This window comes from Cibotium barometz, chromosome 12, assembly GCF_041138505.1.
Source record: "Cibotium barometz isolate CiBa-2024 chromosome 12, ASM4113850v1, whole genome shotgun sequence".
Classification (NCBI taxonomy): Eukaryota; Viridiplantae; Streptophyta; class Polypodiopsida; order Cyatheales; family Cibotiaceae; genus Cibotium; species Cibotium barometz.
The window spans coordinates 1,484,043-1,628,221 of NC_141057.1; the positions used below are offsets into that span (position 1 = coordinate 1,484,043).

Sequence of the window (144,179 nt, forward strand, 5' to 3'; positions counted from 1 at the left end):
AATGGGGAGCACCACCTGCCATGGATGACACCGCATTGCTAGTCAAACTTGGTGATGGAGCCACGACTAGACCCATTGGTCTACTAAAGGATTTAAAGATAAATATCCTTGGAACTACTTACCGCCACACCTTCGTGGTGATGAACTTTGGACGTTAGCCTGTTTCTTATGATTGCATCCTTGGATGACCATTCATGAGTGAATCAAAGACTGGGATACCAAACACATATACATTCGAAGAAAAGATCAATCTACGCATGCGGAAGGTACACCCAATGAGTGGTAGACCATTCGTCGCGCAGAGGACTTAGTCACAACAACAACTTGCTATACAGCAGTCCATCTCTCTCAAACGTGCAATAAGACACTCGATGATGAAAAGGACAGTGAGGAATGTTTACCTCTTCCGGAGCTGAAAGACTCTGAGAATTGGATGCATATCCTTGCCACTCTGGACATTCTACCTAGAAACACTGGCACGATTTTTGCTATGGGAGCAGACGGGCAGGAGATCACATCTCTATATATGCTTAGCTCAGCATACCTACCTAGTTCTGCCACCCAAGAACTGGAACATGCCATTAGAGTGGAACCATCAAGGGACACACGCTCCCATAGGACTCGCAAGCCTGATGGATTCCTTGGGCCAGAGCAATACGTCTTTCCAGAAGATTTAGACACCCATTGGATGAAGTATGTTGGGGCTGTTAAAGCACATAACCACTTCAACGATATATGATAAATTCAATATCTCCCTTCTAGTCCACATGACTGGCCCCAAGCTAATGGAACTCGTTGAACCCACACCAGAACTAGAGAAGCTTTGCCGCTCAGTGCGCAAAGATCGCAATAAAATGTTAGCACTAGCAGAAAAAGAAGCCAAAAGGATAGTGGCAGAAGAAAGCGCTAAGGCCGAAGAAACCAAACAGGTACCTAAACATTTAAAGACATTTCAGATATTCAAAAAATTCATCCAATATGACTCGGCCCAAAGGTCTCATATAATGGGCAGCCAGGGACCTCATATGATGGTCCAACAAGGTCAAAGAAATAAACCTGGCAAGCCCGAGCGAAGACCTGAGAGGCTGGTGTACATTGGAGAAGACCTCTCTATAGAGGAAGCAACGGAGCTCATCGCTCTGCTTGCAGAATTCCAAGATTTCTTCGGTTGGAAGTACACAGATATGAAAGGTGTAACTCCCGAAGTAGTCAAACATACCATTCCGATGGTTGATGGAGCAAAGCCAGTCAAACAAAGTTCATATCCTATGAACCCAGAATATTCCAAGATGGTTTGAGAGAGATTGACAGACTCATTGACGTCGTCAGATTCATCTATGAGATAGAGCATACGGAATGGGTATCACCCATTGTGATGGTGCCCAAGAAGAACGGGAAAGTTAGAGTGTGTGTAGACCTCAAAAAGGTCAATGCCGCCACCATAAGGGATCATTACCCCCCTTACCTTTCACAGAACATGTTCTAGAACAAGTAGCAGGAAAGGAAGCCTATAGCTTCCTTGGTGGATTCTCTAGTTACAACTAGGTGTTGATCGACCCAAAGGATCAACATAAAACAACCTTCTCCACCAAATGGGGCATATATGCATACCGTGTCATGCCCTTCGGGTTGACCAATGCCCCTAGCACCTTCTAGTATTTAATGTGCACTGCTACAAGGAATATCTTCGAGAATTCCTAGAGGTATTTATGGATGGCCTCTGTGTCAACTCCTCTTGGATGGCACACCTTGATTGTTTGCCTAAGTGTTAGAAAGATGTAGGCACTGTATCACATCTCATTGAACCCACTCAAATGTCAATTCGGGGTTAGACATGGAGTGATCCTAGGACACATTGTCTCCAGGCAGGGAATCTCCATAGATGATAGCAAAGTGCGGCTTATCCTTGAGCTTCCCCCACCCACAAACTTTAAGGGAGTCCAACGCTTCATGGGACATGTCGTCTACTATAGGCAATTCATTTTCATGTATGCTGATATAGCTCAACCCCTTTATGGACTTTTGATAGTTTTCGGAGTGGACGCAGGAATGCAACAGGCTTACACAACACTCAAGAAAGCCTTGGAAAGTGCTCCAATCCTGAGGTCCTCAGCTGGGACATTATCTTTCATGTCCACATCAACGCCTCCACTTTTACTGTTGGTTGTGTGCTAGCCCCAACCGGGTGAACACAAGATGAACTTCCCCATCAGTTTTACCAACCACCAACTCAATGATGCTGAGAGAAATTATACCACAACCGAAAGAGAAGGGTTGGCCATGGTCTACACTGTTAAGAAGTTTTACCATTGTCTTCTGGTGACTAAATGCATTTTCTTCGTAGACCATCAAGCTCTTCTATAAACAGGCCTTGTATGACAAGGCAGAATCATCAAGTGGCTGCTTATATTTATTGAGTTTGACTTCACCGTCACAGTGAGGAAAGGCTCACAACATGTTCTCGCAGACCACATGTTAAGGATCCCTACATGTGAGCTGCCAATGGGAGTAGAAGATGACTTACTAGATGCCGCCCTATTCCAACTATGCTTAGTTCCTGAATGGAGTGAGGCGATAGTACACTTTTTAGCCAACTGCTTGCCAATGGACCCCCTCCTAAACAAAGATCGTGCCCGTCGCCTAATTAAATAGGCAACCCCCTACCAACTCATTGTAGGTTAACTCTATAGGCAGGGGAAGGATAAGATTCTTAGACGTTGTGTCCGTGAAGATGAATATGTCTTCCTTCTAGAACAGGCTCACTCTACATGTGCTGGTGGGCACTTTGCAGTAGATATCACTGCACGCAAGGTCTTAACAACCAAGTTATGGTGGCCAATCTTAATGGCGGAAGCAGCAAAGTATGTCAAGCAGCGATGAGTGCCAATGTGCGGCAATTCCCCACTCTTTAAGGACAACATGCCCTTAAACCCTATAGTGTCCTTGTAACCATTTGAAAAATGGGGCATCGATTTCATTGGACCCATTTGAAAAATGGGGCATCGATTTCATTGGACCCATCAGTCTAGCATCCAGATACACTCAAGCTAGATATATAATTGTTGCCACATGGAGTATTACACTAAGTGGGTTGAAGCTCGGGCTACCCGTAAAGCTGATGCGCGATCGACTACCAAATTCCTTTATGAATCAGTCCATCACCCTCTTCGGTTGCCCCCTTGAACACGTGAGAGACAATGGGACACATTTCATTAATGAGGTAATCCAATTCATCTTGCAAGAGTTCCTTGTTAATAACAGAAAGTCCTCCCCCTATTACCCCCAAGTGAATGGCCAAGCTGAAAGCACGAACAAAGTATTGTGTGCCATTCTCACAAAAACTATGGAGGCCAGCCACAATGATTGGGAACAATAGTTACTGGCAGCACTTTGGGCTTATAGAACTTCCTATAAGGCAGCCACCAATGCCAACCCCTTCAGTTTAACCTATGGTATTGAAGCGGTCATGCCAATGGAATTCTTGATCCCTAGCTTACGCATTGTAGTACAAGAGAAGCTCACAGGAAATGTCTTAGGTTGTTGCCTTTTTGAGCTTGAAAAGCTCAATGAAACACACTTTCTAGTTGTATACATCATGATTGTCAAAAAGCTAAGGCGTAAACAATGGTTCGACAATAAGTTTAAAGACAAACAAATGAATGAGGGCGATATGGTCTTGTTAAGGAAAACATGCTACCTGCACACAAGAAGGAAAGAGGAGAGAAGAGAAATACATGCAAGTTTCGAGTCTAGAGATTTTCACTTGGCCAACCCTAAGAGGGTCAACTCCATGATGTGAAGCCGCTAGGGACTCATTCGACCTCTTCTTGTGTCACCCAAGAAGAGATCCAATGGCTAGGTAGAGATCAAGAAGGAAGGAAGCTATGGAGAGCTCAACCTTCACCTCATGCAACTAGCATGCGAAAGGGACTAGGTAGATAGCAAAGAGAGAGTAGAGAAGAGGAGAAAGGAGAACATTACCATCCCTAATTACATACACTGACAATCAAACATGCAAGCAAGCAAGAACACAAGCTAACATGCATCCACAAGCTCAAATGAGAGAGAGAGAGAGAGAGAAGAGGAAAGCTTAAATGAGACAAATTGGATTGTCCCTTTTCATATTCCATAAAATGATATATATACAAGAGCTCATAATTACAATGGTCGGCCACCCATTTACAATTGGGGGCCCAAAACTAGTCTTCCTAGTTTCTCTAACTCTATGTACAACTATTTCTCATGACCGGCGCTACACAAGTTGTAAGATTAGTCATCCCATGTCTCTTATATAATAAGCACATTGTGTGCGCGGTCACAAAAAATAAATTACAAGGAGTGTAGCCATGCAAAAGGTAATGTTAACTAGAGTGGTTAATAGGTCCCCCTATTCAGCACGAAGATGCACAAAAAGAAACTCAAGCTCAGAGGCTTATGACCCTTCCTAGTCACTGAGATAACCCCACAAGGTGCTGTGCGCATCGAGACACTTGATGGTGTCAAAATGGCTAGTTATTTCAATGGTAGCAAACTAAAACGCTACCACTGAAGCCACCTTAAGAGCCATCTACAATAAAAAAACAATGCAAAAGGGACCATGAGAATATGAAACAAGCCGCCCAACAATAGGCCAAGGCAAGGCAAGCCAAGCTTTATCAGAAACAAATCATGGTCAATATGGCCCATGTGGTCGACCTCGAAGAGGAGGTGAAGCCTACCCGGTTGTGGCCAGGAATGATCACGCCGACAAGCTTCGTCCAAAAATTAGCTCTTGTGGACATAGGGGCTAATTACAATTTAATGTCTCACAAAACATGGTGTTCCCTCAGGGAACCTACACTAAAAGATACCCCTGCCATAGTCACAACAATGCCATCACAACATGTTCACTGTTGCTTAGGCACCATCACACTTTATTTCACATTGGAAATAATCCCTTAGAGGGGAAGTTCTATGTAATGCTTACAGAAAAGATGCGAGAAGAAATATTCCTAAGAAGGGGTTGGATGGGACATAACATATGCAACATCGATTTACGATGCACGAACGACGACCTTACAGCTGGCCTCCGGCCAAGTTAATGTCCTCATGATAGATGAAGAGCCCCTACTTGTTACTCCCATATTCCAAGAAGTCGTCCCTCCTACACCCCCCACCATCATTCCACCTTCAAATCCCCACAAATCCATCCCACTCAAGAAGAGGCCGCTCACACTTCCAACCACATCACTGCCTCTCTCACCCTCACCACCACAACACCCAGCAGCCCACTCTAACATATCCACAATCACACAAGGTACTCGCCTACTACCAAAAACTAACCATACTAATACTCCTAACCAAACTAACACACGTACACAGGGCATACCATCTCCGACTTGGGTGCCTAAGAAGCTCCTAACCGCACAGGGTTTTTATGAGGGCACATCTACATTATGGAACTCCCGACGATCCGACTCTCACCCTCATCCACCGGCACCCAAAGCTCCTCGTCTAACTCGCAGGTAACCAATTCGCCAACCATAAGCCTACAAGGTACAGGAAAAATGCCGATCCAAATGCTCTCCACCACGGCATCTCTATCCTCAATCCAACCCTCCATCATGCCCAAAACCAATCTTCAGGTGGATACCCAAACCTCTACTGCAAGACCAACACTTCTATGAGGGAAATCGACATATTTGGATCCTCAAATCACCCCAACCCCAAGTACCACCTCATGTCACTCACAAAAGTCACCAACCTTCCAATGGAAACCCAAGGTGGCCTCTGCCACAAAGATTGCCTAGGCAAAAGGTAAGTAGAAGCTTCACAATGACACTCGAACCCCCATTCTACACAGACACCTTACCAATGATATACCCTCAACTTCAGTAACTCCTCCACCCATTATGGTAAGGATACTATCAACCTCTTCAGTTTCAAGTACTCCCTTGTCATTAGCCTCTGCATCCACACAAGAATCAGACATCTCCACCCATTATGGTAAGGATACTATCAACCTCTTCAGTTTCAAGTACTCCCTTGTCATTAGCCTCTGCATCCACTCCTAACTTTGGTAAATTGGGCATGCCGTCAGTACAAAACCCTCATTGGGTGCTGGTAGCATAGCCCATGGGTACAAAACCTGATTTAGGGTGCCCCAAAAAAATATTGAAGTGCCACAACTGTACCGAATATGCCATGGCCGTACCATTACAATTCCACATTTGCTACGACCATACCAAAAATGCCCCAACTGCACCATTCAGGATTGCAAATTTGAAACCATTCCGACTGTTCTCCACGACCGTTCCCACTTTTTATCAGCTTGCCACGGCCATTCCATTCCCAAAAAATGAAGTGGCCGGCCGTTCCATCATCAAACCCATGCACCATGGCTGTTCCAAATGTGGCACGGCCACAACAAGTGTTGTTCAAAATGCCACGGTCGTACCGTTTCCCCAACTGAACTGCCATAGCCATTCCCTTCTCAGCCAAGCTTAATACGCTTGTTCCAACAACTGCCGCGCGATCCTTTGCTCAAGATGCCATGCCTGTTTGTTGGAGATGTCGCGGCCGTTGTCGTGACGTGTGCGGTCTAGCCGGGAACACACTGGGTGTCTGGCTGTGAGAGTTACGTTGATTTGCATTCACTTGATTTGATTATTCAGAGAAAATAAATCCCGCCAAACCTCCTCCCTCCTCTCTCAGAGACGCATGTACAAAGGGGAAAAGGTATCTCTCTTGGCTAAACACCAAACCATCATGATCATCAAGTCTTCAATTAAAGCAAGAACATGGCCCAAACACCGTCAGCACCCATTACACATAGCTTCAAGAGCAATAAGACACCAAAATCTCAACAACAACACGATCATATAATGATAATACCTCAGACATACCAGCAGCATGCCCAATTCTTCCTAGTGATTAACTTGCCAACCAAGTCTTGAGATTCTCCTCTGCCTTGACATGACCATTCCGCAAATTGACTTGAAGAGACTGTAAGGCAAGAGGTTCTTTCAGAGCTTCAGCAACCACATCAGCAGCTTTATTTGCCAGATCAACAGTTTTTCCAAAAGCAGCTGCACTGAGTGGAACAATAGAAAACATTCCTCTACCACCAAGATGTGCAACTGTAGTAGCTGGTTCTCGCCACTGCCAGATATCGCATTAGAATGGGGACTTGAAACGTGAACTGAAACCGTTTCGCGATAGCAAGGAGCCGCATCAAAATGGATTCCCACAAACACAATCTTTTAAGCGGTCTCTGCACTGTAACAACTCTCAGCCCCCCCTTTCACCTGGCTGCAGCCCAGCGACTGTTCTTTTCCTTTCCGCTGGTTTCTGTACGATCACCCAGCAAGCGGTCTCTCCTTCACCTGGTTGCAGCTGCTTCCCAGAGCCCGGCTGTTCCCCATAAACACTAGGCCCCTGTATACCTGCCCCCTGCACACAGCTTGTCAGCCTTCACTTCAGCAGAGAGGCCGTCCCTTGCAAAGCCAATCTCCTACCTTCTTCTCGGCGACGATCCCTACAGCGCCTGCAATCGCGACCCTTTTTCTCTACTGCACCCCCCCATCAAAACTTCAAGGCGGCCCCCCCTTCCCGTCACACACACACTTCCTTCACGTGCCCAGCGGCCCTCTCCTCTGCGCCAGCTCGCCACCCTCCAGAACATCACGCTGGCTACTGTGCTGAACTCCCACGTGGTTATCCTTTTTGGGCCACGTTATTTTTTTTATCTCCTTCCTTTTTCTTAAAACCTTATAGATGGCCACCATTGCTTTTCACACTCATGCCCAAGGCACATGGCTCCCTTTCTATTATTGCCCTCATGCTCCACACATTCAAACACACCTTCCAGTGCCCACTATATCCTTGACGCGCCCACACATATTCAAGATGACTGAGCAGCTGACATCTTCTCCAGCATCTGACCTCTCACCCGACAGGCTGCAACAAGCTCAAGCCAATACCGTCAACCCTTAACACCTGGCGACGCCCTTAAAAGCAAAACCCTCCACACGCCATACATCCCATATGTACACAGGCACTTAATCCCATGCATTTAATAGCCTCACATGCATGGTTTCACACCATAGACGTGCTGTGGCACGACATCCACCCCCTCTAAACCTGCACATCCTCTGGTATGTGCCACACAGGTCGTGTATCTTAGCAACCTCATCTGAATGGTTCTGCTTTCCCTCCTGGATCAAATACCAATCGCTTTTGGCATATGTGCCATATCCTTTGCTCATATGAAGCTCTTTCCCAACTTAGATTCCCTGCATATGCATAATTACCCTCATCATTCAAAGTGGGATGCTCTTCAAAATGATTTGCTTCAAAATTTTCCTCAGGCCATGTTTGAAGCCTTTGCACCACATATTGTATGGCCACACCAAGTAACAACTGCATTAACAGCATGGAACACACACTTGGTAACATCCCATCCAAATCTACCTTGCCTGGATCCAGCTCACCCACTGACAAACATTCATTCTTCTCATCCAAAGACAGAAAAGCATCAACACATACAAAGTCCAGCAAGGCATCATCGAGAATAGCCTCCAGATCTGAATCAATCTCATCACAATCATTTGGCTTACATAACACCTGCACATCCTCACTTGCAACCGACAGTTGACTAACATCAAGCATAGAAGAGCCCAAAGCTGATGGGGATCTATTATATACCATGAAATCATCCAATGCATCATCTAGGATAGCATCCAATCCAGGATCAATCGCATTGAAGCCATTATCATCTTGCAATCCCACATATTGATTATCATGAACATTCATACCCCCATAGCTATATCCATTTGGTTGCTCATATGCAGCCTCTTGAGGCTCTGTGACCACACTTTGCATATCCTGCATGTTATCTCCCAGTATTTCTTGATACCTGTCTGCAGATGGGCTTAGATTTATGGGTCCCTCACCCGAGTACCCTTGAATCTGTATATCATTGAACCCTGTATGATCCAAAAAGACAGATTCAATTTCCCTCTCCAAATCATCATCATAAACAGGCTTCCAAGCTCGAGATTGTTGCTCACAAATGTGGTTGCAAGGTAACCCTGACACTGATGACATAGCATCACCCTGTTTATTGTTGGAACACCCTGTTAGCATTCCAGAATAACCCAAATCCAAAGAACCTTGGCAACCAGCTTCAGAAGCAACATCACTGTTGGAATCACCCATATCACTCACCCCCTCTAAATCAATCACACATACTTGTGGCCCGTCTGCATATTCATGTACATCATCCTGCTTATAAGCATCATAACCAGATAAGAATGCAATAATGATAGCATCTTCTTCTTGTCTTAGATCTTCAAACTCTGCAATCATGCTTTCAGCAAGAAGCATTGGTCCCTGCTGTTCTTCACACATATGATACGACACCTGAGGAATACCATTCAAATGAGCACTTTCGTCATGAGAATCCTCAAGTTTACACAGCTTACATGCTTCACAGTCCTCTTCCTCGTGTACTAGGTCTTGAGCACCTGTCCTGAAGCTCTCTGAATCAAGTGTCTCCTCAAGCATAGGCATACACACATCATTTGGTATGATCATAGGACCCTGTATGTCTGCACCCTCAAACAAGGAAGACAGATTATACTTGCAGAGTTCACCCATTGCATCTTTATGAGGCTGTAGCAAAGCATCCCTTTTGGCACTGTGAAGGCCTTGTTGCTCACTAATGGCTTTTTGCAGTCCCAATTTAGCATAAACAGCCTCCACAATCTCTGTATCAGCCTTGAATAGCAATTGATTGTCCTCCATAAGACATGCATCGACAACCGCTTCTAAATTGGCTCGAATTGTTGCTAGAACACTATCACAGCTCACATTTTTCCTGGAACTCGCATAAATAAGTGCATCTGCAAAATCACTCCATCGTTTGGAGTGATACTCTGCTAGTTCCAGCACTTCATCTTTTAAATCAGGACTTATAAGGTATGCAAAAGATGCAATCATCATATTTTCTGGAACCCCTTGATCCTTCATCTCTGTCTCGTAACACCTTACATAGCTTTCTGGATCGTAACCATCAAATATATTGACCCTGTCATATACCAATTGCACCGCAATTTCCGCCGCTTCCTGATTTCGCTTTTCTTCTTCAATCTTCCTGAACCGCTCTTCAAGCTCTTTCATCTCTGCATATAAATGCTCCATTTTGCTAGCCATCTCTACGTACTCTCACCCCAGCGGTTTCACGTCGGGTTCACCAAAGCTGTCGTGTGCGGTCTAGCCGGGAACACACTGGGTGTCTGGCTGTGAGAGTTACGTTGATTTGCATTCACTTGATTTGATTATTCAGAGAAAATAAATCCCGCCAAACCTCCTCCCTCCTCTCTCGGAGACGCATGTACAAAGGGGAAAAGGTATCTCTCTTGGCTAAACACCAAACCATCATGATCATCAAGTCTTCAATTAAAGCAAGAACATGGCCCAAACACCGTCAGCACCCATTACACATAGCTTCAAGAGCAATAAGACACCAAAATCTCAACAACAACACGATCATATAATGATAATACCTCAGACATACCAGCAGCATGCCCAATTCTTCCTAGTGATTAACTTGCCAACCAAGTCTTGAGATTCTCCTCTCCCTTGACATGAACATTCCGCAAATTGACTTGAAGAGACTGTAAGGCAAGAGGTTCTTTCAGAGCTTCAGCAACCACATCAGCAGCTTTATTTGCCAGATCAACAGTTTTTCCAAAAGCAGCTGCACTGAGTGGAACAATATAAAACATTCCTCTACCACCAAGATGTGCAACTGTAGCTGGTTCTCGCCACTGCCAGATATCGCATTGGAATGGGGACTCGAAACGTGAACTGAAACCGTTCCGCGATAGCAAGGAGCCGCATCAAAATGGATTCCCAGAAACACAATCTTTTAAGTGGTCTCTGCACTGTAACAACTCTCAGCCCCCCCTTTCACCTGGCTGCAGCCCAGCGACTGTTCTTTTCCTTTCCTCTGGTTTCTGTACGATCACCCAGCAAGCGGTCTCTCCTTCACCTGGTTGTAGCTGCTTCCCAGAGCCCGGCTGTTCCCCATAAACACTAGGCCCCTGTATACCTGCCCCCTGCACACAGCTTGTCAGCCTTCACTTCAGCAGAGAGGCCGTCCCTTGCAAAGCCAATCTCCTACCTTCTTCTCGGCGACGATCCCTACAGCGCCTGCAATCGCGACCCTTTTTCTCTACTGCACCCCCCCCATCAAAACTTCAAGGCGGCCCCCCCCTTCCCGTCACACACACACTTCCTTCACGTGCCCAGCGGCCCTCTCCTCTGCGCCAGCTCGCCACCCTCCAGAACATCACGCTGGCTACTGTGCTGAACTCCCACGTGGTTATCCTTTTTGGGCCACGTTATTTTTTTTATCTCCTTCCTTTTTCTTAAAACCTTATAGATGGCCACCATTGCTTTTCACACTCATGCCCAAGGCACATGGCTCCCTTTCTATTATTGCCCTCATGCTCCACACATTCAAACACACCTTCCAGTGCCCACTATATCCTTGACGCGCCCACACATATTCAAGATGACTGAGCAGCTGACATCTTCTCCAGCATCTGACCTCTCACCCGACAGGCTGCAACAAGCTCAAGCCAATACCGTCAACCCTTAACACCTGGCGACGCCCTTAAAAGCAAAACCCTCCACACGCCATACATCCCATATGTACACAGGCACTTAATCCCATGCATCTGGATTTGCATTTAATAGCCTCACATGCATGGTTTCACACCATAGACGTGCTGTGGCACGACACCGTTTGCTCTCAAGATACCGCGCCCGTTTGCTGGAGATGTCATGCCCGTACCTTCCCAGATGCCATGGCCATGTCCTTTTGGAAAAGTATAAATATGGGTCCCCACCCCCTCATTTCCTCATTTTGAGCTCTCCTTATAGCCAAAATCTTGCAGTTTTTTCTCTTGAGATTTCACATTCTCACACCCTTTCTCCACCATGCATGACACCTCAGACTCCTCCCTACAGGTGCAGCATGTCCACCCTGGCCCAGGTGCACCAAGGACAGATGGTCAATTGGGCCACATACTTGCACAAAGAACTTCATGCAGTATGTTCTAACCTGCAGGGGAAGTTGGCAGCGGAGCGGCCACTTTATTTGACAAAGGTACTTTATCATGTGCATGTGACCGGGTGGGAGGAGTTACCTCACGCCATCTAGCTGAGTGGCCCAGATGCCATGCCAATATCTATGCCCCCCGCCATAGTCCTCGCCCCACTCCCCACCAACTAAGAGGCACCACCCGGAACCTAAAGGCAAGGAGCAAGTACCCCCACCACCCAGCCTAGGGCTTACACTTGGAGGAGTTGGAAGCTGAGGAAGCAAGAATAAAGGCTAAGGAGGAGGAGAGGCAAAAACATGATTTTTTGTAGCAAAACCTCAAAACACTGCCCCCCCCAGAACACCACCAATTTCCCCCTTCATTTCACAAAGGTTGGACCCTCCTCTCCTCATGCATCTCATCAAAACACACTAGACACCCTTTGCGCTGGGCGTGGTCAGGCAGCTTTATATCCAGCCAGGCATACAGAGAGAGTGTGCATGTAGCCCATGGCGATGTGCCCAATTTTTCACTAGGCTTTTCACACATGGCTAGAGAATTGATCACTCAGATGGCGGATTGTATCTACCGTCAATAGGAGGTGGCCACAATTTCACAATGGGAGATGTTGCTAGCAAAGGTGCAAGAGAGGCAGGTCTCCAAAGATCTCTACCAAGTCAATTTGCATAACTTCCAGCAACAAAATAAGATCAATAAAAAGGAGTAGTAGATCGGGCAAGCCATAGCCAAGATTACTGAATTGCAACAACAGCTCTCATGTGGAATAGAGAGTGCCACATGTATGTTGACTTGTGTGAGGCTAAAGATAAAGTAGTCTCACCCTCTCATTGTAACATTATGCATATGCAATAGAGATCTTGTGTTGAGTGTGCTACTCTCTCTCTCATGGAGTTTTTAGTGTGGTATAATACACCTTAATCTTATGCTTAATCTTGTGTCTATCACCATGATCAATCCCATATTAGGATTGTTAACACAGGGACTTCCCAATCGTAGGTCACATAGGAATTCAAGTCCAAGAAGTCAGCTTTATTTTCAAAATGTCCAAAAAGTGAGTCCTCCCTTGTGTCCTGAAATTACAACACCCAACAAGTAACTGCATTGTAGAAATCATTACATCATTTTCTTATGCTTTTAACATTTTCATTTTGGTTTATATTTTGTTTTTTCCTTTTCCTTACAAGAAACTCGGTAGGGATCTCAATGAGCTTTTTCTTCGGACCCCATGCCTTCTCACTCGGTCTGACGGGCATCTCGGCAAGTATCTCACTTAGCTTGCTCCTTCAACTTCCATGCCTCTTTATCTAAGACCTTAGTAGGCAGCTCACCAGGGATATTCAACTAGGTTTCCTCCAGACCTCATGCCTTCTCACTTGGCTTTACAGGTGTCTCGGTAGTATTGAAAGATCCCTGCCCCCTCAGCGCAACGAATTCAGGGGTGCTATAGCAGGGGAAGTAGCACTTCTTACGTAGGGCAGAGTCTCCCACTCGGGGCCTCGCCCACGGATATTCGGACAAGAGACTAATCCCTCGGTTCTTCCAAAACCGAATTCGGAAAAACTTCCCTCGCCCTATAGACATAGGCGATTCCATTGGGAAAATCTATTCTAACGTAGTCAAGAGCCTTAACTAGCCAAACTGATCTGACCGAACCTGTAAGTCACATGGTCAAATCAAGGAAGAGACTTGCACTTGGATCATAGAGACCAACGCTTTTTTCCTCATCCAAGAGGCACAACCATTGATTCTTTTTCATAGAACAAGGGTTATCCAGGATTTTACTTCAACTATCGTAACATAACAGAATTGAGTCTCATTTTAGGGATCCATCAGTCCAGCCTAACCCCATCCAATCCCATGGGTTAGCTAACCGCCCAACCACTGTAGTGATAGGATCCATTTAGAAATTTGGTTATGTTTTGCCCCAAGTACCAGGGAAAAGAGTTCCCGGGCCCCCTAACCGGTGCTTCAAGCAAACTTCAAGATAGTCACACCACTTACACACCCAATATGAAATTACCTGTTTCACAGATTCAGCTGTCTTTTAAAACAATCTTTTAATGAAACCATAGTATCACTGATCATAATCCTCCAAAATATCTAGCTTGAATTCTAATTTCCAGTCATTCCTTTATCCGTGTACCTATGGAATCATTGGGGCAACTAGAACGCTCACCACCTATTCACTCAGGTGCCTTTTCAATAGTTCCTAGCTCATAGTACCCGGCAATATAATCACATAAGAAAAATCCAGATGGACTCTCCGTTGAAGATCAACAATATCAACCAATAGCTCCATATAAAAGAGTCATGGACTCATCCGTTTGAGGACCAACAAGGCCAATCAACCAGATCCATGCCCGAGTTCAGAAAACAACTCTTAACTCCTTGTTCCATTTTCTTCCCCGACGCACTCGTGGGTATCTTCACGGCGGTGACCCAGAGCTCGAGCACCGTATGGTCAGCACCCTCCAGGCTCCTTCGCTCGCAGGTCACCTAGCGCTTCACTCATAGGCCGCTTCCTTGGTCCCTCATCCACCATACTGGAAGCTCACCATTTAAATCGAACCGAGGCTGGTCAAGACCTCGGCCGCTTGCTACACGTGAGACGTCCTCCATTGACTCTCCGTCAGTTGTTGGCAACTTTATCACTTAGGTCTCCACGACCTCATTCACAAGATGGTCAAAATGCTTCCCCAGCATTCTTGACATAAACAATCATTTAAAAACAGGTTTCATAAATACAATTTCTAACAAACTCTCATCTTTCCACATTGTTCCACATCATTTCTCGTTATTCCACCTTCTTTTACATCAATTCACATTGCTTATTCCACATCCAGCCATATGTATTCCCATCGTCCAGTCATTCTTATCCAATCACATCATATTACATCTCGTCACATCTATCCTCATCACATCACGTCACATCCATCCACATCCACATCTCATCCATTCACATCTATCCAGGTCCACATCACATCTCATCCATTCACATCTATCCAGGTCCACATCACATCTATCCACGTTACATCTCATCCATTCACATCTATCCACGTCACATCTCATCCATTCACATCTATCCAGGTCCACATCATATCTATCCACGTCACAACATATCCACATCACATCTATCCACGTCATAACATATCCACATCACATCTCATCCATTCACATCACATCACATCCATCTACATTCATTCAGATCCACATCACATCCACATATCATCACATCACGTTCATATCTATTTACATCACTTCACATCCATTCACATCTACCCATATCCACATCACATCACATCACATCTCATCTATCCATATCATATCTCATCCATTCATATTTAACCAGATCCACATCACATCTCATCCATTCACATCTCATCACATCACATTCACATCTCACCACATCTCACCACATCCATTCAGATATCATCACATCACAATCACATGCATTCACATCTCATCGCATCCATTCACATCCACTCACATCTCATCACTCCCATTCACATCCATTTACATCACATCAAATCACATTCATTCACATCTCGTCACATCCATCCTCATCTTATCACATCTCGTTCACATCCATCCACATCACATCACATTCATTCCATCCACATCACATCACATTTATTCCATCCACATTACATCACATCCACATCACATCACATTCATTCCATCCACATTATATCACATCCACATCTATCCATATCACATCACATTCATTCCATCCACATTATATCACATTCATTCCATCCACATTATATCACATCCACATTTATCCATATCACATCACATCCATTCAAATCTCATCACATCCATCCATTCAATCACATTCACATCTATCACATCACATCATCTCATCCATTCACATCTCATCACATTCATTCACATATTATCACATCTCATTCTCATCCATTTACATCACATCACATCCATCCACATCTCATCACATTCATCCACATCCATCCATTCATTCACATTCATCCACATCCATCCATTCATTCACATTCACATCTATCACATCGCATCTATCACATCTATCACATCTATCACATCGCATCTCATCCATTCACATCTCATCACATTCATTCACATCTCGTCACACCCATTCACATATCATCACATCTCATTCTCATCCATTTACATCACATCACATCTATTCACATATCATCACATCTCATTCACATCTTATCACATCACATTCACATCTTATCACATCACATTCACATCTCATCTCATCACATTCACATCTTATCACATCACATTCACATCTCATCTCATCACATCGCATCCATTTACATCCCATCACATCCACATCACCCATCTCATCACATCGCATCCATTTACATCCCATCACATCCATTTACATTCATTCCGATCCACATCACATCTCATCACATCCATCTACATCTATTCAGATCCACATCACATCTTATCACATCTACTTTTAGTACAGTTTCTCTACTTTCGATACTGATAGGACTTTTCTAAGTTTTTGCCAATTGCTTGACCTAGTTAAAGGTACTTTTTCTCGATCCCATTAAATTTAAGTATCAGAGTGTTGTTGAAGGTTTAAAAAGAGAAAATAAACCTTATCATCAGAATTGAATAGTAAAAACTCAGAAAGAGCATTTACGTATTGTATTTTCATTCCTTAAGCTTCATTAATGAGAACTAATTCTAAACTTTCGTTTACTCATTGGATCCTCGATCCTCCCAGGGATTCCAGATTCCCTTTTCTGAATAAGAATTATCCAAGTTTTCTCGATGGATATTTTCACATTCTTTCTCAAATTTCACAATTAAGATATATTCAATATTCTTCTTTTTGAATAAAAGATTCATGGGACTTACAAAAATCAATTCTACCCATATTTCTCAATTAAAAATAATAATACTCAAAATTTCACTTTTGATAAATACTCATAATTTAAATTATAAGAAAAATTCCTCTTTTAACATTTAATTGTTTGGATCTCGAATATCATGGGAATTCCTCTTTTTGCATAAAAATAAATTTACCAAAAATTCCTTCTTTCTCTTAATTAAATATTTATGCATAAATATTAAAAAATTATTTTCCATGAATATGATAAAAATCATTCCTTTTGCATAGGATGTCTAATCCTAGAATATGGTAGGACGTCCTCTTTTAGCATTATGCATAAAAATAAGATATGTATTATTTTCTGAGAAATTTACCATATCTCCGCTGCTATTACTGATAATTCTTAATTTTTTCTAAAAGAATAAAAGCTTTTAATGAAAATATGATAGAATTTCTTCTTTTATGCTTAAAATCAACCTATGTATTCAAATCATAATTTTAACCATAACTATAAACATAATTATGATTATTCCACTAGATTAAATTAATTTAGACATTCCTCTTTTCCCAGTTTACTAGGATAATCTTTTTCCCATTTAGAATGAATTAAAGTAATCTTTATTTATTCATAAATAATCTAAAAAGGATTAACCATTATTTTCACTAATCCAAAATCATGAAAATATCCATTCTTATCCTCTAGCTCATCCGAGCCTAGAGTTTAGATTTGAATTAAGAGACTATCATTGAGAAGCATCCTTTTCCAAGAGATTTAGCCATAAAGATGGCTACTCATAAAACAATAGCCTGACATGGAACGCCTCGTATCAATACACCCTGCCCAATCAAAATCTGAGTAACCAATAAGTGTATCTCCACCTGCATAAGAAATGCCATACTCAAGAGTTCCATGAAGATATCGAAGAACCCTCAAAGCTGCCTGCCAATGAGATCGACGAGGCTGTGAAGAGAATTGGCTGAGAATACTCATAGCATAGGAGAGATCTGGCCAAGTGTTAACCAAATAAAGTAGAGAACCAATAAGTTGGCGATACTCTGTAGAATTAACCTCAGGAGAATCATCATCTTTGGATAATTTTGAATTAGGATCCATGGGACAAGTGAGTGATGCACAATCATGCATACCGTATTTCTCAAACAACCTTAAAGTATACTTCTTCTCACTTAGCTTGATTCAAACTAAGCCTTGCTTTCCTGCATTTCTCTAACAAACATAGCATTAGTAGCTAGTGTATGTGTTCTTATCTTCTTCTGAACATGCTAAAGTCATCCACAAACACTCTCATGAAAGTGGTGAATAAGGACTTGCGGCACTGGTCGCGGGCTACCAAGTAAGAGGGAAACTTGGTATAGGATCCAGGTGTGCTAGAATTATTCACTTGAGGGGAGGTGTAGTCCACAAAGGGATCGTATATTTACTGTCTTTATATAAGGTAGCTGCTACATACTTACCCATATCTACCAAACCAAGACAGTCTGCAATTACTGTAGCCTCCTCCTTGAAAGGCAATTGGCTTTCATATGCCCTAGCTTCATTGAACATGTCCCTTAATATATCCTTGCTGAGCAGATACTCAGAGTCCTAGACTGCAAAAAATGTGTGATCGATGCAAGGGACAATATATACGATAATGTTGTATAACAATTGATCATGTACGTACATATGGGCTTCATAAGGCATTGGCATTGGCGAAGTGCAGATGATGACATGAAGAAGAACCATAGAAGAGTGCTACACAATATGCCAACCATTCCATGACATTGGGTAGATTGTAAAAGTTGGCAAGACTTCATATAGGGAAAGCATGGTTTAGAATCATCTTGTCCAAACAATGAATGAGGTGCCTTCACCATTGCCACATGAGGAGTAAGAGGATCTCATGATGGAAGACATTGTGAATGATTTCTTTGAACGGGAGGTCATAGATGATAGAGAGAAAGCTCCAATGTCACAAAAGGAGAAAACCTTGCATAGAGAGACAAGAACCCCTTTGTATGAGGGATGTTTGTACTCTACACTCCGAGCAAACTTGGAGTTATTATACTTGCAAAAAGCTTATCGATGGGGTGATGCAAGTGTCACAAGTCTTCTTAGGTAATATCCAATCAATATATTCTCTTAAATAGAAAATTTATCTTGTTTCATATACTCTTCTTGTAGATATTTTGACATATGATTTCTTATGTTATGTTGTAGGCTTCTCAAGAAGATTCTTCCCCCTCAAAATCTATTGCCGGACTCACGAGATGGGTCTCGTAAATTTCTCTCTATGCTATATACAAAAATACATGCATGTCTCAATGATTACATGCTATTTAGAGGGGTTAATAAAGATGCAACACAATGTCTACAATCTGGAGAGAGCCAATATAGAGATGATTTGCAAGGAGACAAAATTTCCTAAAAGGTGTTGAGACACTTTCCTATCATTCCTCGCCCAACACATGTTTAAATGTAAGGAGAACTCATGACATGGCATGCAACTCATCACTCAATCGATGGCATCATGAACTCATCACTCAACGAATGGCATCATGAACTCATCACTCAACCGATGAAATCATGAGGATCATAGCTAATTCACCGGCATGGCAACATGTGGAGCATCAATGGCCAGAGTTTAAAGATGATCCCGTCACTTACATCTTGGCTTGGGCATGGATGGTGTTAACCCATTTGGCGTCAAGTCCGCATCATGGTCTACTTGGCCTATTGTATTGGTGAATTAGAACCTCCCTCCATGGGTGGCAATCAACAAAAGGTCATATAATGCTTGCTCTCCTTGTACCAGGTAAGTATAAGGTGGTGAACATGGATATGTACCTCGAGCCTTTGATTGAGGAGCTTGAGACAATATGGTGAGGTATCAAAGTGCATGATGTCTCGGCCAATAAATAGGCATGATAGGGAGGTGAAAGAAGTTTTTCTTTGGACGATGCATGACTATCCTGGGTTCTCAGAGTACTCAGGTACATACTTAAACTTTATAACATTAAACTTTATACTTTAAATTATCTTACTTTACCTCTCAATCATCACAATTTTAGAATAGGTTTAGCAACCTTTGGACATCATGCATGTCCGATTTGTGCACCATCACTTGTTTCAAAAAGATCCTTTACACTAAAGAAGGTCATGTATGACAAACATCATCACTTTCTCCCTCCTTTACATCCCAAGTATGTGCCACATGACGTCTCACCACTTTTGATGAGAGGTAGAGATTAGTTTGAGGCATGGAAAAGCACCCCAAATCCACCACCCAATGGGATCTTCTTTCGATTTCATGATCCATCTTATTCAGAGGGTTTGGCTTGACGTACGCATGCACACTTGCTAGTAGCCATTGCTTTCCTTGTCAGAAAGGAGTGCTAATCCAGAACAATTAGCTAAGGTTTCTACAAGAAGAAGAGGGAGTTCTAGTCCAGAGAGACTAGACGGGTCTCTTAGGTTATGTACCAAGACGACGGAGAGCTCAGAGGTTGGACCCTTCGCTACCATTTGGTATTGTTTCAAATGGGGGTGATAAAGTTTGTTAGGGGAAAAGGTTTAGGAACTTCTCTATCAATCACAATGGGTACTTGCTTTATATAAAGGTAGAGTTTGTGTACCATCTATTGGTGACTTTTGGTGCCAAATTTGTATTGAAAGTCATGATAGCCCAAGTGTTGGGCCCCCTGAGGTACAAAAGACCTATACACTAGTTAATTGGGCCTACTTTGTTCAAGGACATCTAAGACTTCATGCTAAAATGCAAGAAGTACCAAGTCAATAAGCATGAGCATCTCAAGGTTGCAAGTTGCTACATCCATTGGATATTCCCAAAGGGAAATGGGAGAGTATCTCCATGGATTTTATCACTAGTTTACCTAAAACAACTCGAGGAAATGATTTGATTTAGGTAGTGGTTGTGGTGGCAGATTGACCAAGATGGTCAAATTTATACCTACTAAAAAGGAGGTGAAAACTCTTGAGTTAGCTAGGTAGTTTATCGAGCATCTCTACAAGCTATATGGCCCGGCCGCGCAAATATAGTTTCGGATAGGGATAGAAAGTTTCATAGTCACTTTTGGAGAGAATTCTTTAAAAAGTTAGACACTACTCTAAGTATAAGTACAACTGATCATCTGCAATTTGATGGTCAGTCTGAGAGACTCAACCAAGTGTTAGAGGACATGCTTCAAGCATATGTTAGTAAAACACAATCTAATTGTGAGGAGTAGCTGCCACATTTGGAGTTTGCTTATAATAGTTTGAAACATTCAGTTGACTAGATTTAGTCCATTCATGTTAATGTATGATTTCTCCTCTTGAAGACATGCAAGATATGCCAAAAGCAGCAAGAGATAGCATTTGTAGCGCACAAGGTCATGCAAAAACATATGATAACATGAGCCGCAAAGAAGTGACCTTGAAGAGGGTGACTTTGTTTTCTTTGAAAGTCCCTACAAGGTTGGAGACTCTCAAGGCGAGAAAGTATCAAAATAATTCTCCTAAAATCCTTAAGAAGATTGGTAGCGTAGCATAAAAACTTGAGTTGCTGGAGAGCTCTCAAGTACATCCTATTTTTCATGTCAGTAGACTCTGAAAAACTGTTGTGACCATAAGGAGAACGTAGTTACTCCTAATGTTCTAGTAGAACTTCTTGAACCACCGACTATTCCACACGAGCTTGAAAAGATTCTAGAATTCAGGGATTGGAACATGAGGCATACTGTGTACCGAGAGACACTTGTTAAATTGAAAGACAGGGAACAAGCATCTACATGTGAACGTTTAAGTACGCTAACAAAGAACTATCCAGAGTTTGTTTTCATAGATGAAAACTCTTCTTACGGGGGAGGTGATGTCACGTACCGTTTAATTCATGTGAGGCCAGAGGCTTTGAGTATGCATCGGGCGGTGGCGAGTAAATGTGGGGTTCAGGGGTGAGTCATCCGAGTCAATGTACCGCAGGCAACCGGGCTAGTGTGGGCAGGTAGGCCATTATCTATAGCCGGGTAGCATAGGTGCATGCTCATTTTTCTCTATGCTTATAGGAGGTGAACAAGAGCCCTATCTTCTTCATCTTCACGTAGAAAAAGAGCTACCAAGTAGTCAGGAATGTCACAGAAAATATAGCAGTGTTGATGCAGAGTGGGATGTTGCCAGTCATCTTAATGGCCACCTGGCACCCACAAGCATATATGGCTCATCAAAATCATCGTGAAGACATGCAATGGCTATGACCCATTACCAATATTGATGCCCACCAGAGCTCCGCCAAGATACATACACAACAGTAAATGAACAGCTCTATATAGTACAACGTAATTCTTGAATTCCCAATGGGCAGAAAGCTTGAATTCCCAATGGCCATGTATATCTTAGGTTATATATAGCTTACTCTAGTTTCCCACTTAGATCTTAATAAACATGTCTTATAGAGGTGATAGAGAGAGTGATAGCCTATAGGTGAAGAAGTTGGACTAATACATGATGCGTTTGTATTTATCAGGTCATGGTGTATGTGTGACACTATGAAGCTCCATGCACACGTGTGCACATTGAGCAACTACCAACACTAAGGAGGCTATTTTCAGTATGGCCCCACCCACAATGCTCCGCTAGTGTGATCAAACCACTAGGCACTAGGTGGTCGACTTCTTTCAAGCACCTATGCTTGTTTAGGAAATGGAATCCTTGTTCAAAGCATGTTTTTTTCTTTTTCTTTTTTTTTGGTTGGGTTTACAAAGTGCAAGACATAGATGGGTGAAACCTCTCTCTTTTTGACATCTATGTTTTGCCTTGCAGCCACCACAACATGATGTGAAGATTCATGCGTTTGATGCTAGTAGCAAGGCTAAAGTTTAAAGAAGAATACACCCATTAGGCTGACTCTTGATTACACTATCCAGCTAAGATTTTTTTATTACTTCAAATTTTAACAGCAAATGCTTTTAAGTTATTTATGGATTGAGTGTTTCTAATAAGTAATTTATTCGAATGGAAAATGTTTATAATTTATTTATTGGTTGCTTTATGTTCCATTTGTAGAGAGAGAGAGAGAGAGAGAGAGAGAGAGAGAGAGAGAGTTATTGATATATTTTATTTTATAATATTTTAACTTTTTATAGTCTTTACATATGGCTTTTTCATCCAAAAGGGGACACCCTAAGCAAGATACACTACATTCTCATATAAGAGAGAGGCCCAAGGAGATGCATCTAGATCAACATCATCTTCCAATGCATTAAAAACTTATAGTAGCATGCAAGATATTGCATCATGTGGTTTTGATTTTGATCTTAATGTCCATTTGGAAAATATGGATGATGAAACTAGAGAATTATCATCTAGTTATCCTGCCTCACCTCTTTCACATGCATTGAGAAATTTGCATGAGATACAAGATCAGTATGCTACTCATGAAAGGAGGTTTATTGATCATGAAGCTACCAAAAAACAAAAATACTAGCATTCATATAAAGAACATTGGAAGATGTACATTTCTAATGGAGCTATTCAACACATGATGCCAATGGACGAGAAAGGATACATTATCTTTGGTGTACACATTTTAGAATGTCTAATGTGTTTGCCACAATTGGTAGCACAGTCTCGCAAAGGCCTACCTTAGAAAGTCATGAGAAATCTAAGGAACATCAAAAGGCTAGATTTATGTGGATAGAAAAAGAGAAAAGAACAACTATGCCACTTGAAAAGCACATGTTTGTAGTGCATGAAGGTGAGGAAGAAAAGAGGGCATCAAGGATCAAGTTACTCATTCAAGTGGTTTATTTCCTTGTTATGGGAGAAAAACCATTGTGAGACTTTCAACAAAATGTTGAGGAGTTAATGTTTTTTAAGTTCAAAATGTTCCTTTGCATCAATCATATGTTGTCTATACTTCTATATAGGCAACAAAGCTTTTTTTACAAGCTTGCCATACTTCATTTTATGAGAAGATTTGTGCTGAAATCTTAGAGAGTTCATTTTTCTCTTTGATGGTGGGATGAGAGAACATCCATTTCATGTGATCATCAGATGATAGTATGCATCACATACCTTACAAAAAGTGTTCTAGTTTGTAGTCTCGTTATGAGGTTGCTTGCTACAAGCAATGGTTCAGTTGATGCATTATATGTAAGCCTTTATGCTTACCTTTCGAAGCTTTTCTTGCCAAATCTAAGTTGATTGGATTTTTCACATATGGTTGTAGTGTCATGGTTGGTTCAGAGAATGGCCTTGTGACAAAATTTGCAAGAGAAGTGCCTCACTTGGTGGGGGTACATTGCATTGCTCATACCGGGAGGCATTGGTAGCAAAGGATGCATTAGAGCCTTTTCCCATCTTCAAGCTTGTTGAGAAGGGAGCTAGAAAATCTTACAAGTGGATTAGAAGTTCATATAAAAGGCACACATAACTCAAAGAGCTTGCTGATGTTTTTCCAGACAGTGCATGAGGTTTTGAGGATGTATGATGTCCGTTGGCTTTCACGTGGTAAGGTAGTTTTGAGGCTTGTTAAACTTATGCCCGCTCTTTTGAGCATTTGGATGCATGAGAGATGTGACTTGTGTCACGTAGGCTGTAACGCGTGATCGACGACAGACCAGATGGCCAGACGGGGCTTTAGCATCAACGCCTCGGTCGGAGCGCCGAGGACATGGCCATCCGGGGTTCAGTGGGAGAGGACACCCATGTGGAGTCATGGGCGGCTAGGCTAGTGTGGACGGCAAGCCACACATTATATAGCCTAGGGGATGAGGGGCAATCCTCATTCTTTCTCTATGGCTGGGTGGTGAGCCAGAGGCCGTCCCCTCCTTTGGTAGCACCTGTAGTGGTGCTACGGTGATCAAACATTGGTATCAGAGCTTGGCGTCAGGATCACGAGTGGCGTGTGAAACGGGCCCAGCCGTTTAATGATTGGCTCTCAATCAAATTTGGGGGGATAACCTTATCCCAAAGGTCCTACAGCAAGAAGTCGTGGAGAAGAAGAGGTTGGCCATAGCTGGAAGGAAGGTTTCCCAAAGGTCCTACAGCAAGAAGTCGTGGAGAAGAAGAGGTTGGCCATAGCTGGAAGGAAGGTTTCCTCTATTTTCTCTCTCGCTCTCCCTTGCACACACTCAAGCTCTCCATTGCAGGGTAAGCAATTTTTGTGTTTTTTTGCTTTGGAGCTTGTCAATTTGTGTTTAATTCTCTGTAAGAGAAGAAGTTGACTTTGCATTCAACGGGAGAAGAGGTCGACTTGCACGCGCTGGTCGACTGTGTAATAGCCCACTATGTGTGGGGGGTAAGATGACCAGCCAGGGGGAATATGGAGCTCTCTAGCTAGAGAATAGTCGCAGTCGGCGGCGACCAGCTAGGTGGAAGACGAAGTTTTGTACACGCTGGTCAACTGTGTGGAGGGACCCAGTGCCGCCGGCGGGCCAGCCCATAGGTGGCCAGCCAGGCCAGCACCGGCAGCGGCCAGCCGGCCAGCCCACAGGCGGGCCAGCCAGGCCAGCACAGCCGGACGACCAGCCCACAGGCGGCCAGCCAGGCCAGCCGGCGGTGGCCAGCCCACAGGCGACCAGCCAGGCCAGCCAGGCCAGCGCCACCGGCGGCGGCGGCCAGCAGGCCCAAAGGCGGGGCCAGCGAGGAATTCTTGTTTTTTTTTAAATCCAACGAACACCTCTCTCCCGGCAGTGGAGGGATAATCCCGGCAGTGGTGGAGGGATAATCTAGGGGTGGTTCAGGCACAGGTTCTCGTGGGGAATAATTTTTTTATGAGTTGCAAGCACCTTTCTCTCGGATCGGAGCATCCCGGAGTAGCGACGCTTGGAGAGGCTCGTAGCGCAACACAAATCGGCAGTCGACGACAATCGCAGTAGCAGGCGACCTTAAGGGGGGTGACTATTCTCTCTCCACTGCTCATTTTATTAGCATTTTTTTTATAATTTCCGAGTTCTCGCATTTTTATTTGTGCAAGAATTAAAATATGTCTGCTAGGCATAGTGTGTCCCCACCGCTCTTCTACTTCTCTAGGGTTTTCAGGTCTCTTATCCTCGGTCGCGGGTTTGACTCCGACCGAATCGTCAGGCCGTATACGCCCGACCGTTGTTCACTCCAGAGTGCGCTCGTCGATCATGCGTGATCCGCCAGCGCCCTCCTTGTCTGTTGACCCCACCTTAGGACCCAGCGAGCCCGCAGCGACCGCAGTAGTAGCAGATGACCCCTTTCTGGGCCGATGAGCCAGATGACATGAACATCGACGTCATCGAGGGGACCGAGGAGGACCTTTTGGAATATGACGACGACGATTATGACCTATTGGACCCTGCCGACGTCCTGACAGAGACGGAGCTCTCTAATGGACTTTTTAAATATCTTAATGCAAAACTGAACAATATGGGTAAAGTCCAAGCTGACTTAGTGATGATCCTACAGAGCATCTCCACACAGTTAGACGCACTGACAGCCACCTCGGCTAGTACTCCGACTCCTCGTGAATAGACGAGCTCCTGCGGCATGCGTGAGCGTAGCCTCACTAGTGGTTGCAAGAGTACAGGCCGATGCGCCTGCGGGGCCATCCGTAGAGACAGCTTCGTCGTTATTGAAAGACTTGAATCCACCTAGTTTTGGTGGCGAGGAGAAGGAGAGAAACAAGGACTCGGTCAACATGTTTCTAGCGAAGTGGTCAAACTTGCACGCACTGCGAGACAGCAGCCTAGCTGGGTGTAGCCCGTAGAGGCTAGCCTCTCATTAATCGTGGCGGCAAAGCGTACAAGTGGTGGATGAGTTTGACAACTCATCCTGCCACTTGGACGGAGTTTGAAACGATGTTTCGAAAAGAATTTTTACCTGTTAATGAGGCGGAGAGAAGCTGGGAGTTATGGGACAAGTGCTCGATGGAGAACAAATCCCTGACTCAGTACATCTCAAACTATAGGGAGATAGTACTCAAGCTAAAGGGGATCGATGCATTCCAAACATTGCGAAGCTTTAAAAGAGGCCTCAAAGATGATTACCTTGAGTACGTACAGCCCTTACAGCCTAAAGACTTAGCAGAGGCAATTAAGTATACGCTGATATTTGATGACATCAAGCGCCGTAGTGCGCGTGGAGGTTCGAGCAGGGCCGAGGGTAGTGAGAAGAGGAGGTCATGCTTTAAAAGAAAAGGGTTCCGCAGTGATAAGCAGGGGGATAGGATGGACCAGGGAGGACAGGGTGGTCATTGGTCGAAAAAACCACGACCATCCAGGAAGAAAAGAGACAGCGAAGTCCAAAAAAAGAGGAGTATATTAAACCGCGAAAGGAAAATCGCTACTTTAATTGCAAACGATGTAGGGCACACGAAGGCTGAGTGTCCAAAGCTTAAAGCCAACACGAGCAGCACAACGAGCCCAAAAGAGATGGTAAATCCTCTAGGCAATTGCATACAGTGCAGAGACTCCCTCTCAGTTCCACGGAGTTCAGAGAGGTGACAATGTTGTGTCATTGTGAGATGAGCATCACGCTTTTTCGGTGACATGGCAGCCTACTGTAGGTCCGCATGACATGGTGTGCATGTATGGCACCATAGGTGGCCGTAGAGTCACAGTTTTTATCGATGATGGAGCTAGCCACAACTTCTTGAACTACTCGTTTAGTCAAGAAGTTGGGGTTGACTGAGACCTAGAGCGATCATGAGTATACTGTTGGCCTAGCCAAGGGGTATGACAAAACGGATTGGAATACCATAGTATTGGGAGTCCCATTATCTATGCAAGACTACGAGGCTCCGCTTGACTCTCAGGTCATGCACTTAGCCAGAGTAGACGTATATCTAGGCAGGGAGTGGCTATATGGCTTGGGCCCTAGTCTAGCTCGGAGCTACCTACATAATACGCTACGTTTTGAGCATGGAGATAGAGTCATTACCCTGCAGGGCGACCGCACTGTCCCCGCCACACCACTTATTTCCTCCATGGAGTTGTGCACAGCGGTCCGTAGAGGCCAGATAGCAGAGGTATATGCTTGTTACCCTCTTTTAAATTCTGTTTCCGTAGATGAAACTATAAATGATGTTTGTGTAGACAAACAAGGAAAACAAAATAGCCTTGGACGAGACCCACTATTTGAAAACCCTGTTTGGCATGCATGCGATTCAACAAGAAAAAATCCAAGGTGAAAGAGACATTAAAGAAAAAGTACATGGATACTTTAATGAATTTACTAGAGGAATTTCATGATGTTTGAGTTGTGACTCATTGTTGGTTTTGTAATCGGGTTATTGTGTTGTGTTGAGAGGGACTGTGTAGATGAAGCCATCTCTCCCATTTAGCAAGTTAATATTGGTGCTCGGAGTAGCTTCACAAGCCTTCCCCATTGTTCCAAGTCTTAGCAAATAATCTTTATACATATGGTCAATTCCACACCCAACACATAAGGGATTTAATGCGGGAGAACCTACAGAGATACTCGCCATCCCTTTTTTGATGGGACACTCAGCCACTTGGTGAGGCCCTACGTAATGATAGCACTGCATAGGTCATCGTTTTGCCATTGTTATTCTTGTCTCTGGCCTGTGGCATTGGGGTTGCTAAGTACATTGGGTACATTTAGTCTCCCTCTATAACATAGTGACTTAGAATTTGTGAGGGCGGGCTTGTTGGCTCGATGGTTTCATAGGCAGGAACTTCTAGAATTTCCCCCTCATCCCCTTTTTCAAAGATTTTTGTCAGGGTTACCTGATGTACTGGTGTGATTCTTGTTGGCTTGAGGTGGGAGAATCGGTGTTGGTAAGGGCATTTCAGATACCCTCTTTGGGCCACTTATTGGCCTCGTTGAGGTGCATTATGGAGAGCAAGTGCTGGCAAAGCCAGTGGTTGCCTTGGGTTGGCTGGCAAGGCTTGCTAGAGCACAGGCTTGAGCTACCCTTTGCTGAGAAGTTTGTAACTTCGTGATTGCCCCATCTTTGGCAATATGTGCAGTAGAGGTTAGGATGGGGTCTGAAATGTGGACACTCTGTGCTGGTATGGTTAGCTCGATAGATCGGGCACCATACAAGCTCCCTCTTTAGATAGAGATGGGGTTGGCCAACCCGATCTCGACCTTGGCCGGTTCTCCAATGTTGGGTCATCTACTGTATAAATGCAACGGCCAACTGCTCAACTTGTGGACTCCTTGATTTTTATATCAGATTTTGTACTAGTGGTCTTGAAAGAGGATTCAGATGTGCCCTCATAAAGTTTGCGGGGACGTGTTCCCTTGAAATTGTCTTCAAAGTCCATAGCACTTTTACAGCATTGCTTGAAGGAGGTATGGGCCATGGCATATAATGAATTGTGCAAGTGTATGTCATCTAGACCTTCCAGGAATCTCCCTATGAGTCTTCATCAGAGAAATTATCTATGGCACTGTAACGAGAATGGAGATATTTGACTCTAATGTTATAATCTCGGATGATTTCACCATCCCTTTGTTTGACATTGTAAAACTGCTTGATCGGGCTCCATCGCATACCTTGGAAAGAATATCCTACCTTGAAGGCCTCTTTTAAGGCTTCAAAGGTGGCCTTATCCTCAGCTTTTAATGACCTAAACCATTGGCTTGCTTTACCATCAAGGGTGAGGCCAAAGGCACTCACCTTAACCTGATCTTCTATGTGGCCAAAGGCTTCACAAATTTGATTAAACATCTCCAAATGTGGGATGGGATCTCCAGTCCAATCAAACTTAGTGATAGGCTTTGAGATGTTGGCAGGTTTGTTTTGCTCGAATCTAGGTCTAGGTACAGGTTGCATTAGTGCTGGGGACGTGATGCATGTAGCCACCTCCTCCCTATTTCCATAGCTAATGTTAACATTTCTGGGGTTAGCCCTGCCATGGTTGGAGCGGGTGTAGGTTGAGGAAAGGTTGGAGGAGGAGTGGGGCTAAGAGGATAATATACCATTGGAGGCCCTTGTCTTATGGGTGGGTTAGATTGTACCCCTTGTGGTCTGTGTGGTGGGTACTGCTGATATACAGGTGGATTTGGCTAATGTGAAACGACTCGGTAGACCCTTTCTTGTTGGTATGATGTTTCTGGTCCTTGAGAAGATGGACCTGGCCCTAGGTTTTGTACAGGTCTCGAGGCTGGTGGTTGATGAGTCTGGGTCTAATGGCTTTCACTTTGCCCTATTTTCCCTCTAGAATCTAGAGACGGCGTGGGCTCACTTTCTTGTGGATGGTCCATACCTCTCACCCTAGGTTGTGGTTCTTTCAACTGTGTATTTCCCTGGATAAATTGTGAAGCCTCGAAGAAAGGCTTCTCTATGAATGTGTGGGAGAGGTAGAAGCTTGATCTTGGACAAGTGATTTGTCCATGCACTGAGGTTCAGGCTCTCGTGTCTCGAGGTCAGGAGTTTCTCATCCTGTGCTGGGGGGTGGTCTTCTCTTTCACTTACTGTCAAAGACGAGCACTGTTTGGCTCCAAACAGTATTGACCAATGGATCTGGTCTTATAAAGCAAGGGAGCTTTGGAAGAGTTCACGTTGTCAAAAAGAGGGTTGTTTCACACCAATTTTCCCGAGCGTAGCTACATGGAAATGTGGAACTCTTGTGCAGAACCCCATGTGAAAAGTCCTTTTTTTGTGGGATTTGTACGGCCGTACGCTTTAGAAATGGTACGAGTGTACTCTTTCTAAGGTTGAAGGGAACAGACGTACGCTTCTCAGAGGGCAAATGGCACGAACGTTCTCTTTCTGAAGAACACGGGTGTGGCTTCACAAAGGAATGGGCATGCAGTTTGAAATGGAGAAGGTACAATCCTGGTAGATGAAGGGTACATGCATGGCAGGCTTGCCACGGCGGGTGTACACTTTAGGCAAAACAACTGGTATGGGCGTTTGCTCTGGACAAAACAAGTGGTATAGGCATGGCAAAAATGGAACAAACGTACGCTTTCTGAATCAGGTACAAAAGAGAATGACACGGGAGTGGCAAAACTGACATGGCCATGGCAAACACAATGAATGCTTTGGTATGGGTGTACCCTTTGGGAAGGAAATGGCTGTAGTAGATAAGGAACAACCGTGGCCAAAGATGGAATGGCAATGGCACTGTCAGATTCAAATATTTTTCTAGATTTTTTAGGGGATTTCAGGCTGCAAGTCTGACATAGCCACCCACTATATTCCTTGAATGCTCTTTATGCCCATTTAATGCAATCATTCCATTTTTAATGCAAATCGCCACATTCAAGGCCAAAGATCTTCTTAGATTTAACCAATGAGAAGGGAACGAGTGTGGCAGATGTGCTACAGTCGAGGCCTATAAAGGGAACGGCCATTCGCTTCTCAGAACTGCCAGTAGATTCCTACTAATTCAGGTATCTTCCTACCAATTTTTTGTGTTTTTTATTAAATAAAGAGCTAGAGCTAGTCTCAAGCTATCTATTGATGCCTATAATGCCTAATGAAAACTAACTCATTAAGATTAATTTGTGGATTAAGCTAAGGTGCAAGCTTGATGAACAAAGAACAAAAAAGCAAAAAGTTGCATGAATGTCAAGGGCAATGTTAGAGCACTTACTTGCTTATCCCATGCTCGGTGAAGATCTCAATGTCCAATGTTCGATCAACCTTCAATGCTGCATGGAATCACCATCAACAAACAAAAACAAGCACAAAATCAAGCAACCAACCAATGGATTTGCACTCCAACTGGCCCAAGTAAGGACTCTAGCAAATGAACAAAGTGGAGGCCCCTAAGCTAAACGCATTCCTCGACAGCAGCACCAAAGATGTTAAACCTAACATACTACCTTGCACACAAGATAGAGAGAGAGAAAAGAAGAGAGACAACATGCAAGGGTTGAGTCGTCCGGAGAGTTTCACTTAGCCAATCTTAAATGAGGGTTAACTCCTTGATGTGAAGTTGCTAGGGGCTCACTCTACTTCTACTTGTGTCACCCAAGTAGAGATTCAATGGTTAGGTAGAGAACAAGAAGGAGGGAGATATGGAAAGCTCAAACTTCACCTCATGCGACATGCATGCAAGAGGGACTTGGTAGAGACTAAAGAGAGAGGAGAGAAGCTAGAGAATCACGATCCCTACAAGCACACATCGACAATTAAGCAAGCATACATCCACAAGCTCAAATGAGAGAGAGAAAGAGAAGAGGCAAAACTCAAATGAGACTAATGGGATTTTCCCTTTTCATATTTTATCAAATGTCTTGTATACAAGAGCTCATAGTTACAATGGCCGGCTGCCCATTTACCATTGGGGGCCCAAAACTAGTCTTCCTAGCTCTATGTACAACTATTCCTCTCATGAGACTGGCATTACACAAGCCGTAAGCTCGGTCATCCCATGTCTCTTTTACATGAAGCACTTTGCGTGGTTACAAAAGATGAATATAATAAGCATAGCCACGCTTGAAAAAGTAATGTTAACCAGAGTGGTTAACATGCCCACTTAAAAGTGGAAAATACTTCATACTTTTTCTTTAGTATGGTCAATAAATCATTCCACATCACATTTTTTTAAAAGTGGGAAACGTTGTTTACTTTTTCTTAAGTATGGTAAGTAAATCATTAGAAGGTTGTAAATCCTTCTTCACCATTGGACTAAGCGTTCGTGCAAAAAAAACTAAAAAATCATCATTACTCTTTGAAAGAAATCATCTCTCTCAATTTGGACAGAAAAATAAAACCATATATAACTTTTTATTTGTGAAGACAAAAATTCCCATGACTGGCCAAGATGGACAAATGGCGTTGAAGGTCACATAGAGATGGATAACTAGAGGTCATACAGAAAATTCGAAGAAGCAGACATGGTCTTCATTTGAGTATGCCCCAAAAGAAGTTCTTTATCTCTTGGGAAGTACAAGGAGTTATCCCCCAGATACTATGGGCCATATCTGATTTCAAAGAAAGTAGGTGACTTAGCCTATGAACTTCTTCTACCTCCACATCTCAAAGTACATAATGTATTTCATGTCAGCCTACTTAAGAAGTATGTACCGAGCCCGAATCATGTTCTTAATGATGAACTCTTAACTTCTTCAACCCAAGGGCAAATGGAACTCCAACCTGGAGAAATCCTTGATGTTTGAGAGAAGGTTCTTAGGAACAGAATTTTGAGAGAATTATTAGTCAAATGGAAGTTCTATCCTGGCTGCAATTTCTAGAGATGGTTGTGATGAAGATCGTGTTATCTGTCTTGATATCCAATTCAAGACAAGCTTCCATTTGTGGAGCCAAGGGTGATGAAGCCATCGTCTTGGTCGTACTTCACTACCACGAGCACTTTAGAGGCCTTGTCCACCACAGATAAGGCGAGTAACGCCAGAGTTTCCCAAGCCAATTTCCTTGATGAGCTTGTAGCAATCATCATCATGGAGATGTAGAGGAAGCTCCCCACTCCCATAACATGTGTTGCAGCATCGGGAGCAACACACGCTCCATTAAAACTTTGTGCTAAAAGAAAAGGGTTTGGCTTAAGCTTCATGCAGCATAAATGGTCTTCCTAAGATCATTTCATAAGAATCAGGTTGCTTGGAAAAGTCCATCACAATGAACGTATGCCTCACCTGATGTTTCAACACCTTGATCTTAAGATTGCATAACATTCCCATTGGTTTGGTAACAGTACCATCAGCCATTTTAACCAGACTTCAAGTCTGGGTTTGGCCATTTTTTCCTAGCATTTTGTGGTGAATATAATGACTCCTACACCACCATCAAGGACTCCCATTACTGTGATGCCCTTGGATGACTGGTAGTAATGCATTGGATTCATCATCTTCAAAGTATTGACCCAATTTATTTAATGGAATTTTGACCATTGATTTGGCGTACTCATCCTCTACCTGGGTTCTTGGATCTTCTATAACTTGAGTTAGCAAAATTCCATTGTAGGGTTGAGTCTTGTGGGTTTCTGTAAATGGTAGTCGTCCTATGTTGAGTTCTCCATTTAAAAGAGTTTTCAGTGCTCTAAAGAGTTTGGGATCTCCACCCAAACGTCTTTGTTTCAAAAGCCATGAACTCCAACAATTTAGGGATGCTCAAGGGAGCACTCGTCACCTTTCTACCATATGAAGTTGCTGGTGATATTAGAACTTCCACCTCTTGAACGGGTTCAAGGTTCTCATACTCAAACATTTTCCTAAAAAGTTGAGAATCCATGCTTGGGACAGGTGAGTTCTCACTGACCTCAAGGATGACACTAGGTATATCCAAGGGTTTATGGGTTGTTACGATCGACTTTAGGTTGTTTGGATGAAGAGTGTCAGAGATGTTGACTTGTTTTGGTCTTGGTTCTAACTGCTCTTGAGTATATGTGACCATATCCTTGAGCTCATAAACTTGTTCCAATTCTCTTATAGGGCCAGACTACGAACCGAGTTTCTCTTTGTTTGGTTTCTTGGGGGTCTACATCCTTTCCTTTTTAGTCTCCTTAGTTTTTTTTCATAGTGTCTCTAGTTTGCTCTGAACTAGCGTGTGTGTCCACCAAATCAGAACCCTCATCAATATCATTCATGTAGGATGGTTTGTTAGGTGTTCCCAAGTTCACTCATTTTGTTTTCTTCGTTTTTCCCCCTTTTATGGATTTCTTTCTTCTATGGCCCCACTTCTTTTTGGATTCAACTACTGAAGTGCCTGGTTTTCTACTTTCTTTTCCACAATAGGTGTGTTTTGAGCCATCAGTCTCATTATTGCATTCACAGATGGGTTAGGATTTCTCAAAATTGATCTCTGAGTTTGACCACCCACTCTAATCATATTGAGAGGTGTGATGGTAGGATGTTAACCTATGACGGACATTGAGATGTACTATGTTTTACGTCATTAATTTAAATATTTTGAGTCATGGGCCGGGCTTGTCGGCACCATATGTTAAGGATAAAGGGATTGGGTGATTGCCGATGAGAGGCGCACCTTGAATATCAGTAGGGTAAGGGTTAGGATCGGCCGGCCATGTATGGGCGCCCATGTGTGAACGGCCAAGTCACCTATAAGAGTCAAATGTAACTCTACCACATTCCGATGCTCTTCCTAAAGTAGAGGTCCCTAGAAGCCAATCCATAAGAAGTGACATTGCGTCCACTTCAAGAGAACCGTTTGGCACACCAAGTCTGGATGGGATATTTCTCAATGAAAATTGGGAATATGATCTACACACAGAGACTCTAACTGACCTATACACGGGTTACACATACCATGTAGGTTGGTTAGAAGTCCTACGATCTACATCTAGCGCCACTAATCTAGAGGAGCAACAACAAATGATATGTGAGGTTATTCATAGAATTATCCAAATTGAGAGGCAAAATAGGGGAGTGAACTTAGTTTCCACTGGCCCTATGAGATTTTTGGATACGGGCAAGGCCAAACAACCAACCCTATCACAATTGGAGACTCCCTTGGTGAGTCCCATAGACCCTTCGTATGTTGTTTTGCCTGGAGTCTCAATGCAGGTTGAGCCCATGAGCAGTAACTTTAGCTTTCCAACCTTGGCTCAACTTTCCATTAAGGAATCCACAATGCCTACCCCAATGATGAGCATAACGGAAAGTGCACCTGTTACCGCTGTAGTTAGTACGACGCCGCTACCTAGTGGAACAGTACATACAACAGTGCGTGCCAGTGCCTATCGACCATATGTACCTATCGCTACTCATGCTCATGTAGCTCCTACGCCTCTTAGTATGCCAATGGCGTATGCTCCACGATCGCCTTATCACAACCCTTATCCAAGAGGAGCTAGGCCTAGCCACATATCATATCCTATGTCATTTGCCAACATACCCAGACCAACGCCAACTCCTATCAGCCAAGCTATCCCAGAAGTGCCTCCACCAGCTATGCCTGCTCACCTAGGTGATCTCGCAGTGTTTGCTCAGACGATCGGACGATCTATTGTGGAAAACATGTGGGGTATGCTTGAGAGAGAACCTAGAAGCAAGGCAGTACAAGTGGCTAAGCTCACTCAAAACTTCAGTGTGGTAACGAGGATGTTAGGAAGCACATTGAAGTCTTTGAAACGTGTGTGATTCCTTGGAAGAGCACAATGAGCTGCATAAGTGTAAAGCCTTAGGCTTAACCTTGAGTGGGAAGGCCGGAGATTGGTATCGAACCTTAAGGGTTGAAGAGTGCACTCACTACCCCACTCTCAAGAGATTGTTCTTGAAAGAATACATACGTGAGGGTGTGGGGAGTAGCATCTCAACTCCAAAAAGCTGAACGCGAGGAAGGGGAGTCAGTGAGAGACTTTATAAGTCGATTGAAGCATCTAAATTCTCGCTGCACTCCCGATGATGAGCGCTTCAATAATAACCAACTGCTCGATAGATTCATCCGAGGATTGCGCCACGAGGACATATACAATGGCCTAGTCATTAGAGGTCTTACAACGTGGGAAGCAATCACTGCCAATGCAATCCAGTTAGAAGACAACTTGATGATTGCAGGTAAAAAGGTGTCTTTGGAGACAAAATCCGTTAGTTCGCAAGTATCTGGGCACGAGCCAATGACAGTAAAACCTATTACCAAGGAGCCCAAGATATCCGAAATGTCTGTGACCGACCTTACTAAGGCTCTCCAGGAATACTTTAGGGGTAATCGAGCTCCTCAAAATAGCCACATGTACCCAAGAAGAGAGCAACAATGGTGTTCGGTTTGCTTAGGACCACATAGTACGAGTGAATGTCCCACATTTAGAGTCAAATACAATGGGAATTGCAATGCATGTGGTAAGTATGGCCATCAATCTAAAGATTGCCTAGTACTTAAGCGAATGTTGGCAAATCAAGTACCACTAGCCTGGTCAAACACACCTCAAGTACCCGCGCTAATGCCTGCACAACCTGTCGAGCAACCGTCACAGCACATAGTTCCAAGGAACCCGAATGTAGTCCAGTCTGTGCCGTTACCACCGCCAGTGCTAGGACCACAACCTCCACATCCAAGGATTACCCCTGTAAACCAGATGGGTTGTGAGTCACATAGTGCGTGTGGGGATTATGAAGAGGAGATAGACCCCACTGCTCCATATGGGATTGATACGTTTGAAATGATTCCCCAGTACTACATGGAGGATCATTTCGGGCAAGTCAAGCCGGTATATCAAGTGGCTGCTCTCGCCACAAGAGGGCAAAACCTTAATACCTTGGCAAGGAGACCACCTCTTCAATGCTACGAGTGTGGTGGACCGCATCGTGTAGCGGAGTGCCCTAATAGGCTACAGAAGATCGCTACTCAGATGCAACCAAATCAAGGGAGCACATCGGGAATGCCGGTACTTACATGTAATCGTTGTGGCATAGATCATTTGATTGCTCAATGTCCACATAATCCTAATGTACCCAAGATTACGCCATTGAATTTGGTTGAGGTCACCAACCAGGCACGAGGAACCATACTTGTTGTACCTGCGAATGTAGTTACACGGTCAATGCTTCAAAATCAAAACTACATTCTTGAAGAGAGGGATACTGCATCAATCGCTCAGGCAAAGAAAAAGAAAACACGGTGGAAGAGATCGCTTAATGCCACGAGCTCCAAGCCCAATTCAAAGACTAACATAGGGACAGGAGACAACCCCGTGTATATGAATGATCCTGAAGATGATTCTGATTCAATAGAAACCATGGGGACCAAAGCCACTACCTTAAGGGAGGAACCCACTCGGGAGCTCAATGAAGGAGAATCAAGCGAGTACATAAATAAGGGGAAACAGAAGAAAACTTCCTCGGCCCCACAACCAAGTCAGTTAATGCCCTCTCGACCACCCAAACTGACTGAGACTCCCCAAGACAAGCCACGTGGGCCAAAAACCCTCAAGAAAAAGATTGGAACTTACCCAAACCCAGTTGAGGAGATTGAACAAGTGTAACACTTAAGGGGTTTGGTGGAAGAAACACAAAGAGAACTGGAGCCAAACCCGAGAAAAATCAAAATTCCAGACACAGTGTTTCCTACGCAAGTTCAGCCTCACAGGAACCATAAACCGTTAGCTATACCTAGTATCATTCGGGAAGAAAGTGAGGATAGGACATCAGGAAGTGGGTAAACACCCTTTTTGCTTGAAATAATGTTTAGTGAGGGAATGCCTGACCCCATCGAAGAGGAAGTGATTCCATCTTCACCAGTCCCTAGTCAAGGGGCGATGTCTCGAAAAGTACCGTTGAATGTGTCTAAGCTAATGGATTTCATGTCCTCTGAAATCGGAACCACGATCATATCCAAATTATACGGAGATCCTGAGCTGTTCTTAGCTCTTCGGGCATTTCTCAATGGAGAACTAAAGGCGGGGCTACCACAATTTGCAAATATGGATAGACCCGACATGCTTCAAGATGAAGGGGAGCATTGGGATCTACAACCCTTAGACCCGACATGCTTCAAGATGAAGGGGAGCATTGGGATCTACAACCCAACCTGGATGAAGACTCGGTCGTTGAAATACCTGTTAACAAGTTGGGACAGTACTTTGAAGGTGATGAATCTAATGCAACCCTCCTCATTACTACCAAGGGATCAACTCTAAAGGGAATCCTTGATGGTGGTGCTGGAGTGAGCATTGTGACTAAAAACTGTTGGGAATCTATGGGGAGACCCCACCTCGAAGTCACAAACATAGTGGTTAAGATGGCAAACGGAACTATTGCTAAACCTATTGGAATGTTAAGGGACCTTAAGGTCAAGGTTCTGGGATACAAGGTAAGACATACCTTCATTGTAATGGATTTCTCCAAGCATCCTATGTCATATCAAATGATCTTAGGATGTCCTTTCATGAGGAAAGCACAAATGGTGCATGATTGGTTGAAAAACCATGTCTATCTACAATTCCAGGACTCTGTCATTCGAGTTGATCTTGAGAATGGTCGTGCACATCCTTTAGAAAGCAAGGTTATCATTGATAATCGATCGGATACCACTATTCACTTCGCCCCATTAAGGTATTGCTATACATGCAAAAAAGAGACTGATGATGGGAAAGATTCTCCTTATATGGATGTCCTACTGGGTATGACTAAGTCGGATAACGTGGATTGGGTACACCTAGCGGCAACCATAGACACATGGGGAAATAGAGGCACAAGTTGGGTAACACCTGCTGAGGGGCAAGATATGCCACCGTTAGTGCCAATAAACATGATAGGTGTTATGCACTTGACTCCTGCTGATGGCGAGAAAGTGGCAAACTCCACTGACACTGAAAGTAGCGAAGACTCTGACCAATGCAACTCTGAGTATGAATCTCAAGAAGAAACTAACTCTGAGCCTGATGGGGGGGATGAATCAAATATTCACCCAAATGTGGAAGCAAGGTGCTCAAGGCCTAGGAGTTCATCCGAGAGTGTAGCACTGCTAAACCAGTCCAGCAACGTCCCTACCCAATGAATCCTAAGTACGCAAAGATTGTACAAGAGGAAATTGAAAAGCTTGTAAAATGTGGATTCATATACCCTATTGAGCACTCAGAATGGGTTTCTCCGACAGTCATCGTACCAAAGAAGAATGGGAAACTCAGAGTGTGCGTTGATCTCAAAAAGGTTAATGCAGCCACCAGAAGGGATCATTACCCCTTGCCATATTCTGAACATGTGTTTGAAAGAGTGGCAGGCAAGGAGGCATATAGCTTTTTAGATGGGTACTCGGGTTACAATCAGATCACAATTGCAGTCGAGGACCAAGCTAAAACAGCATTTATCACGGAGTTTGGAGTGTTTGCCTTTCGCGTCATGGCCTTTGGCTTGACCAATGCACCTGCAACATTCCAACGATTGATAAACACAGCCTTTAAGGAATATCTAAAGGACTTCTGTGAAGCTTTCTTAGATAATCTTTGTGTTCATTCCTCTTGGGACGAGCACTTGATGAGTTTACAAAAAATATTTGAAAGGTGTAGATTATATCGCATCTCATTGAATCCCTTCAAATGCCAATTCTGGGTTAAACACGGAGTTATCTTAGGGCATAGTGTCCAAAAATGGGATTTCCACTGATGAGAGTAAAATCAAGGTCATTCTGGAATTACCCCCACCCACCAACTACAAGGGAGTCCAACGCTTTATGGGCCATGTTGGTTATTATCGAAGGTTTATTCTCTTCTTCGCCGAGATAGCTCAACCATTGTATAAGCTTCTCATCGAGTTTATTTGGACCGAAGAATGTGACCGTGCCTATGTGCTATTAAAGAAGGCCTTAGCGAGTGCTCCAATCTTGAGAATGCCTAACTGGGATTTACTCTTCCATGTGCATATTGATGCATCAAACTTTGCTATTGGGTGTGTGTTAACTCAACCTGGAGAACACAAGCTAGACTACCCCATTAGCTTTACCAGTCACCAGTTGAACGATGCTGAGATGAACTACACCACTACGGAGCGAGAAGGGGTAGCAATGATATATGCAGTAAGGAAATTTTGTTATTACCTCCTTGCCACCAAGTTTGTTTTCTATGTGGATCATCAAGCATTGTTGTATCTGGTAAACAAACCATGCTCCACAGGAAGAATCACACGATGGCTATTGATTCTTCTTGAGTTTGATTTCACTGTTGTTGTGAGACCTGGCAAAAAACATGTTATGGCTGATCATTTGTCTCGCATACCTAATGGTGAGGCTCCTATTACGAGGGTTGATGATGACTTACCTGACACTTCCCTGTTCATGGTGGAGACAATGCCTAAATGGAGTGAGAAGATTGTTAACTTTTTGGTTAATGGCTTTCCACCCAAGGAGCTTCGTAAAGATCTAGCTCGAAAGCTAATCAAAGAATGCGAACCCTATTGCCTGATAGCCGGGACTCTTTATAAAAGAGGAAAGGATGACGTTCTTAGGCGTTGTGCCCGAGAGGATGAGTTTCTATACATTTTGCAAGAGGCACATATGGGTGTAGCCAGTGGTCACTTCTCAGGAGACTTAACTGCGCGAAAGATCTTACAATCGGGGTATTGGTGGCCCACTATGTTCCAAGATGCATCACTCTTTGTGAAGGGTTGCAATGAATGCCAACGATACAAGAAACCCCAACGGAAAGATCAGATGCCCCTACATCCAATCAAAGTAAACCAACCATTTGAAAAGTGGGGTTTAGACTTTGTAGGTCCAATTAGCCCAGCGGCCCGAAACACACAATCTCGCTATATTATTGTGGCCACTGACTATATGACCAAATGGGCTAAAGCGAAAGCGACACGTAAGGCAAATGCGAGGACAACAGCCAAGTTCCTCTTTGAAAATATAATCACACGCTTCGGTTGTCCTTTTGAACTTGTGAGCGACAATGGTACGCATTTTATAAATGAAGTGATTAAGGAGCTCACAACAAATTTCATGATATCCCATCATAAATCTACTCCTTACTATCCGCAAGCGAATGGCCAAGCTGAGAGTACCAACAAGACCTTAATCTCTGTTTTGACAAAGACAGTTGAAGCTCATCGCACGGATTGGGATCTAAAGCTTACGACAGCTTTATGGGCCTATCGTACTGCGTATAAAGTGGCTATTAATTGCACACCATTCAAAATGGTATATGGCCAAGAAGCAGTCATGCCGTGGAAATTTATCATTCCTAGTCTTCGTGTTGCTACTCAAGAGGGTTGGGATGGTAATCCCTTAGTAGAGCGTCTATATATCCTTGAGCGGCTAAATGAAGAAAGACAATTGGCTGTATACAATGCCCTTGTGGAGAAGGATAGAAGGAAAAAATGGTTTGATCGCCACCTGAAGGACAAGGACATCAAGGTTGGGGATAAAGTCCTGATGTATGGAGTGCGTAACGAAAAGAAGAAGCTCAAATATGCTGGTAAGGGACCGTATAGAGTATGTAAAATTACCCCACAAGGTACCATCAGAGTGGAGACTCTCGACGGAGTTGAAACCATTGGATTCCTTAATGGGAGTAAATTCAAAAGGTACTATGACCCCCTGAGCCAAGAGGAGTTACATGCAATCCATCAAAAGAAGGCAGCTAAAGAACAAGCAGAGCTTAAAAAGATACAAGCAAGAATTGAAGCCAAAGAACGTCAACAGCGTGCTAGGCGACAACGAGAAGCCAACTTGGGAATTACGCAAGTATTTTTCGAGGAGGCAGAGGAGGATTCACTAGAATCTGACCCACCTCTAAGATACCCAATTGAGTTACAGAGTCCTTACGGGGAGGTGCTGTATAATGCATTATTGGATACAGGAGCTCAACACAATTTGTTATCATATGGTGTGTGGTGTCAACTTGGAAAACCACCTTTATCCAAGAGTGTTATCCAAGTTCAAGGAATCAACAAGAAGAAAACCCCTGTCTCGGGAGTTTTGCACACTCCGGTTGCCTATGACAAGGAGACCGTAATTCAAAGCTTTTTGGTTATGCCTGCGGGTACCATGGAAGGGACTGTAAACTTAGGGCGCAAATGGATGATGGCCACCAAGTGCAATATTGATTGGGCAACTAGACGAGTCACAACGCAAGAACCAACACTAGGTCTGACCGCTCAAAATCCCGCACCTAAGTCATCCACTCAAATGCTAGATAATGAAAAATCACAAAGTCCAGTGGCAAAACCATATTTGATTGTCCCTCTAACGCTTCAATGCCAAGAGTGGAAACATGCAGGGTGGTCTCTAAAGCTCTGCTTACTATGCCAAAAAACACATACAAATGGGTCCCAAAAGCTTCGTTAATAACTACTTCCCCTGCTCAATCTCGTTCAGCCACCAAGAAGCCTCGTAAAAGGAAAGCAGCTACCCACCCGAGAAAGGGCAATGTAACATCGCGATGGATCCCTAAAAAATTATTAGTAGCCCAAGGGTACTACGAGGGGAATGACCAGATTTGGGTCCCTAAACATAAGCTGAATCCCTCTACATCACCTGTAAAACCTTGCAAACCAATTGTTGCCACCCCAATGACAATTCAAGACTGTGGTAAGGGAAAGGTAACAAAGTGCTCCGCACCACTTCTTCCAGAGTTAGTTTGGATCCCCAAAGAGTTAGTTTGGATTCCCAAATGATATCGATCATTACCACCTAGCTCAGGAAGGGGGGAGCCACATGAAGCTTCTAGCTCCTCATGCCAGGCACACACTCATATAGAAGTTTCTACATGCTCTACACCTACTCTTGTCAACACCCAACAAAAAACCAATGAGTCTACGTCTCCCCTTGTAATAGTGTCGTCGGAAACCATTTCCTCCATTCGTCAATGGGAGCGTACACTACCATCTCTGCAATTGGATGTGGCCACCACAAGGGTCATAAAAAGCTATCTGCCCACATCACAACCTATGACCCGCTGGACAAATTGGTTCCAAGAGGCTGCAACATCATTGCAAATAATATGATCTACCCAAGGAAAGGGGGAGCATGTACTCACGCTCGACATTCTAATGCTTCCTCCTTAACCTTCTCCCCTGACTATGTAATTGCCAAATTCAAGGGGATGTATATATATAGCTTCATACATTAAAAAAAAAACAAAGAAAAGAAAAACAAAAAATAGTAAAAAGAGCAAGAGCACAAAAAGAGGAGAAATATCCGTATACAATCAAGAACTAGATTGACCTGTCATAAACCTACTGATGCTATATCTGTGTTTGCAGATATGGCAGATGCACGATCATCATACACTTCATCCACTCCCACCTTTGGTGAGAGGTATCATCTGTACCTTTCTCAGATATTTCACATGTGCTATCCTGTAATTGAAACTGAATGGGATCATATAGATGTACTAGCCAGAGAGGAAAATGTTGAGGAATTAGAATGGCTAATTCACCTATTGACCATGACTGACCCCTACTCCGTAGAGGAAATATCCCCGATAGCCCAATGCTTTCCTTTTCCACAAGATGACTATCCTCGCATGGTTACATTCTTGATGAGTTTATGTGGATGGGAAAATGAAAAGGAAATATCTGACAATGATGAATGGACGGATGAAACTCATGGCACTACTGAGGTTGACTTTATTTATTTGGATGATGCGGATAGAGGCTTAGCCTTAGGGCTAGAGCCAGGACTCTACAACATCCTCTTACCGTATCCTCAGTAGTAGTGTGGTGACTGGTAGGTAGGTTAGTGTTTTCAAGTTTTTTCTAGTTTGGATTCCTTAAACGAGTCTTTAATTTTTCACACTGATGTGCCTCTCGAGGTATAGTGCTTGTTAGTTGATTGTACAGGTTGAAAAGTTTGAGGTGGGTTCGCTTTCAAGTCCTGAGATAGCCGCAACGCTCATACATAAATATCTCATCAAATTGCGGGCATTTCTCTCATCGAATCAAGGAGATCTCCAAAATACAGGTGTAATTCTTCCATACCCACTCTCTTTCGTTTTTTCTGTTCAATTAATTTCATGAACTATAATGCATGACCACATGGAAATTGTCAATGTACTACTTAGTTTTTGAAGTTGCTTGACGTGCTAGTGTAAATCATTAATGAGCTTAACCTTATTGGATATATTCCTGAGAATGCATGACGTCTTTAGTTAACCTTGGAATACGATTGTCTTAGGTCTAGGGTCAAACCATCTTAATGTTTGACACCTGGCCATGTGTGTGTTGACCTCTAGGACATAGCTTTTACCCCTTTGTCGAAAGGATGCAAGACAAATTATAGTTCAGGAGCGAAGATCAAAAGAAATTATTTTTTAAAAAAAGAGCCTACAATAAATGGCAATACAAGTCTATGATGTGCTTTAATGTTGGCCTATTGCCTTATTGATACTTGGTAGGCGAGGAGTATTCTACTCCACACCGATGCCTTGGTTGGTAGGGGGTAGCCTTGCCTAAAGTGAGCTAATAGATTCCTGGATAATGCCTTGTGTTAAACATGGTACCATGATCGATGTTAGTTTTGCCTTAGGAAGGTCGCCATTGTGTACAACAATTGTCACGTGCATAAAGAAATAAAGGCAAAAGGCTCCTGTAACTCTGATGTTTCTTGTGTCCCTAGGCTCGTGGTATTAACTTATTCTTAGAGTAGACACAGTGTGGTCATCTGTTTATTTATTAAGCTTGGTTATTTTCCTTGACTTAGGCCAGTTATAAACCTTGATTAACCTTTGACACCTTGCTAACTCTTGATTTACTTTCAATAATTTTAAACTCCTGTTAATTTGCTACACTAGCTCATTCATGTGACCCTTAAACTAAGTTCTCATAGTAGCAACATCCATTGTGGTCTAACATGCTTGAATTTATACACTTTATATCTAATGAAACATCTAATCGACTCCTCTTATTATCTCTCGTTTTGTGGACATGTGAAGCTACACCCCATAAGACTCCTTCACTCACAAATTTCTTCAAGAACAATATCCTAAGAGCAATAAAGTTCAAGCGCTCCTCAACCTTAAGAGTTCTATACCAATCTCTAGCCTTACTGTCTAATGTTAGACTATAGGCATTGGTCTTGGAAATCTCATTTTGTTCTCCCAATGCCTCACATACTTTACTTCCAAATGTCTCCTAGGATCACCATCTCCACTGAATTTATGAGTTAACTTGGCTATCTGGGCCATCTTTCCATGGCTATGCTAACCACCATCTCTCACAACAGGCGCTATGCTCTCTGCTACCACTCTTCCCAGGGCCTGTGAGTAGAGCTGGTGCTAGCATAACAGGAGGTGCAACACGTGGCACTGCATGAGGATGTATTGGTCTAAAGCCTAGTGGGGGTAGATGTGCTACATAAGATATGTGTCCTACTGGCACCCCGATTGGTGCTTTAGTCATGTGTGTTGAGATATCAAGCTCAACTAGTGCTACGACGGACATTGACGATCGACGTTGCTAACAAGGGGGAAATCACATGATCCTACACACATAGCCATGGAGTACACCTGTACACATGGCATGGAGTAGGAGACATGGATAGAGAACAAGATAAAAGACACAAGATAAAGATATGATCAAAACATCATAGTGTATGCCATATCCATCATCTATCACATATCGAATTTGCATACATGGGGGGATTTATATAGCCATCCAACCATGTGACTCTTGGGATACCCATGTGACTATTGGGCTCCCATAACCTCCACAAAATCCTAACTCCCCACTAGTCCTCTTCTTAACCACTTCTTGATATGACATCTTTTAATAATCAATTCCATAACTCATTAGCCTAAGCTAATGCTACTAATGCTAGGGGGTGTTCATACTCGTCAACACATCTCTTCCCCTTTGTTTAGTGGGGGGTGTAGTAACATCATGAAAATCTGTAAATAAGTGGCTACTAGAAGATACAATGCAAGACATTTCAAGTCATACAATACAAAAATGTAGAACCACATAAAACTGATGGTAGACCAAGGAGATGGTGCGAAGATGATTTCCACCAATCCGATGAAGAATCCACAAGCATATGCTGATGAAGAATCTCGTCCATGGGCACTCAAGTGTGCTACCATCTATGTCAAGGTAGCCACCTACTTCTGCTCCTCTCTCCTCCATGATCACCTAATGTGGCAAGAATACATGGCCACAACCAGAGAGCACCAAGAGAAATCCACACTGACCCCAAGTTCATGCCAATCAAAAGGAGGTGGTCTTGGTGCAAGTTCTTGTGCATGGAAGAAGGCAAAGAGCATGCTTACAACTTTCCCTACATTATAAAGTCCCCACACCCCTCATCACCACAAAGATAGGGATTCGAATGAAGAACTTCAATGAAATCCAAGGTCCCTGATAGTGCTATTGTTGCCACATGTTAGTTATTCCATCTCATCATCCGTATACTAGAGGAAGTACCAAAGAACTAGTGGACAAGCAAAGAGTGTTTAGGCCTCGATCTCAATGAACGTTCCAACTTCCATGAGCAAGTCGTCCTTTATGACATGGTCAAATACTTCCATGGCCACCTTTAAAGACATGCCAGATATAGGGTTTTGGAAGACCTTTGAGATCATGAATGATCCAGTTGATGGCTTTCCTACAAGCCCTTTGTCTAGTCTTTCTATAAGAGATTAGCAGCATATTTGGTACCAATGCAGGTTGGTAACTCTCACCCCACATTGAGCCCGTCCCACTTCCTGCCCAATCTTTTATAGGCCCACTTTTGGTACAAAACCCATGTCCAGGGGTACCAAAAAAAAAGAAAAGAGTCAAAGAAAGCATAATACAAAGTGATGAACAAATTATAGTGTTAGAGTTTTCACTAGAAGAAGCTTCTACATGGGCCCACCTTTTGCCTAATGCCCATGCATATCATCTATATCTATGGGCTCTGTGTGTAATAGATACATTGACACTGTTCTTTCATAAACATGCATTGAGCCTCATTTTCATTGATAGCCCTCTAGGTATATTTTTGGATGGGAGGACAAGCTTGGCCCATTGGCCCATGGTATGACTCATCACTTGGACCTTCCTAAAATTAGTAGGACCCTTTCGTGCCTCGTCCTTCCACCACCCAACGCATTCAATGCTTGACACCATTGAATCCCTTGAGCCATAGGGGTCGTCCAGCTCTGTTGTTGTAGTTGTGGGCACCGCCATGCCTCTAACAAGCTACTGGTCTTGACTCTCCAATAAAAGGGATGTCAAGTAAATGTCAAAGAAAGAAGCAAAAAAGAGTCAAAGAAAGCATTTATGTTGGATAAGTGTACTCACACACAAGCACACCTTCTACCCATTGTCCATGCACGTCACCTACATATTTCATGATGGGCATCACAATTGTTTTCACTTCTTACAGCTCATGACAGTCTCAAACACATGCACCTACAACTAACCGTATCAATGACAACCCTCAAACACATGCACCTATAACTAACCTCGTCAATGCCAACCCTCAAAGTACGTCTCTCGATGGGGGGACCATGGTGACGGCGCAAGCCTGGCCCATGGTACAACCCATTGCCTTGAGAAACCTCAACCTTGCAAGTACCTCCCTTGAGCTTCCATGCATATATCCTCTGCTTCTTCGATTCTAATTCACCACCAACAAAATGTCACCTTGGCTGACATATTCATTAATAAGAAAACACCCCACCTCTAGGCATCACACTATGAGATTTGAGCACAATAGTCTGTTGGCACCAAGACATCCCGGACCTCCATCTACCCATGCTCATCATGCCATGGGGCCTTGGCACTCGTTCTACCTAACACATGGTGTAGACTGCTTCCACAACTACCTCATGTTACAAGGAGGTCCACACCACTTCCACAACCAATGAAGGCTCAGCATGAAGCACCTCTACATTGTCTATCACTTCCCATGCCACCTTAACAAGTTGCCTATGCGAACGTCCATGCTACTCAAAGCTTCTCATCACTCTATCCTATATCTTTGGCTACGGATTGGTCCCAAACTAACCACATAACTTTGACTGCCGCCAACTCCATGGCGTATCGTGGACCATACACTACATAGCAGCAACTTCATGCCGACTTGAGTGATATGAGGACGCAGTCTCCATTAGGAAGGGGGTTATGTTAACCACTCCATTTGTTAACATGGTTTTGCTTACTTGACCTATCGTAAGGTGCTTTTCCATCTTACACATGTGAATGTGAACTTAACCTTTGTAAGAGGGCATTAGAACATATAAAGCAGTGGCCTTACCCTCCACTTCTAATTGAGACTCGACCATTTTTAAGTTCGTCCTACTACCTAGTGAGAAAAATAGTCACACTTATATATAAGTCATTTTTAATAATAAGAAATACACATAATCATTCCCTTGAAATAGTTTTCTTGTGACCTCTCCTTCTTCCCTGTTCTTACTTGCTTGCATGCTATCATGTTCTTACTTCCTTGATAGATGCTTCTTACTTGCTTGATAGATGCTTGTTTAGATAGGTGTGATTTACCTCTCTTGTGTTAGAGCCTCTTCTTCCCCCACCTTTTGTGATAGAGAACCAGCGCAAAGGATTATCTCTTCTACCTCCATCTAGGCATTAAGAGCTCTCCTTTCACCCCTTTAGCATAGATCATTCCGGTGTGATAATAGAGTAAGGATGTGATGGGTGAGCTAGTGCACCCACAATGGGAAGTTATATGTGGCAACTCAAAGAGAGAGAGAGCACAATACACGGACCAGGAGAGTCTAAAAGAATGCATGTAGTGCCACAAATCATGGGACCACTATCCCCCAATGCTAAGAAACTTATTGAATGGACAACAACATATGTAAGTCCTAGTTGCCCTAATTGCAACTGAAAAACCAAACATGTAAGTTAGATTAATCAAGTTGATCCATCATTTTTTCACTCAGCTTTCCCAAATCTCCACTTGGTTCTCCACGCAATGTCGCTTATGTTTATATACCAAGGGTATGCATTAGACTAGCCATTAAACTTGCACATGTTCACTGAATACCAAAGGTATGCTTTGTAGAAAGGTGCTAGTAGAATACATGCACTTGGTGAACAAGGGTATGCTTTGTAGAAAGGTGCCAATAGAATCCATGCACTTCGTGACATGATGATCTTCAAAGGGGACATCTTGGAGCAACCAATGGATATTTGCGGTCAGAGAATTCATCCCAATGGTCTCAAATTATCATGCTTGCTGTTCTATTTTGCGGAATCCATGTGTAGAGGTTGATGCAAAGCTAATCATTCTGAATGTAGATGAGTTTTGCAGAGCTAGAGGGCATGAGGAGGGCAACATATGAAGCATTGTAAGCTAGTCCATTGGTTGCTACCACATATGACCCAATTAACATGGTAATCCTCTTCCACCATATTGTGGCATAGATTGAAGAGAAAAAGACAGCAAATGTGCTCTTTTTCACGGCATTGTAAGTGGTTTAGCATACCTTCAACAAGATGGAGGGTGATGAGGCACTTCATTTTATCGACGAGATGGAGTGACAATATTATCTTGATAAGCATGGGAAGTTAAGAAAGTCAGGCGCCAACAAAGAGACCAAGGATGCCAACAACAAGGGTCCGAAAGGAGACAACGAGCCACAACTACTGATAAGCAACCTAAGGATGTTGAAGCCTTCCAAGGAACTAGCATAGTAATGAGTGAAGACTAGCCCAAGGGGATGAAATTCCTAGACCTTAATGCCGATGCTTTTGAGGAACCACCACTTTTGCAACAAGAGGGCATTACCACAAGAAGGAGGTGAGGTCCCATTCACCCGCCAACACTGATCAGAGAACCATGCCACAGTGATGGGTGTGTTACCCCTACCTAGTCATTTTAATCTTGCTAATTTATCCTTTGAAGTAGAAGAACAAGTGCAAGAACGAGATTCCCAATAATCTCTCCCACTTGCCTCAGATCCAAGATTACAATGAAGCCATTTACAAGCTCGCCAAGTCCCTCAGATCCAAGATTACAATGAAGCCATTAACAAGCTCACTAAGAATCTTCCTCACCTAGCATGAGCCCACTAATGGTGTACACATGCTTGAGGTTCTACTCCTACAACTTTACCTTGAGCAACCCTTCAAATAGTGGTGGGGCCCATAGAAAACGCCCATTAAAGAGCATGGAGGATACAAAAGGCATGCAGATGATGACATGGCATTTAATAGTGTGGAAATGAAGAATCAGCCCAAGTGGGTGGCTCTGCTACCTCCATAATCCAAACTATTAGGCCACAAACTACCTTGCATCAGTTAAACACAAAGAGTAAACCCAATCATAATGTGTATGCCACTGTGCAGGCACATGAAGTGGAATAAATATGAGGCCAAAAAGAAGATCAACCCCTCTCCTCCTCAACCTCCCTAAGTTTGAGTCTCCTCCATTTGGCATGATCCCAATAGAAGAGTGGATGTGCAGGGCTACTGATAATCCAATTTATTACCTCATATTAAGATGCCTCAGATGTCACCATCCAAGCTGCCATGAAGTTCCTTAACACAATTTGTATATGCTTACAAGATTTTAAATAAGAGAAGGGTCCCATGCAATGGCACAAATACAATGAATCTCATATGCAGGGCCGTGGCTTGTATGTTATCTTCTCCATCACCACCATAGCTACAATGTGTGTGAGAGAGAATGGTAGTGTGGCTTGTAGGTTATCTTCTCCATCACCACCATAGCTACAAGCTGTGAGTGGGTGATCCCTTGAAATCAATAGACCACTAGACAACGGTGGGAGTTGCAAAAGGGCTAGTTGCAAAGTTGAAGGAGCTCAAGATGGAGCTTTGTCTCTTTATCTCGCATAGCCTGTGGAAAGTAATCATCCTAGGTGACTTCCTTTAGTCTTGCCCAACTTTCAAGGTCCCCAGTGGTGGCAGTGAAGTACGACCAAGACGATGGCTTCATCACCCTTGGCTCCACAAATGGAAGCTTGTCTTGACTTGGATACCAAGACAAATAATGCGATCTTCATCACGGCCATCTCTAGGAATTGCAGCCAACTCAGGCCATCTCTATGTGACCTTCAACACCGTTCGTCTATCTTGGCTAGTCATGGGAATTTTTATCTTTAGAAATAAAAAATATATATGGTTTTATTGTTCTGTCCAAATTGAGAGAGATGAATTTTTTCGAAGAGTAATGATATATTTTTTTGTATTTTTGCACGAACACTTAGTCCAATGGTGAAGAATAATTTGCAACCTTCCAATGATTTACTTTACCATACTTAAGAAAAAGTAAAAAGCGTTTCCCACTTTTAAAAAATTGTGACGTGGAATGATTTTATTGACCATAAGCGTTTTCCACTTTCAAGTAAGCGAACACGTGGCTGCATGTGGAGTCTTAATTTGCTTTAAAACACCTTATAGATGGAGTGTAAAAGTTGTGAACATCCCTTTTGCACTGTTGTAAAAAGAGCTTTGCCGATCACTGGTTTCGGATTTGTACATCACAATTCATACTTCCAGGTAACACGCAAACTTACAGTTTTTGAAACCTTGTTACCTGTTCCAGCCCCTATGTTGCCTCTGCTAACACAATATTATATCGGGCCATGACACACACACACACACACATCCAAGGGTCGTTTTGTAACCCAGTTTAACCAGTGCTTGCGCGGACCTTCTAGAGGATGTTGAGGATTTGCTATCTTTCGGTGCAATTTGATCAGTCTTTATCCACACAGGAAATGATGTTTGCCACGGCTTTAACCGAGATAGATCAGGCTCGAATGAAGAACTTTTCTCCAAAAGGATTGGAACTAGGTGGAGTTTTGACAGGATAGTGATAAGTGAAAAAGCAGGAGCTCCAACCTGCAAGACCTTGGACGAGAGTGGCAAGCTCACCACCCAGCCATACCTCCTCAGGTGCCTAAGGCTCGACCATCACTGACCCAAACCATTTGCCCAAACTCTTTCCCTTTATTCTGGCTATAGGAGAACCCAAGGCAATATGCCCTCTCAGCCTCCACCCATCAAAACCTGGATATCAGCAGTCCAGTCACTTACGTTGGCTTTGGCTTGGTTAATTCTTAGGACGTCGTTTATCCTAGGAAACTTTTTACTTCACCATGATTCCAATTAACATTTGATTCACCCTTAGGTAATTCTAACAATACTAGCCTCATTATGTCCATTCGGAACATAACATCAGATCTAGGGATGCTTTGTTGAGCACTGCACTTTTGTAGAGCTCGTGTCACATAAGCAATAGTACACAACGCACACACGTGTTGATGAGGATCTGCTTGACCATGCACCTCTTTGCCCAATTAAAATTCCCTAACCAAGTGAAGGGCACTTACCTTTCTCATGTCGTGGTGGGGAACTTGGATGCTTACCCACCGTCTTGGAGAAGAGGCAACTGCGTTGTAACAAGCTAACACTTGAAAAGACTACCTCCCGTTGTCACCACACGAGTTGTCTATGTTGAGCATGGGACTCCCATGGTTTGAAGAGCCTCAAGGGAGCTTCAAGACAATAGCTCTCTCCTTACTCACACCCTCATACTCTCATTAGTATCAATGGGAAGGCATATGAGAAAGAAGAAATGACACACACACTCTCCAATCCACACTATCATGACCCTGTGAAAATGGAACAGCACAAGTGTGGGCATGGTGGTTGCTGAGCAAAATAAATATTAAATGATTCATATTTGGGGTGCCCGGACAAAGGGAATGATGTGTGGACATCTTGAGGTGTGAAGGGGGACTAAGAACATTAATATTTTTAATGTTCTAACCATGGGTGGCCCCTAGGCCTAAGTGGCCCTTAGGAACTTTAATAAACATTAAAGTAAGGGCCTTAGGATATTTTTGGAGGGAGGAAACTCTACTTTTGGTACACGCCTCTCTTATCTCTCTCTCCCTCTTGCTTTTGGGGAAGCGTGCAAGCTACATGCGTTGAGGAGAAGGGAAACGGGAGTCGACTGGCTGCTGGTTTTCGTACAGAACAGGCCGTACAGACCCTGGCTGTACAGTCCACGTGGTTGCTGTACGACTGCAGGTACAGGTTCAGGCGGCGCTGGTTCAGGCGGCTCTGGTTCAGGCGGCGCTGGCAGGAACAGACAGCAGGCGGTTGCTGTGCAGGTGCTGACCTGTATGGTACAGGCGGCTGCAGACCTGTACGGACAGGTACAGGCGACAAGGAAAAACTCTGTCCAGCTGGTATAGTCGGGTACAGTGCAGACCCGTACAGCTAGACAGGCGGAGGTGCATCATACAAGCAATAGTTGCAGGCGCAGAGACTGTACGGACTGGTACAGTGGGATACTGCTGACCTGTACGGACAGGTACAGTTCTGTTCAGTCCTGAGCAGGCGGCGCATCTCCAGCTGCAGGCGGTGCTTTATCAGAGCATAGTTGGTGCATCAGTCAGGTGGTTGTAGGGAGGAAAGTACAGACAGTCTTTGTCAAGTACAGACTGGTACGATCAGTCCCACGGGTGCAGAACCATGCATTGAATTGGTAAGCTCTGAACTTGTCCATCTTTCTTTCTTTCCACTGGCTTATGTCTGTTGCAGAGTTGTGTCATCTGGCCCCTTGTGAGAGGAGGGGTATGGCAGTCTGAAGGATGGAAACAGAGACTGGACAGTGGATGTATATTTGAACTGAGTTGTGGAACCATGTTCATGGAATATGCCAGATGTGTGCTCAAGGCTGCCTTGCTGAATTGTCTTGTTGATCAGAGGGAGCACAGTGTGTTGCTTTTGTGGGACACAGATCTGTGTGTGAATCCTATGTGCTAAGAGGTCTTGAGGGTTGCCAGATTGGACATATAGGTTTATTCTCCTGGCTGGCTTTGTTGTACTCAGTTTTACATCTCATTGAATTTGAATAAAGAAATACCGAAAGGGGCGCCAAGCTTTGGGGCCAACAGGTGTTGATTTCATTTCAGTTTTGGGGCATTCTAGCTCCAGTTAATTTTGTTATTTATTTGGACTACAAGTGGAAGGGTGACTGCTAGTCTACTGCACTTTGGTTTCTACCTGAGGCCGGTTTCAAGGTTCCGTTGCCGGGACCCATCATCAACTTTCTTAAGGGGGTGAGCTCGTGGTTGACTCGAGGAAAGTCATTGCTGAAAAATTCAGCAACATGTCAGACACAGAAGACGAATATTTTTATAATGAAGAGGAAGAGCAAGAGACCTCTCTTGAGAGAAATGAATCTGAGGACATTCTTGCAGGAGAACAGGCTGCAGATGATGAACAATATGAGGATGTAACACAGCCAGAAGATATGCCTAGTAAAGAGGAAGATGATGCTCAGTTTAAAAATCATTTGGCAGGTGTAATGGATGTGTTTATGCAGCTCACACAAAGTGAGAAGTTTGCTGAATTTATGAGATCCCGTTCTGAGCCTGAAAAGAAGAAGAAGAAGGTGCGTTCTAAGAACCTACCTCAGGGTCATAGTGGTGCCTTCCCACAGGATCCATCTTTTGGACAGTTTCGGAACATGCAACATACTTTTGGTGCCAACTCACAGAGTTCCTTTTTTGGACAGCCATCTATTCCTCAGCAGTCTATGCATCTAGGTTATTTTGGTGGTGGCTCTGTGTTCCAATCCATGACTGGGGGTTATCCTCAGGGAGGCATGGGTAGCCAGGGACTTTTGGAGCTAATTTTCAGCCTGGTATGCAAGGGAATATGTATGGTGGTATGCAGTCCGGAATGCAAGGAAACATGTTTGGGGGCATGCAACCAGGAATGCAAGGAAATATGTATGGGGGCATGCAGCCCGGTATGCATAATGGTATGTTTGGAAACATGGCTGGAATGTATGGCATGCCAGGTGTGGGAATTGGTATTGTTGACCCTATGATGGGCATGAATGCTGGGGGTAGCAATCTTGTGAAGCCACTTCCTTATGATAATCTAGCACCTATGGGTAAGGCAAAGGATTATAAGGAAAGGGGGAGCTGCTGTGAAATTTGACACATTCAGTGGGGCCAAAGATAAGCTAAAAGCACTTACCTTTTTACAGTAGTTTGATGCTGCTTTTTCTAGTGGTAATTACACGGAGTCTTCTAAAGTGAGAAAAGCTGCGACTTTTCTCAAAGGCAATGCATTGCAGTGGTGGTCTACTCTTCTTTTGCAGGGCATAGCACCATCTACTTGGGTACAGTTTAAGCAGGTGTTCTCTTCCGTATGGCTCACATCTACTTTTGAGGTGGATGTAATGACAGCATGGCACAAGTTGGATGCATCAAAGTGTGAAAATCTTGAAGATTATAATAAGAAGTTTTGGGAAGCTTTACTCCCAGTTACTTCTTATCGTGCAGTGCCTTTGTCTGAGCAGGTGGAGAAGTATTGTTGTGGGCTGTCCAAGGAAGTGCGTGACTATTGCATAAAGACTCGAGTAATAAATATGTCACAGATGATAGAGAATGCTATGACAGCAAATGCGTTACTCACTGGAGTCTCATCTGGATTTAAAGACAGTAAGAACTCAAGCAAGAAATCTGAAAAGTCAGGGCATGCTTCGCGTGATGCAAAAGGGTCTACAGAGAAGCGGTATAAGAAGTTACCAATGCCCAAGAGAACTCCTGAGGAGAGACAGGCTTTGATGGATGCTCGAAAATGTTTCTACTGTACAGAGGAGGGACATATGTCTTTTAATTGTTCCAAGAGAAAGTCCCAAAAGGACTCTGACACCAAAGGAGAGTCCAAGTCAAAGAAACCAAAACCTTCTATATTTCACCGGATTTGGCTGGCCGATTGGGGATCCGTGCAGAGGAGATGGGGCCTTTATATGAGGCTAACATGGCTTGTCCTGGGTATGCAGAACCTGTCACTCCTATTATTGGGAAGCTCAGGCTTCATTTGCAGGGTTATGTGGACAGCGAAGAGTTTTTCATCATGCCACTTGATGGATGTGACGTTTTGTTGGGAATGCCATGGTGCCACAGAGTACATGCGGTGGTGGATACATACAATAGGAAGATCACTTTGACTCATAGAGGAAAAGAACATGTTTTGGATGTAAAGCTAAAAGGGGAATCTGTTCCTATTGTATCAGCTTCGGCAATTTCATCAGTAATGAAAAAGCATCTTTCCGCGTACTTGATTTATGTAAAGGATGCAAAAGATGATGAGTCTAAGTCTAATTTGTTTATGTTAGATAAGGACAGGACTGATTTCTTATGTGAGTTCCAAGATTGTTTTTCCGAGTCATTGCCAGGAGAACTTCCTCCGGAAAGGCTAGAAGATCATGCCATTGATCTAATTCCGGGTAGTACTCCACCAAATAGACCGCCGTACCGTGTTAGTGCAGCCCAACAAGAAGAAATTATGAGTCAGGTACAGGAGCTGTTGAATAAAGGGTTGATACAGCCTAGCTCATCACCCTTTTGCTCACCCCTGTACTCTTAGTGCAAAAGAAAGATGGTTCTTGGCGCATGTGTATTGATTACAGGGCGCTGAACAAGAATACCATCAAGAATCGATTCCCTATTCCGAGGATCGATGACATTTTGGACCGCTTACAGGGCTCCAGAGTCTTTAGTCGGATTGACTTGAAAAGCAGGTATCATCAGATACGTATTAGACCCGAGGATGTGCATAAGACAGCATTTCGAACCACGTTTGGGTTGTATGAGTTCTTGGTTATGCCCTTTGGTTTGACAAATGCACCTGCCACATTTAACAGAATGATGGATAGGATTTTCTGGCCTCATAGAGCGTTTGTGGGCACATTCTTTGATGATATGATTGTGCATTCACAAACTGAGGAGGAGCATAGAAGGCATTTGGCCATTGTGTTTGCAGAACTCCGGAACCATAGGCTGGTTATTAATGGCAAGAAGAGTGAGTTCTTCTTGCAAGAGATACACGTCTTGGGGCATATTGTGTCTAAGCATGGAGTCCGTATGGATCCATCGAAGGTGGAAGCAATTCTTAATTGGCCAGATTTGAGGACCGTGCATGATGTACGCAGTTTTTTGGGATTGTGTTCCTATTACAGGCGGTACATACGGTATTTTGCTGAAATTGCTTCGCCCCTTCATGCCTTAACAAAGAAGGCAACTCCGTTTAGATGGGTTGATCAGGAAATTACAGCCTTTAAAAAGCTTAAAGAAAAGCTTACTTCGGATCCAGTATTGGTATTACCGGACCTCCAAAAGGCTTTTGTTGTCCAGTGTGATGCATGTGGAAACAGCATTGGGGCAGTTCTCATGCAGGAAGGACATGTGATAGCCTATGAGAGTCGAATATTGCAGGATGCCGAGAAGCATTTACAGGTTTATGAGAAAGAGATGTTGGCTGTAATTCATGCTCTTTCTACATGGAAACACTATTTGCTTGGGGCTGATTTCACTGTGCAGACAGATCATCAGACCTTGCGTTATTTCCTCATGCAAACTAAGCTTTCTGAGAAGCATATGCGATGGGCTAACTTTTTGTCTATGTTCCACTTCCAGATTGTGCATGTGGAAGGCAAAAAGAATGTTGTGGCCGATGCTTTGTCACGCAAGCCACAGGTCTCAGTAGTTTCACTTGCTTATCATCATGAGCTTGATGAAATGAAAGAGCAGTATGCCCATGATGAGGACTTTGGCAGGTTGTATGATCAGATGTCTGAGGGTCAGCGGCATGATCATTATACTCTCAGAGATGGGTTTTTGTTGATGCATGGTAGACTGTGTGTTACCAGGCAATTGCGACTCAAGGTAATGATTGAAAGTCATGCTCCACCGTATGTAGGTCATAGAGTTATTGACGCCACGGTAAAAGCAGTGGAGACTTTCTTTTATTGGCCAACCTTGAGAAGAGATGTTGATGCTTTTGTTAGGCAATGCATCGTATGTCAGAAGGTAAAGTTTGACCATCAAAAGACACCAGGGTTACTACAGCCTTTACCTATTCCAGATAGACCATGGGAGAGCATTGCCATGGATTTTATATTTGATCTTCCACGTACACAAACGGGGAATGATGGCATTTGGACTATCATATGCAGGTTCAGTAAGCAGGCTCATTTCATTCCCGTGCGTAAGACGATCAAAGTTGATCATATGGTGAAGTTGTTCATGGCGAACATCTTCAAGTATCATGGCTTGCCTACGTCTATCATTAGTGACCGTGATCCACGGATGACGAGTTTATTTTGGAGAGGGTTGTTTGACAACATGGGTACAACTCTCAAGTTTTCATCTTCGTTTCATCCACAAACAGATGGTCAATCGGAAGAGGCTAATTCTACAGTGTTAGATCTTCTTAAGTGTTATGTGTCTGAGCACAAGCAACAATGGGAAAAGTATCTTCCTTTGGTGGAGTTGCATATAACAACACTGTCCATACCTCGACGGGCAAGGCGCCTTTTGAGATTGTGGAAGGAGAGAAGAAGGTACCACCCATATTGCACACAAAGGATAAGATCTTTTAGGCTGATCAGTATGTGGAAAACATGGATGAAGCTTATCGGAGAGTTAAGTTGGCACTTCAGAAAACTCAGCAAAAGCAAAAGAAAGCAGCAGACCGTCACAGACGTGCATTAGAGTTTGCATTGGGTGATTGGGTTCTTTTGCAATTTGAAAAGGCTAGGCTCAAGAAGATGAAGGGTAAAGAGCGCTTATTCCCTAAGTTGAGCATGCGCTATTATGGGCCTTTTCAGGTATTGGAAAAGATTGGTGAGGTGGCCTATCGCTTGAAGCTACCAGATCACTGGAGGATTCACAATGCATTTCACGTGAGTCTCCTTAGACCTTTCCGTGGGGATGTGCCTGAGGATGTATCAGATGAGGCTCAGCCGGAAGTTGAGGAACTTGATGAGGTTCTTATTCCAGAGCAGGCTTTATCTTGATGCCTTTGAGTTGGAGCCGACTCTTGTTACGGCTCATTCAGGTTCAGCAGAGCATGGGTCTGGAGCATTGCCTGATGCTCAAGAGGGGGGTAGCACCTCCACTCCCTTGATACAGATAGGCTCAGATGACATCTAGAGGTCGCGTGGTGCAGTTTTTGTCTCACCCGAAGGTACTGATGGCTGACAGTACATCTGTTTATGGGACTTCTATGATATATGTGTACTAGTCACATTGGATGTTGTGGATGTGTATGGTTCACAGTGGTATACAACTTGGACTACTACTACACCATTGGTTTGCAGTGAATGTTGTTACATGTGCATGGCTTAGAGAGATTGGGACGCTGATCTTGCCATATTGTATATTTCACTTTGGATATTTTGCTATATCACCAGATTGCAATCGAGGACGCTTGCCATTTTTCAAGAGGGGGGTATGTCATGACCCTGTGAAAATGGAACAGCACAAGTGTGGGCATGGTGGTTGCTGAGCAAAATAAATATTAAATGATTCATATTTGGGTGCCCGGACAAAGGGAATGATGTGTGGACATCTTGAGGTGTGAAGGGGGACTAAGAACATTAATATTTTTAATGTTCTTACCATGGGTGGCCCCTAGGCCTAAGTGGCCCTTACGAACTTTAATAAACATTAAAGTAAGGGCCTTAGGATATTTTTGGAGGGAGGAAACTCCACTTTTGGTACACGCCTCTCTCATCTCTCTCTCCCTCTTGCTTTTGGGGAAGCGTGCAAGCTACATGCGTTGAGGAGAAGGGAAACGGGAGTCGACTGGCTGCTGCTTTCCGTACAGAACAGGTCGTACAGACCCTGGCTGTATAGTCCACGTGGCTGCTGTACGACTGCAGGTACAGGTTCAGGCGGCGCTGGCAGGAACAAACAGCAGGCGGTTGCTGTGCAGGTGCTGGCTGCAGACCTGTACGGACAGGTACAAGCGACAAGGCAAAACTCTGTCCAGCTGGTATAGTTGGGTACACAGACCCGTACAGCTAGTACAGGCGGAGGTGCATCATACAGGCAACAACTGCAGGCGCAGAGACTGTACGGACTGGTACAGTGGGATACTGCTGACCTATACGGACAGGTACAGGCAGGTACAGTTCTGCAAACTCTGTCCAGCTGGTATAGTTAGGTACAGTGCAGACCCGTACAGCTAGTACAGGCGGAGGTGCATCATACAGGCAACAGCTGCAGGCGCAGAGACTGTACGGATTGGTACAGTGGGATATTGCAAACCTGTAGGGACAGGTACAGTTCTGTTCAGTCCTGAACAGTAGCAGGCGGCGCATCTCCAGCTGCAGGCGGTGCTTTATCAGAGCATAGTTGGTGCATCAGTCAGGTGGTTGCAGGGAGGAAAGTACAGACAGTCTTTGTCAAGTACAGACAGGTACGATCAGTCCCACGGGTGCAGAACCACGCATTGAATTGGTAAGCTGTGAACTTGTCCATCTTTCTTTCTTTCCACTGGCTTATGTCTGCTCTGCAGAGTTGTGTCATCTGGCCCCTTGTGAGAGGAGGGGTATGGCAATTTGAAGGGTGGAAACAGAGACTGGACAGTGGATGTATATTTGAACTGAGTTGTGGAACCATGTTCATGGAATATGCCAGATGTGTGCTCAAGGCTGCCTTGCTGAATTGTCTTGGTTGATCAGAGGGAAGCACAGTGTGTTGCTTTTGTGGGGCACAGATCTGTGTGTGAATCCTCTGTGCTAAGAGGTCTTGAGGGCTGCCAGATTGGACATACAGGTTTATTCTCCTGGCTAGCTTTGTTGTACTCAGTTTTACATCTCATTGAATTTGAATAAAGAAATACCGAAAGGGGCGCTAAGCTTTGGGGCCAACAGGTGTCGATTTCATTTCAGTTTTGGGGCATTCTAGCTCCAGTTAATTTTGTTATTTATTTGGACTACAAGTGGAAGGGTGACTGCTAGTCTACCGCACTTTGGTTTCTACCTGAGGCCGGTTTCACACACCACAAGAATAGAACTACCAAGAGGCAAGAGAGCACAGAGCTAGAGAGAGCAAGAGCATAAGAGGAAAGAGCTTAGTTCTCAATCCAACCTAAGAAATCGCTCTTTCTCATTACACAAGTTCACTTATATACAAGAGAGCATAGAGCTAGAGAGAGCAAGTGCATAAGAGGCAAGAGCTTAGTTCTCAATCCTACCTAAGGAATTGCTCTTTCTCATTACACAAGTTCACTTATATACAAGTCATTTATTAGTCTTGGACATCCAGACTTAATTGACTTTTGGACACCCAAGTAGACCTTAGTCTAATTTTTGTCTATTGTAAATACAAGAGTGTAGGTGCATGGATGCTAGCTTCACATAAGGCCTGGCCATCCCTTGGGTTACAACTTGAAGTGCAATTTATGCAAGATTACAACGCAATAGAGTTAATCCTATCTTGCTTAGGCAGGCATGTGCACATGGGGTATGCCGCTTTGAGTCCATAGCTACTTCATAGCCTACATGACCTTGACTGCTTAGATTTGCTTCATTTATTCTTTATTACTTGATGATGGCTTCCTTCACTATGTGTTGATGTGGCTCATGAGTGTGGAAGTGATGTTGGACGCTCAGTAGTTAACCTTGGGTTAACATTCTCCCCTTCCGGTTCTAAGTCCGTTCTCACAACGCCTAGGCAATAGAGGTATCGATGTGGTGAGGTTAAGGAATCTTGGAGGAATCATTGTTGGAGTTTGTCGATGGTGAGGTTACGGATGTTGGTGCAAAAGCATGTGTCGGGGTGGATACACGTAATGGTGCTTAATGTATGTGCTTGAATGGTGTACCTATCTAGTATCTACTTATATGCATCACAAAAGTAAAACCAATATGTGGTACGAGTAAGAGTATTTGCAAGGAAGGGCGTTTGTTGTTGAGGGTCTAACCATGGTGCACATAGTGTTTGTGTGTGAGTGTACTTGTGTGATTGGTGTATAGCCATGAGAGCATTTTTGCAATATATACTCCTCCCTCCATCATACAAGTATTGTTTGACATTTTATGCTTGTCCATCTGACACAAGTGACTTGACTTAGACTCTTATGCATGTCGTAGTATCTAGTCCATACTATGCATAATGGAGTTGATAGTTATATAGTCTTGTGGGTTGACTACCATGAGTATATAACATGCACGTTCCTAAAAGGTGAACTTGGGCATGTTCCTGGATTCATCTAGGTATATAATTCAGCCGTATTAGTGGACATGCGGATTTCACATTGTGAAGTTTTCGTTCGAGTTGCGGCCAGTTGATATTGTGCTTATCTTTAGCGGTGCATTTGTCATATCAACTACTTATTTGCTGTACTAATTCTTTCTATTTGCTACTTTCCTTAGTGCTAGGCTTCATTATGGCTGAGTCTGCCCTGCATCTCCGGAGGTTTGACAGAAACTCAGTACGAAGGGCTTTGTGTGAATATATGCTCTTATGTGTGTGTGTGTGTGTGTGTGGAGTGCGTGTGTGAGAGCATATCTTGATACAGTGTTCTACACCCACTATTGGGCACTGATGACGTTAGTGGGGATGTCGCAGTATCTAGTCCATACTATGCATAATGGAGTTGATAGTTATATAGTCTTGTGGGTTGACTACCATGAGTATATAACATGCACGTTCCTAAAAGGTGAATTTGGGCATGTTCCTGGATTCATCTAGGTATATAATTCAGCCGTATTAGCGGACATGCGGATTTCACATTGTGAAGTTTTCATCCGAGTTGCGGCCAATTGATATTGTGCTTATTCTTTCTATCTTTAGCGGTGCATTTGCCCTATCAACTACTTATTTGCTGTATTAATTCTTTCTATTTGCTACTTCCCTTAGTGCTAGGCTTCATTATGGCTGAGTCTGCCCTGCATCTTCGGAGGTTTGACAGAAACTCAGTACGAAGAGCTTTGTGTGAATATATGCTCTTATGTGTGTGTGTGTGTGTGTGTGGAGTGCGTGTGTGAGAGCATATCTTGATACAGAGTTCTACACCCACTATTGGGCACTGATGACGTTAGTGGGGATGTCGTAGTATCTAGTCCATACTATGCATAATGGAGTTGATAGTTATATAGTCTTGTGGGTTGAAACTTGACTACCATGAGTATATAACATGCACATTCCTAAAAGGTGAATTTGGGCGTGTTCCTGGATTCATCTAGGTATATATATCTTATGCGTGTCTTTCCAGCACACACGACTTGGACAATGATGAATAATAGGAAACCATGACACATAACATGTTACAAAGACTAACTACACCTATCCCAGACCGGGGCCCCCCCCACAATGGCTAGGCATGTTTACTAGGCATGATATTCTCTTGACAGTCCATGGCACGGATGAGGGCTGTGGTTTGCTCACTTCTTCTATTGGTCTCCATGGCAGATTAGAGAGATCAGAGCCCTCTTTGGAGGATTTCAGTGGTTGCACCTTACAGAGGGTGAAGGTGATTGGATTTCAAGCTCATGAGTGGCACATAGACCCCCCACCGGCCAAGGTGGCTAGGGAGAGACTCTGGCGGTTATGGATTTGGGAGAGTCGGCCCTTACACGCCTCCAGTGGGACCCAGGGGAGTGAACTTGGCGTGATCCTGCAGCTCGGGAGGAGACTCTGGATACCCCCTTTTTCGCAAACACAGCGCGGCTAGGCCGCAGGATTTAGATGTCGGAGTTTGATGGCACCCCAACAACAGCAGCACATTGGCAGTTTCACAGGGCCTCTCACAGCGTTTTCTCTCAGATTTTTGAAAGAGGCTCTGGGACAGTTTTCAACCTCGAAAGATCACCCTGTTACTTTGGCTGACGGCACAGGAGCTTGGCGGTTGGCATGTGGTTGGTTGGCCATTGGTGGTCAACCAGCAGCTTGTCCGAGGTGCAGCCACCCTCAGGAGTCTCAGGGACACTGTCCTTGGGATTGCCCAAAGGCTCAGCAGGTTTGGCAACGGATCCTCCACATCTAGGACCTCGACCCCGTATCATTACACGGGGCACTGTCACTTGGAACGCAGAGGCTGAGGTTGCCAAGGCTTACGAGGAGAAAGATGGGGGCTAGCCCTTCAAGTCTCTCACCTTCGTATTTCGGCGGTACCAGTTTTAGTCCCATCTACTCATCACTGGCGATCAGGCTCATGCCAGAGATGGGAGATTTGTAGTAGCATTACAACCTGACATATATGGAGAGCTAGATGCAGCGAAGCCATCGAGGGTACCTACACTCCGCCGGAGACCATCAGGATCATTTGGCTCGACATCATCCATACTCTCCGTGGCCAGTGGGGGAAGTTGCAGGGTGGATCTGAGCGCATGCGGAAGCAATGGGAAGCTTTCTTGAAGCTCTGGTGGCTTGGCCCTATTCTCACCGATAGAGATGGTGATCCCACTTGGCATTACAAATCACCTGTGTGGTTATTCCCCTCGTCCCTCCCCCCCTTGTATGAGATAGTCTTCTCCTCATAGAGCGGCCAGCCGGAGGGGAAGTGCATCTTTCTCCACCCCTTTTGATTATTTGATCCTTGCTTCATACATGGAGGCGAGTTTGTGTCTAGCCCTTAGTGGCTGCACTTAGTCCTTCGTGGTTGTTTCTCATTAACTAATAGAAGGATCTTTTTCCCGGAAAAAAGAAAATTTGGAAGAAAGGGGAGAAAGAAAGAAAGATATATTAAGCGTCTACTTAAGACCCAATGGACCTATGAGACCAAAGTGATACAATAATGTCCGTGGCATATCTCATCATGGAACATAAAATAAAATAGAACAAATCAATATTGGGGAGAAGAAGAGAAAGGGAGAAGAAGAGGAGAGAGGAAGAGAAAGGGAGAAGAAGAGAAAGGAAGAAGATGAGGTGAGAAGATGGGACTTGGATCTTCGTGGGCAGCAAGGCCAATGAGCGAAACATGGTAAAATAGCTAGTGCATGCAAAACATGCATTTTGTACCCGACTGCCACGTTATCAATGCCATATCACCATTGCCACGTCATCACTGCATGGTTATTGCCTCGCTTCTTTCCTTGACTTCAAGGCCTACATATTCTCCTACTCCTACAGTGTAAAGACATCCCTAATCCAGATTTTGTGGCGGTGCTACGCTTCCTCAACCTCATCATCATCTTAATTGATCACAAACGGCAAACATCATGGGAACATCGCACTTTATCTTTGATCTCAATGAAGGCCCACATGTGGATCACATAGCTTTCTACTACTACCAATTACAGTACCTGCCCTACCATGTAACCTTTGAAGATATAATCTATTACCGCCGTCACATGCTTGTCCTCAATCATCAACAACTCTACTTTGAAAGGGATCAAAAATCATTCATTGTGCAAACCCAAATAGTTTAGAGTCAGCTCAAAGCCCAAAACGCGGTGGAGAACTGTCAGCCACTCCTGAGGAATAGCAGATTCGATGTCGAGGCTGAGTCTGTCTCTACCCCTGATCCTTGCTAGGACTCTCTCTTGAGCCTCCGGAGGTAGCTGCCTATGTGCAAGCTAGTCGCCAAGGGACCTGGCGCTCAATGCTCCTCATGATACGCGAGGTCAGGCCCCCAACATATGGCCATTGGGTAAACGGGTAAGGGGGTTCCGGGTCAGGAGTTGCCGAAGATGCTCCTTTGTGACTACCGGAGCTAATTGCCTAAGGGCCGGCTTGAGGTGATCCCAAGCTCGGAGTAGGCTGGCTGCAAATTTGTCCTCAAACACTGGGCTAAATCTGTAGGCCCGCATCTCAGTGAAGATCCATCAGGTGCTTTGCGGCCAGGGGCCTCCCAGGCTCGGGTTACGAGCTAAAATCTGGGCCAAGAGGAAGTCCTTCCAAGGCTCACCAGCGGGAAGGAGTCCTCTAACAATCAGTTTGCCCAGTAGGGCGCGGCTCTAAATGGAGGGGTCAATGATGCTTAGGCCCCCTTTGCATCACGGCTGAATGGTCACTCTCTAGGCCACCTTGGCCCGGCCAGGCCTCCCATCATTACCGGCCCACAAGAAGTTCCGGATAAATCGTTGTACTTGACCAATTCATGCTCGAGAGAAGGCCCAAGAGGAAGTTATGTACCACACGGTAGCAAGAAGTACCGAGTTTGCCACCATCACTCGTTAAGCTAAAGATAGCCTCGCAGAGCTCCAGTACAAAAACTTCTTCCGAATTTTTAGAAGAAGAGGGTCAAGCTGTTGCTTCGGGGAGATATCGATGCCCACCTGGCATCCTAGATAGCGGATTCGAGTGCCCCTCGGGATCCACTGGAAAGCCTCAACTAGCCGCCAAGTCGGGGCGGGTGCAGAGCCTACCCAAAAACCACACGACTTGTGCCAGTTGATCTGTGCTCCTGATGCGTGACAAAAGATCTCAATCGCCTCAACGAATCCCTGGAGATTCCCAACATCTCCGGATAGGTATGGTGCTGTGTCATCTGCCAAATTACTCCCCGTCTCCCCCAATTTTTTCCAATTTCTCCATTTCTCCCAATTTTTCTAAAATTTTCCAATTTCTCCAAATTTTTCTAATTTTCCCACCCAAAATTTTTCAAATTTTGGGTATTTTAAAAATTTTCCAATTTCCCCCAATTTTCCCAATTTTCCCTAATTTGCCAATTGCCCCCATCTTCTCCAATTTTTCCAATATGTCCCAATTTGCCCAAATTTTCCTAATTTGTCTCGGGGGACAAAGATGTGAAGTTTGAGAACTTCAATGGCAGGATGGACATGATGAAAGCACTTGCTTTCATCCGTTAGTTTGAGATTGCCTTTTGTTCTAAGAAGTCTATGCTTTGTCATGTTGGTATGCATTTGAAAGAGACTGCCAGTGATTGGTGGTTAGCAAAGATTTTGGATGGGAGTGCTGTCCATCCTTGGAAGCACTTCAAGAAGCAGTTCTATGCAAAGTTTCTTCCTCCCAACTTCGAGGAAGATGTATGAAAATAATGGGATTGGCTTACTCAAGATGATGGAGAGTTAGTCTCCTCCTACATAGCCAAGTATTGGAGAGTTCTCGACTCCTTCCATGCAGCTTTCCGATGATGAGAAGAAGACGAAATTTGAATCGGGATTACATGACATCATTCGGCAGAGCTTGGAAGTGTATCCAGCTTACACACTCGGCTATGATTGCCGAGAACTTGCATATTAAGTGGCCCTCGGAAGGTCTTTTGCAGGGAAAAACAAAGGAAGATATAAGGAGGGTCGTGAGAATTTCCTCGGGATTACATGACATCATTCGGCAAAGCTTGGAAGTGTATCCAAATAGACCCATGCAACAGCTTACACATTCGGCTATGATTGCCGAGAACTTGCATATTAAGTGGCCCTCGGAAGGTCTTTTGCAGGGAAAAACAAAGGCAGATATAAGGAGGGTCGTGATCAGGAGGAGGGTGAGCAACCACTCAGGAAGACGCAGAGGATGATTCGGCTACTAAGCCGGGGGGTAAATATTCCAGAAACATGCTGTCCAAACAGCAAGTAGAGGATTTCAGGCGTGAAGGAAAGTGCTTTAAATGTGGAAGCAAAGATCATGTGGTTGCTAAATTCCCAGAGAAGAGAAATGTGGTCATATCTGATTGAAGCCATGATTAGTCCTACCACATATTTGTTTAGTATCACCGTATATACTCTTCTTTTGTAGAATAAGTGTTTGGGACATGGTATTAGTCATGCTATCTGAAACTTTTGTTATGAGGAAGTTATTTTCAGCCGAGGGATATATTATTTTTTGGAAATCTTGTGTCTTCAGATGTGGCTGTCATGCTATCTTGAGATTGGAACATTATGATTAGCTGTCATGGAGTATGCATGTAACTACCATGAGGACTCTTTACAGGTTTGGTGAAGCTTGTTATGCTAATTCTTGAAGTCATATGTGGGATGAGTTGGCTATGTATCTTGATCAAGTACAGTGAGATATGGCAAGTGGTCATTTGGGCTTTGTGGATTGGAAATCATATAGGAGATGCTATCAAGAGCTTATGACTTTGGACTATGAATTTACAGTAGGATTGGTTTATGGATTTGTGGGTAGTATGATTGATTGTCACATGTACCTCAGTTACACTTGGATTATACTAGCAAGGCTAAGGTTGTGTGAAGATTTTGAGAGCCTAAAGAGATTGCCAGGTATGGATACACGGGGTGTGTTCATCACTTGGATTCTCCCAACTTGCGGTCAATTCTTGGAGTATTTGGACTTCGGTGCGGATGCCCGAAGGGGTCTGATAACTTTTCCTTTTTTGGGATGCTCAAAGAGGTTTTGAACGGTGCCAAGGTGGTTATCAGGACTTTTGAGGACTCCAGGCGGTATGAGTGTGAATTTTGGCCATGTACTCATGTACACATTGTGCTAGTGAAAATTCCGGCCATGTGCACACGGGGTTTTGAGTTGGTAAGCGGAATTCTGGAAGTACAAGAAAGAAGATGGGCGATTCTCCAAGTTTATATGTGCATAATGAATTCATATGCGTGTTTGACACTTCTTTTATTTGTGTGACATTGTTTGGTTTGCTTGGACAATACCTGGTATTTTGTATGTGAATGTCCATGGGACTGAGGACACCCTTGTGGATGTGCATGTGCACACCTGTTTGGGCCTAAAGAGGTGGTCTTATGGGTTTCAACATGCACTGAAGTTAATTTATTATTGTCCCTAACATTGGTGTTTTGGTATATACGCACATTAATAAAAAGGGCCAGACAATCAATTAATGGGTTGGTGCATAAATGCTTTCACAGACATTTAAGTGTGGGCACCCTGAGACAAGGTAAGGCCATCATTATTATATGTTGGGCACCTTCTAATATGTATGGGCTTCAACAAGCATGGAAAGCAACCATTAACGCTTATAAGAATTTTGGGCTAAAGTATAGAAAAGCATGGGCTTCAATAAGCATGGAAAAGAAACCATTAATGCTTATAAGAGTTTTGGGCTACAATATAGAGAAGCAATCATTAAAAACTTGTAAGGCTTTTTGGCAAAAGCATGGAAAAGCAAGTCTAACCATATAAAAAGGTTTGTGTGGGAGACCCTCATGTGTAATATCAGGTGGCAACTCTATCTCTCTCTGTTCGTCGCAAAACTGTACGAACATAGTATGGACTATACGGACTGACGTGTCATTAGCATGAAGTTGCTGCCATAAACCCTAATCTGTTGTTGAAAACCCTAAATTTCTGTCAAACACCCTAATTGTCAGCAAAAACCCTAAAAAATAAGAGAAACTTTAATTTCAATAGAAACCCTAGCTTGGGACAAGTTCTTCTCATGTGAAAAGGTGTTCTATGTGAGGGATTTGTAGATTTAGCCAAAGGTAGGGCTTGCAACACGACTTCCCAAGACATCAAGAATACAACATTTAGAGTAGTAGGTAGCCTCTTGCTTGAGTGTTAAGTTGAGTTACTTGAGTATTCTTCATACTTAGCATGTTACATGATTATCAGAGGGTTAAGTGCATCATGATAGGCCAATCAACATGTTTATGAGGTTAGCTTTACTGCTTGGCTCAACCATTGTTGTTTTTGCATTAGCAAAGTGCATCAAGGTTTGTAGGCATTTAGGAGTGGCATAGGCCCCCGTGTTAAGATTTGCGGCATCCGAGTTTGCACAAGTCATGCACAATTATTGTCAGGCCTCCATGCAAGGCAACCAAGATCTTTGTATCAAGCCTCATGCAAAAAACGTGAGAGAAGAAGAAGATGAACTCAAGAATAGCCAAAAACAAACCTAGCTTGGCATACCATGTTTAACCACCCAACCATTATATATACCAGTGACCCTAGGCGTCTAGTGTGTACCTTACCGGCCACACACCATACTCACACGCCCCTTGTGTCCCCGCTGGTACCCCCATGCTACACATCACTGGGTCTTTGGCTTACAACCTTCGCCCACGAACGTTACCCGTTGACACTTATTATTATAAGCGATGATGTGCAATAGTATGCCGCCATTGGTTTTCCAATGCAACCTCCGCGTGTCCCATGCATTATTGGCGTGTAAATTCCACATAACAGTGTGTACACGTCCCACGTGTTGCCATGTGTAAGGGTCGTAACATTCTTTCTCCCTTTTAGGAATCATCATCCTCGATGACAAACTGAGGATAACGCTTACGAAACTGAAACTCCGTTTCCCAAGTTGCATCTGTCCAAGGATGTCCTTTCCATTTTACAAGAAACTCTTGAAGAATACGATTTCTCAATCGTCTTTCTCTTCGATCTAGGATCTGTTCTAGTCCATGATCTTCTTGATCGGGTTCCTGCAAACCAATCATGCCATTAACTAAATTATCACCGTCATGAAGATATCACTTTAATCAACTCACATGAAATATTGGGTAGACACGACAGTCTTGTGGTAAGTCTAACTTATAAGCCACATCTTCAACTTGTTTCAAAATCATCCACTGATTTTGATCTTTTCGACCATCTTCATAAACTAAAGCCATCTCTATAGCTCTAGATAAGGTTTGGTACTTCTCACGACGCACTAATGGTCGAAGTTTATCATTTAAACTCAATGCGAATTTATGAACCTGTAAGAAATCTGGTAAAATTTGGGGTATTTTCATAAGCACTTCTCGATATTTGTCTGCATACTCCTGAACTGTAAGATTCTTTTGAGAGATAAAAAACCAAGTATCTAGTGCTCTGCTCTGCTCATCCGGTGGCACAAAATTCTGAATAAACATATCCTTAAATTCTTCCCAAGATCGCGAACTCTACGAGATCACTTTGCATCCTGTGGAAAGTCTTACATTCTGTCCTCGCTGGGTGAGCACAAACACCTGCAAAACGAGGGGCAACCCTAATGGACTGATCAAGATATGGGAAGAGCACTTTCCTTGCACATTGTAAATGAGAACTTAATGTGGGTAGAGGATAAAATGCCGACATCCCCCTTGTAAGAAAATACGACTTGTGCTCTCACACAAACAACATAATCTTCCACAAGACAAAGAGCTTAATGCAAGAGAGATGGAGAATAATACTGAATTACTATTTGCAAACCAGATTACAAATTGATGGCATCTGGCATCTGCTTACCCGTGCGCTCTAGTAAGGAGCTTTGATGGCAATCTAGGTGGATTTCGAGTTTGAGGATGTCATGCAATAGCAAGGGCGTGAAGATAGATCTAAACTTTGATCTCAATATGATAGAGGAGGCTACTGAACCCGTCTACACATAGTACCCATATTTGGTTGTATCATACGTTGGCCATCCTATGATTAATCTAGATGGAATGGACCGAGCACATTACTTAGCTGGGACAGTAATAGACTAAACAAAAATCCTTAGGTCTCGGTGCAGCTTTCAGGTTCATCGAGGTTGTTTGGGAACTCGTTTGGACCCGCAACCCGAGGACGAGGTGTTCCGGGAATATCTTCTTCTACCCAAGCTTGCGGTCTATCGACCTGCACTTATGTGCATCCTATTTTGGCATGGTGCCAAGTCAACATAAGCAATCTCACAACCATCCGGCCACCTATGGCCAACCCCAGTGTCTAAACTAGGTGTCGGGTGCTTGGGCATTGCTCTCAACACACAACGGCTACTCCTCATAAAGGGGGTCTTACAAAATAGAGCAATCCATCACCCGCACAGTTAAGTGCGGGTACCATGCCAAGTCCCAATGGTATTGGAAGAGGGAAACCGGTAGGCCGTTCTCTACGAGGCACTTCTTGTAGGGGTGGGTCCACCTCTACCCTCCCATCGGTTTGTGTAGGTGGCGGACTTCATTTGTCTGGCGATGGGGGAAGGATGATGTGAAAAAATCACCTGACACACTATCACCTACCTGGGCCAAAAGGTGAGCCAAGCATGGTAATGGTACTCCAGAAGGGTGCGGGTGGCCTCCATCTGTAGTGCAGATGTTCTCCACTCAATCAACAAGGAAAGATCTTTACATAGTTTGCCATGATTTGATTGGAGCTAAAATATAAAGAAAGTGTGGAAGATACTCAACTTCTTAATTTTTGGTTTTTATGAATTCCATCATAACTAGGACTAAGATTCTTATTTTGTTGTCAGACGCGAATAGTGTGAAGCATCACAAGGAAGAAGTGGCTGCTCTGAGTGTGCAAAGCACATTTCCTTTATCCCATGGCATCAGGATCTGGCCAAATTGAGTTTGATCATTTGTTCAAATTACTGTTAATAGGTGATTCAGGTGTGGGAAAGAGCAGCCTTCTGCTGCGGTTCACATCCGACACATTTGATGACCTTTCCCCCACCATTGGTGAGTTCCATTGCTGGCTATTTCTCTCTATTATAAGGAAAATTCTAGTTGTACTATTTCTAATTTTCTTGTAAGCAAGTGTGGTGATGGTCAGGTTTGGGCTTACGATACCTGTTATGCCTTCCATTGTGTTTTTCTATGCAGGTGTTGATTTCAAGTTAAAGCTTATGACATTGAGTGGAAAGAAATTGAAGTTGACGATATGGGATACAGGTGTCCCCCCTTTTTTGTTGGGGTGGCCAATTTTTTTTCCCCTAAAGTTAACTTGTCAAACATACAAAAAAGCTATACTTTGAACAGTCGCACATTTGTTTAATCCATGCTATTACTAGTAAGTATGATCCCCTCCTCCCTTTTCGTTTAGGTACCTTCACCTTGGTCGTCATCATGCACATCAAGCGGGGGCCGCCAGGAGGGGGGGTGAGAAAGCAATATTTTTCCCAGCCCTAAAAAGGGTATTTTTCTGGGTATTTTATGATTTATTTGGGGTTTTTTGTCTTGGCTGCTGGCCTACACCTTTTAGGCTGACCGACCAGCACCCCCCCCCCCTTAGTATATATAGCCTTGCCTATCATTCATCATTGGTGTACCTTTTCATCGTCATATCCGGTACCATCTGGCCACTAGCCGGGACAGCAGCCCACTCTCTGCTACAGGCCACCATGGGACATCAGCCCTCTCTGCTATCATCTGCGTTTTTCATCTGCTGGTACAGGCCGCCTACATCAGGCTGACTTCAGCATTTCACATCAGGCTTACATCAGCATTTCATTTCAGGCTTACATCAGCGTTTCACATCAGGCTTACATCAGCGTTTTCAGCCTGTCATCAACGCTTACATCTGGGCTGACATCAGAGTTTATCTTCAGCCTTACATCAGCGCTTACATCTGGGCTGACATCAGCATTTATCTTCAGCCTTACATCAGGGCTTACATCAGGGCTCACATCAGTGCTTACATCAGGATATCATCTGCGTTTTACCACAGCCCATGGGACGGCAGCCCCCTCTGCTATACATAGAGCATATCAGCGTTTTTGCCTCAGCTCTCACTATCAGGACAGCAGCACTAGAGCTTGCACCATTCGGGACGGCAGCCCTCTCTACTCTTCATCTACCACCTCAGGTACAGTAGCACCCTTGTCATCTTGTCCTTTTTCCCTCACCGGCGGGGGGGTGGGGGGGGTGGGGGAGGAAATCTGTTGCTCATGCAGGCTGGCGGGACTTCGATGACTTCATGAGGGAGAAGAGGGCCTTAGAGCGACAGGAGGAGGAGAACCAGGGCAAGAGGAAGTTTTGGATGGCTTGAGCTCAACACATAGTAACTATAATGTCATGTGCATCCTACACTTGGATGCCATGTGGACATGGTGCATAGACAAGTGCAAGGACCTCAGAATGGACACACTGCATTTTGTAAGCCCTTGTCTACAAATGAGTTGCCAAGGGTTGGTCAAGTCATGTCATCCAAGTCCTGCATCATCATTGTAACCCACTTGTAAGATGTAAAGCGGTACACAGGTTCCGTGAGATTATTAGCCAGTTGCTGGACACATGAATCCGGTTCAGGTCAGTCAAACTTCGATGGGTTGATGCTAAGTGGGAAACCTAAAGTCCCGGGAAACTAGTGTTAGCCACAGGAAACCTTTTAAGGCATGAGGACGAGGGCACATGGGCCATAAGTCTGCCCATTGGGCTGCCTAAGTTTGAATGCCCAACCTTGGGTTAGGCAAGCCCTTGCACACAGCATAAAAGTGGGCTTAAGGGCCAGCCAGTCACCCGCGACCAGCCGTGATGCAGTTTGGGTGGGTTGGAAGGGGGCCGACAAGCAGATCAGCAGGCTGACCAGCCCCTTGCAAGCCCTTTTATAGGCCTGTCCAGACCCCTTTTTCTTCATAAATTGAGCATAAGTGTAGCATATCATTAGAGGCAGCCACCGGCAGGCATGCAGGGCAGCAAGCAGGAGAAACACAGCAGCTCATGTGCTCAGCCTTCCTTTGGAGAAACACAAGTCCAGAGTTGATGCAATCCAGTCAATGTGCATTGCACTCCACTTTTCATCTACAGAAATAACACAAATTCACCTTTGTGGTGGGGACCGTTCAGTGGGTTATTGGGTGTCGTGAGCATTCCCTTTCTCCCTTTATCTTTCCTTGCATGTTAATATATGATTAAGCATTGCATTACCATTAACAAACTTGACCAATCTTCCACGCAGGTAACATTGGTGCAAGAGCTTAGAGTTTGCTAAGCTGTGGAGAAGTGCTACAAATTTTGTTTTTCTAGTGGACGGTTTGTGAGGGTTCCAGTCCACTTGAGATTTAGTGGATGGTTTGTAACCGTCGAGCCTCCCACTATGATCAATAGGAAGAAGCCGTGAGTCAAGAGAGCCATCATAGGCTCCATAGATGGCACAAAGCCTTGACATTGGCAGCATACCACCCATCCAGGAGGAGCTCTTGGTGATGATTCACTGTTTAGCCATGGGGCAGGCTGCCTTTGTGCAGTCTCTTGATGAGGTGACGAGATGAATCAATGGCAACCAACTTCCTTTGTTCAACACCTTGACTGCAAATATGAGATAAGATTTATGACAAAAGCTACTAGGTAAAGGAGTGCTAGTGACAATAAGAGGCCAAGGAGAATCACTACCGGTGGGTCTTTGAGGCCAAGAAGGCCCATTTTGTGGAAGATGCATGACTGTGAGGCTGGGAGGAGAAGCAGAGGGTGGAAGGAGCATACATCATCTTTCCATGCCAAGGTGGTTCCAAACGTAGTGAACAATACATTTAGTACGTTTGGAAAACGTGTTGAAAAGATTCCAAACGTAGTGAACGCTGCCCCCGATATATATATATATATATATATATACAAAATTTATAGTTTACTTATAAAATTTTGAAATATGAAGTTTGAAGATTCATCAATGAACATTAAAGCACTTACTAATACTATACAGTCCAATGAGAGAGAGAGAGAGAGAGAGAGAGAGAGAGAGAGAGAGAGATTTTATTAACGTCTTCCAAAAGACCGAACTCGGCCTATGAGACAAATCAGTGTACTTGTGTGGGGTATCCTCTGTCATCCCAACAAAATGAAAAAGTACTGAACTAAAAAGCTGAATCTGGGTGTGCAATAAGTTCAATGAGAGAGAAAGAAAGAAAGAAAGAAAGATTTTATTAACGTCTTCCAAAAGACCGAACTCGGCCTATGAGACAAATCAGTGTACCTGTGTGGGGCATCCTCTGTCATCCCAACAAAATGAAAAAGTACTGAACTAAAAAGCTGAATCTGGGTGTGCAATAAGTACAACGAGTGGGGGAGGGGATGCAGCTCTACTACTAGGAGAATGCAAAGCTATATGCATGGAGTATACAATCATGATATGCAACCTAGCTAGCTCCAGAGAGAGAAAGATATATTAAGCGTCTACTAAAGACCCAATGGGCCTATGAGACCAAAGTGGTACAATAATGTCCATGGCATATCTCATCATGGAATGGAAAATCAAACAGAATGAAAACATAAATATAGCTATCTCACTGGGGTGATACAAAACTGTCCATGGAAACTCGTCATGGAAAACTAAGAACATAAAAACATGGGAGCAACATCAGCTCCGAGTAGATGGTATACCACTCTCCAAAATGTCAAGCATGGGGTTGACGAGTATGGCCGAGAGGTCTCCCTCAGCTATGTCACGTGGAAAGGTAGCTCGATGGCGGTGGAGCATGTCCAGGATCTGGAGCTGATGAGGTGATCATGGCCGACGGGGGGGTTGAGGGTGTCGGGCACGCTGGAGTGCAGAGGCTCGGTCCGAGGTAACTCCTCTCGGGCGAGGTAGGTCCAGAGCAACTTGTGGAGGGTCCACAAGATCCACTATGTCGGTTTTCTCCACCTCGTGGGTCCGAAAGAAACTGGTGATGGTTGGTTGTCGAGGGAGGGGGCGGGGGCGGGAAGCATGGTAAAGCGTGGGCCACTGAAAGTGACACCAAGGTAGACATAGGATGAGACAATCTGCATAGGATCCCCTCTATATGTGAAGCTCAATCTGGATGTGACGGGGCGGGAGGTATTGAAGACCATTACCTTGGTTTTACCAAGGTTAACAGAGAGGTCCCGATGAGTGCAAAAGTCATGTAAGGCATCCAACTGTCTCTGAAGCCCTTTGGCTGAGTCTGAGAGGAGGACGATGTCATCTGCATAAAGTAGTATGGGGATCAATATGCCTGCCAGTGTGGGACCAGCCCCGCCTAATCCATCAATGATCTCGTCAATGTAGAGGCTGAAAAGAGTGGGTGATAGAGGGCAGCCCTGTTTCACCCCAATGGTGTTGGAAATCTCCTGTGATGTACCTCTTGGGGCTCTCACTCGTCCGGTGACGGACTCATAGAGGGCGATGATGCTCCAAACCATGTCAGATGGGACTCCGATCTCCTGTAGACGGTGTCAGAGGCGGGCTCGGGGTACAGTATCAAAAGCTTTGCGGAAATCCACAAAGTAACAGTAAATCCTCTGGTGGCGTGCTCTACCCTCCTCGATGATGGCACGGAGGGTGAAGATGTGGTCAAGGGTAGAGTAGCTCCTCCGAAAGCCAGCCTGTCCTGAGGCTTTGCATCCCTGGCTGTCTGCAAATGAACTGAGCTCCGCCTCTAGCACTGATCCATAGAGCTTGGCCAATGTGTGGCCAATCATGATCGTCCTGTAGTTATTAGGATCAAGTGGATCTCCGGCTTTGAGGATGGGGGTGATGGTGTTGGTGGACCAAGAGGGTGGAAATCCTTCACAAAGGGCTCTATTGAACATGTAGGCTAGTACGGGCGCTAGGGTATCATGGGCATGCGAGATGTACTCAGCAGTGAGTCCCTCATGATCTTGGGCTCGCCCATTGCGTAGTCTACGAATGGCCTTGAGGACCATGCCCTTTGTGAAGAAGGTGGAGGTGGTGGGGTGGGGGTAGGGGTGGCTGATGGGGGATATGATAGAGGGAGCGTGCATAGGAGTGCCATGTGTCTGGGCAGGTGATAGGTGTGGGAGGGCGATGTTCTTGGAGTTTCCTCCATGCCTCTTTGCAGTTTGGCCCTAAGAAAAGTCGGTATAACTCATCCTCTTTCCGAGCATAGAACTCCCGTTTCTTGCGTCGGGTGAGCCGTTGAGAAATCTGTTGCGCTTGGCGCTTCGTGATTTGCCCAATCTGTACCTCATGCTTAAGACGGGAGCGTGTGGCCCGACATTCGTCATCCTACCAACAGTTATGGGGCATGGAACCGCAAGGTGGCTTGGCGGTAGACCGCTGCGTGCATATGAAAGAAGCTGTGGCTGATGTGTGGAGTATGGTGGTGAGTTGTGTTGTGAGGGTGGATAGGGGGACAATAGGTTCCACATCCTGGAGTTGGCGGTAGATGTGGTTGGAGTAAACAAGGTCAAGCTCGTGATCAAAGAGGACCTGAGTGTAATGTGAGATGGGGGGAGGTGGTGGAGGGACGGGTGGTGTGCAGGTAAGAGTGAAAGAGAGGTAGGCATGGTCAGCTTCAAAAGGGGGTGGCGGATTGGAGAAGTCGGGGATAAGGTGTGCCAAAGCTGGAGATCCCATAAGGTAGTCCACAGTGCTAGTACCTCCTGAGCGAGGGAAGGAGGTGAGGGCGCCGGAGGAGGGCCATCGGGACATCCCATTATAGATAACGAGACCATGTGCAGCTCCCAGCTCTAAGAAATATCTCTCGGACACAGTGACCACCTCACGGTCCTGTGATGATCGCTCTGCAGCCCTGTGTCAGTGATGTCCAGCTCCTGTAGTCTGATAGGGTCGTCTAGATCGAGTAGTGGGACCTGCTGACTTCCCGTTCTGGCGTTGAAATCCCTGAGTAGGAGGACTTCCCTCAACTGTGAGAACTCCATGATATCCTCATATAATGGTAAGTACGGTGACTGGCCATGCTGTGCGGCGTAAGGGGAGTGGCGTGGTGCAAAATAACAGACAGCAATGTGGATGACTCTGTCACTGCTAAGCTGTAGCCGCACCCAAAGATATCGTGCATCCTCATCCTTCCGGACGATGCTGAGAATCTGTTGGAGATGGGATCTAAAAAGGACAGCTACCCCCCTAGAGCCACGTACTCCTCCTGATGTGCAGGTCTCGCCTCGAAAAGCTGACTCCCACTCATACCCGGCTATGTATGGTAAGCCCCTCTCAGGGCTCTGATGAGTCTCTGTAAAAAAAAATGACATCCTTGCCTGTGAGAATCTTGCTCAAGCCTCCTGGATTCGACCAAAGCATGCCATTGCAGTTCCATACTGCCAACCCCAGGTGTTTGGTCTCATAGACCCCGCGTCCCTATTTGGGACGGCACTCAGTGATAATGACGACGCTCAGTGATAATGAGAGAGAGAGAGAGAGAGAAAGAAAGAAAGCTGTATTAACGTCTACTAGAGGCCGAACTCCACCTATGAGACAAATCAATGTACAACTGTCAATGTCTTCTGGATGTCCAGAAAAAAAAGGACAAAATGAACATGAAATAAACTATGAAAGTATTGAGCTAGTGGGGGGGTGTGATGGATGGAGCACTATTGCTAGAGGCTCAGTATGCAACCTATATGCGCAGGGTATACAAGAATGCAATGCAGATTTGTCTAGCTCCAACTAGTACCATAATGGGGGTGTAATATGTGATACATAGGCGATGGCGAGGCAAAAATACCTCGGAGCATGATCTCCGGGTGTGAGTGTAAGTGAGCGTGAGAAAGAAAGAAAGAAAGCTGTATTAACGTCTACTAGAGGCCGGACTCGACCTATGAGACAAATCAATGTACAACTGTCAATGTCTTCTGGATGTCCAGAAAAAAAAAAAGGACAAAATGAACATGAAATAAACTATGAAAGTACTGAGCTAGTGGGGGGGTGTGATGGATGTAGCACTACTGCTAGAGGCTCAGTATGCAACCTATATGCGCGGGGTATACAAGAATGCAATGGAGATCTGTCTAGCTCCAACCAGTACCACAAAGAGAGAGAGAGAGAGAGAGAGAGAGAGAGAGAGAGAGAGACTAAAGCGTGTGCGGGAGGGAGAAAGAAAGAAAGATATATTAAGCGTCTACTAAAGACCCAATGGGCCTATGAGACCAAAGTGATACAATAATGTCCATGGCATATCTCATCATGGAATGGAAAATAAAATAGAAAGAAAATATAAACATAGCTATCTCACTGGGGTGATACAAAACTACAGAATTGTAAGACTCCGAGATGATACTGATGAATAGAAAATACTGGAAAATGTATATTAGGTAGATCCATGTATGCTGATCAGTTGAAGTGTTGCCCTCTCCTTAGATCAAGTATCTCTGCCATGGGGCTGTCTAGAATGGAGAGGTCGTAGAATGGCTTTGATCTGGCGATGGTGAGCATGCTGTGGTTGGGATCCTGGTGGGCGTGGCCGACGAGCACGACATAAGATGACTGCTCTATCAGTGGTGACTCCCTGGGAGCGTGGTCGGTGCCCTGATGGCCCAATGGAGAAGGTATCAGGAGGTGTGTGGGCTGGGTTGCTGGTGCTGGTCCCGAAGAAATCTGTCAGGGTCCTCTGTCTAGGTACATCATGGCTCGGTCTCCTGTCTGCCAGGAGGGTCTCTCTTGTGTCTCCTGAGCTCAAGTAGGAACAATCCTAGGCATCTCTGATCCTCAAACTCCATGACCCTACGTAACGGCCCAAAACCCTCTCGGAAGAGGCAGTGATCTCTCCCTCGGATCTCATAATAGACTGTACATCGGCAAATGTAGTGCTCCTCTGTCTCTGCCTCCTTGTAGCATAGCTGACAAATGCGGTCATCCAAGATCTGATGCACATATCGCCCTGTTTCAATCCGTAGCTGGTGTGATGAGGTCCGGATCTGTCCAATGGCACAACGTATCCCACGTAATAGGTGTACATCCATGTATGCCGGGCGGGTGATAAAATCATCTGGTGAGAGGTGTAGAAAATGGCTCTTGTAATGAGCCATTTTCGTGCCTAAGGGCTCAAGGGGGCTAGTCCATGTCCTCTCTATGTCCACTCTGATGATATCCATCCTGGTCATGCAGTTTTTCTCTGAGCGGGTGAGATCCAAAAATGGACAATCCAGACTGTACTGAAAGGGTGGTAGTGCCTCTATCCGCAAACCATGTAGGTCAAACCTTGCTCTCATCTGAGCATACCATCAATGAGTATCTCCATCCTCTGCCAACTATATGGATGAGGTCAATGCCAATTAGGAGTACCTCTGCTGAGGGAGCTCCCATAGCCACTGTAAAAAGGAAACTGCCTGGAATAGGGCCTCGGTTACTACTGGTGCGGCACCCAGCTCAGCGTGAACAATCTCATGTGGTACTGATGATTTGCTCCGAATCATGCGGGCAATCATCATAATTAGTGGTCTCTCCATTTAGCAGAGGGAGCTCCCATAGCCACTGTAAAAAGGTAACTGCCTGGAATAGGGCCTCGGTCACTACTGGTGCGGCACCCAGCTCAGCGTGAACAATCTCATGTGGTACTGATGATTTGCTCCGAATCATGCGGGCAATCATCATAATTAGTGGTCTCTCCATTTGCCTCCATCCCTCATCCGTCCCTCTCTGAGATTTGTGATGTATGCTGGGCCCCCAAATTGGAGCTCCGTATAGGAGGGTCGGTGTGACAAGCGTATCAAATAGCCACAATTTGGTGCGTGGCTCTTGAAACTGTATGTGTGCACACTGCCTCTCAAGTGCCCCCAAGGCTGCATGCCCTCGAGCTAATCTAGCTGCTGCTGCCTCCTTCAGGGAGAAACGCGATCTTGTGAAAGTAACTCCCAAGTAGACATATGACCTGACGTACTCAACCGGCTCCCCTCGGAAAGTGAACTGAGCCTCTGATCTTGTCACCCATGCCTGTGTGGTGTTAAACACCATAACCTTGGTTTTCCCAAGGTTCATTGTCAGATCTCTATCCGCACAGAAAGCATGTAAAGCATTGAGGTGTCTCTGTAATCCTTCTGGAGAGTCTGAGATTAGAACAATATCATCAGCATATAACAAGATGGGTATCAACACCCCTGCCAGGCATGCCCCTGGGCCTCCCAATCTGTCTACATAATCAGAGACCGTATCAATGTACACTCCAAAGAGGGTGGGCGATAGCGGGCATCCCTGCTTCACCCCTATCGTGCTGGTCACCATATCGGATAGTCCGCCTGGAGCTCGGACTCTGCCTGTCACAGACTCATACAAAGCATATATCCCCCACTGCATATCCTCGGGTACCTCAATGTCATGCAATCTGTGCATAAGCCTAGCACGTGGTACGATATCGAAGGCTTTGCGGAAGTCCACAAAGCAGCAGTATATCCTTCTCAGCAATATATCCTTCTCTTATGTGCCTTGCCCTCTTCAATAAGTGCCCGAAGTGTCAGTATGTGATCTAAGGTAGTAAATCCTCTCCTGAAGCCGGCCTGTCCATGTGCTCGATGACCATGCCTCTCTGCCCAGCGGCTCAGCTCCGACTCCAATATAGAGCCATATAGTTTGGCCAAGTAATGACCAATCATGATCGTCCTGTAGTTGCCTGGTACCATGGGGTCCACACTCTTAAAGAGTGGTACAATGATATGCTCTGTCCAGCTTGCCGGAAAACCCTCACAAATGGCACGATTAAACACATGTACGATGAGCGGAGCCAAAGTGTCGCGTGCATATGAGAAGTGCTCTCCAACTAGCCCATCATGATCCTGTGCTTTTCCATTCTGTAACTTGTCTCTCTATCGCATCTAGCACCATCCGCATAGTAAAAAAGGTGCTGCTAGCCGGTCTAGCTCCCAGTGGAGGGGGGATGGGGGGCTGTCCTGGTGCATCATATAGCTCTCTAGCATAAGTATGCCATGCCTCAGGTGCAGTAATCGGAGTACCAGGTTGTCTCTCCTGAAACATCTTCCATGCCCTCTTTCTGTCCTTCCCCAGGAAGAGTTAGTAGATCTCCTCCTCTAGCTTAGCTAGATAGGCTCGTTTCTTTCTGCGCACAAGGCGCCGAAAGATCATCTTGGCCTATCTATGCGTGTGAGTCCCAATGGCAATCTCACGCTATAGCTGTGCTCGTGTCTCACGACACTCATCATCATACCAACTGTTCTGTGGGGCAATGCTGCGGGGGTGGGTGGAAGGGATCATACGGCAGGGAAACGCATATGAGGCGGATGCATGTGGTACACCTGCCAATCCTCTCGTGATCTCGTCCAGAGGGCTATGCGGGTCCAAAGCGAACAAGCCATCAGATATTGCATCTCGGTAAACCCCAACTGTCTCACGTGTAAACTGATATCTTGGGTATCTAGGTAGATGAGTGGCTGGCCCATCTCTCGGGTATCTGCCTACTAACTCAGGTATGCATGATCGGCTGCTATGCCAATGGGCCGACTGGAAATCGTGAAACCCCGCACATCAGGTATCAATGAAGGAGATCCCCCCATCATACACACATTGCACACACAGATAGATCTGGGAGCATGCCCCAGAATCGGTGGTATGATGATGAGTGCAGAGAGCTATATAGACACCTCCGTGCCCAAAGAGCACTGGGGACCATTACACAGAGACAGGCGAGCCGACAGATGAGGATCCTCATACGCCATAAGAGGCGTGCATGAGGAGGCACAATACTATACCACCTACTCATGAGCAGAGATGCAGCCACTGCATGGCGCAAGATGAGAGAGCCTCGCCCTCGTACCCCGATTGAGGATCCACACACATGGCACACATATGCAAAGAGCCTCTACCATATCCCTCAGCAGCCGCCCATACCACAACCACAGGAATCCCGCCCTACCACCTCTACTTTCTTTACCGCCTCGATGGTAGAGAGAGCTATCCGCCGGTTACAGCATGGGAGATCGGCTGACCACACAGGTATACAAAGTGAGCATCTTATTTATGCAGCTGACACACTGGGACTCTTTGTTGCTCACCTCTTTAATAGGGCACTAGTGGAGGGCCTACCAGCTGAGTGGACTATGCACACCATCGTGCCTCTCCACAAAGCGGGAGACATGCTAGACCCCAACAACTACAGGACTATCATGATTGGTCATGCATTGGCCAAACTTTATGGCGCAGTGCTCGAGGCAGAGTTGAGCTCATATGCAGAGGAGGAGGGACTGCAAGCACCAGGGCAGGCTGGATTCCGACGAGCTTTCTCCACTATTGACCATATATTCACTCTGAGATGTCTGATTGACCTGGCTAGGGCGCGGAGAAGAGATTATACTCCTGCTTTGTGGATTTCTGCAAAGCAGTTGACACAGTGCCACGAGAGAGACTCTTCCAACGCCTACAGTCATTGGGGATCCCATCAGAGATGGTTTGGGGCATCTATGCTTTATATGAGCAGGTCTTCGGGCGCATACGATGCCCCGGGGGGCTATCTGATGTTATTGCTAGCACCATAGGTGTGAAGCAAGGATGCCCACTCTCTCCTACACTATTTGGGCTATACATCGATGAGGTGGCTGACTTCATTGGTCACGGCGGTGGGCACGGGGTAGACATCTCAGGTACCACAGTCCACATTATGCTATATGCAGATGATATTATTCTGGTCTCTGAGTCGCGGATGGGACTACAGCACCATCTCCATGCACTCGATGATTTCTGCACACAAAGGGGGCTTACAGTGAACCTTGGGAAAACCAAGGCCATGACTTTCCACACCTCAGGGCCGGTTCGACAACAGGCCATCTTCACACTAGCAGGAGGACAGGTAGAGGTGGTAGACTCATATGTGTACCTGGGGATTACATTTACGACTCCGCCAGGAAGATTTACTATGGCACAGGCAACCAGGGATAGACTCACACGAGGGTATGCAGCTCTAGCCATGCTAGAGAGACAGTGTCACCAGGCACACTTCCAGGAGCCCCGCACGAAGGGGTGGTTGTTTGACACACTAGTCACCCCTACTTTGATGTATGCTGCAGCAATATGGGCACCTAGGCTCGCCACCTCCACATGGTCTCAGATAGAGAGGCCTCAGATTCTCATGCTCTCACGGATGATCCGCAACAAACCCTCCGTCCCACATGGCATTGTTCGGACGGAGTTTGCTGCACCTCCTTGCGTCCAGGCAGCTTGCAGAGAGTGGAGATAGGAGATCATGGTATTCACAGATGATACAGTGGCTCACTCATCATGGTCTTGACATAGATCACCTGACACCTTTCCAGTATGATATACATGCACCACACATCCAGCTCTCTCACAATGAGAGGAACAGAGTCCTTCAGCAGGATTTATGACAGCGATACACTCAAGAGCCTTGGATTACACCCAGCCAGCCTCTACCGCCGAAGATGCTATACTACAGAGATCAGTTTATGCGTATCTCAGCGGATGGATTCATACAGAGACCTGGATACATGGATGTGTACATGCCTCACAGTGCTCGAGTGGTGATTGGCCAGCTCAGAGTGTCATCACACTAGCTTGAGATTGAGGCAGGTAGGGCAGCACGGATCCCAGAGCAGAGAGGATATGCAGACTATGCCAGGAGGAGGTTGAGTGAGGAACATTACGTATGCAGATGCAGAGCATATAGTGTCATTAGAGAGAGATACACCACCATCTTCAGTGGACATCCCTCACTCCGCCAGATCATGGAGTCCGCAGACCAGCGCAGATTTGGCTAGTTCTTGCTAGAGACAGCACCACAGAGAGACACTGCTACGGACTCATACCACAAGGAGAGGTGGGCGATAACTCCAGCTCACTGATTTCTTCCAGAGATCTATCCCAGTGCCTATCCTGACACAGGAGGGGGTTACACTTCAACGCACTGCGTACCTCCGAGCCAGACAGAGACCGAGAGCACCAAGCTACCAGACTCCCAGACTACATTAGAGGGAGATCACAGAGATACAGGCTCAACATCAGCACCATATCCAGGAGCGGCTAGCTCACTTACACTCACACCCGGAGATCATGCTCCGAGGTATTTTTGCCTCGCCATCGCCTACGTATCATATATTACACCCCCATTATGGTACTGGTTGGAGCTAGACAGATCTGCATTGCATTCTTGTATACCCTACGCATATAGGTTGCATACTGAGCCTCTAGCAGTAGTGCTCCATCCATCACACCCCCCCACTAGCTCAGTACTTTCATAGTTTGTTTCATGTTCATTTTGTCCTTTTTTTTTCTGGACATCCAGAAGACATTGACAGTTGTACATTGATTTGTCTCATAGGTCGAGTTCGGCCTCTAGTAGACGTTAATATAGCTTTTTTTCTTTCTTTCTCTCTCTCTCTCTCTCTCTGGTAGCGCAACCTGCTCCTATGGCTGAGATGACCTGCTGCGCCTCTGCTCTATGTGCACCTCTTTGCTGCGCCTCTGCCCGCCTCTCTGCTGAGATGACCTGTTGCGCCTCTGCTCTATACGCACCTCTGTAGCCCGCCTCTCTGCTCAACTCTGTGCGCACCAACCTACGCACCTCTGCCCGCCTCTCTGCTCTGACTTGTGCGCCTCTACTCTATGCGCACCTCTGTAGCCCGCCTCTCTGCTGTGACTTGTGCGTAGGCAGCTACCCCCCGTTTCCCACCCACCCTTGCGCTGCCCGCCTCTCTCCTGTGAGTTGTGCGTAGGCAGCCGCCCCCCGGTTTCCCACCTATCCTTGCTCAAGCCCCCAAGGCAGCAACTAGTGGAAAACATGTCTCGACCCTTGGAGGGAGAACAGGATGGTGAGATAACCTTTCACACCCCCACGAAGGCACCAAATACCTACCGCAGAGAAGACTGAGGGAAGGGATCATGTCCCCTGGCTCTCACGAAGGCTTGCGAAGATGGCCCGCCCCGACGAGATAAGGCCCTTTATGAGGAGATACAGCTTCACATAAGGACAGAGATGAACACCATGCGACAGGAGCTTGAAAAGGAATGGACCGAGCAGATGCATGCCCAAAGGAAAGTGATATACGAAACGTTGAAGGAAGAGATATATGTCCAATTGAAGGGAGAAATGCAAGCCCAAGTATGGGTTGAGATGGAATTAGCCCAAGCCTTGCTGCACACGGAAATGAAAAAAGAGATGCAGAAATGGAAAGACGACATGCTCCGGGAGATTGGCACAACAGTTGCATCATATGAAGGCACTTTGAAGACATGTATGGCTGACCGCGAAAAAGACATCACAGAAATGCAAAACACTTTGGAATCATGTAAGGCAAAAGTGGCTGCATGAGAGAAGGAGATGCATTCATGGGCTGAAATTGCCAATGCCACAAAGAAACAAATTGAGGAAGTCAACCCATGGATTGAAGTAGTAAAAAAGCAAAAGGATACACCAGTCAATAAAATAGAGGTGATGAATGCTACATTGGAAGAGGAAGCCAAGAGATGGGCACGTGCCTTACATGTACGCGTAGTTGGGTGCGAAGATAAGGGAAATCCCCAAGAGGATGCAAAAGCTCTTGCAACAAAAATTGGAGCCACTGATGTACCCATTACCGGAGCATGGCGAGTAGGCAGAGATGAAACCAGGGCGAAGATATTGATCATCAGGTTTGGTGACTTGGAGAAGAAGAAGGCCTTCCTCTCCAAAAGGATGGCCCTTAAGGGGGAAAAGGTTTATTTGGATGAGGACCTTACACCGGCACAGATAGCACACCGGAAGGAACACATGCCGCATGCGCTTGAGGCAAGGAAAGAGGGGAAATGGGCGGTATACAGAGATGGTCGAGTCATCATTACGGAGAGGAGGCCCGCTTGAGGGTGCGTGGCCTATGAGACCTTGCGATTCACGGTGTGGAATTGAAACGGAGCCCTTAGAACAGATGCAGGATACTTTGAGGATACTTTCAGACACAATGATATTGCTATGTATACAGAGACCCATCAGTGCACAAACAAGAGGCTTCCTGGCGTGTGGGGTTATAGATGGGAATCAGTTTTCCGCCCTCAACCACGCACAGTGGGAGGTACCAGAGGATCTGGAGGAGTGGCAATACTTTTCAGGGAGGAGCTTCATGACAAAATACATGTGGTTCATAGAGATGCAGATGCGAGGTACATGTGGGTCCGAATATGCAGAGAGGGGCTCCACGAGCTATATGTGGCGGTATGCTACTTTCCCCCATTCCACTCCAGGTTTGCACCATCAGGAGAGTCGCCCTATACGCCACTATATGATGATATCATGAGGTTTGCCAGCATGGGAGACATATTACTATTGGGAGACTTTAATGCACGTACAGGCACAAAGTAGACAGAGTTGTATGATACTCAAGAGGCTATGTACCAAGAGATAACGGCAGAGGATGTAGGGTTGCAGAGATCAGCACAGGATGAGGGGGAGATTACAGATTATGGCAGGCATTTTCTCACACTAGGGAGTGCACATGGGTTGGTCATATACAATGGCTTATCGAGATTGCAAGGATCACACACTGGAACTCTAAAGGGGGAGCGAGCACAATGGACTACTTGATGGGAAGCTGCGGGTGGCGGCCATAGGTAGTAGAGATGACAGCTGGGTGGTGAGTGTGTCTAGAGGTGACAGGGGATCCATCTGGAATAGCCCGTTATATACATGATGCTCATATATGTTTGCCAAGTCATGGGTGAAGTAGAAAGTTGTATGCAATGCCTGTGTGGGGTGTGTGGGTGCTGGTGTGGAGCTCGCCAGTGACAGTAAGAGGTACGTGTGATCCGCACCAATAGGACGGGGGGATGGTGAAAGATGTCACTGCCTGTGTGGTCTCCATGGACCCCATGATGTAGTCCACTGTGCTACCCCCCCCTGATCGTGGAAAGCATGTCAGTGCTCCTGAATCCTGCCATTGTCTCATCCCGTTATAAATAACGAGATGGTGTCGCGCTCCCAGCTCAAGTGATGACCATATCTGGTGTTATCCGGCCCCATGTCCTCTGACACCCTGCAAGCTCCCGTGTCCTCCACCTCTAGTGTGTGCATCACCTCGGGGTGCTCGAAATCATAAATGTCGCACTGTCGCCTCTGTGTCCGTGCATTGAAGTCCCCCATAAGGAGGACTTTCCCCAGGTTGGAGTAGTGTATGATCTCATCTGAAAGGGCTGCATATGGTGACTCTCCCAACGGCCCTGTGTCCTCCTCCTCGCCTCTACTCTCATCCTCTGCTGTCATGGCATATCTCGATCCTCTAGGAGAGAAGTAGCATAGAGCAATGTATAACACCCTGTCTGCTGGCTGAGAGCTGCAGTCTAATCCACATGTATCTAGCCTCCTGGTCACGTTCTACCACCTGTAGGCGCTCTTGTAGCTCTCGCTTGAAGAGTACCGCTATACCTCCAGATCCTCTCGATGTGCTTTGCCGTGTGGTCCCCCTGTATGTAAACTCCCACTGATAGCCCTCTACTTTGGGTAGCCCCCTCTCTGGGCTCTGGTGCGTCTCTGTAAGTAGTATGATGTCCCATCCCTCCATGACCTCCTCCATCCTCCCAGGATGTGTCCAAAGTGCTCCATTGCAGTTCCAAACTGCTATGTGTATCTGTGAATTTGGATCCTCCATAGTTGATGTCCCATAGGCCGCCTGGCGCTAATCGGTAGCCTTGCCATTGATAAAACGCAATGCAGAAAAATAACAGCACAAGAGAGAGAATGGTAGAGGCGTGTAACTCTGCTCTATATACACAAGAAGATCCCGGGAATGATACAAAACTGGCAAGGGGCTGTGGGGCCATTTTATATGGCCCCAATGATGCAGTCGGCCTGTAAAAAGGCAGCCGACAGGACAAAAAGCTCCACGACTTGCTGATGTGTACAGTCAGCCAGCATTTGTGAAGTCCACGACTCATGCAAATCAGTCGGCCAACTCCAGTATGTACACTGATGCAGTCGGCCAACAACAGGGTCCTCCTGCCACTACAGGGCAACCACCCAAGCTAATAAAAATAGGGAAAAAATGGGAGAAAAATACGGAGAGTGGGAAAAAATGAGAAAACACCTAATAAGGGCGGGCACACCCACAACAAAGGCCCTGGTGTATATGTATAGACAGGAGATGACTTCTAACACCCCCTCTCAGCTCCTGGCTGTGAAACCAACCACAGGGAGCTGGGGTTCCGCCTGAGCAAATCCTGAGATAGCGACTTCGTGACACCGTACTGTCCTCCGTCAAACAGAACTCTAGCAAGATGTCATCAGCAACGATCTGTTCACGAACAAAGTGCCTTTGGATGACCATGGGTTCCTCCAGTGGAAGCCCAATCCTGCACTGCAACCTCTGCAGCCTCACCACCTCACAAGCAGCATCGCAAGCAGCCCGGTACTCTGCCTCTGTCGTCGACAAGGCAAAAGATGACTGCCTCTTACTGCTCCGTAATACTGCTCCTGGGCCTGAAGTAGATCTCCTCGTGTCCGGATCTCCTCCCAAAACTGAGTCACTCCAACCATGGAGTCGGACTCCATCAATCAATCCCCCTCCTGTGTACAAGAGTCCATGATCCTTTGCATGCCGCAGAAACCACAGGAAACGCAATCCTGCCTCCCAAAGAGTCATCCGCAACCATGAGCTCAACTGCCTCATCAGGAAGCTCCCGTCCAATCTAGTGTCCATCAACCAGATCAATGAACCATTCTGCTTCTGAGTCAAAGAGGCATCACACGGATAGTCCTAGAAACCTGCTGAAGACCACGCAAGGCCTTCTGAATCCGGAACCACAAAGCCTGGAGAATGCACCTCCTTCTACAAGTAATCAATTGCCACCTGCTTGGCTTTCCGAAAGGTCCCCGTGGAAAGAACATCCTTATCTACAGGAGGTTCTTTGTCCCGAATACTACGAGACATCAGAGCATAAGTTACCTGTTCAGTTTCCTCTGACTGACGAACACAAGAACTACCAACATCAGTACTGGAGAGTTCCTGCAAACTGCTGCCATCTATTGGCAAGCTATCCACCATCTGGTCCTGGAAAGCTTGCACCTGCAGTGTATCCACACTTAAGTGGCCATTACCAGACAGCCACTCATCACAAACCTGAGGACTTGGGAGAGAGAGTGCTGAAAGCTTGTAAACTCCATTCTCCACTCCGCCTTCCCAAACCACCTGGCCTGTTGCTTTGTCGTGGAGAGTAACAAAATGCTCATCAAACTCCACCCGTACGGCGAGTCTTGCAAACCTGATGCACTGACAACAGATGAAAACCAAGTGATGGAACATACAACACCTTGGAGGAATGCTTCCCCCCTCTGCCATCGGGAACTATCTCCATCCTGCCCTCATTGTGAACTGGGATAGTGGATGTATCCCCAGTAAGAATGTGACCAGAATACTTGCAGAGATCCTGTAAATCAGAACGGGAAGGAGTCATGTGCCTGGAAGCACCATTGTCTAGAATCCACTCCCGAGTATCCATTGCGGAGAATCCTCCAACCTCCTCCCTGCCTGAAGAAAATGAAAGATCGGTGTCCATCACCTCCAGGTGCACAAAAGCCGGAGTCTTCATGATTCCTGCTGAGGAATCTTCACCCTTCTCGGTCTTCCACTTGGGACACTGCCTCCAATAGTGGCCTTTCTCGCCACAATCATTACAGGTCCTCTCTGCCTTCAGTTTCTCGCGGCGGTCAGCAATGGACTTCTTCTCAGAAGACTTCTCCGATGAAGCCTTCCCTTTGCCCGTGTTACGGCCTTTCGACCATTGGCCAGTTAAGGCTTCCGAACCTCCACCCTGAGGAGGGTTCGTGAATCGTTCCTCCTGGTCCAAGACCATGGGCACAAGCTCCTCCCACGTGATGGTGCTGAGCCTGCCACTGGTAATCAAAGACGAGTAGAAAGCGGAATACTGAGCAGGCACGTGGGATAGCAAAGTAATGGCCATATCTTCTGATGATATCTCCTTCCCAGCCTGGAGAACTTCCTGCTGAAGAGCCTATCCTCTTCATGGGCGATACCCTGTTGTAAAGAGAGGCCAAATGCTGCCATATACCTCTGGCCAGCGTCATATGCTTTACATGATTGATTACCTGCGGTGTGCAGTTGAGAAAGATAAATGAACGGACCCTGGCGTTGACACGATCCCACATCTGTGTCTGAGCCTCCCGGTCCTTTCGGATCGATGGTAACTCCCCTTCCTCTACTCTCGGCCGTGGAACTCCAACAACGACGAAATCAGCGAGGTCATAAGACTCCAGAACAGATTCCATCGTAAGCTTCCATATGCTGTAGTTGTTCCCGTCCAACTGAGGGTCCACCCGGAATGTGGGGAGTGTCGGGATCTTCACATGCCTCTCGGCCATCTCAAACAGATCTGCCATTGCAGGGATGTACTCTGAAAAGGGTGGGTGGGCGGGAACAAAGAAGAACTAACACCTGCAAGTGGCTGTCCAGCAAATCAGCCCGCCGTCCTCTTGCTTCTCCTCTTCCCAAACAGTCCCAAACAGTCCACCAATCAGCAACACAACAGTCCCCCTCTTGCTCACACAAATCCCAAGAACTATCTAGAGCCTAGGCTCTGATACCATGTCAAAATACGCAGCGGAGATGATGACCAGATCTAGGAACACAAGTGCAAAACGCAATGCAGAAAAATAACAGCACAAGAGAGAGAATGGTAGAGGCGTGTAACTCTTGCTCTATATACACAAGAAGATCCCGAGAATGATACAAAACTGGCAAGGGGCTGTGGGGCCATTTTATATGGCCCGAATGATGCAATCGACCTGTAGAAAGGCAGCCGATAGGACAAAAAGCTCCACGACTTGCTGATGTGTACAGTCGGTCAGCATCTGTGAAGTCCACGACTCATGCAAATCAGTCGGCCAGCTCCAGTTTGTACACTGATGCAGTCGGCCAACAACAAGGTCCTCCTGCCACTACAGGGCAACCACCCAAGCCAAGAAAAATAGGGAAAAAATAGGGGAAAAATACGGAGAGTGGGGAAAAATGAGAACACCTAATAAGGGCGGGCACACCCACAACAAAGGCCCTGGTGTATATGTATAGATAGGAGATGACTTCTAACAGATAGCTCGTCGGGCCTGGAGATGAGAAATCATAGGAATGCCAAGAATGCTTCTACCCCCCCGAATCATGACAGGCTCAGGAAAACCTTTAGAGATAATAAAGGTGTCCTGCCCCCAATTGGGAATAGGTTCATACTGACGAAACCACTGGATTTCTAAGATCATGTCACATCCTAAAAGAGGTGAGACAATGAAATCTCGTTGGAATGAGGCCTTCTGAACGTCAAAGGCAAATTGATGTGCCTTTTGAGAAATGTGGGTGGGGAGACTAGGTGTGAACCCGTCCACATCCAGATGATATAGGACTAATGTGCAGCTCATTTTGTTATCCAACTGGGGAGAGATGGCGTCCTCAGAATTGCCCATATCGAAAAGGACTACAAACTGTCGGCCCTTGGCAGAGCCATAAGCTCGGATGAGGCTTTTCTATGCAGCATCGGTCTCACCCTCTTGCGTAGCATCAAATACCATGGATGGCATAGGATGCATAGAAGGTAAAAGTTGAATTGCATTGGTGGTAGTAGGCGGGGCTGGAGGAGCTGGGGAGGCTGTGGCAACTGTGGCAGAAGGGGCTTTAGCGGCTTGTTCTGCTTGCCATTTGTGGCAATCCTTCTTACCATGTCCTATGATGTGACAGAAAAAACATCTGTTTTCTAATTGATACTTCTTTTTCTCCTCTGGAGGAAGATAACCTCCAGTAATGCCTGTTTTAGCCTTTTCATCGGGGGTTTTCTTACGCTTAGATTCTTTATCTTTCTTACCCCCTGAACTGGAGCTATTACTGCCGTCCTTCTTAGCATCTTTAGAAGATGCATTACCTTTCCTTGGCTGTGTAGTGGATTGCTGCTGCTGGGGTTTGTTACTAGACTAGGATGACTGCTTGGGCTTGCCTCCGTTCATCTTCATTTCTTCATTCTGAGTGAGAGTTAAAGTCCGGTCGTATCTACTGGGTTCAAAGTTACGAGAACTGTGAACCGAATGTTGGGATCCAATCCACGAATGAATTGCTCCATCTTGGCCTGCACAGATAGCCCTAACTGCTGTGCTAAAGTAATAACCTTGCCTGAAAACTGAAGCACTGGGGATCCGTTCTGTTTGAGTCCATAGAACTCATCTGCTAGACCGGTCATGTACTGGGGCGGAAGGAATCTAGTCTTCAGGTCATGGACAAAGGTATCCCAGCTAAAAGCTGTGACACCTGTGGTCTGGTCTGTATAAAGATTAGACCAATGTTGCCACCAAGTGACTGCCTCACCTGTGAGATAGGGAGTTGCTACGTGGACTCTATCCTGAGAATTTGTGTTCCAGGCTAATGGAAAATGAGCAGTAAATTGATGAATGAACTGATTAACTGCTAAATGGTCACACTTACCATCATACTTACTGAAATTTGGTTGACTGCGAATGACGGTAGTTGATGTTGCGGACTGCTGGCTGGTGGCACTTGAGGCAGGGGAAGATGAAGAGAGCTGCTGGTATCTAAGATGAATGGCCTCCTTTTTCCTTTGGTGCTTGAGTAACATACGTTCTCGATCGAGCTCTCGTTGGTGCTCCCGAGCGGCGAGTTCAGCCTGATGCCGGTCTTCGTCGATCCTGCGTTGGGCTTCCTCATAGTCCCGTCTTTCTGCTTTTTCTTGTTGTTTTCTTGTTTCTGCTTCTGCTTTTTCTTCTCTCCTTTGGGCCTCATCTTCTCTTCTTTGTTGTTCCATCTGAAAGAAGAGGGAGATGTAGTCGGGGGCTGTTGGAGGCGGAGGAGGACGTGCTACTGTTGCCTCCAAGAGTTGGAGACGCTCCATGAGCAGTTGGTTCTGAGCTCTAAGAAGAGCTATGGTGTCTGTGGTAGTCGGAAGAGCAAGGTCTCCTTCGGGGGAGACGTCTTCCAGTTGATGGGTACTCTCCTCTGTAGACATGATGCTGAAGTTGGTGGTCGTGTCGGAACGCAATCCAACCATCCAAGGATCCCCTCACGCTAGGATACGGTGTGTGGACAAGCTGAATTTGATACCAATGTAACATGCAGTTGAAGTATTCGTATTTGAGGATCCTGTCACACAAATGCTCACACCGTCTTCTGTATCCTGAGTTTCGCGAGTTTAGCAATCCACTTTAATGACTTCAAACTTTAAAGAGATGTAGAGAGAGAGAGAGAGAGACTGCACACCATATGGGGTCCCGAATTACCCACTGAAGGGCCCCCTATCCCATTACCGAGATAGTATTTGCTTTATTATCTTTAGAGAGACTGACTGTGTGACTGACAATAAGCCAAACGCAAGACCTCTGAAGACCAAGTGTTGGGCTGAACTGTACACTGCTGTAGAAGCACCAAAGATGTCCAATCTCGAGCCTATGCACTCTTCCCAATGGAATGAGAAGGGGATGCAAAGCTGAGACTGAGAGAGGGGCTGTTTGGGACTGTTGTAGACTGAGTATGAATGTTGTAAATGCTTATGAATGCCACGTTTTACCTTCACCAAGTGGCTGGAGCAAAACGATGAGATGATGAATGCTGAAAACTGTATGGATGCAGAAAACGCAAGGTGAGCTGCTGGCTAAATGCTGAACTGATGCATTTTGCTGATGTAGAAGTGCTGAATGCTCATGCGTTTGAGGTGCCTAGGGCTGTAGGAGACAAACGCTTAGGGATGGTGGCTGAAACTGCAATCGCTTATGCTCCTTGTGCTGAAGATGCCAAGCGCTTGAATGCTTATGCGGAAATATGATTGAATGAATGGCTGAATATGCTAGGGCTCTATTTATATGGACCACAAGAGCCAGTTGGCTGGCTACAGAGCTGGCCGACTGCTCATGTCCACATTAAATGCATAAAATATGTATAAAATGCTGAAAATGATGGAAAAATTACCAGAAAATTCATAGTAAATATCTTGATAAATACTAGATGATATCTGGGGTGTTTGCCATGGTCTAGATGCAATGTATGAATGATGTGCAATATGCATAATGCTTTCTAATGCAAACCCTAAGGTTTCTACGGACTGTATATGCATGAATGCGTCTCTTTAAGTGGGTTAAGAGACTTAGACTGACTGACTGACTTGCTATGGCTGAGAATGACCTATGTAGCTCGTGCCTGACTTATCCTGGAATGAGGATTACAATGGGGTCACGACGTACGACAAATATCATCCTGAATGAAACTAATACTGTACAATGTTGCATTGATGATGATGAGCCAGTTTGTCACCATGCACTACAGTGCAGAGTGCATGTGACACTTCCCATATCACAATCCCTCATCTCCTAGCAAGTAGGCCACATGATTTTCCTTGTTAGGTACAGGATGCCCGGTAAGGTGGTTTCCAAAAGGAATCTGCCACCTAATGCTCCACAACTTGCTATACCTCAGGACTTCTTGGAACTACACATGTACTTACCAACCCACCTATGGCAAAGAGAGTCTTGGAGACATGTGATTACAATGGTGGTTGTACCACCGAGTCACGTCGGGTCTTTGAGTCCAATGCTATCCAATGCTTTCCAGCACTCTCCGGAGCTTTTTGATATGAGCGAATGGATGAGATGAGATGTCATGTGAATCAGAATGTGAATGAATGATATAAGATGTGAATGAATGAGATGTAATGAGAAATGAATGTGATGAGACGTAATGTAATTTAAGAAAGATAGGAATGGATGTTATGTGAAGTGAATGAATCTGATAATATGATGGGACGGAAAATGATGTATCTGGTTAAGAATGGATACGCATATGAATTGGAATTGGGTTAAGTAATATGGATTAATGTGGAACAATCTGGAAAGACGAGAGTTCATTATAGAAACTGTATTTGTGAACTGTTTGTAAATGACTGTTTTATGTCAAGAGTGCTAGGGAAGCATTTTGACTATCTTGAGAATGTGGTCATGGAGACCTACTTGATAAAGTTACAACAGTTGACGGAGAGTCAACGGAGGACGTCTCGCGTAGCAAGGTCGGCCGAGGTCTTGACCAGCCTCGGTTCGATTTAAATGGTGAGCTTCCGGTACGGTGGATGAGGGACCAAGGAAGCGACCTATGAGTGAAGCACTAGGTGACCTGCGAAGGATCCTAGAGGGTGCTGACCATACGGTGCTCGGGGTTTGGGTAGTGGCCAAGAGTAGAGGCAGTCCATTGGAGTCTTCAGACCAGTAGGTTTCAGCCGGATGCCACGACAACAATATGGCTCGGTGATGTCAGTACGGCAGGCATAAGGCCCAGCGGGTGTGGCAATTGTACCGGGTGGTGATGGTGTCAGCTGTACGGCAGGGTGCAACAAGGCACCAAGGTGTTGATGATAGTGATGGTGATGGAGAAGGAGTCGGTGGTGAGGTATATTCCCCTAGCGCACAATAGCACTCATATATATATATATACACACAAGGTTGGAACATCCAAGTTGTGCTTTTATTTTTATTATAACTTTCTTTCTTCCAAATTTATTACAAAATATGAGGTATTGCACTACTAATAATAATACCAACACCTTAGGCTTCGAATATGACCTATGTAGCTCATGCCTGACATGTCCGTGGACTAGGGCTTGCAATGGGGTCACGGCATACGACAAATAAATCCCTAAAAAAGGTTCTAACTACTAATGTACAAATGTAGCATTGGCAATGAGCCAGTGTGTCACATAGCATCTCAGTGCATGGGTACATGTGACACAAAAGACTCTTGTCATGACTTGCATGTATACATGCAACAACATGCCAACAGATGCATGACTTCTACATTCCATGCATGCACCAAATAAGGCCATGTATGTGTACATCCTTCACATGCAATATGAGATCTCCTGTCCTGCATAACACCAACTTTGCGTCTCTGCATGTCGACACTAGCATTTCGGTCCTGACATTGCTTTCCAACAACAGAGCACATGAACAAGGGAGATTCCATGTCGGATCACTTGACACAGATCCATGATCTTTGAGAGCAGTTGCTCAACATTGAAGAGGTGATTTCGGAAATTCAGCTTGTTTCCACCACTTTGAATTCATTGTCTTGGACATATCTGGCATTCCATACGTCTCTCACCCTGTCTATGAGGGGAAACCCTACTCCACTCACATTTCAAGAGTTAGTGCATTTACTTTTGTAGGAAGAGTAGACCAAGCAGAACATGTATGTAGGCATGCATGGTAATGATCAAGCTTTTGTGGAAAAGGACAAAGGAAAAGAAAGGGAAGTTAGGTGGTTATCAACCCCAAGGGCTGATTATGGACAGCCATCTAATAAGAATAATAAAGATCCTAGTAAGGCCCAAGAAGAAGGGCAAATGCCATTATTGTAAAAAGCAAGGTCACTACATTGATGAGTGCAAAAAGATGATTGTGCCAAGGAAAAGAAAAAGGAATCTGGCATGACAGTCATAGATGCCTCGGCTTCTAGCGCTAAGAAAGAAGAAGCCTCTATCAGTTTTGTGCAAGATGATTGGGCTTTTCTTGTATGCAGCTATGGAAGACATGTCTCTTAGTGCTATAGAGACTTCGAATGCTGTTTGGTATTTTGATAGTGGTGCCTCTAGGCATATCACCTCTCGGAGCGATTTGTTCAATAACTTAGGGGTTGCAAGAGAAGGGAAATGAGTGTTATGTGCAAATAAATTTTCTTATCTTGTGAAGGGAGTTGGGCAGATTATTCTCATTGCTACTTGCTACTGATGGGAGAGATTTTGCGCCTTTTTGATGTATTGTACTTTCTGTGTCCACATTTGCTAGACAGGTCTAGGAGTGACTTTTGTTGATGACAAATGCATTGTCAGGGACCGTGAGAAGGACAATGTGATTATTGCTTGTGGGACTTGGTATCATGGCCTATATGAGCTGGATAGGCATGAGAGACAGATGCATGATGCTTACGCTGTGCCTGCTAGCACTTCTGCTATAAAAAGTGCTAACTGTGGCATCCTCGGTTTGGGCATGTAAACTTTGGAAGTTTAATGCTCTTGCAAAAGCATCATATGCCTCATGTGGAAAGGCCACCCGCCGACCATGTATGTGAGGGATGCATTTTGGGCAAGATTCACATGATTGCCTTTCAAAAGGACGGATTTGTTAGTGATGTCCAAAAGTTATAGCTAATACTGTAGGTTATATGTCATGGTAGTGATATGTGAACTCATCTAGGACCAGGCTGAGGCACTTTTTCCCTCTTTAGGAGGTTTTCTTCTTCAATTGTGTGAACACCCTCTTATCCACATTTGAGGGTGTACTATCTTTTATACTTGGTACACATTCCGTAATCAAGCAATCTACATTGAGCTGTGTGCTCTTCCTCATGATTCGGTGCAGGAGGCAAGCGTACTACTGCTGTGATAGGTGAGAGAGAGTGATGGTGACAAGCATGATATTCAGCACATTAACAAATGCTTAACAAAGGGATTAAGGGGATCACAAAGCATAATTGCATTATAGAAATAGGTCCTTTTTATAGGAGAGACCACCCTTTACAAATGTGAAGCATATGCTACCACCACATTTGCCATATGCCAAACATGATGCCAAGTGTCCCTAATGGGTGTCACTTTGCCACACATCACTACTTACATAATATCCTTCTAAGAGGCTGACATTGCTAGTTTAGACAACCACCTAGCACTTGTTTATTCCCACATTAATCATGATTAATATTTAACACTTCCCTCTCACGCTTCTGCGCATCTCCATGACTGTGGCTGTGTGTGTGTGTGTGCATTTGGAGGTGCATCCCCGACCCCTACATTTGGTATCAGAGCTGTCAAGGCCCCAGCCTCTTGCGCATGAGCTCCAACTATGCTCGCAGCATGCCGTCCCCTACGGGAACCCTACCATGCGCGGCGTCTTAGCAGCCCTGCTATCTATGCTCGTCGCTGTCCCTGGGGGCCTGCCATCTGCAACTTTGCCGCCCTCCTCCTTGCTCCGCCCCTGACTCCAGTGGCTCTGGTGCCCAGTGATCCGCCTCTGCCCACTTCGCCCGGCGGCACTTCCTCCTCCGCCAGCCCCATCTCCGACCGAGCACAGCCCACAAGGCCTTACATGAGGATTCTCACAATTTTGCCCTCTTTGCGGCAATTGCACCCACACCTCTGTTTGCGCCCGAGACCTTTGGCACTCTCGCTCGTGCATCCTCTCCTCGCTGTTGACATTGTGGATCGACCTTGATCTCTTTCACCACTCGCATCTGCTACTTCTTCGTCAGCCTCGCTCAGACATTTTCTATCAGATAATTTTCTTTGCTCCGTACACTGTTATTTCTAGTACACTTGCAGGTGTCTTTCTTTAATGAGCTACTCGCAGCCTAAAAGTTGCATTCAGTGGGCACTCTTTTTAACAGTGTGTTGGACAAGTAGCATTTGGTGTCAGACATATTACTTTTTTGTAGGCAATAATTGGTGGAAATGATGCATTTGGAATGCTTGGTTTTGAGTATAAGCTAGATGGGACCAACTATCCCATACATGATGGGGCATGTACTTGTTGCCAAAGGCTTTTGGAATGTGGTTTCGGACTTGAGGCACGCCCTACCGCACCAACACACCATCAGTCTGCTATATAGGTGCTTCAGAGGGTGATACCACATCTACATTGACGATAGATCCTGCACCCCCTTCTAATGCGGGGCAAGCGGGATGAGATGGCAAAGATGCTAGTGCACATGCTTTAATAGTATTGTTTGGATTGATGGATGGTTTTCTCACGAAAATTAAAGATTTGAAGGAGTAGCTTGCAAGTGTGGATGAGGTGTATCCTGACAGTTCATTGGTGCCCATTGTGCTCAATGCATTGTCGGACTCGTATTAGAGTTTTGCTTCTACCATTAGACTCACAATGAAGGGTAATCCAAGTGCTTGACATTTGATGAGTTGGTTTCAATGCTCTTGGAAGAAGAATATTGAAGGCAAACAGGTCTGTTATGCGTATTGGGGATCAAGCCTTTGCAACAAATCAGCATGGTAAAGGCAAAGCATTCTCATAGGGAAGTAATAAGACTAAGAAAGATTTAGCACAATCCTCGGGCCAGGATGAAGGGCAAGTGGCGGTTGATCCGCAACTTCCTTTGGGCAAGTAGTGATGGTAGGCGCAAGGGCCAAGGTGGCGTGAAGAGTCATCATTCAACCTCGCCATAGAGGCGGCCTGGGCATTATTATTATTATTTTTTTTCCGAGAAAAGATCCTTTCATTAGTTATGTAAAAAAAACGCCCGTAGGGCTACAAAAGAGATCTCTCCTGCTCCTAACAGAGAGGAGAGCAGTGAATACATCATGGCAGCCCGGGAGACTCTCCCTAGGTGCTGCAAAATACAAGCATCAGTCTAAAGGACTGAGCGGCTAAATCATACAATGGGGGGGGGGAAGAGCCAAACAGGTGGCCTGTAGTGCCAACGGGGGGATCCCGTGTGTAAGGTGTAGAACGGGCCGCAGCGCCAAGTGGTATGAAAGGCCTGGCGCCGTAAAATCGCCTCATCCGAGTCTCCCCGGATGCGGTCGTACTGTCCTCGCAGGGTGTGGATCAACTCCTGCCAAATCCCCCGAACAGTCTCTGCTGGTGGCTCTAATCTCCCCTCAAAGGCCGTGAAGCACCGGGCCCTCCAGGTGAACCAGATGGTGAGGCTGCTGAGGAGCTCCCATCGTAAATCCCTCTCCTGTGTCCAGCTGTCGGACGAGAAATCCGGTGCCGGAACCAGGCGAGGCTGGCCCCTAATAAATCTGATGGCCTGACTGCCCTGCTCCATCTCATAGCCCATAGCAGGCCCTGACGAAGTCGACCAAGCAGCGGCACCCCACGTAAACATACCCTCTGGAGAGAGGGGGGCTAGAATACGCAGCATCCGCAGCCAAATCTGCTGTGCCTGAGGGCAGTCCCAAAGGCAATGTCTCTGTGTCTCCATAGGGTGGCCGCATCGGACGCAGGCCGCCAGAAGACCGCTATAAACAAGCCAAGTGCCAACTGCTGAGCCCCTGTGGGCGACCAGCCACTGAAAAGCCGAGATCCTGCGGGCCTGTCGACTAGCCCAGAGTCGAGCCCAGAAATCCTCCAGGAACTCCTGTGATAGTCCCTGCAATCGCCAATGCCCCGCTGCCGCTGGAGAAACCGTCCTCCTCGCCGTCAAAATATGCCGTCCCAGCCGAACAGTATACTGGAAAAATGTGATCTCTGTGGCCTCAAGGGATGCATAAGGATCATGCCACTCGTACTCTCCGGGGTCCCACTGTAGCCGGGCCAAGGGGCGCGCTGCATATGCCCATATACGCCAATCCGGGAGCACGTCAGCAGGGTCGGGGTCAATATGCCACTTCCGAGAAGCGGCAGCCACTACCCGAATCCTCTGAAAGGTGCACTCTGCAACCAAAGGCGACTCCACCTCCACTCTCTGGAGTCGGCCCTCATCCTGAATCTCATAATAGAGGCATCTGCCATCCTCAGTGCTAGCTCTGACAGCAATCAGGATCTCCAACTGTGTGAAGGCACCCATCCACCGTGGGGCCACTGGCTCGAGAGGTGTGAACCACTCCTCTGAAAGTGCCTCCTGAATATCATCCCTCATAATCAACCCCCCTCTGAAGTGACTCAGCCTCTCCACCTGGGTCTCCTCTGGTAGACTGCAGAAAGCCTGCCAGTCTCCAAAACTACGAGCTGGGCCTGCCGCTAAAGGTCCCCAGGCTAGACGAGGCCGAGAACCCAGCATATGACCCTGCTCTGTACGAACCGCTGGGCTCCAGATGAGCGGCTGCCTGGCCCGCTCCTCAACCCAAGACGGAGGCCGCTGAGAGAGCCCCGGTCTCAGCAGCTCCCAAGCTCTCAGGATACTCAAAGCAAATCTGTCCTCCCATCCTCTACTGAGGCCTGTCCTCCTCATCTCTATGAATATCCAGCGAATCTCTGGTGCCCAAGTACCCCCTGCAGGAGGCGCCCGGGCCTGCAATCGCTGCAAGAGGAGCTCTTTCCAAGGCTCAGCGCCTGGAAGCAACCCCCGAACAATAAGCTTCCCCAATAAGGCTCTACTCTGATCGACTGGATCTATAATGCCCAAACCGCCCTGAGCCAGCGGGAGTGTAATAACTGCCCATGCAACCTTTGCCCGAGCTGGCTGACCGTCCCGCCCAGACCACAGAAAGTTCCTGATCAGCCTCTGTACCTGGCTGATGCAAGAGCTCGAAAAAATCCAGCAAGACGTAATGTACCACATAGTCGCTAACAGCACCTGATTTGCCACCACCACCCTCCCAGCCAAGGATAGTCGAGCTGTACTCCAATACAATAGCTTCTTCCGAATGCTCAGAAGAAGCGGGGCAATCTGCTGCTCAGGTGACAAATCGAGGCCAATCTGGCATCCCAAATACCGCACTGCTGTGCCGGGAGGAATCCATCTAAAACCGGGGTCCGGACTCCATGCCGGAGTGGGAGGACTACTGATCCAAAAGGCCACTGTCTTGCGCCAATTGATCAATGCTCCCGAAGCTGCACTAAAAACCTGGAGCGACTGCTCTGGCCGAATAAGATTGGCCTCTTGGCCATGCAAAAATAAGCCCGTGTCGTCTGCAAACTCAGCATCAAGCAAATCCTCCCCCCGGACTGGGAGCTGAAGTCCTCTCAAACCAACCTCCTCTGCCGTCAAATACATACTCATAGCCTCCGCAAAGAAGAGAAAAAGGAAAGGGGCGAGAGGACACCCCTGACGGACTGATCTGGTCAGCTCAAAACTCGGCCCCCGACCTCCTGCAATCAGCACCTGGCTGCAAGCTGTGGAATACAAAGCTGCCACCCCTCTGATCCATCCTGGCTCAAAGCCCAGGCGTAGCATAGTGCCCTCTAAGAATCCCCAATCAACTCTATCGTATGCCTTCTCAAAATCGAGAAGCATCACGACCAAGTCCTCGCCAAGAAACCTAGCTCGGGCCGTCGCCTCCCAGAAAGTAAAGATGTTGTCAAGGATACTGCGCTCCTTGACAAATCCTGTCTGAGTAGCATGAATCAACTCCCCCAGGAAGGGCTGGATCCTCAAACTCAAGGCCTTTGCCAAGACCTTGTATACAGTATTGAGGATCGTAATAGGCCTCCAATGCCGAATGTCATCCGATACTCCCTCCCCCTTGGGGATAAGATAGATCAAACCCTCTGAAAAGCTCTGCGGCATCACCCCAGTGTCCAAAACATGCTGAAAGCCCCTGCGGAGGCCTGGCCCCAAAAGGTCCCAATAGCGCATAAAAAAGGCCGGCGTCAGTCCGTCCTCCCCTGGGCAACTATGTCGCGGCAGGACCCTCAAGGCCTCGGCAAGCTCAATCTCTGACAGAGGCGCACCTAGAACTGTGCGCATATGGTCTGTGACCCTCCTCTGCACATGGGCCCAAACAGTCTGTCTGCATACATCTCGATCCTCAGTGGCTGGCTCCGCTGAAAGCAAGTCACGATAAAAGGCAGTGGCAATGGCTCTGATCTCCCCGAGCTCAGTAGCTATCGATCCATCCGGTCTAGCAAGCTGGCGAACCCCTGCTCGCGCATGACGGGGTCCAGTGATCTCAAAAAACTCCCCAGTCACTCTATCACCAAGCTGCGTCCACTGAGAGGCCTGACGACGATAGTAAAACTCATGTCTCTGCTCCTCTGCCTCTCTAACCTCCTGGCGTGCCTGGCTCAGCTGGGACGCCACCCACTCACATGCAGGCTGCTGCTCCTGAAGGCGCTGTAGCGAAGCAAGGCTACGTCTCAGCCGTTGCTCCCGCTCGGGAATCTCTCCCAGTCGTGTCAAAGCTGCAGCGTGTAGAAAAGAGCTAAGATCAATGAGTCCCTGGGCACACTGGCCCGCTGCATCCTGGTCAGAGCACTGACTATCATGCCAGATCCTCTCAATGTCCTCAGCGAGACTGGGGTCTGCAAGTACCCTCTCTGGGATCCTCAACTGCAAGCTGGGCTCCCGTGTCCCCTCCTCCAAAGTCAGTATAACTGGCGCATGATCTGAAAATGAGGTGCCAGCAAGAATGCCGACGGAGCCCCCTCGCTCCCCCAACCAATCGCCCACATAAAAGCGATCAATCCGAGATAGATTAGTCCCTCCCTGCCGGCGATCCGACCGAGAGAAACTAAGACTGTCCTGAGACCGGGAGAAAGCCCCATGCTGCCATGCATCAGTGATCCTCAGTGTCATACAAAACCGGTCCCAAGCTGCAAGCTCCGTGCCGTGCACTGTAACATGACTGCCTCCCACCCTATCTGCCGGGTCCTCAAGCATGTTGAAGTCTCCCCCAACACACCAATGTGCGGCCTCTGGCAATGCATCTGTAACCTGAGTCCAGAACTCTGCTCTGGCACTAGCATGATTGGGCGCATAGATGTTGAGCACACCCAATAGCTCATCATGCATCCTCAGAATGACATACTGTGCTCTACCAGGCACAATGATCCCTCGGTCCACAATGGCCTGCCGCCATGCATCTGCAATAACCATGCATACTCCTCCCTGTCCACCCAACGGACCAAACCCTGCAGACCAGAAAGTGTCCCATCTACCAGGCATCACCGAACCATATCTCCGGATCCTGCTCTCACCCAAGTGGTGCTCCTGCATCATCAGAATGTCAATGCTGCCACCAACCAGACATCTCTGTAGCTCCTGCCTCAAGCAGCCTCGATAGCGTATAAAGTGTGCTCCGCCAAGGCCCTGTACATTCCATGAGATGATCCTCATGGATGTCCTACTGAGGTGGATGCTGTCTCAGCCGTACGGCGGGCCTTGGCAAGCGGCTTGGATGGAGAATAGTCCCCATCCGAACGGCTGCGAGTCTGCCCACCCGGTGTACTGCAAGAATCCCGGATCAGGCGCCAGTGGCTGTGACCCATGGCGACTGCCTCCTGCTCTGACATAGTAACCTCGTGAATGCTCACATATCCTGGGTCGCGCGCCAAATCTGCAACTATGCGCACGACCAAATGCCGAATCCCGGATGTATCCACACCCCCGGGATCCAAGACAAAATGAGCCAACTCCCAAAGGCGGCCTAGCACATCTGTAACCTCCAAATCGCTCATGTGATGAGAAAACTCAACTGCCTGAGTCTTCAACGTGCTGAGAGCGAGCTCTAGAGTCCACTCCCGGTCACAAGGTCCACATAGAGGGAACGAGAAGGCCACTGCTGAGTCTAGTGCCTCCTCCCCGCGGGCCGGAGGTATCACTACATGCACTCGGATGGGTGCTGGCTCATGGGGGCCCTCTGCTCCAAAAAGCCGTGTGAAGGTATAATCAAACGCCGCCGAGCGCTGTCGAATGCCGAGGCGACTCAGCCGACTACGAATAGATGAAATCCGTGAGGCCCTAATCGGCATAGGTCTCCTCTGAGATGCTCGAGCGAGGTCAGTGCTCAGCGCCCTCCGGACTGCAGGTGAGCGCCAGGGAGCTGCCAGGACCTCCCGGGAAGGCGAGGCGGGCGGAGGGGGAGGAGGGGGAGGCGAGGGAGGAGGAGAGGGAGCCGCTGCCGAGACCGGAGCGGGGGCGGGAGGAGGCGATGGTGGAAGCGAGGCGGTGGGAGGGGATGGGTGTGGGGGAGGTGAAGGAGGGGGAGCTGGCATCTCCTGGTCCTCGGTCGCTGCAGGGGTCTCCTCCTGAAGGGGAGCAAATCTGTTCCTCACGGGAACCCAGTGAGGCTGAGACTGTGGCTGCTGCTGCAGCGGTACCTGGGCGTGCTGCTGTGGCTGTCTCCCTCGACGGCGCCCCTGTCCAGGCTGCCACTCCGAGGTCTCTGTGGCCTGAGCAGGTGTCCCTGAGGCAGCCTGCCGAGCCGAATCTGTGGGCGGGCCATCCGTGGCCTGCTGCTGTGGTGAGGGCCGAGGTCTCCTGCGAGGGCAGGCCTTGGCCAAATGACCGACCTGCCTGCAAATGAAGCACTGGTTCGGGAGCCCCGAGAACTCCACTCTCTGATCTATCCACCCCCCCCCTATCCTAGGTAGCTGAATGACCTTAGGAAGGGAGGAGATGTCAGATACTAACACTCTGACCGAAGGTAGCCCAGCTGCTCTGGCCACCACTGAAGCTGCTGAGGGGCCCGTCTCAAGAACCGAGCCCACCAGTGCTCCGAGCCTGGAGAGGAGCGGAAGATACTCCCGGCGGAGACCAGGGAAACAAACTGTAATATGGAAGAGGCGCTCTCCCTGCTCCGCCGCAGCTGGGTCAAATCCATGCTGCCAAGGCCTGAAGAAAGCCCGAGCACCCCTGATATCCAGAGGACTCATGGCAAGGACCTTGGCAACGCTCTGGGCGGCCTCGAACTCGATCTGATAATGTCCCCGGCCCAAGAGCTGTACATCAAGGATCTTGCCCACATCTGCAAGAAGGCGAGCCTGAAGTAGATCCCTGATCTCCCCTCTGCTGGGGCGAGTGCCGACTATACGGCAGATGGTGGAGTGAGCCTGAAGGCGTTCCACCTCTGCGGTGAGGCTCGCTTCCTCTTCCGGCGAAAGAGAAAGCCTGATGGGGAGGACCTCGGTGGCGGGCGAGGGGGCTGCGGAAGAGTCCCTCTGAGACGAGGCGGGAGGAGTCTCCATCAGAGTCTGAAGCTCAAGCGAAGGCGAGGCGAAAGCGGAAAACCTGCAAGAAGCGGGCTGCACACCAAGAGGCGGAAGGACGGAAGACGAAGAGGGAAAAAAAACAAAAACCCCCAAGGGGTGAAAAGCAGCACGACAAAGGAGGGAAGGGGGGGGCGGCGAAAAGAGGAGAGGCCCAGAGGGGGGGGGGCGGCGACAACGCGAGAAGGAGGGAGGCGGGGCGCTGCTGAATGGAGGCGGCGAGAGCAGGCGAAGAGGCGGGGGGGCGACCAGGCGGCAGCGGGGGGGGGATGGCGAACAGGCGGCAGCGGGGGGGAACAGGCGGCAGCGGGGGGGTGATGGCGAACAGGCGGCAGCGGGGGGGGGTGGCGAAATGGCGAAGAGGGGGGCGCAGCGGCGAGGAAGGAGGGGGGGGCGGCGCAGCAGCGAGGAAGGAGAGGGGGGGCGCAGCGGCGAGCAGAGGGAAGCAAGCGGGGGGCGGAAGGAAAACAGGCGCGAGGAGGGGGGGGGAGCGAGGGTGCGCAGAGCAGGGTGAGGCGGGGAGCTTCAGCGAGCGAAAAAAAAACCTGGGCATTATTATTATTATTTTTTTTTTCAGAAAGAGACTTCTATTAAGTATGAGAAAAACATACAACAATCACAGCTATAAGTCGGAACAGAATAGAATCACCCCAATATGTAAGGTGATTTCAACCACTGAGGATCATCATGATGCCATGTAAGACCTGTGGTACTGTAGGAGAAATGGAGTAGAGACAAAGCTGAAACTGAAACTGAAATGAAAGCAAGACTAAAAAGGAAACACAAAGCTTAGACATACCTTGAGATGAGTGTAGACAAGACACAAGATTGATACTTTCATTTATGTGACACCCACAATATATAGGTGAGAAGTACAAGATAGAGTAGATTGACTTATCGGACAATTATAGAGGTGCCACATGGCACTAGACTCAATACACAAAGACTCAACTGAAACTAGACTAGAGAAATAGTACACCTAGTGTGCACTTATTTCCAACACCCTCCTTAAGTGGACACTAGGAGGAAGACAAAAAGACAAGACTATGACATGACAAAAGATAAGACCAAGACAGAGAGACTAGACAAGGATTGAGAGACAAGCTAGAAGACAAGATGGACAAGACTAGAAAACAGACATAAAGACTGATAGACTGAGAGACAAGACATGAGAGACAAAAGATCCTGAAACACCCCTCCTCAAGTGATATCCTCATATGGGTCCACAAGGGTAGGGACAAGAGTGGATCATAGACAGACAGAGAGAGAGACAATCAGCCAGTAGAGTGGTCCCACAGAGAGAGAGAATGTCAGATAGACATGAGAGAGTTTGACAGATAGAAGATAAATGGGGACATAGACAGAAAATGCCAAGAGAATGTGGGTAGCTAATCCACAAAAGAGAGGCATATAGACTGATAGATAGAGTGTCAAAGACATGTGACTGTAAGATCACACAAGATAGACACATAGACGGAGAGACTGATTGATTGTAGATAGACAGAGAGATGGACCTTGATAGATAATCCCTCCTCAAGGGCAATCCTCCTGCTAGAGTGGGTAATGCAGGGGTGCCTCTTGGATAGGGACAAGATAAGTCCATGTAGACAAATAGACATGATATTACCCCATGATCTACATCATTGGTGATCAATGGTGGTAGATAGCATGAAAAACATAGATAATTATGAGAGAGATGGGAAGGTCTTACCAAATTTGGCAGTGTCTAATCCCGTACAAGATAGAGAAGTAAATGAAATTCAGAACTGAGATTTTTATTTTTCAAGAGATAGAGAGTAGACTGAAAATAGAACACAACATACGCTTGATTTCTGCTTTAAATTTGCTGCTGCAGGTCTGGCTGGTCCAATGGACAGCTAACCCACATGTGACGATGAAGAGGAAATGGGAAATAACAAAGGGGGAAATGCCTTTTGCACAGATGTTGCAAATCAGGTCCAAAATTAGCATTGGAGTTTGCCTTCACAAAAGGAGGTGTCGAGCTGATGTCGAGAAGACCAGAGATCCAAAAACGACGAGTTGTTGCATGAGTTGAATGTCCAGGAGGTCCACGACTTGAGAAGACATGTTGATGAAGAAGAGAGTGCGGGGGTAGCTGCTGCATGTGCAGTACTAGAGGACAGGCCAGTAAATGGGGAAGATGGCGCAGATTTGCAGCAGGCTGGAGCTGAGTCGTGGCGACAGAGATATGGCGGGGAAGCTCAAGTAGAGAGACGGCAGCACCATGATGAACCCCCGCAGCAGCAAGAAGGAGAAGACGGGCAGTTGTTGGCGCAGATCTTGAGTTGCAAGCTGGAGCAGAATCAACAGGCGGAGCAGAGGCAAACAGGGCAGCGATGAGGGTAGGGGCAGCACGGGCTGCACCTAGAGAGATGCCATCGAGAGAAAGAGTCGCCCAGCTGAAGGAAAAGATTCGCACCATAATGAAGAGCCTTATGCTGATGGAGTAGATGAAGAACATCGTCAGGAAGAAACAGGAACCCTTCAACTGGAGTACGGCGAGGCAGAAATTGATGAAAACAGGGGCGGTCAGAATTCTGTGGTGGGCAGAAAAAAAAACGCAGCTATGGCTGCAGCAGACTGAGGCAAGGATGAGAGGAGCCAGGATAAACCTGCTCTGATACCATGTAGGAGAAATGGGGTAGAGACAAAGCTGAAACTGAAACTGAAATGAAAGCAAGACTAAAAAGGAAACACAAAGCTTAGACATACCTTGAGATGAGTGTAGACAAGACACAAGATTGATCTTTCATTGATGTGACACCCACAATATATAGGTGAGAAGTACAAGATAGAGTAGATTGACTTTTGGGACAATTATAGAGGTGCCACATGGCACTAGACTCAAGACACAAAGACTCAACTGAAACTAGACTAGAGAAATAGTACAGCTAGTGTGCACTTATTTCCAACAGGTACTAGAGGAGAAGAAGATGCCATGGTCCCATTCTCGCATAAATATCACATACTTCGCAGTTAGGGTTAGGTTTCATGTGGGAGACACACACACAGAGAAAGAAGGGAGAGAGAGAGAGAGAGTTGTGGGGATAAGTCAACTCATAAGCATGAGTGTGTGACTCCCCTATCACACATGTATATTTGCTCTAGTACACATAGTGCACTTAGTACATTAAAAGTACTAAGTGTACTATGTACTATAAAACATATGGGCTAGTACACACTATAAGGGTGGGCATAATGCCTTTACCCCAACAACCTCCCACTTAAAGGCAAAGTGCCCTTAAATGAAGGAAAAAGAAAAATCAGCATGTACATGATAATATACAAGGCCATATCAAGGCTGAAACTGGCCTCATCCAATGCCCATCAAGTGTCTGCAATGAGCAAACCGCTCTGGAGGCAAACTCTTTGTCAACAGATCAGCCGGGTTGTCATCCGTATGAATCTTAACAAGCTGAATCTGCTTGTTCTCTATCACCTCTCTGATGAAGTGATACTTCACATCCACATGCTTCGTCTTTGCATGAAAGACAGGGTTCTTTGCCAACTGGATGGCACTCTGACTGTTACAATGCAACAATGGAATATCCCCTGTATAACCCAAATCAACCACTAACCGAGATAGCCATAATGCCTCCTTGCAAGCCTCTCTGGCTGCAATATACTCGGCCTCTGCAGTAGATAAGGCAGTGCACTTCTGCATCCTGGATCCATGACACAGCACCTCTTGTGAATGTTAACACATAACCGGTAGTAGACTTCCGGTTATCTGGATGACCGGCATAATCCGAATCCGTGTAACCATGCACTAATGCATCCTGTTTGCCAAAGCAAATGCACATATCCTGTGTGCCCTTTAGGTATCTCATGACACCTTTCACTGCTTCCCAATGCTTCTTGCCAGGTTTGGCCATGTGTCTAGAAACCACTCCCACTGCAAATGCAATGTCCGGCCTGGTAGCAACCATGGCATACATGAGACTGCCACAAACTGAAGCATACGGAATCTTGGCCATATCAGCCCTGTCACTATCCGACTGTGGGCTATCCATAGCACTGAGTTTCACATATGCAGGCAAGGGAGTACTAATCTTCTTCCCCCCTTCCATATTGAACCTCTGCAATACTTTGCCAATGTATTCCTTCTGAGACAAATACAACACATGCTGATTTCTGTCCCGAAGTATCCGCATACCCAAAATGTGATTTGCATCACCCAAATCCTTCATATCAAAGGTCTGATGCAGCCTCTTCTTCAAGGCATCCATCTCTTTACGAGATTTCCCGGCAATCAACATATCATCAACATACAAGATGAGGATCAATAGACTGCCATCCAAAGCTTTCTTGGTGTATAAGCAGTGATCTATGTCACTCCTCCTGAAATCCTGGGATTTCATGAATGTATCAAATTTATGATACCATTCCCTTGGTGCCTGTTTGAGCCCATAAAGACTCTTTTTCAGCTTGCATACAAGCTTCTCCTTTCCATTCACTGCATAACCCTCTGGCTGTTGCATATATATCTCCTCATGGAGATCACTGTGAAGAAAAGCAGTCTTCACATCCATCTGAATCAAATCCAGATCATCATGAGCAACCAAAGCTAATACAGCTCTAAGTGTGGTCATTTTGACCACTGGAGAGAAGATCTCATCAAAGTCCACACCATATTCCTGCTTGAAGCCCTTAGCCACTAACCTGGCTTTGTATCTTGGCTTTGCATCAGGTGCAACTTTGAGCCTGTAAACCCACTTGCATGGCAAAACCTTCTTGCCTGTAGGCAAATGCACCAACTTCCATGTTCCATTTTTGTGCAGAGAATCCATCTCTGACTTCATAGCACGCTCCCAAAGAGCCTTGTCTGCCCTCTGTAAAGTCTCCTTATAACAAGAGGGCTCCCCACAGTCAGTAAGCATCAAGTAGTCAACCCCTGGAACAAACCTGTTAGGGGGTCTGGAGGGTCTTGTGGACCTCCGTACCCAATGACCATCATTTGCAGGTTGCTGTCCAGCCTGCATATCACCTATTGGTGGCTCCTGTTCCATGCCATAAGGTTGAAAGATCATGCCCGGTATCTCCTCTAACTGTGGAATATCCATAGGGATATCTTCTGCCATCTCTGGCTGTCCATTTGGACCATTTTCAGCAGCATTTAAGGGCTGGTTTTGCTGCTGTAATGGCTGATTTACAGCCCTTGGTTGTTGTCCATGATGTCCATCATCATCAAAGATGACTCTGCCAGGCTCCTGTTGCCTTGCAAGCTCCTTATACATGCATGTTTCATAAAAAATGACATCATTGCTGCGTATAATCTTTCTATTCACTGGATCCCAAAGTCTATACCCCATTTCACCTCTGTCACCATATCCTAGGAATATGCATTTGTGAGACTTAGGATCAAGTTTGGTGCGCATTTCCCTGCGTATGTGCACGTACGCAATGCAACCAAACACTCTCAAGTGCTTGTAGGACGGAGGCTTCCCTGTCCATACTTCCTCTGGCACTTTCCCACCAAGCCTCGTGTTAGGTGACCTGTTTATAAGATGAACGGCTGTCATAACAGCTTCAGCCCAAAAACCATGAGGTAACGCAGCATGTGACAACATAGAACGGACCTTCTCCTGAATGGTCCTGTTCATCCTCTCTGCTGTCCCGTTTTGTGGAGGATCATAAGGAGTAGAGAGCTCCCTCTTGATGCCTTTAGCATCACAAAAGTCCTGAAACTGTTTGGACATATACTCTCCACCATTGTCGGAACGCAAAGCCTTCAGTGTTTTGCCAGTTTGATTCTCAACATGAGCAACAAACTTCTGAAACACTGAGAATGTATCACTCTTCAAACGAAGAGGATAAACCTACACCTTGCATGTGGCATCATCAATGAAAGACAAAAAATATTTTGCCCCTCCCAAAGAAAGCTGAGGCATCTCACATACATCTGTATGCACAAGCTCTAACTGAGCATCTTTCTGTGGGGGGAGCATCTTTTCTGAGTTTTGTGAGCTTTCTTGTGGGGGCACTGGAGTTGCCTGCCATATATACAATGCTCACAAAACTGAAAACTTGAGAACTTTAGAGAAGGCAAGTAACCAAAACGAGACAATTGCTCCATTCCTTTGACACTCATGTGTCCCAACCGGCTATGCCACAGAGATTTCCGGCAGCTCGGTTGCATTTACATTAACATGGTGACAAACACCAGCATACATGAAGTAAAGAGTGTCCACCTTAGAGCCTCTGGCAACAACCAGTGAGCCCTTACTAATCTTCCACTTTCCATGACCAAATGTGGTAACATAATCAGCATCATCAAGCTGTCCAGTAGAAAGCAGGTTCTTCTTGATGTCAGGCACATGCCTGACATCATGGAGCATAAGCTGTGAGCCATCTGAAAACACAAGCCTTGTTGAAATATACAAGTGAAAAGGGTGTGTGTGGGAACAAGCTCTTGGATAGAGGCTGTAAAAGAGGAGATGTAATTGTGAAAGAACCTGTGAAAAGGTTAGAAGAATCTACTGGGAGAGAATAATGGGTAGCATGAGGGAATTCAGGAGTGTGGAGATATTCTGGGAGATAATCAGGGAAAAGAGAAGAGGTGGAGAGAATCAGGCAAAAGGTGGAGATATTCTGGGAGTGAATCATGGAGAAATCAATGGGATTTGATGCTTGATGTAAACACTATAAATTGAGGCATAGCCCTAATGAGAATTTGCTGGTTTTTGAGTATCCATGCCTACATTAATCTATGTGCTAATTATTCACTAATTACGTCTTAATCACTTGCTAATCACTTTGTTAATTATGTTGATTCTAGTGTTTGATCCACCATAGCTCATCATTTAGCTCAAATTTCAATTTCAACATGGTATCAGAGCCATGCCTAGAATCAACCAGATTTATGAGCCCATTAGTGAATTAATCAGGATTAGTAAGTAATTAGCAAAAAAATCAGTTTTTAGTGAGTTTTCACTCTTCCCCTTCACCCCCAGCCAGTGGAGGGTCTCTAGCATCTAGCACACTCAGAGTTAGGGCATAATCTTTTAGCACTAGCTAGGTAACATCTTTGGCTTCAAGCCTATGTAAAAAACGCAGCAAACCGCCGTCAGGATGCGCCGATTTTCGCTGATTGCTGGGTGCCGTTTTTCTGAAGCTTTTTGAAGATTTCTCCTTGTGCAAGTCAAATTGATTCAATTCCTCCTAGCCCAAGGTGTAATCAAGCATGCTCTACAAGCTGGTGAAGACAGAAATCAATTTCATTAAGTCTACAGAGAGATCCAAGCTCTTCATCAAATCTGCAGGTGACTTTGGTAAAACAGAGATTAAGCTTTCATTATTTGGTCAAATCTTGTGTTTCTTGGCTTAATCCTCTACTAGACTCATTGCTATTGATGCCTTTGAAAGCATTTGAGCTCATTTGAAGTGGAAGGCACCAGATCTGAGCTCCCCGCATACTCTGTTTTCTGCACACAAACCAGAGCATTAATTTGCTAATCAGTGATTAATCAGTGCTAATCACTGTACTTTGGTGCAATTGAGGGTTCAAATTAACCATTAGGTATCTGATACAGATCCCTAAAGCTTCAGATTGCAAATCGGAGTTGGTTTGATACTCCAACCATCCCGTACAAATTGGTTACTCTCAATTTAATGTAATTTCTGGTGATTTTATGCTGATAAAATTGTTGTAATCATCTATTAAACACCAGATTGAGTTGTAAAAGGGTAGACACTGCCCTTGAATCTTGAATTTGGATCAAGAGGTAAGACCCCCTTCACATCACCATGAATTCAGCACAGGAAATAACCAAATTTAATGGGGAACAGTTTTATACATGGCAAACAAAAACCATGTATTTGCTGATGAGGAAAAATCTGTGGGGATTAGTTGAAGGGAGAGATGAATGCCCAGAGAGAGGGGAAAATGAGTGGAAGAGTAGGAATGAAAAAGCATTGGGGCTTATTGCACTCAGTTTAAATGATGAGATCATTCATCATATCACAGGGATACAGTGGGCAAAAGATGCATGGGATGAACTCAATAAATTATTTGGTACACAAGCAAAAAATTCCAAGATAAATCTATTAATGCAATTCTACAAACTGGACATGAAGGAAAGTGAACCTTTAATCACACACTTGAACAAATATAAAAGCATTAAACAACAGCTGGCAGCTATTGGCAAAAAGGTAGAAGATGATGAAGCATTAGCTGTACTTTTGAAGAGTGTGGACAAAGGAGATTATGAAAACATTGTAGCAACACTAAAGAATGTACCTGAACTGAAGATACACGAGATAGAAGCAGCTCTACTAGAGCAAGAGAGCAGAGGCAAAGAGAAGAAAGAGCTCGACTCAACAGCAGGAGAGGAAAAAGCATTCTTCATCCGAGGAGGATTCTCTCGAGGACGAGGACGAGGAAGAGGCAGAGTAGGAGGGAGGACCTTCACTTGCCACAAATGTGGAAAGCCAGGACACATGGCGAGAGACTGCTACAGCAAACCCAGTGAAGAAGGAACGACATCGGCAAACTTCATGGAGGCTCCAAGAGAAGTGGAGTCGGATCATCTTTTCTGAGAGAGAGAGAGAGAGAGAACCCACAACCCAATGTAACCTGCCCCAATAAAGTAAAACCACCTCTGAGCCACCGATGATGTAGGCCAAGTGGTAGATGTATGTGTGAGCACTTTAGTCAAGGTCGCGGGCACTTATAGTAGCCTTGGACACATAGAGCGAGAGAGTGTCAAGGACTATGGAGTTTAGGGACTTGAGGCACTGGTCGCGGGCTATCAAGTAAGAGGGAAACTTGATACAGGGTCCAGGTGTGTTAGAATTATTCACTTGAGGGGAGGTGTTGAAATATACAAGTGAAAAGGGTGTGTGTGGGAACAAGCTCTTGGATAGAGGCTGTAAAAGAGGAGATGTAATTGTGAAAGAACTTGTGAAAAGGTTAGAAGAATCTACTGGGAGAGAATAATGGGTAGCATGAGGGAATTCAGGAGTGTGGAGATATTCTGGGAGATAATCAGGGAAAAGAGAAGAGGTGGAGAGAATCAGGCAAAAGGTGGAGATATTCTGGGAGTGAATCATGGAGAAATCAATGGGATTTGATGCTTGATGTAAACACTATAAATTGAGGCATAGCCCTAATGAGAATTTGCTGGTTTTTGAGTATCCATGCCTACATTAATCTATGTGCTAATTATTCACTAATTACGTCTTAATCACTTGCTAATCACTTTGTTAATTATGTTGATTCTAGTGTTTGATCCACCATAGCTCATCATTTAGCTCAAATTTCAACAAGCCTCACATCACCTCTGCCAAGAATCTTGCATGCATGGTTGTCACCCAAATAAACTACTCCTTCATTGCCAGCAGTATACCTGACAAACAAGTCTCTGTAACCTGTGACATGAAAGGAGGCACCTGAATCAATGATCCATGAGTGCATACCATGACCATCTCCTGCAAGAAGTGAATGGGCATCAAGTGAAGACGTGAATAGGACTTCATCCTCACTGTCACCTGCATGTGACACATTGACTTCTTCAATCTTGACTCCACTTTTGCCCTTTGGCTTTGCATCTTTGGCTTCATCTTTGTCTTTGTCTTTTCCTTTGCCCTTTTCCTTTTGATCATTCTTCCATTTGTAGCATTGCTTTTTGAAGTGTCCCTTCTTGCCACAATAATGGCATTCCAAGTCCTTTTTGGAGCGGGACTTGCTCCTTTCCCGTTCTTGGCTTTTACCCCTTTGCTGGGATCTCCCACGTGCATTCATTGCATTGGACTTTCCAACAGAGTTGTTCTTCCTGTTCATCTCCTCTTGAAGGAGAGCACCCTCCACATCTGCATATGACAGCATAGCATTTGAATTGCTAGTGGCTGTCCTGAATGTGTCCCAACTCTCTGGCAAAGTGCATAAGAGAAAGGTGGCTTTGAACTCATCGTCCATTGCCAACTTTTGATTGATGACCTGGCTGACGACACCATTAAACTCATTTAGATGGGCTGCCATAGACGCCCCTTCCTTCATTTGAAGACCTATGAGTTTCTTCAACCATTACACTTTGCTTGAGGCACTTTGCTGGGCATACAAGTCCTGCAATCTTTGCCACATTCCCCAAGCTGTCTTCTCTTCACGTATGCTGAAAAGTAAAGAGTCTGACACAGACAACATGATGGTAGATCTTGCCAGCTCATCCATATCTTCCCATTCTTCAGCAGTAAGAGAAGCGGGCATTACACCCCTTTCCTTGATGGGCTTGTGCTGCTTCTTCTGGAGCAACACATTACAGCACTGGGTTTGCCAAATGTCATAATTATGTGAGCCTTCAAGCTTCTTGATGTGAAGCAATGAAGAGCTCTCACCTGTGGTTGCCATAGCAATATGCAACCTTTGTCAATGCCTGACTCCCTGCAAGATGTGCAAACACTGCACCAAAGCACACAAAGTGCTCACAGTTGTTCTCCCAAAGTTTATCTCCCACTGCGGAAGCACGAATGCAACTCTCCTCCCACTGAATGTGATAAAATCACCAAAATCTGGTTGCTGCAGATTTATGACAGCACCTTAGATGTGCTCTGTTCCCCTTCCAAAGTACTGTACACCAGTACTAAGTGCTCACCAATGATGTACCAAATCTGTACCGGCAAGTACAGCAGCTGAAAATGAGCTTTTTCCTCACTCAAATCAATGTACAGCCATGCCAAAACTTGTACAAAGTTGTACCAAATCTGTACCAACAAGTACATTAGCAATAAATGCTCTCCTGGCTGTCCAAATGAGTGAAAATCAGACCTTGACAGTCCCCACCACTGCATACAACAGTCCCGGACAGAAATTGAGCAAAAGCCCCTTGACTGCAAGTGGATTTCTGAGGGTTCAAGGCATAAAAGTCTTCCCTGCTGCTTTGCCAAGCTCAACAAGCACAGAATCTTGAAAAGCCCCTTGATTCAAGATCAATTTCTGATCATACATGGTACATTAATGCACATGAAGGCATCCAGAGTATTCACAATGCTTCCCCCTGGCCACATATACATCCAATACATAAAAGCCCCTTGATTTACAGGCACATTGAGTGCTTGATAGGCATCAACACATTGCCCAAAGCATCAAATGCCAATGCCTGCATGCAAATCAACTCAATTGGCACAAAAGCCCTTTGATTTGTACTCCAATTTCCTGCAATTTTGGCCCGAATGTGAGATTGCTCACATCATACAGCATGTATGAATGCCCAATGGCACAATTACATCAAAAGCCCCAAATTTTGACATCCAATTTCCTGCAAATTGACGCGGAATGTGACCAATGTCACCTAATTGTTGCCAATTTTGCTCAAAATCTGAGCAGTTTGGACCTGTACCTACTCAATTGATGATTGTACCTACTCAATTGATGATTGGACATGTAAATTCCAAAATTGAAGCAAATACCTCAGGCAATTTCTGATTAATGTTGCAGAAAGGGAGGAGTCGTATTGCTGCAGGAAAAGGGGGGTGTTGGGGGGCGTCGTGCTGCTGCTGCTGCTGTGCAGATGAGCGATAGCTGAGGAGCTCTGGTCGTATACCTGGTCGCTTCTTCTCCAGGCTCGAAACTCCAGTAGAAGCTCGCGGGTGAATCTCCCGAGAAGCAGGCGTATGCGTGCGATGCTGGCGTTGGTGCGTAGCTCTCCTCGTGGGCGACAGGACCTCCACGGGGACACATAAGCGTGCCCTTTGTTACGCCTTGGCCAGCGCTACACGCGACGGGAACTTTTTGTTGACGCCGCCTCCGCCTAGTGGTTTTACGCCTTGTGGCTAGGCGTCGAACGCCCAACGCCTTGCTGCAACAGTTCTGCACACGCAGCACACCTAGGCGACTTCCAGCGCTGCAGCTTGTTGACCAGCGACCAGTTCTTCTACAATTGACGTGCTGACACCAGCGTTCTCAACGGCCAGCGTAGAGAGTCGTGCAGCAAAGCAGCTGCTAGAGAGTCGTGCTGTCAAGGGAGTGCAGGCGAGGCGGAGCTGCAGAGGCCATGAACTGTGTTGTAGGCTCTGATACCAGTTGAATGAGCTATGGAAGCTCAGCTGAAAACACAGTCTTTCATGTGGGAGACACACACACAGAGAAAGAAGGGAGAGAGAGAGAGAGAGTTGTGGGGATAAGTCAACTCATAAGCATGAGTGTGTGACTCCCCTATCACACATGTATATTTGCTCTAATACACATAGTGCACTTAGTACTAAGTGTACTATGTACTATAAAACTTATGGGCTAGTACACACACTATAAGGGTGGGCATAATGCCTTTACCCCAACAATGGCTGACTTGGGTGTTGGACAATCGTCCTCCACGACCATATTCACTGACAGTAAGAGCGTATTGTTAGTTGTGAGGAATGCTGTGTTCCATGCTCACACTAAGCACATTGAGATGCATTTTCATCACATATGGTGAGTATATGGTTTATTGTTTTGTTCGCTTTGGTTAGCAAGAAATGAGACACTGTTGCATTATCATCCACATAGTGTGAGTATGTGGCAGCCATAGCAGAAATTCGTAAGGCTCCTTGGCTTCATGCATTAGTTGCAAAGCTTTCTCTACTTATTAAAATGCCTATACCTTGTCAAAATAATATGCTGTCCCGTTTCCTAATAGACTTACTTTTCATGAGAGATTCATTGGCCATAATTACCATCTTTTTTTCTTCTTGTTAATATTTTGATTTATCTTTTGTGATGTGGTTTGTCTAAGAGTTCAAAAATTCTCTGTATACAGCCGGACAAGAGCGATTTCGGACATTGACAAGCTCGTACTACAGAGGCGCCCAAGGCATTATTCTTGGCAAGTTTTCCGTAATCTCTCAAATTATTAATAAAGGTTCTTGCTAGTGAGGTTTAAGACAGAATCTGCTGCATTTGTCGCAAGTTAAGGTGGGAATTCAACCATAATGGTATAATTGTAGTGGGAGAATTCGCTTCCATATTAATCTAGTGCTAGATCTGAATCCATGTACATCCTTCTGTAGTGTGCTTAGTGGCCTCTGTGAGCATATTAGTTAGTATGGGTCATGACATGTGTGATGCCCAAACCCTCGTGTGGCCAAGTAGCCATTGCATATGTCAAGACCCTACTAACTAATATGCTGACACAGGCCACTGAGAGTAAACTATACAAAAGGATTCTGCTGGGATCATATCTAGTAAATATGGGAGCTAATTCATGATAATGTCTAGGGGGCGGTTCTTTTGGTTGCGTGAGCATGACAAAAGGATTGGGCAAGATAATGAAGTCTTTCAAGCTCCTTAGAAGCAATCCCTTGGTTCCATGTGAGCATCCTGTGGATGCAATCTTGGGTCATCTATCTACATAGGTGTTAAGATCTGGTTCCTAGCAGCTAATAGAAATTTTCCCTAGCTGTTGTGCATGTGCACGCGCTTTTGGAAGCCATCTATTGAGGTAGGGATAGTGATCCACCACATCTCTAGGCATCCACCCACCACCATGCAGAGGTAGGCAATTAAAATCCGGGATTGCCATGCTATTGTTCCAGGGCCCACCTTGTGGGCCCATCCAAAGGTTACACGGTTGTACTGCTGACTAGAAAGTGTATGGTTTGTGTCATGTAATGAAGTTGGCTTGTTACTTACTGCAGTGTTGATAATTGTTGTGCAGTGTACGATGTAACAAGACGTGACACATTTACAAATTTGTCTGATGTTTGGCTGAAAGAAGTGGATCTTTACTCTACTAACCAAGACTGCATCAAAATGCTTGTTGGCAACAAAGTTGATAAGGCAAGTATAAATAAGACTTTTGTCAGTATGCCTGCTAGTGAAATTTTTCTCATTCTAGCCAAGATAGCTTAACAGTAGTGTGTTGGGATACAGTTGAGAATTTCATGTATTTTGTTTCAACAGAAGTAAAAAAAATTGCATGTGGGTTTGCGTGTGTAGTGCACCACACACTATCTAATTATATATTTTTTACTTGATTTCTCTTTTAGATATGAATGCAATGATCATTAACAAATGGTGCACAGCAGGATGCCGAACGAATTGTTTCAAAGCAGGAGGGTATTGCATTTGCAAGGCAATATGGCTGTTTGTTTCTCGAGTGCAGCGCTAAAACACGAGTTAATGTGGAGCATTGCTTTGAGGAGCTTGTTTTGAAGGTCAGTAGTAAACAAATGTAATTCAAATGTAATGTAGCCAGTCAATTTCTTGTCCCAATCTTCTTTTTTTTCTGAGGAATTGTAGATTTTGGACACACCGAGCTTGTTGAGTGATACCACCTCAGCAAAAAAGAACATCTTGAGACCTGGACAGCCTAATGATGAGACCAATGCAGAGAGTAGTACGTGCTGCTAAATTGGCAGTATGTGTAAAGCTACGAAACTGGTATATTGACTCTGATTTTTAAACCCACCCAAACAAACCTATGTATGCTCAGATAAGAGTGCCACAATTATTTTTTCTTGGGCTGTAGTTCTTAAATCATATTTTAGTGGTGCTATAAGGGCACATATTCTCTCCAAATAGTAAAATTTGATGATTATCGAGATAAGACGTGTTATTACTGTTGAATACGGAGTTTTTTAAAAAGGTTATACAGGAAGTGTCTTGACCGTAGAGGGAGTCCGAAATGACAAAATTGGTGTTTCACATGCGTCACTTTGCCCACTTTAAGAATCCCAACGCTTAGTTTGGTCCCATGGTTAAAGACGGGACTATAAAACAATAGCATGCATGCTCTTTTTGAAGTGTCTCTCTATATATACATTGCACTTTGGTGGCTGTGAATGGCAAAACAAAAGGGAATTTTATGACTTGAGGCAGGCAGACAGATTACCATGGAAGGATCTCTCATCCTCCATGCAGCTTGCAGTTGGGGGGAATGTTGGTATTCTTGTGCCCTCAGACGGTTGCACATGTGTGCATTGATCATCTCCCTCCATATCAATACTCTCTGGATGCACCTACCCTACGCGTTACATGGTAGGAGGTCTATCAGATCGTTAGGGATGACATATGGTAGGTATATCTTCAGTAGACATGGCTGTCCCTGACCCAGCCACATGCCACTAAAATGGCATTTTATAGAGAGCATTATCTCCATTTGATTGAAGACGGATTCATCCAGCGAGCAGATTATGTGCAGATCATATCCCTCGCACGCAAGTTGGACTAGCCATGGGCCTACTCTGGACATATCATAGATTACACATTAAGACTTGACAAGACGTCGAGGCTACACAACAACATTGTGAGTTGACTTTGCACCTGCAGGAGGTGGAGACAGAGGAGCATATATTCATGAGGTGCCCCAGATACTATGTGATTCGTGGGAAGTATCTCTCTTGGAGTAAGAGTTGGGTGACCAAACATCTTCTAGGAGCTCAAGGATTTTATGAAAGCAGTACCCAGGTCCCAACTATGGCTTCCAAAACCACCGTTGCAACCTTCTCCCCAAAGAGCCCAGAAGAAGATGATCAAGAAGCCCACCTCGAGCCCCAAAAGTTAACCATGTTATGTACTACATGCTCAAGGATACCATCATGACAATACTATCACATGGGTACTCAAGCAATAACAAAAGAAAAGATCCTGCCAATGATTCTAAAGAGCTGACACAAAAGCCTAAGATAAAATGGGAACTAGACTAGATGCAAGCAAACCACAAGAACATTTCCTTGCAATCAAGGAAGACATAAGAACCGACTTGTGTGGCATGAGACAAGCAAGGCAAAAGTCGAAGATCAATCTTTGACGCATACCAATGATGGAAACAATGCAAGCAGCTTGAGAGTATTTCTTTGCTTATCTAAGCAATTGATGGAGGACATCAAAGGTTGCACCTCAAGCTTCAACATGGCTACACAACTGTCACAGCCTCTAACAGTAAGGTTAACTCAGCAGTAGGCACAAGACCATGCACTCCCAAAAACAAGGCGTAGATACAAGAGCAGTTCTTCACAAGATGGAAAGAATGTTTGGGACTCTTTTAAGTTATGGATTTTCACAAAACAAGGCCTAGACTCAAGAACCTCCCACGCATGTTCAGGAACAACTTTAAGTTGAGATGAACATCAACAACAATTACATGGAGCAAATGAGCCGATGGTAGGAAATCCTCTTTTCATGCTTTGAATGAAAATATTTTATGTGTAAATTTTTATAAAATTTTGTCATAGCTATAACTGATAAATCTCAATTATTTTAAAAGATAAGGCTTATCTTTAAGGGAATGATTAGAATGATCCCTAATTAGATTATTAACTTTTAATGGATTAAATAAAAAATAATCATAAACTAAAAGCATAGATAAAAAAAATTATTAATTTGTTCTCAAGCATAGATTAATCTTGGATTAAAGAAAAGCTTTATGAAAAGCTTCATTTGGATTGAGAATGGGTCATGAGTATGACTATTTCTTAAGTGAGAGAGAGAAAACATCATTATATTTAAACATAAATAGAAATTTATGTAATTCTTTACTATCATTAATCAATTAACTTCAATAGCATTCAAAAAACCATACCAATTAAGCTTCTCAAGCTTGAGAGGAGTTGAGAAGAGAGAAACATTGAGAAATTATAGAAAAGATCAAAATTCACCATACTTACCTTATAATTTGCTTGATTCTTTGTTCACGATAGAGGTCCCCAACTAATCAATTGGTTTAGTATGTTGATGGAGCCACCAATGGGGATTAAAGAAAGAGGAAAGTGTCAAAAACTAGTGAATTATTAAAGAATTCACAGTTCTTGGCTTAGGTGGAGTAGAGTAACAATGCATAAGATACTATATTTTTTTCAACAAGGAGAGGCTTCTATTTATAGGAAAAATTGAGCTCCTAACCAAACAAACTGATTCTAGAATTTTTCAAGTCAGTTTGGTCACTTTTTGAACATTTTTAGATCAGTTAAGCTAACTTTTTAGAACTAGACTTGAATGAGGAGAGAGGAGAGATGAAATATCTCAATTTTTATGAGTTTAAAACTCATTCAAGCATGTGATTTAGGCGCCTCATTGAAGGCCCTCCTTTTCCTTACTGATGTGTCAAAAATGGAATCCTTACACTCAAAATATCTCATATTTTTATATTACTCAATAGTTTTTACTATTAAACTTTGTACATTTTCAACTCTTCATCTTATGTGAGCATTGAAGGGACTCCCCTTCCTTACATATGTGTCAAAATGAAATCATTATACCCAAAATATCTCATATTTTTAATATTGCTCATAGTTTTTTACTAATAAACCTTGTACATTTTCAACTCTTCACCTTATGTGAGCATTTACTCATTTTTGGGTATCTTCTGTTACAAAATTGGATTTATCTCCTTCCTACACATGGATTGATCCTATCTTATCACATCTCATACACCTCTTATCACATCTCATACATCCCTTATCACCTCTTAACTCATCTTATCACATCCTAACTTATCTCATATGCATCTTATCTCATCTTATCACATCTCATACACCTCTTATCACATCTCATACACTTCTTATCACATCCTAACTCCTCTTATCACATCCTAACTTATCCTCTATGCATACCTCTTATGCAAGAATTTCAATTATGATAAAGGTAACATTTTATAATAAAATAATCATTTTTTGTAATATTTTTATAATAAAATAATAATTTATTTATTTTTTTTATTTCTATGCACGAAATTCAATATGAAGAAAATAACATTTTTTATAATAAAATAATTATTTTTTTTCTTTACAGTTTTATAATAAAATAATAAAATATTCATCTTTTATGCATACCTCTATGCATAAATTTTAATTATGTTAAAAGTAACACTTTTATAATAAAATATTCATCTTTTATGCATACCTCTATGCATGAAATTCAATTATGCTAAAAGTAATACTTTTATAATAAAATATTCATCTTTTATGCATACTTCTATGCATGAAATTCAATTTTGTTAAAAGTAACACTTTTATAATAAATATTTATCCATTATGCATTCTTCTATGCATAAAATAAAAATGATAAAAGTAACACTTTTGATATAAAAATTTATCCATTATGCATACTTCTATGCATAAAAATAAAAATGATAAAAATAATACTTTTGATATAAAAATTTATCTTTTATGCATAATATAAAAATTTAATTTTTTCATGATTACAATGAAATTCTTTCAATTAATCTACGATGATAATTCTTAGAATATGGTAGGAAATCCTCTTTTCATGCTTTGAATGAAATTATTTTATGTGTAAATTTTTATAAAATTTTGTCATAGCTATAACTGATAAATCTTAACTATTTTAAAAGATAAGGCTTATCTTTAAGAGAATGATTAGAATGATCTCTAATTGAATCATTAACTCTTAATGGATTAAATAAAAAATAATCATAAACTAAAAGCATAGATAAAAAAAACTATTAATTTGTTCTCAAGCATAGATTAATTTTGGATTAAGAAAAAGCTTTATGAAAAGCTTCATTTGGATTGAGAATGGGTCATGAGTATGACTATTTCTTAAGTGAGAGAGAAAAAATCATTAGATTTAAACTTAAATAAAAATTTATGTAATTCTTTACTATCATTAATCAATTAACTTCAATAGCATTCAAAAAACCATACCAATTAAGCTTCTCAAGCTTGAGAAGGGTTGAGAAGAGAGAAACATTGAGAAATTATAGAAAAGATCAAAATTCACCATACTTACCTTACAATTTGCTTGATTCTTTGTTCACGGTAGAGGTCCCCAACCAATCAATTGGTTTAGTATGTTGATGGAGCCACCAATGGAGATTAAAGAAAGAGGGAAGTGTCAAAAACTAATGAATTATTAAAGAATTCACAGTTCTTGGCTTAGGTGGAGTAGAGTAACAATTCATAAGACACTATATTTTTTTCAACAAGGGGAGGCTTCTATTTATAGGAAAAATTGAGCTCCTAACCAAACAAACTGATTCTAGAATTTTCCAAGTCAGTTTGGTCACTTTTTGATCATTTTTAGGTCAGTTAAGCTAACTTTTTAGAACTAGACTTGAATGAGGAGAGAGGAGAGATGAAATATCTCAAATTTTATGAGTTTAAAACTCATTCAAGCATGTGATTTAGGCGCCTCATTGAAGATCCTCCTTTTCCTTACTGATGTGTCAAAAATGGAATCCTTACACTCAAAATATCTCATATTTTTATATTACTCATAGTTTTTTACTATTAAACCTTGTACATTTTCAACTCTTCATCTTATGTGAGCATTGAAGGGACTCCCCTTCCTTACATATGTGTCAAAATGAAATCATTATACCCAAAATATCTCATATTTTTAATATTGCTCATAGTTTTTTACTAGTAAACCTTGTACATTTTCAACTCTTCACCTTATGTGAGCATTTACTCATTTTTGGGTATCTTCTTTTACAAAATTGGATTTATCTCCTCCCTACACATAGATTGATCCTATTGGTCCGTAGGAACCTTAATTGGACCATAGTCCAAAGATTTCTGAAAATCTAGACCCTTAGACTAAGGTTCTTTATACATATTTTCAATTAATTCCAATTGCACATTGAAAAATTCTTTCTGAATTTCTATTTCAGGGGAATTCATTTTAATAAGGTGAGATATTTTTCTATCCAAAAATATTCAAAATCTAAATATTCTCTCTCTAGAATATTTTCTCTCTAGGTTAAAACAGGCAGAAACAAGATCTCTTATATTTCAGAAAAGGGAATTGATTACAGGGGAATATGCTGGACATTTTGAGAGGCTGGGGAGGAATCTTACATAGGAGAGCACTTTCCCTTTCTGTATGTAGTCTTATCTTTTAGTTATATGGTTCTCGTGGAGAAGAGAAGAAGATAGAAGAAAATTTAGCCATCCATCTCTCTCTTGTGTCTTGCACTCTCTTGTGTCTTCTTGCACTCTCTTGTGTGTGTGTGTGTGTTTTCTTGCAAGGAACTCAAGCTCTCCCTCTCCCCTGCATTCTCTTTATAATGGTCTAATACTTTAGCAGAAATGACTTAGATCTCCAAGAGAAAATGAAGGCTATCAAAGCTTCAAACAATGCACATATGTACCCAAGGAGAGAGCTACATTGGCGTTCCATTTTCCCTGTTCAAAGACATACCACTGCGAGTGTCTAATTTTAAGAGCTCGTTACAATGTTAATTGTAGCTTTTGTGGGCACTATGGTCACAAAGCCTGAGATTGTCGAACATGCCTATAGGCTATTGGCAATACAATGAGACCATAGCTAGCCTTGTTGGCACCGCAAAAAACACTAGCCCTTGGTCCTACAAATCAAGAAACGGTTGAGCATCGCACACAACAACTTCTATCAAACCTACATGCACAATGCACCTAATGTGCCATTACCTCCACCAGTCTTAGGACCACAACCACCTCCACCAAGGATGACAAATGTTAATCAAGTAAGCTTTAAGGAACCTACTGATCACACTAAGAATATGAGGTGGATGATGAATCCACCCACACCTCTTTGAGGACCCCACGAATCTTCATCCCGACTATTATGTAGTGGATGGAAGAGAGAGAATCAAGCCAGTTTACCAACTTGCTACAATGCGAAGGGGCCAAGACATTAATGCAATGGGAAGGAGAATGCCCCTTCAATGTTACCACTGTCAAGGTCCCCATTATTGAGGTTCAGAATTCCCTCTAAAGTTTCCTCAACTCAACCAAGTTGGGCCCTCAAACATGCCACCGGCCACTTGTAAACCGTTGTGGCATAGATCATTGGATTAAGGACTACCCCAACAAGATTGTGGTGACAAGTCCACGGACGGGACCCATCATCACACCCCTAAACATAATTGGGGTAAGTAATCAAACTCAAAGGCAGATTCTAAAAAATCAAGATCACACACCTTTGAATGCTATCACCTGGCTACAAGCCCAAAACCAACATGTAATCGAGCAATGATTTGTGGCCTCGGTAGCAAAGTTAAAGAAGAAGAAGAAGGGCCATAGGAGAAAAAAGTAGGTTAAGAATGGGAAAATGAAGGAAACCAAAAAGATAAATCTTGGAATGCATCAAGAGCTAGTCTTCATTAGGGACCTAGATGAGGACTCTAACTCCTTGGGGAGGACAAAAGGGTTGATTTTGAACTTGGTAGAGAAATACCCTCCAAAACCAAGAACATGGGGAAGGAGACCCCACCACAAAAAAAACTAGAACCTGTAATTCCTGAAACTAGATCACACATGACAAAACTTGGCTCTTATCCTAACCCTCAGAAGGAGATTGAGCAAGTCCAAGGACTTAGTGATTTAGTTATGAAAACACGAGGAGCTTGAACCAAATCCCAAACAAGTGAGAGTCTCAGATACTATACACCCTAGTACCTTAATGGCTACTAGTGGGATTCACAAACCTCTAGATGTGCCAAGTGTCATCATGGAAGGGGACTAAGGCCTCCACTCATAGTTTGATCCCTAATTGGTTCAAGGGACAACTACCATATGAAAACCATGAGCCTATCTCGGGGATGGATTTTCCAATCTCATTGACACCTTTTTATGGAAAGGAGGTTATGAGTTTGCCATTGTTGAATTTTATGGCCTCACAAACAAGTACAACTATAACCACCCAATTGAGTGGAGATCTTGAATTGTTTGAATTGATGAGAGCTCTTAACAGAGAACTCAATGTAGGACTACCACTATTTTTTGACATGCATAAGGCATGTCCCCAATACACAATGGAGAAACCTCAAGTGGTGCTTGAATCAACAGTCCCAGTGGAAGAAGAAAATGCCAAATCTGTGGTTAAAATTCCACTTAATAAACTAGGACAATACTTTGAAGGTGATGTGTCCAATGCATTACTACCAGTCACCGCCAAGAACATCAGATTAATGGAGTCCTAGATGGTAATACGGGAGTGAGCATAATCACTAAGAAATGCTGGGAGAAGATGGCCAAGCCACATCTAGAAGTCTCAGACATCATTGTAAAGATGGCTGGAGGAGCTGTCGCCAAACCTATTGGGATGCTATGATATTTAAAGATTAAGATTCTTTAACATCGGGTTAAACATACCTTTAAAGACCATATTAGGGAATTTGGGAAAATCCCAATTTCCATTTTGCAAGATATAAAAAATGGGGGCATGGTGAACCTTTTAGTTTTTGTTAAAACCAGCTCATCTGATATATCGTTTTGGAAAGCTCTTAAAGAGTAGGTTTTAAAACCACATTCTCTGACAACTTTGGATTTAATATGATAAAGATACATCAAAAAATATATTGAAAAGAAAATTTCCAAAGTAATGGGATTTTCCCAAACTCCCTAATATGGTCTTTTTATTGTTATGGACTTTTCCGAACAACCCAAATCATATGAAATGATCTTATGATCATGCATGAGAGAGGTAAAGATGGTACATGACTAGTCTAAGAACCCTGTCTCATGAAATGATCTTATGATCATTCATGAGAGATGTAAAGATGGTACATGACTAGTCTAAGAACCCTGTCTACCTCCAATTCAATGATTCCATCATCAGGGTCCTTGATCTTGTGACTGGCCACATACATCCTTTGGGTAGTGGAGGACTTTTTGAAAACCGTTCAGACACCACCACTTATTATGTAGGGAAGGACCTAACCCACAAGGATGCTGACAACTAAGCTATTGAGCCTAAAGATAATATAAATTGGGTACATATGATGGCTACAATCAATAACTGGAGGACCAAAGGATCTACATGGGTTATACTTGATGGTGAGGAGCTCCCTAAGATTGCGCCACTACGAATGATTTGGGATCTACCTTCTTATGCGAAGGGGATTGGTTATAGTGAGATTGAGTCTACATGAGATGATTCAAGCATAAGTACCAATGGTGGTGATGAGGAGTTTGAAATAGATACCGAAAGCGACACCAACTCCTCAATTACCTAACAAGAAAAATAGAGCTGACAACATCAAAAGAAATTACAAGGAGTAGCTATGAATCTCATATGGATTCCCAATCTGAAGAAAGGGATGAAGTTCTTCAAAACATTAAGGAGCATCTCCGAAAATGGCAGAGACGTAAATGCTATGTAGCTAATCATCATAGAAGGTTGTAAGAGAGGACCACTACCACCCAATGGCTGTAATATGTGGGTACATTTGATGTAAATCCAAGTTTATTGATAACTAGGGAGAGGAATTACAAAAAAATATGTATTACAACCCTCCTCCCAATGAGTTGATAGAGCCATAATCGATGTCGTGGATGAACCAAAGCTTAATCATTCCACAAGGTGGCAACTAAAGAAAATTAGGAGCCAAAACCTAACTTACCCCAGAGAATTATAATTTTTTTACGATTGGGGACCATAAGTTGAACCCTAAAAGGGGTGAGAAAGGGAGCAGAGTGCAGTCATCCTAAGATTAGACCCTGTCTCTCAAGATTAGTTTGATAGCCATTTGGTCACTTCTTTTAATAAATTTTGTACAGTAGAAAGGGTGACTGATCCTAGAATCATGATTGGTGCGTTTGGCTTAAACTTGGAGAGAAACACTTTGCTCTCATTTCAAATGCTAGAGGATTCATACAGAGAAACCATGGAAGACATGGAGCTAGTATTGATGATGGGTTTCTCCAAAATAGGTGCTCTATAATGTAATTATAACAATTCAAACAGCTTATGTCAAGCATAGCTCCGTAACATAATTATATCAATTCAAGAATCTTGAACACAAAACTGAGAGATTTCATCAATTGTCTCAATATCTTGAACATTAGGTGTCGTGTTGCCAGAAAAACCTCAGCTAAACTAGGCTAATTTGGTTGTTCTTTTTAGAAGGATTAAGGAGAAAAAGTAACTACATGATACATTTGTTGGAATTAGGGTTGCAGGAATGCACACACAACTTCAAGAAGATGAGGAAGCTTGAGCACAACACAGTAGTGTATTATGAGTGCCAAAAATGAAAGATTGCTAGCCCTAGAAGATAATGGGCGTATATACAATGCACGGGGGAAAAAACCTCCTAGTGAGGGAAAAAGTGCCCCGGCGGTCCTAAGTGTGTTCACACACATCACTACTATAATATGGTAACAAATCCCCCCTGGAGTGATGCGGTGAACAAGAGCTAGCACTCATGTATAGGGAAGTGTCTAGCTATGTGGACGAATCCACAAAAGGGAGTAAGCCCAAAGCTTTGCGAAAAGCTTCGAACTTCTCACGAGGCAGAGCCTTTGTGAAAAGGTTTGCAAGGTTATCCTGTGTTGGCACATAAGCCAAACTGATCTCTCCTGCAGAGAGTCTCTCCCTGACATAATGGTAGTGCACCTCAATGTGCTTCGTACGAGCATGGAACACTGGGTTCCGCGCAACTGCCAATGCGCTCTGACTGTCAGTGAAGATGGTGGTGGCAGATGGCTGCCCAACACCCAAATCAGCCATAAGGCGTCTGAGCCACACACACTCAACCGTAGCTGTGAAAGCTGCCCTGTACTCAGCTTCACAACTAGAAGTGGCCACAGTAGGCTGCTTCTTGCTCAACCATGATATGCATGAGCTTCCAAGCATGAAGCAAAAACCACTCGTGGACACGCGTGTGTCATAACAACCAGCCCAGTCAGAATCTGAAAAAACATGTAAATCTGGCGGCAATGATCCCCCCTTGGGATAAAACAACCCAAGATGCCGAGTACCACTCAAATAGCGAAAGATACGCTTCACTGCCTGCCAATGCTTAATGCCTGGGCTATGCATAAATCTGCTCACCTGTGAGACTGCAAACTGAATGTCTGGCCTCGTAATGCATACATAAATGAGGCAACCAACAGCTGTCTGATAGAGTGTGACATCAAAGTGATCTCCAGCATCATGAAGACTCAACTTCAAACCTGTCTCCATTGGAGTAGCAATAGGCTTGCAGTCTTCAAGGCCAAATCTCCGCAACAATGTTTCAATATACTTTGTCTGACACAAAGCAATACCTCCATCACACTGCTTAAATTGTATCCCCAAATAATGATGCAAATGCCCCAAATCTGACATCTCAAAAGAGGCATTCAAATCAGCCTTAAAATCAGCAATATGACTCTCATTTGGTCCTGTGAGCAGCATGTCATCGACATAGAGAGCAATGATTAGATGTACACCATCCACACGTTTAACATACAAAGTGCTTTCTGTTGGACTATTCTGAAACCCATGTGCAGTCAAATATGCATGTATTTTTTCATACCAAGCTCGTGGAGCTTGCTTTAAACCATATAAAGCCTTTTTTAACCTGCACACTTTGTTTTCCTGCCCTCTTTGAACAAAACCACGAGGCTACGATACATACACCTCCTCATGCAAATCTCCATTTAAGAACGCAGTCTTTATGTCCAGCTGATGTACATTCCAACCATTATGAGCTGCTAATGCACAGATGCTACGAACAGTGGTCATACGACATGTGGGAGCAAAAGTCTCATCAAAATCAATGCCCTTCTCTTGAGCATAACCTTTTGCAACAAGCCTAGCCTTATGGCGATCCACTGTGCCATCAGGCTTACGCTTCAATTTGTATACCCACTTAGTGCCAATGGCCTTCTTGCCGGGGGGCAAGTCACATAAAGACCATGTACCATTCTTCATAATAGCATCGTATTCTGCTTGCATAGCAGCCATCCAATTTTCTGAACTTTGTGCCTCATCAAATGAAACAGGCTCACTTTCATCGCACATACTAGAAACAGCCAATGCATAACAATCTGACGCATAAGAGGCACCATGAGAGCCAGAACGAGTGCGACTAGACAAAGGGGCATCCAACTTGCTGTCACGCAAAGTCTGCACCAGCCATCTAGGCATATTCCTAGAGCCCTCAATCTCTTGTCTCTCATCCTCAAGTGCATCATGCACATCTGCATCAGATATAGGCTGATCTGTGCCATCATTTAAAACCTGCATAGGCTGAAAAACTGCCTCATGAGGTATTGCACTTGACTGTGCACCACTGAAAAGAGGCAACAATGTATCATAGACATCACGTGAGCTGATATCTGTCTCCTTAGTACATGAAACCAAGGGCTGAACTGCATCTTCCACAAATACAACATCACGGCTAACCAAAATGCACTTTGTCTGTGGATGATACAAACGATAGCCTTTGCTCTCAGCACTATATCCAACAAAAATACATTTGACAGCTTTGTCATCCAATTTTCTGCGATGTTGCACAGGCACTAATGCATATGCCAGGCAACCAAAAACACGTAAATGGCCAACAGATGGCTTGCGGCTATGCCAAGCCTCATATGGAGTGACAACCTGTAATGCTTTGGTGGGACACCTGTTTAGTACATAAGTGGCACACATGACAGCCTCAAGCCAAAAACCATGTGGTAGACTTTGACTCTTAACCATACATCTTGCCATTTCCATGAGAGACCTGTTTTTTCTCTCAGCCACACCATTTTGCTGTGGTGTATACGGCACTGTACATTGGTGTTTTATCCCACGCTCAGCCAGAAATGCATTAAATTCTGAAGACATATACTCCCCCCCTCGATCTGAACGGAGGGTGCCCATCTTACTTTCTGACACATTTTCAGCCATAACCAAAAACTGTTTGAAGCACAAAAACACTTCGGACTTTGCCTTCAAAGGATATACCCATGCATGCCTGGTAAAATCATCAATGAAAGTCACGAAGTAAAGGTAGTTTCCAAATGATGGAGTTTGCATGGGACCACAAACATCACTGTGAACAAGCTGCAATCTGCGTTCAGCTCTCACTGATCCATCTTTGGGAAAGGAAGCACGCTGCATTTTACCCAATATGCAGCCCTCACAAACATGCTTGACAGGTGCCTCAAGCTTAGGCAAAGAAGACACCATTTCAGATTTCTGCAGGCGCAGCAAACTTGCAAAATTCAGATGACCAAAACGTGCATGCCACAGTTTTGCATTTGAAATAGCCTGCGTATCCATAATAGCACATGCTGAATCCTCTACACATTTGCCATCCATATTGAGCTTATACAGTCCTCGACATAGTGAACCAGATGCTACAATGATGTCACCACAAGAGAGATCATGAACAGTACATCTGTCATCCACAAATTTTACAACCAAACCTGTTTTGGCAAATGCGGAGACTGACAGCAGATTCTTTTTGATCCCTGGCACATACAATGCATCAAAAAGTGTAAAGGTGTTGCCATTTGCAACATTCAGCACAATCTGTCCAACTCCTTCAACGGGATAAGAGGAGTTATTGGCACAAGTGACAGTATTCCCTGTGGGAGCAGACTCAAGGAAAGTGAATAAACTGCGCTGCGAGGTGATATGCTTAGTGGCACCACTGTCAAAGTACCATACATCTGAATCTACTGCAGACATACATGTGTCATGCAAAGATGGGTCATAACTGCACTGCGCATTGAATGCCCATTCTGTATCTAGCACAACATTAGCAGATTCATTGTTAGAAGGAGAGGCATCTGCAACAGCCATACCAGCCTCTTTCTTCTTAGCCTCTTTCGCAGCCAGCTTAGGACACGCTTTGATGACATGATCATTTCCCTTACAATACTTGCAAAATGTCTTCTGTTTGTCACCCTTCTTCTCATCTTTGTCTTCCTTCTTTGGTTGCGCAGCATTTGCAGATTTCTGCTTACTAGAAGAAAAGCCAGCTTTACCTTTCCCGCTTCTCTGACTAGCAACGAAAGCTTGATCTGCGACACGCATAATATTCCTGTTTTGCCTTGACTGGTCTTCTTGCAGCAAAACAGAAACTAACTCCTCAAATGATAAGGCATTGGGATTGCCTTTCATCATCAAGCGAAGAGTGGAAGCAAAACCCTGATAAGAATCTGGTAGACCATTCAAAACAGTCTGCACAAGTGAACTGTCTGACAGGATTTCATCTGCAGAAATGAGCTGCTCTTTGAAATCCTTGATCTTTGTCAAAAAGCTATCCATAGAATCACCTTCGTTCATATGCTCACTCTCCAACTGTTTTCGGAGATAAGCAACACGAGCCTCATTTCTTGCCTGATACAATGTGGCAAGTACATCCCAAGCATCCTTAGAAGTCCTGCAGGAGCGAATATGTGGGATAATGGTATGTTTGACAGACAGCGCAATCAAGGCATGAGCCTGCGCATCTCTACCATCCCAACGAATCTGCTCTACTGAAAGTGGTGGTTCTCGAACAGCTGCTACAGCACTTGTGCCTGCACCATCATCAACAGTACCTGTTTCTGATGTGTTTGCAGCATTCCCAGCCACAATAGGACGTGCATCAATACCCTGCACAATATTCCATAACCCCTTTGCTACCAATACATGTCGCATCATATATGCCCACAATGGATAGTTGGTGCCATCCAACTTATCCTCAACAGCCAACATGCGGAATACATCATTGTTGTCAGCCATGGCCAATGACTGTACTACTAGATGTAAATGCTGTCTGCAAGAGGTAAACCTGTATAAAATCGACCTGTGCTATATAGCACAGCCCAAAACAGACGAATGGGCACCTGTCCTGCAGATTTTAATCTTGACAGAAAATCTGCACAGTAGGACGATTTTGCCTGCGCAGTACTTGGAATGCAAAAACGGAGGGCGAAATGACTTCAGATCAAAATTCTGAAACCTGCAGACGCTCGTGAAACCTCGTCGCAATCGGAGGAGATGAAGCGGCAGGTGCCGGTGATGCTGCCCGGGAGGAGGAAGCCTGCTCTGATACCAATTGTTGGAATTAGGGTTGCAGAAATGCACACACAACTTTAAGAAGATGAGGAAGCTTGAGCACAACACAGTAGTGTATTATGAGTGCCAAAAATGAAAGATTGCTAGCCCTAGAAGATAATGGGCGTATATACAATGCACGGGGGAAAAAACCTCCTAGTGAGGGAAAAAGTGCCCCGGCGGTCCTAAGTGTGTTCACACACATCACTACTATAATATGGTAACAACATTATATGCCAAGAGGCATCAAAAACTAATGAAGTATTGCTTGGATGCCATAGAATTTGATGATAGAGTTATAGGCATCCCATCCACATATAGTCTAAGATCAGACCCATCGACCAAAATTGAGCCCAACATTAAAAGCCAAGGTTCAAAGAAGGTGGAAGATCCCAAGAGTGTAGAAGACATAGAAAATTCTATGGTCAAAGGACTTGAAGAGGTATTCAAGACAACTCCAAGGAAGACTTGCCATCCTCATTTGGCTCCTAGACAAGAAATGACATGGTGTGATGTTTGTAGAAGAAACCACATGTCTCATGAATGCCCAGATCTAAGAGAAAAGGGGAAACCACATGGTGTGATGTTTGTAGAAGAAACCACATGTCTCATGAATGCCCAGATCTAAGAGAAAAGGGGAAACCACATGGTGTGATGTTTGTAGAAGAAACCACATGTCTCATGAATGCCCAGATCTAAGAGAAAAGGGGAATCAATGGTGTGGTTATTATGGGAATCTTTTAACTACTACCATGCCCAAAGAATGATGAGAATGGTAGGATTGCCAGCACTACCAGTATTACCTCATCACCGTAGCCACTAGCCTTGCCACTAGCACCACCTCCCATTGGTAGTGATGTAGTCTTTACTAACAGAAACCCAATCATCATTAGGAATCCTTATAGGGACATGGAGATTCCACCTCTAGTATTATTGCGCCTCAACCAGCCCTGCCAGGAACAAATCCTATGAGGCTAGTGGAGACTGAGTCAATCATAGATGAACCTCTAAACCCACCAGATTTCTATGTAGAATACTTTGACTCAGCGGCGGTAGGAAATCCTCCAAGGCATGAGCACAACATGGTTGAACCAAGACATTTGATGGTCAACACACATCAATTCACAACATTAACACAAATAGCATGACATCCTATCAAGCAAGGGATATCAATTCACTAAGGCGAGCTACCTTAGTATGCTTCAGATGTCACTGGGCTCTCATAGAGTGTCTGCCTACCTAATGAGAGCCATCCTAGCAAACCCACCTCCATATGCTTCAGATGTCACTGGGCTCTCATAGAGTGTCTGCCTACCTAATGAGAGCCATCCTAGCAAACCCACCTCCATATGATAGATGGTGTAAAAAGTGTGGCATTTATCATTTGATTAGTGCCTTCCATTCCAAGCTAACCAATCCAAATCCTCCAATTAATACATCATCACCCACCATTGGGTTTTGAATTGCAAGTGTGGTGTATTCATCATCTTCTTCATGTGACAAAAAGGTAGAACTAACATCCTACTTGCCCACATAACTATAGTAGACAATGATGATGGAGAGGAAGAATTGAAGCTCGCAAGGCTTTACTTGGACTTTAAAATAAAAGAAAAGAGTATAGCTAAACTTGCTTTGTTAGATATAGGAGCAGGTCAAAAATATGATGATGTCCTATGAGACCTCATTCGGAAAGCCAATCCTTGATCCTATAAAGGCCTTAGTGCAAATGGTTTCAAGACTGTATAATAAATGTGAAAGTTTGGTAAATCTTGATTTCCACAAAAATCTTATCTCGTAGAAGGTAGTTTTCTTCATCTCATGGCTACCAGAAGAAGGAATCCTTGGAAGGGGATGGATAGCCAAACATGACTGTAGCATTGACTAGAGAGCAAGGACCACGACCACTAAAATTGAACAAAAGACCATATGCGTTCTTCTCGCACCAAGAAAAATCTCCTCAGAGCTCCAAAATTTATTTATGTTCATTGCAAACAAGTTCTATTAAGCTGAGAAGTTTGATCATCCGCACAAGATCCAATCCTCATCAAACCAACCCTTCCCAAGCCTAAAAAGAGCCAAGGTCAAAAGATAAAGAAAACCATTGCAACCATTGTTTAGAGATGTTTTAGTCTCACAACAATCCTCAAGGATGATCAAGCCCTCAAGCTCTATCTATCCAATTCTTGGACCTCTGCAAGCCCTCAAGCTCTATCTATCCAATTCTTGGACCTCTGCAATCCAATCACACATGAGGGAGACGCTAGCAAGCTTCCTCTCTTCTTGAATTTTACGATTTCTTAATCAAGATAAAAATTAATCATCCCATGGATATAAATTAAAACTTAGGCTATTTTTTACTCTATGCAATAAATGAATTAATTGGTAGCTCTACCAATAATGGGCTTTTGATAAATTAAGTTTAGGATTAGTCTTCTTCCTTGAATTTAATACATAAATTGGGAAGTGTACACTTAACATATTAATATGAATTAGACATTGGTAATTAATCTTAATTACTAATTAATTAAAAATAACCTAAGCTAGAAACCTTAGTGGCCAAGGTAACCTAAGCTATAAACCTTAGCAGCCAACGTATTAATGTGAATTAGGTATTGGTAATTAATCTTGATTATTAATTAATTAAAAATAAACTAAGTTAGAAACCTTAGTGGATAAGGTTAATTCATAAGTCAAATGTGAATTTTTGAGAGCTAGGATTGATAAGGTAATCCCAAATTTTTATGTACTTAAATTTACCTTAGAGAAATACTATCCCCTAGTATTAAATTACTCAATACTAGACTTTAGGTTAAAACCCAACCTTAGACTAAAATTCATAGTTTAGGTCAAAAATACCTATCCTCTTAAATATAGATTCTAGGGAGCATATGGCGAGTTTTGGATTACTTTCTCATGAGAATTACCCCAGCTTAAATGAGATATACCCAAATGTGCACTACATGTGCACTTAAATTATATAAATTAAGGTCTATGTAGGGATAAAAGTGTACTAATTTTGAAAAAAGGAATTTTTTCTATGTTCTCTAGAAGATTATAGACCAAAGAACCCAAATGAATCATAGGATTAGAGTCTCTTATACCAAATGACGGCCTACACTTAATGACTAATGTGTATTGTGCACTTTGTAATTGTGTGTGCCTGAGTCAATGTTAAAGAAGTCCAACTTTGATCACTCCAAGCAGAGGCGTTCTTTACTCCATGATAAAATTTAAGGACGATTAAGAGTATACATAGTAAGGGAAAGGAGAAGAATAATCATTCTCTCTCTATCTTCCAACTCGTGTCTTAACTCAAATAAGGATCTTTAGAATACCAAACCTTGCCTTGAGATAAGAAATTGATGAGATATTTTCTTAAGTGTCTTCAAGAAGATTTATCGCCATGAATTAAATTAGAATCTTGATATAAGATTAAGGATATGACCTTAATTGACCTTAGTCTTAAAGAAGAGTTAATAATTATTTATATATTGTCATCCAGACCCAATGAAATGTCTCTGGGTTAGGATCAATTTAAAATGCTAAGAAATAGAGTTTGCATAATGCCAAAACTAGAATCTTGGATGACTTATGGCCTTAGAGAAGAAATTAAAGCTAACAAATATTCTATGTGGATATGGCCCCTTAGAGACCAAGCATTAATGGCTATGTGAAACAAAGTTAAGAGAAGCAATGGCTCGAAATCCAATGGCTTATCTAAGAAAAAGAATTTAATGAGCTTGGGCAAGGAGACATCATCATTCAGAGTTACAACAAAAGAGGAGAGAATGTATCATGGACGTGCGATGATTTACCTTGTCTCGATTTGCATATATGATGCATGGATTGTATGGATCATGTCTTACTTGTTCGGACTTTGTATTCATTGCTTGTTTTCTTGTGGAACGCATGTCGCACAAGTGAGAGATTTGTCATGGGGATGTCACTCGAGTGGTGTTGAATCATGCTACAAAGATGGTCATCTGATACCTTGACCCAACTTGACCTGACATGAATGTGCTATGAGCATGATCGATGTGAGGGAAAGAGGTAACTCCCTTGATATTGGGCAGGGTGCGTGGGGACTATTCCTAAGTGATGGTCTCATGTGAGCTTTGTGACTAGTGGGGGCTGGAGTGTTTGTGCCTTGGATGCATATAGTGAGGGTAAGGAGAATTATACTCATTCTCTCTTTATCTTCCAATTTGTGTCTTAACTCGAATAAGGACCTTTAGAATACCAAAACTTGCCTTGAGATAAGAAATTGATGAGAGATTTTCTTAAGTGTCCTCAAGAAGATTTATCATCCTGACTGAAATTAAAATCTTGATATAAGAAGAAGAGTTAATAATTGTTTAGATACTTTAATCCAACCCAATAAAATGTGTCTCGATTAGGATTGATTAGAAATGTTGAGAAACAGAGTTTGCAGTATCCCAGTAAGTAGGAATCTTGGATGACTTATGACCTTAGAAAATATATTAAAGTTAACAAAGATTCTAAGTGGGATATGACCCTTCGAGACCTAGCATTAGAGGCTATGTGAGAGGGAAAGGAGAAGAATACTTATTCTCTCTATCTTCCAAGTTGTGTTGAATAAGGACCTTTAGAATACCAAACCTTTCCTTGAGATAAAAAATTAATGAGAGATTTTCTTACGTGTCATCAAGAAGATTTACCGTCTCATGACTTTAATTTGAATCCTGATATAAGATTAAGGATATGACCTTAGTTGACGTTAGTATTAAACTTAAGAGTTAATAATTGTTTAGATACTTTAATCTAGACCTAATGAAGTTCGTCTTTAATTCAAATCCTAATATAAGAAGAGTTAATAAATGTCTAGATACTTTAATCTAGACCTAATGAAATGTGTCTTTAATTCGAATCCTAATATAAGATTGATGATATGACCTTAATTGATCTTAGTCTCAAAAAAGAGTTAATAATTGTTTAGATACTTTAATCGAGACCCAATGAAATGTGTCTAGGTTAGGATCGATTTAAAATGCTGAGAAATAGAGTTTATAGTATCCCAGTAGTAGAATCTTAGATGACTTATGGCCTTAGAGAGGAAATTCAAGGTAACAAAGATTCTAAGTCGAATATATCCCTTTAGAGACCTAGCATTAATAGCGATGTGCAACTAAGTCAAAAAAAGGAGACATCATCATTCATAGTTGTGACAATGTGAGCAGAGAACGTCTCGTCAAACTTGCGATGATTTACCTGGTCTCAATCTACATGGATTATATGGAGCATATCTTACTTTTGTTTGGACACCATATTCATTGCTTGTTTTCTTGTGGAATGTATTGAGATATCGAGCTCAACTAGTGCTACGACGGACATTGATGACCCGCCTGGGACATTGATGACCCGCCTGGGTGATAGCTTCTGCATCTACACCATTGGCATGGTTGGTGAGATTATGGGTGATATGCGGCCAGTGGGATGACAGGCTATGTGATAGCCATTTTGGATTACTAGAGACTGGCATAATTATAGCGCCAGCTCATTTAGTCAGGTTCACATTATGGACCAACCCTTGTATGTTGTAGTAGTTGAGTACTAACCCATATAGTGTGTACTCTTATCTTTATGTTATGTTGGTTGAGTAGAGAAGAAGAAGATAGAAGAAAATTCATCTATGCATCTCTCTCTTGTGTCTTGCTCTCTCTTGTGTGTGTGTGTTTGCTTGCTAGGGTTTGAAGCTCTCCCTCTCCCCCACATTCTCTTTATGGTATCAGAGCCTGGTTCGTGTGAGAGCTAAGGAGGCAAGCAAGAGGCAAAGAACAAGCAAGGAAGGAAGTGGTACTACATGGGTAAGAGCACCATCATCTCTTTCCCCTTCTTGGTTTAGGTATAACACCCCCCCCTCAGTAGCTCTGGGAGCACATCTCCGATTGAGGAGCTATCTTTGTAGGAGTAGAGCTACACACAGTAGGTATAACGTCCTATTAGATTGAGTTTTTCAACCAGATATGCATTTCGGATGCGTTACGGGCCCCGTTTTGTCACTACAGGGTATTCTCGGTAGTTTTTTGGAAGTTTTGGTAGAGAACTATTTCTGCTTGAAATCTGGTTATTGCAGTGTAGCAGTGCATTTTGGAAGTTCAAACAGGGTTCGCACATGTATTGTTGATACTGGGTATATGTACATGTACTCTGGTCACATTTGGTGACACAGAGGCTGTGCTGAAGTATCACTACTCTGCACAGAGCAGTTACAAGAGATACTATTGTATTACAGGTTGCATATAAAAGTTGTCTGTTTGCAGGTTATTTGATTGCTGCAGGAAAACATGTCTGACAGAATTAATCAGATTATTAGTGAGAAGCTGGATAAGAATAACTTCCATGCCTAGAAGTTCAGAATGACCAATTTTTAATGGGTAAAGGATTTTGGGATTATGTAGAAGGAGACAATGAGGAGCCTCCAGAGTTATCTAGGAGAATGCCACTCTTGCAGATAAAAAGACATTCAAGGATTTGAATTAGGGTGCAAGAAAAGTCATGTACTGGCTTTCAATTAGTGTCACAAACACTATGATAGGACACATATAGGATGCAAACACTCCAGCAGTTGCATGGCATAATCTGGTTCGGATGTTCTAGACTAACACAAAGGCAAGGAAGTTGCAGTTAAAGCAAGAGTTGCATACTGCGGAAAAGAAAAGCATGTCCATCAATGAATATGCCTTAAGATCAAGGGCATTGTTGAATCCTTTGGGTCTATCAATGTATCAGTGGTGGCAGGATGATGATTTGGTGAGTGTCTGTCTGAATGGGCTTAGCAAAGAGTACAAGCCATTCAACAACTCCATTGCAATTAGGGAGAATATTCCCAACTTTCGAGACTTGATATTTATGCTGATCATAGAAGAAAAGGCTTTAGGTGAGGATTCTTCTTCACAAAGCAAGAACACATCAGAACATGCCTTCTACTCTAATTCAGGTAGAGGCAGAGGTTGAATTAGAGGCAAAGGTAGAGGCCGTGGTTGAGGCCAAGGTGTTGGCCGACAAGGAATCAGAATTCTGGACAAAAACAGTCCAATGATTCATAACATCAATCATACACAGGTGGAAGAGGCCAGTCTAGAGGCAGGGGGAGCCAAAGAGGCTGAGGTGGTTGGCAAAGAAATCAAAATGCAAATAGCATAGAGTGCTATTATTGTGGCAAACCAGGACACATGGCAAAGGACTGCTACAAAAAGAAGAATGACATTAAAAGCAAGGCAGAATGACCTTAAAAGCAGAATGACATTAAAAGTGGGAAGTTGCAGCAAGGCAACTATGCATCATCTAGCAAACATGGAGGTGATGACAAAAGTGAGCAGTTGTTTGTGATGTAGCAGATGCTTAGTTCAATAATAGGGGATATGTTAGGATCTCAAGATATATGGTATGTGGATTCTGGTGCCTCTAACCACATGACCAGTCATGCTGAGTGGTTTAGAGATATGCAAAAAATGGAAAAACTAGGTTATGTAGAAACAGGTGATGATACTACGCATCCCACTGCGCATGTTGGTAAAGTGCCATTGTCTATGCAGGATGTAAAAATGAAGTACTTGGCTGATGTACTTCATGTTTCGAATATTACAAAGAACCTGGTTTCTATTGGACAGATGGTTGAGTAGGGTCTGCAAGTGAGGTTTAATCCTCAAGGATGTTTTGTGGAAGACTTCAAAAATAAGTGTCGCTATGTTTACTTTGGGTGGATGTGAACATGCCTGAGATAAAGGTAGCCATGTTTGCGCATGGAATAGGTGTCATTGCAGATATTGACATATGGCACAAGCGGATTGGTCATGTAAATGTACAACGACTGAAGTCTATGCAGGCCCAAAATATTATTGCAGGTTTGCCAAAGTTTAAGGTTGACGGTATGCATAAGGTATGTGAAGCATGCCAACTTGGTAAGCATGCCAAACATGATTTCCCATATGAAAAGCATGTCAGTGTGCAAGGCCATTGGATGTCATACATTCAGATGTATGGAGATCGACCAAGACTGCAACAATTATAGGTTGCAGGTACTATGTTACATTCATTGCTGACCACACTAGGAAAGTGTGGGTTTATTTCATGAAGGAGAAAAGTGAGGTGTTTTCTCACTTTCAAAGATTCAAAGTCTTGGTCGAGAAGGAAAAAGGCATGCAAAAAAAATTCCTAAGATTAGATGGTGGGGGAGAATATTTCTCCAATGAGTTCAATGATTTCTTAAGAAAGTAGGGAATCAAGAGAGGCAGTTTACGTGCAGGTCCGCAACAGAATGGTGTTAGAAAGGAAAAACAGGTACATTGTAGAAGTGGCACGTTCCTTGATGGCTGAAAAGAATATGCCACATTACTTTTGGGTAGAAGCAGTATAGCGACTGTTGTGTACATTATGAATAAGACACCCCACTGCAGCTGTTCATGGTATGACTCCTGAACAGAAGGTTACAGGCATAAGACCGGATTTGTCTAACTTGAAAGTGTTTAGGTGTATTGCATATGTACATATTCCTAATGAAGTGAGAACAAAGTTGGATCCAAAGGCAGAGAAATGCATCTTCATTGGTTATGATATGGAGCAAAAAGTGTTGAAAGAACGGTAGAGGGGGAGGAGACACACACACAGGAGCAAACCCTAATGTATATTGCAAACCCTAACCATAGAGGGAATCCA

The 144,179-nt window shown here is 44.5% G+C and overlaps 1 protein-coding gene across 3 annotated transcripts; it reads left to right on the forward strand.

The window, feature by feature from the left end:
* Positions 1–51,623: 51,623 nt before the first annotated feature.
* On the forward strand, positions 51,624–121,334 carry LOC147632934 (ras-related protein RABC1-like). Of its 3 annotated transcripts, XM_086805929.1 has the most exons (8): positions 51,651–51,715; positions 67,789–67,875; positions 72,077–72,284; positions 72,429–72,497; positions 119,575–119,640; positions 120,472–120,593; positions 120,842–120,970; positions 121,056–121,334. In XM_086805929.1, the coding sequence occupies exons 3-8, from the start codon at positions 72,149–72,151 to the stop codon at positions 121,164–121,166; spliced, it is 633 nt and encodes a 210-aa protein (XP_086662055.1). In that variant the 5' UTR covers positions 51,651–51,715; positions 67,789–67,875; positions 72,077–72,148; the 3' UTR covers positions 121,167–121,334. The 3 variants fall into 3 exon arrangements, with proteins under 3 accessions (XP_086662053.1, XP_086662056.1, XP_086662055.1); XM_086805927.1 differs by lacking the exon at positions 67,789–67,875 and having other exon boundaries at positions 51,624–51,715; XM_086805930.1 differs by lacking the exons at positions 67,789–67,875; positions 72,429–72,497 and having other exon boundaries at positions 51,624–51,715.
* The last annotated feature ends 22,845 nt before the right edge of the window (positions 121,335–144,179 follow it).

Excerpts from the sequence above, each read along its gene's own strand:
- LOC147632934 (XM_086805927.1), top strand. The coding sequence starts at position 72,149 with ATGGCATCAGGATCTGGCCAAATTGAGTTTGATCATTTGTTCAAATTA. Across the intron at positions 72,498-119,574 it reads GTTGACGATATGGGATACAG|CCGGACAAGAGCGATTTCGG; the intron begins GTGTCCCCCCTT and ends CTCTGTATACAG. Across the intron at positions 120,594-120,841 it reads TTGGCAACAAAGTTGATAAG|GATGCCGAACGAATTGTTTC; the intron begins GCAAGTATAAAT and ends GGTGCACAGCAG.